Below are 119583 nucleotides of genomic sequence, written 5' to 3'. Positions count from 1 at the left end.
TGACTCTTGACACAGGGTTAGCTTACTGCAGGTGCCTGTACACAGGTGATGGACATTAAGTTATTAATTCCTTCTCTGCTCTCTGTGCTGTTTACAATTGCAGTCAGAAAGACAGACAGACAGACAGACACACACACACACACACACACAACTGAGACCTAATTCTCTCTATATTAACAATTCGGAAGTTCAAACATTCTGCAGATGCTGATCATCTGTCTGATATTTATATATATAATTTCTTCAGTGTTTTAAGTCATTCCAAAAATCCAGCTTTGGCTATTCATTGTTTGCCTTTAAGATGACTCTACAACATGTTTGTGCTCTCTGGATTTAGCTGTTTTTCATCTGCTTCTGTCCTTTTTGGTTGCTAACTACTCCTGCATACTTTCTGCTACAGAAACCATTCAACTATCAAAACATTTGATTTTTTAAGAATATGTATGCTTATTCAACTTTTTTTTGTTTATTATCTTAGTGGTGGAGCCAATTGAGGACCAGTGTGTAGGATTTAGTGGCATCTAGTGATGAGGTTGCAGATTGCAACCAACCAAACGCCCTTCCCTTTCTAAGTGTATAAGAGAACCTATGGCCTGCAGGTTATGTAAAAATGCAAAAGGTTCTTTCTAGAGCCAATGGTTTGTCATTCTGAGCTACTGTAGAAACATAGCGGTGCAATAGAGTCCCCTAAATTCTACACACCAGTCCTTTGAAAGAAAAAAAAGTTTATCCTCTGTATATACTCACTAACATTTTAAGTAACACTTAAGTCCCCATATTTATCATTTATGATCAGTATATAAACACGTAATAAATAGTTTATAACAGACTATAATGAAGATATGTAGACGTAAGTATTTATTAATGTATATGCCATATCCTGCAGTATAAACAGATATGTTGAAAGCAGGAACAAGCATGAATGCTGAAACCATTCAACAACTTTTATTTATTAACTTTTTAATTTATCTATGAAATCAATAAGCCCACACAACATATGTCCATATTCAAGTATATCAAGAGTCAGGCTAATATTTTGTTATTACATATTTCATACTCATCTTTGTAATGATCAGACATTATCCATCCATCCATTATCCATATCGCTTATCCATTAAGGTTCGCGGGGGGGCTAGAGTCTATCCCAGCTGACATTGGGCAAGAGGCGGGGTACACCCTGTATGGATCGCCAGTCCAACACATATAGACAACACATATAACAAGCATTCACACTCACAGTCACACCTACGGTCAATTTAGAGTCACCAATTAACCTAACGTGCATGTTTTTGAAATATTATATCTATGATAAATTAAAATAAAGCATTCTCAAGGTACATTAGCAGTTTTCAGAAACAGCATGACCTTCCCTGTTGTTTCTTGTCCTTTTTTATCTATAGATTAAGAATTTTGAGTAAGTAACTTAATATTACACATAAATCCTGGTGTTTTTATAAACATGTCTGGAGGAATCGTAAAATCTAAAAATGCTTTGAACAATCTCATCGCCCTCAAAATTCTTATATTTCTATATAGGCTACTCACAATTGTATTTATTAGGGTCTTTTTTCTTAACAGAAGTGTACAAACATGCAGGAGTATATAGCCAAAAAGTAAAAAATATCAACAATAAAATAATGATAATAAAATCATACATTGTGTGCACAGCAACCATTGCTCCTCTCACATCTGCTCACAACATTTTTTTAATTGAAAGACCAGTGTACAGGAATCATATCTACAAACTTGTCATACTAGGTATTAGGAAAATAAAATAATATTTAAAAAAAAATAAAAGTACGTTAACAAAAAAAAAAAACAGCTGCTGTTCACCCATAACAACATATATATATATATATATATATATATGTTCCACCACCCAAAAGTTTGGGATCGCTTGGAAATTTTCTTGTTTTCCATGGAAACACACATGAAATTAGTCTGAATAGGAAATGTAGCAAATGAACAGGGCATGTTGTCATTGTCAGAGTTGGAAATAATGATTTTAATGGAAATTATGAATATGTTCGTCAAACTTTGCCTTCACCAAAAAAAAAAAAAACCTCTTATTGCAGTAATTACAGCCTGGCAGACCTTAGGCATTCTAGCTGTCAGTTTTTCAAGATAATCTGATGAGATTTCACCCCATGCTTCCTGGAGCATCTCCCACAAGATGGATTGGCTTGATGGAGTCTTCCTCTGTACCATACGGTCAAGCTGCTCCCACAAGAGCTCAGTAAGGTTCAGATCCGGAGACTGTGCTGGCCACTCCATTACAGTCAGAATTCTGGCTAACTGCTTATTCTTTAAATATTGCTGACATGTTTTGGGTCATTATCCTGTTGTAGTATGAAATTAGCCCCAGTCAAGTGCTGTCCACAGGGTATGGCATGGCGTTGCAAAATCTTGTGATAGCTTTCCTTCCTCAAGGTCCCTTCCACTCTGTACAAATCTCCTATTTTACCACCTCTAAAGCACCCCCAGATCATCACGCTGCCTCCACCATGCTTGATTGATGGTATTGAGCACTGTTCTTGCATCTTTTCATTTGTTCTGCGTCTCACAAATGTTCCTCTGTTTGATCCAAAGACCTCAAGCTTGGACTCATCTGTCCACAACACCTTCTTCCAGTCTTCCAGTGTCCATATCTGTGCTCTTTTGCCCACTTCAGTCTTTTTATTGGCCAGTCTGAGATATGGCTTTTACTTGGCAATTCTGCCATGAAGTCCAGCATCCTGAAGTCACCTCTTCACTGTTGATGCTGACACTGGTGTTTGAAGGGTACTATTTAGTGCAGCTAGTGTTTAACAATAAAAGAACAAAAAACAAATGAGAGGAGAGAGAAAAAAACAAAAAAAGACCAAAACAAAAACAGAATAAATCATTAAAAAGCAAGTCTAAACCAGAGGTTAAAGTAGTTAGAAGAAGAAAAGAGAATTGAAAAAGGCTAATATAGTTATTAAATATATGATAATAGTAATTTAGAATAAAGTTATTTGTCTTCCAAAGAGGGGGAGTGGAGGTGGATTAAAATTAATCCTAAATTTAAAAAAAAAAAAAAAAAAGGAATCACAAACATGCAGGAGAGAAGGTTTTGCATGGACCATTAACATGCAGCCTGGCTGATTTTATTTATATAGCAGTGTTCAAGAGCAGACATTATAAAATGTTAAACAATAAAAGAACAGAAAACAAAAGGCAGGAGAGAGAAAAAATAAGACCAAAACAAAAACAGAACAAGTTTAAGCAAGGGGTTAAAGTAGTTAAGAAAAGGCTAATATAGATAATAATTATTAATAATAATAATAATAATAATAATAATGGCAATTTAGAATAAGGTAATTTGTCCTCTGACGAGTAGTGGTGGTGGCGGGAACATAAAAAAAAAGGAATTACAACTATGCTAGATAATTGCATAAAATAATAAGCATGGGGAAAAATTGTGTGCATTGTCTGAAATAATAAAATCTAAACAAATACAATAGAATTAAATGGAATCCAGTCCCATTAAATCTAATATGATATGTACACACCACTGTCTACATTAGTGGGGAGCAGGTGAACAGGGTTAGGTTATTGGGAATCAACAACACAGAGAGCCTGTCATGGTCATCACATTTCTTAAGGGAACTAAACTCCTGTGCCAAGTTCTTGTCAACTGTTACAGATGAGCAACAGAAAGCATCCCAATTGAAAACATCACAAACTGGCATGGGATGTGCACAGCACAGGACAGCTCTGCAGTAGGTTATTTAAACTGCCCAGAACATCATTAGCAACCATCTACTGAGCATCAGTTATATCGGTGAGGTGATATACCCACCCCATCCACAGCCTGTTCACCAAGCTGCTGTCTGACAAGAAATACAGAGGTGTCCACTACTGTGCCAAAAGACTTCAGACCAGTTTCTTTCCTCTGGCTTTGATATTACTGAATTCATCCTCCACACTATATAACGATGTTTTTAATTATGTTTTTGTTTTTTTGTTTTTTTTGTTTTTTTTTTGTGAGACGCATACAGACAATAAAACATCTGTAATTTCATTATACAATTGTATGATGCATAATGATGATTAGATTGAATCTTGATTTTGTAAATTGGGTCCTAGAATTATGTTTATTATGTTATTGGATAATTGATGTTTGAATTAAGAATACATTGGGACTGTCCAGAAAGTTAATGGCAAGAGGCATATGTGGTAATAGCAGTGTGCAACAGATGTGGTCTAAACAGTCCTGACCAAGTTATACAGCTGTACTGTTGAAACATCATAAGAGGATGCATCACAGTATGCTGTAGCAACTTGACTACCAGTGACTTTAACCTGCTTCAAAGGTTCCTATGTGGATTTAAAAATCACAGAGCTGCTCTCAGTATGAACAGTATGTTACTGGCTGCCTCAGGAAAACCCAAACCATCCATAATGTTATCAGCTCACTCACTGCACTCTCTCTGTTGCCATGTGGAGAACACCTGGGACCAGACAGTAAACACACACATCATCAACGAACGAACCAGCGCCCCATCAGTGAGAAATTCTCACCGTATTTTGCCAGCTTGGTGCGGGAGTAGGTGCGCTGGAGTTGCCGGGAACGCCGCAGGCCACAACACCTCCGAAGTTTGTGTTTCTTGTCTCTTTTTCCAATCATGTTCGTGACGCCAAATTCTTGTTGTATATTGGATAGTGATCATGTGAAGATGATGAAGAGATGCTTGTGTAAAGAAGTTTATTACAAAGAAGTCCAGCATCAAATCAGGCACTGCAGTAGCCTGTGAGATGATCAATATGGATCACTCTTTCTAACAGCTCTAAACATCAGTATATATAGGTTAGTTGTCTTCATGTTCTATAGCGAGACGTCTGGATCTCACTCAATGACCTCACTTTTCCAAGAAACAGAGAGGAGGGAGAGAAGGCCCCCTTCCCTAACACTTAAATGTTTATGTTCACGGCTGTTAATCTTAAAATCATTTTGTTGACAAATAACACTGACATGTAAGAATTAAAGAAAACAACAATAATGCCAGATAATCAGAACACAGACAGAAAGCATTTGGCTATTATTATTCAGCCTATCAATGTATTGTAAAAGCATTGTCCTCCACTGATAAATAATTTCTATGGGAAAAGTGAAAAAAAACAAGGTTTCAACCTGTGACTTTCAACTTGTACAAAACCTAGAAGTCATGAGCATACAGGTGGAATATATGCAGATGAAAGAAGAGCACAAACTAACAGGAAAAATATCAGTACCTGGAAAGCATTGGCACTATGTTAAATCCAAGTCTTTGAGGAAAGTGTTCAGTCAGTTATTAGGAATTTTATCCAGTCCTGGCTTGACAGAAGAAAACACTATGTTGTTGAATAATCCTGCCACTACAACTACATGATAGTGAATCATGTGGGAGTGCTGTTTAAATGGATGTGGGTAGATGTCACATCACCAGTTTGAAGGATTTAATCACAGAGCTTGACTCCACAAAGAGATAAGAGAACGTCTCATCCTTGGCTTGTATCCTCCAGGTGTTGCATCTCTCAACCTATCTGAGAGAGACAGTAACTATATTGACATCCAGAGTGTTGATCTATGTGTACTGATTCATTTGTATTGATAGCTCTTATAGTTAGACTATGTTTAATTATAGCACACAGTAGAATAATGTGTGTAACGTGATAAATGGTATACTAAATATGATGCCTTGTAAAATAAATAAGAAAATTATTTTTGACAAAATAATGAAGGTTTTAACTATTCCTGCTGACATTGCTTGCATAGTTAATTTTTTATAGTCTATTTATTGACCTATATCTTTACTTCAGATCTTCAGGTTTACAGTACAGGTAGACACATCAGTATCATATCAAACACCCACAGAAGTCAGCTGTTTTTCATATTAAATTCAGCTAATTGCAGTGAAATGCCATATTCTTCAAAGGTCAATTCTGGATGGTGTGTGTGTGTGTGTGTGCGTGTGTGTACGCACGCGCTTTTGATAAAGACAGGAGGAGACCCTTAAGCTCAAATTGTTCATTCAATGAGCGTTATATTTCTCTATGAACTGTCTCTAGCCTTAATGAACTGAGTTTTATCTCCTATGTTGCCAGAATAATTAATACCATCTGCAAATAAGATAGTTACCAGTACTTATTGAATCGACATACGTTGCTTGGCGTAGATACCCACGTTACGTGCTGCGGGGACTGAATAGGCAAAGTCAATGTTGACTGATTAATTAAATGTTAATCAACGACCAAAACTCTTCCACCGGAAGTATCGGCACAGTTTTATTTTGTATTTTTGCGTGCATTTCCAGTCCAGACAGTGGTGCTAAGTGGTGCGAAGAAACACATGCACGTAGACCATAATCCCTAGACAAAACTACACAGAGTGGGTGGCGTTCGTGTTTTTAACTTTCCTTAACAAGATTAACTTATAAGCAGTAATTAGTTGAACTTCTGCTGGAGTCTTAAATCCTCTGGTGAGTGTTTACCAAGTTTTTGCCTTACTGTGCTGGCCTTACATAGCTGCGTTAATTTATTTCTATACAAAGTGATTAGTTCTCTGGGTAAAAATTAATATAATTTTGCATTATTGTGTTGTATATTGGATAGTGATTATGTGAAGATGATGTGAAGAGATCTCTGCTGACACTGTCTGCTTGTATAAAGAAGTTTATTACGAAGAAGTCCAGCATCACATCAAGCACCACGGTATCCTGAGAGGATCCAATATGGATCTCTCTCTCTGACAGCTCTAAACATCAGTATATATATATATGTTAGTTGTTTTCATGATCTATAGGAAACATCTGGACTTCACATTTCCGAGAAACAGAGAGAGAGGAAGGGAGATAGACCCCTCTCCCTAACACTTACAGATATATGTCCACAGCTATCAACCTAAACGTGACCCTCAAAATAGAAAAACATATGTAGAACTTCAGATACTACAGTTGCCTTTGGAATTTTGTGTTTTGGTGCTGTTTTGTGATATTGCAGATTGCTTGTTACAAAAAACAGAGTAGAACTTGAGTTAAACTATCTTAAACTACAGTAGATTGAAGGAAAATGTTTTTTTGCACCTCATATTGTTGTGAAAGCGTGTTAGACATTTTAGGTCGAAGTTTTAAAAAGTTATAATATGCAAGACTTCGCAAACACCCTTCCTCCCCGTCTCAACGAGAGGCAAAGAGAAAGAGAAAGCAGTGGTGGAATTGAGAATGAATGCAGGCAGGGAGCGGCAATAAAGGGCAAAGCAACGGTTATCCTACAAAGGACAAATAAACACCCGCACTTGATCCACACGCATAATCCGGCGGGAAGATGCCAACAAACACAGTGTTAAAAAATCGACGTTGACTCTGGTTCTGAGAAACGAAACTAATACAGAAGTGCCCAATACCACTGAGGGCCGCTAGGAACTGGCTCCAAAAAATGCTCTAATAGACTCCAATTGATTTATTTTCTTTGTTTAAAAAATATTTTTGTTGACAAATAACATTGACATGTAAGAATTAAAGAAAACAACATGCCAGTTAATCAGAACAGACAGAAAGCATTAATCAGTTGATAATGTAAAAATGTTGGGATACATAAATTCAATGTTTTGACAGCTTTCCTGTCTTTAGAATATAGGATCAAATTGATGTATTATTTGAATTCATAAAAAAAATAAAAAAGATGATTCATGGTTAGAAAATTTAGATTTATGGATTTGTGATTTTGTAATAGTAATAGGATCAAATTGATGATGTAGTGTTGATTTGTCATGGAAGAAGGGCATGTAAAAAGGCTGAACATTACCATTTCATAGGAAAGTGAGAACTCAAAATCAATAAATTAGGACATAAATATACAGACATGTTGCCAAAAAACTGAAGAGAACAGGACCAAAATAGATGATAAATATATTCTGGAACTAGCTGACTAAAAGACAAGTCCACGTCAGTGTCCTTTTTATGTCTTTGCAGAAAAACCCTGGAGGCATAAAAGCAATGAATCATATTGAAAGTCACTTCCCTGACCTTATTTATAATCATATAATTAGAAGACAGGCACCAAATTCTCTTCCAGTCCAGATCTGAAGTCAGGTTACTCAGTAAGAAATTATATTTGGACAGAGAAATAAAACATGTATATCATGTTTATGAGGGTTTTTGTTTGTTTGTTTGTTTTTGTTGTTGTTTTTAAGAAGGGAAACAGGTCTGACCAACATCAGTAGCAAGAGGATCCAGTGATAGTAAACACAGTTCAGAAACTTCTGAATACAGCAGCACAACAGAAGGGACTGCATCAAAAACTAAGGCATATTCCTTTGATGCTATAACAATACCATACTTTAAAAAATTATATACCATATTATCAATAGTATTAGAGGTCTGTTTGTTTACGTAGGTAAACCTTACATTTGGAATGTGCCCTCTGCTTTGTTTAAAAATATTCTCCTGCTGAGGGATAAATCTATTTGATTATTTTTTCTATACCTTTATAATGGGGTTAAGATTCAAAGAACAACTAGTGTCTTGGTTTTTGTTAGTAACAGTTCTGAGGTGACAGAGTCTTTCACAGGAATGTTAGAAATATGGGGAATGTTGCAATTTTTAAAAATAAAGTGGCACTGTCAGCTAGCTGATTAATCGTGATCTCATTTTTAGCCATTGTGATACCTTTCAAGGGACTAAGTTTAATGTAATCAATGAGTAATTGAGCACAAATCAGGAACAAGAATAGTGAGACTGGACAGCCCTCTCTGACTCCACGATTTAAGTTAAATCTAGGAGAGGTCCCTGCTTTTTTTTTTTTTTTAATTTTTATACATGGTTTTAATGTCTGCCCAAAAGTAAAGCTTGAAAAACAAGATCAAACAAATCTGTGTTCTGTGTCAAATGCCTTGTAGAAATCTCTGATTAAAATGAACTATCTTCATTGCAGAGATCAGCATAGTCTTTGAGTCCTGATGTTTTTAGATATAAATGTCTATGCCTCATAAAACCAATTAGGGTTTCATTCAATAATGTGGTCTAAAAGGGCTCCTATTCTCTTAGCAAAAATTTGTGCTAGGATTTTTCAAAGAAAAAGAAGGCAGATTGACGGCCAGTTGTTAAGTCAAAGCAGATCTTTCTTGGGGTTTGGAATAAGTTCTTGAGATAAAGTGGGAAGGGAAGTTGATTTTAAATGCTTTCTGTATATACACCATAGAGGAAAGGGGCTAACTGATCTGAAAATGCTACATAAAATCCAGGAGTTAAACCATCTACCCCTAGAGATTTGTTGAGTTTTAGGTGATGAATGGCAAACAGGACTTCATTTGAAGTTATTGAGCTATCACTTTTTGGTCATTCTTAATTGACTTTGTTTCAGTAAGATATGGTAACAATTGTCAGCAGCTTCCTCACTATACTGCAGGTCATACAAATTCCTGTAAAAAGTGGAACAGTAATTAGATATCTTATAAGGATCATTAGTAATCAGTAATAACAGATAGCAAAAGATCAGTGCATGATGGGAAACGCCTAGCCAGTTTCTATACTATTATTCCTTTAGCAATAATAATAATAATTATTATTATTATTACTATTTCCATTTTGACTTAGTCTGTGTATTTTCAATGTTGTCTTTCTCTTAACCCATCCCCCCACACCCCTCTCTGTCTAAACCCAATCGGTTGAGGCAGATGGCCGCCCACCCTGTCTGGTTCTGCTCGAGGTTTCTGCCTCTTAAAAGGAAGTTTTTCCTTGCCACAGTCGCCTAGTGCTTACTCATGGTGGGATCTGTTGGGTCTTTCTCTGTAAATTTTATAAGATAAAGAATACGGTCTAGACCTGCTCTATATGTACAGTGCCTCAAGATAACTTCTGTTGTGAATTGGCGCTATATAAATAAAACTGACTTGACTTGACTTGACTATACAGAAACTGCAATAAATTTACAGCCAAGATAAAGTTGCAATTTGCTGCAGGATTTTTTTTTCTTTCATATGTACGGCTTGGTCTGTGACACAGCCCTGCTATCTTGAACACAATTTTGGTTGCTTCACACTTCCTGTCATGAGGGTGGAGTCTTTCCATCCACACAGTGTTCAGCACAACTGTCAACCACAGACCAGAGCTGCATCTTCCTGCCTCTGGTAAGTTTGCTTTTATAAAGAGAGAGTGTTGTTCTAGTAAAGAAATAGTTATGACTCTTTCCATCGTCATCTTTATTTGTTATTGTTGAAATTCTTACAAAAAATTAGTGATTCAAGTCTGCTGAAGGAAAAAAAAATAATTTAAGATTCAGACATTTTGTGAAGAACTTTTATTTTATTTCATAGTGTCATAACAAGTCAGAGAAGTCAGGCTACTATAGCCATAGATTATTTTGACAGTTTGGCAATCTATTGAGCCAAATGAGGAAGACAAGCTTCTTGTTTTCTGGGAGGAAGTTGACTGAAATAACTACTGACTGACACATTTTCGAGAAAAGGCATTTGGTTTCTGAATCCGGAACTGTTAATTACATTATGGGAAACGCATTTTGAACATTTTCACATAGAGATATTGTTTTATTGACAAGAACAACTCATGGGCTCAGTGGCAGGCGTACCGGTGCTTCACCGTCATGTTAACAACAGTAAACACATGGTTAAGATGGTGGAACAGTCTCAGTCTGGATAGGTTTAAGCATAAAAACTACTTAGTCAGGTTTAGGAAAAGATCATGGTTTGGCTTAAAATTGGTTGTGGAACAGTCATGAATTAGTTTCATGTGTGAAGGTCCTGTATTTTGTAGGCCCATCAATCCACTGCAACCTACTGCTAACATGGACGTTGTTGCTTTTATAATATGTCATCTAGTTTATTCTATCATAATTACTACGGCTGGTAGATGTGGATTTAGCTAGATGCTGCAGAGTTCTTAGTTTAGAAATGCCTTTCGGCCATGTATCAAATTAATCTGCCCATGGGTGACTGTTTCCTTTTCCCCCTATCTTTTTCTTTTAACTGCTTCATCCACAATGACTGGCCTGGAGAAACAGTCGCCGTGACATCCCCTGGTAGACCCTTAAACTCTCCATTTATTGTTAAGCATTCCTCCTTCAGAGGCTAGTATTTTTAGATCTTTTGCTCAAAGGCTTCCTCTGTCCTGCCTTTCCATGGGACCATCAGCTGATGCTTGTGCTTTTAGACCAAGTGTGAGAACAGGTGGGTCCACCTGCTCAGTATTTCTACCCGATGCACCTCCTACAGTGCCATTGTGCTGGCTGCAGGGTCATCAGCAGGGAGCCACCCTTCACTGATGTTTCGCTCCTTTAATCCTGGGACATTTTGAGGTGGTGGAGCAGTGACACCCTCCCATTCAGCCGTCCCACAATAGAGGTGGACCAGAGCTTGATATCTGGCCATGTTGAAGTTGTGGTGATCTCTCTTACCTCAGTAATGTAATACTAATGTCCTGGCAGAAGATGTTTTGGCCTGATCTTGGATTCCTCCTTCAGTTCTAATGTTATTACTGTCAGGACCTTATCATGCCCCAATCTATACCCCACCTCTGTCAGAGCTGTATTACATGAGAGCTCTGGGGTGGCCACACATCCAACTCTGCCACCTTGCCATATATTTAATGTCTAACTTGATATTTATTTTTTATTTTTAAAACAAAATGTTTAGATCTCTTCCGTTCATTTTCAATAGGCCTTTCTTAAAGTGGCAAATACTAGACATGGTAATCACAGGATGCTGTGCATTTAATCACCATCACGCTGTTTGAATGCTGTATGTACCTGAGCTCTGTTGTTAACCAACTAAGTTACCAACTTGTTTCCACCAGATAGACCTAACTCTGACATTACTGTCTTGTGTCTGTGATGTTACGATATTGAATCACATCCACAATAACCTAAACAGAAAAATGATATTTCCTGCCACTTCAACAATATAATGGCAGCAGCCAGTGTCAGAAGTTACATTACCAGTTGAGTAAATAATGCGCTGTCAGCTGTTGCTTTGTTTCTTTCTTTCTTATAATGTTCAGCTGTAGAAATCGTAAGGGGTATGCGAGTGGTGCATCACCACAGGGTCTTGTGCCTTTTGAAGACCACCCAGTACTGCCTTTTTACCCCTAAACATAATATACAGTGGGTCCACTACATTATGTTCTATTTGTTTGTATACATACATATAAAATAGATAAGTTCTGCTTCCTCATGAGCTCCTTGTCAGGTTGAGTCAGAAAGCGGAAATGTACTATTGACCTAAGACTTCACTGCTCCCTTTTACCTTTTATGGCGTCAACAGTGTGCGAAAGAAGCCTCTACACAGGAAACCATCGTCTTCATATTTAGTATTACACTTGTTAGCCTGAACTCTGACAGTGGGTGGATGTTTCACACATATTAGCTTAGGTGCAACCATTTTCATATATGGTTACCTGATTGGATGATGCTCTTAGGATCTTTGATTTTTTAATATTAGATAATATCAGTTGCATTCACGGGCCACTCTTCATAGGTTAACCAACTTAGCAGGGGTAAGTTTTTTTTTTCCTTGATAAAGCTCTTGTGTTTAGGTTTTTTAGTTGCTGACAAATTGTCAGTGTGCACCAATTTCAACACGTTTACAACTCATAAGCAATCCTTATAGCAGCTGTGCTGTGTTGTATTTCAGCAGCCTAGCATTTTAGCATATCTGTACATGGGCAGATGTAAATGTGACCTTGTTGACTCTGCTGTTTACACATATCAGCAGAACAGAGTTTGTTCGTATATATCACTGTCTTGAACGTGAAATTGGTTCAGCCTTTCATGCTTATTATTGAGGTTGTAGATTGCAGTAGTGTTGTACTGGGCTACATCACATTTAGAGGTGTTTTCTAGGTTTTGTCCTTAGGTCCCTTAAACATTATTACACATACATATATGTATATGCATAGTTCTGGTTATGTACAAATCCCTCATGAACTTTAGGTTCCCTAATGCTTTCACTGAGTGTGATAGCCACTCAAGCTGAGTGTCTTTATATTTGCGAGTGGTATTAAGATGTAGGTTGGCACACTTTATACCTGTGACTGTTGAGAATATTCAACACCAAAGCCATAACTAGCCCACCAGGTAAAGATGCTGCATACACGTAATTAGTTGTAATATTTAGTCTTCGGTCAAGTGACTGTAGAGACCAAAAAAGTGACAAGATCAGTCATAAACCTGACTGTCAGGAATAAAGGAGAAAGTTAGGTGATGTTGTTGCTACAGAGACTGTGAATGTATCCTTCCTGTGCAGCATGATTGGTTCATAACCATGTGCATGTTGCCTTGTGGCTATTTTGGAAATGTCTATTGACTTTCAGCGTAAAAGCTTTTTGGACAAAATAAGAACCAAGAGCACCATGCCTTTATAGATTATAGCTCAAACTCTTCAGTGGATCAGCTAATTGGAAATTAATTGTCAAACACACATAAAAAAAATAATTAAGAGTGAAGAGGAGGCTACCTAATATAAATGTCAGTCTTTAAACCAAACTAACTGGCAGGACAACACCCTCTGCTGGTAATCTGCTACTGCTACAGTTTACTGCACTCTTACACACACAGTTTTGTCAAGAGAAATGCCCCAATAACTTGAGTGCATTTGTTGGACTGATTTGCATCATTATCTGAACTTTGAGAGAAAAGGTAGATTACGGTGTAAATTCATGGATGGCAGTATTTCATTGTTATGTGGCTATATTTTTTCCTCTTTTTACTCTTTAAAATTTAAATCTACCATGATATCTGAATTTATAATATAAATGAGAAATTGAGGTAATTTTCAAGTAAGCTACAAACTTTGAAATACCTAACAATCTTAAGGTATTTTGTATGTTTGTCATAAGTAAATTAAGGATAGATTTGTGTAGGGGGGGGTTGTGTCATAGTGACAGTCAAGATAATGTTGTCCTGTATGGAAATCTCACTGATTTGATTCCATTGAATGTTGCTCTAAGAGAAAAAAAATCTTCATTTTGTGTCAGCAGGAAATGGATGAGTTTTTGCTCTTTCTTCTGCTCCTGCTGATGGGCAGAAATGGTAAGCTGGTTAATATTTTTATACTATGAATCAATGGATAGAATTACCATGTGTAATACCTAAGGAGTCACATAGTAAAAGGCACATAGAATGTACCTATTGAACCAGTTTGTCATTGGCTAGTTAGGAGCTGAAAATAATTCAAAAAAAGAGGAAATCTCAGTAATAAAAAAGGCCAAGTTCTCATTCAGTTTCACAAGGAACCTTGTCCTTTAAGTTGGAAAACATGATCGCAGGAAAAAACATCCTTCAGGCAAACTTAAGAGAAAACAGTGTTTTCTCTTTGATGATGTAGTCAGGTCTAATGGTTTAAAACATTAACAGCTTTGACCTCACAGGGTTTTCATTGCAGCAGGAAAAATAAAAAGACACCACTGTTTTTAAATTTTATTTATTTGTATTTTTCATGACTGATGAGGTAGGCCATATTAGGTAGGCACAACACAGCAATTCAATTTGTGATTGTGATTTCAATTGTGACCTTACAGTGTGTTTACGAGTCTGTGTTTTTCTTTGCAGGTCTGTGTCAACAAGAAGAAGTTTGCACAAAGTCGGTGATCAACTCCTGTGATGACTGTATCAAATCTGGGCCATACTGTGTGTGGTGCAAACAGCTGGTGAGAAAGAAACTCAGTGTAACATCTACATGCTGTTCCTGCTCAGGAGTTTGTATCAACATGCAACCACAGCTCAGCTTTAAGGTGATAGCTAGATATTATTTTAGCCACTTGGTCAACGGTCACCCTATAGGACACAGCTGAGGTTAATAAAGAGAAACTACATTATGAATATAACAAGTGGGTACTGATATGTCCACCTCTGGTCCTTAATGATGTGAATTCAGGTTCATCCCACATGATTAGCCTTGTTGTTTTCTTAGCTAAGACATAAGTCATAACACAGCTAAGACATTTGTCATAACATTACCTGCATTAGCTAATGCAGGTAATGTTATGACAAACACATGACATTGTGCTGAGGGCTTCATATGAATAGAACATGGTGACAAGGATAGTAGTCCATCACACCATTCAATATAACCATACAGTAGTTTTTTCAAATGTCTACAGTTAAAGTTCATCTGAAACTTACCATATAATACATGATCACTGCAATGTTCCGTGAACTCTGTTAGTCAAAACTTTAACCACAACAATGCTAAAATCCATAAATCAGTCTGATGTTTATTGAAATGAATAGGATGAAATGTCACTCTGACTTTTGGTACTTTACACAAATTGTCTCTGAGACGGTGTATACATTCTTTGACTATCTATTTTGAACCTAGCTACCTCAGCACTCAGTGTCGATGTGTCTACATGTTAACAGGAATGAGAATAGCATATTTTCTTCCCCCCAATATTGCGGCCCCCATAGAGACTGTGACAACAGGGACACCAGTCGTACCTTACAAGTGGTATTTTGTGGGCAATTCCTGCAGGTGTATTGACATGTTTCCTTACAATGGGAATATCCTTTGTCAGAGATGACAGAAACTGAATGACATCAATGAAGTGTCTCAAAAGATTGTTGTGATATAAAACAAGTAGATTGCACATTCCTCAAATACATTTTAAAATACATCTTAACTTAGCCATGACACAAGCTGCACTGTTTTAAAAGACTTTGTCTTTGCAGGTTTAGTTAAAATATATTTCTGATTTATTTATTTACCATTAATTCTTCTGGTCATTTATCTTAATGCAGAAGGACCAGGCTTTTTATGCATTTATATATTCTTTGTTTGGAAAAGATAAAAAATGGTGGCACTGACTGGAAATGAGTGGTGAATAAAAACAAAATTTGTGTTAAACAGTAAGTGGTGAGTATGACCTGATACTGTTAATATTTGAGCTGTAGAAACAAAACTAATACTAAAGATATCTTGTGAGCCATTATAGTGCTGGTATTAATTTAGACATTATTTTTAATACTGGCCTTTACTTGAGAATTTATAGTATATTTTATACTGTGACTTGTTCAAGACTTAAAACAAGAATAAATGCAGATATACTGTAGATGAGTGAACTTTGTACATGTTTAGAATAAATGACAAGTGTTATATTTTTTCATGTGTTTTGCATTGCCTTTACACAGAATTTCACCAAAGCAGGTGAGCAGGAAGCAGCACGGTGTGACACCAAAGCTCAACTGAAAGCCAGAGGCTGCGGGGAAGAAGAAATCATCTCCCCTAACATCAGTATAAAGCCTGAAAAGAATGTTTCATTGTCCAAATCATTCAACCAGCAGGAGCCTGTCCAGCTATCTCCGCAGGAGATTAGTCTGAAAGTACGACCAGGTTAGTGGAATCTGTTAATAATGACCTGTGATAATTAAAGAAATACAGTGGTTGGGTTCCAGATCAGAGTAAAGCCAGAGCAGTTAAATGTGGGCTCCATGATCATTATCTGGGTTTGTGGGGAAAAGAAGTCAAATTCTAGAACTCTTACTATGTTTTTATGTTTTTCACAATTATCTCTCTTCACATTTAATTTGATTCATTTGTTTGCTTTTTTGTTGTGTTTACAGGACTTCCTATCACATTCAATGTTTCTTTTAAAAGAGTTGAGGGTTATCCAGTTGATCTCTACTACCTAATGGACCTGTCGTATTCCATGAAAGATGACTTGGCAAATGTCAAAAAACTGGGAGAATCTCTTTTTCAAGCTCTGAAAGAGATCACTGAACATGCTCAAATAGGTAATAAGACTGCAATCTTAATCTGACAACTTGAATTGTAAAATAAAAACATTATTTGCTATTATGTAATACTTAAAAATACAGCCACAAATTACAACATAATTATCCTTTACATACCACGTATCATATAATCACACGGTATGGTATAGTAGTTTTATTTGGTAACAAGAAAGGAAAAGTAGGAAAAATGGGTGATGGTGCTGGTATTAATATATTTACGCTGAATAACATTACAAGTATAAAGTACTTGATTATCGTCATTGACAATCAAAACATTTGGCTAAGCCTTGAATAAGGGCATAGTGCTTGTAAGGAGCATGTTAATGCCTATATCAACTTTTATGTCCTGTCATATCATCAGTTCCTAAACAATGAAGGAGCTGACTATAGATATTTTAACTCACAATATGATTGTATATAGTAAAAAGAGTAGCCTCTCACTTAAAATGGCAGTTTTCTCAGCCTTGTCAGCTTTTTTGAACAGTACAGTATGGGTGATTCCAGCCAAGCTAGTCATGATGACCTTTTAGTGACAGTAACATCAGGACAAGTTATTGAAAATGTTAGAGAACGTTCTAGGGTATGCAGGGCATGAATCAAAGTACTGCTCATTCAACCCTTTTTCATTTTAAGTGTACAGGTTATGTAGGCTGGAAAATAAAGCTGTCCCTCATTCACCCTCCTTTTTGATCTAAAGTCAAAGTTTACACAGTATAGATCATCTCCATGTCAAGTCACCTTGTCTGTGTCAATGTAGACAGTAAGTAGAATGTACAGAATTTGTTGGTTTGCTGTGCTCCTAGAGGCCTCCTGAAAGAGGTGTGCACAGTTCTAGGTGTAGCATGTAGATCCATCACCCTTCACCTTGCCCACACAAATGTCATGTGAATAGTGCCATGGTGTCTAAGTACACAAAGTTTGGAGGCTGTACTCTAAAGTGTTGCTTTTTATACGGTATGTTATTTCTGTATATGTCTCGGTGGTTTGAAATGATTGTTTAAGTGCTAAAAACAAACAAATAAGTAACAACTAATAATGAGGAATTAATAGCCATTTCTATAACTACAGGATTTGGTGCCTTCGTTGATAAGACAGTCCTTCCTTACACAAACACCAACAAGGAGAAACTGCTGAAGCCATGTGATGAGGAAGAGGCTGACCAGCAGTGTCAGGCCGCCTTTGGCTACAGACATGTGCTCAGTATGACACCAAGCGAGAAGGAGTTCAGAAACAAAGTGAAAGACCAGTATATTTCTGGAAACTTGGACTCTCCTGAAGGGAGTCTGGATGCCATGATGCAGGCTGCTGTATGTGGGGTAAGGACTTATCCAAAGAGATGACTGCTCTCCAAGTAACTCAAGCAAAGCAAGTATGGGCTCATTAGAAAAGAATGGACCTAGAAGATCCTCTGTTATGGCCCATTCAAGTAGAAATACTTAATTAAGTCATTTGAATGTCACCTAGGCTATGCCTTTCAATGTAGGTATAGGTATAGCATGATAGCTGTATCAGCTATGAACCACAACTTGCAATGTAAATTTGTGAAAACTTGCAATTTATTTACTTATTAATTGTTATGGATTATTCCAATCCATTTTAGTGCCTGTATAAATGTATTTTAAGGTATTTTTTCAGACAGTAAGGTAAAGGTTTGTTTTAACTGAGTCCTTGACGCTCTGTTACTTAAATGGTCCATAACAAATATTGTTGTTTAGGACAAAATAGGATGGAGGAACAGCAGCACTCGGCTGATTGTACTGACCACTGATGCTGGATTCCATATGGCTGGTGATGGGAAATTGGCTGGTATACTTGAACCCAATGATGAGCAGTGCCACATGGAGGGCAACCTTTATATCAAGAGCAGTGAGATGGTATGTATGAAATCACAAAGGGAGTCAACACTTAAAAGGGTTGCAGTGACCTGTTAGCAAAACTATGAAAATAATTATCCATAACATGGACATTGGGTTTACAATTCCACTGTGTGCAGGACTACCCGTCTGTTGGACAACTAGCTGCACAGTTTAAAAAACATAATATTCAGCCAATATTTGCAGTGACAAATAATATGGAGGCTGTGTACCAGGTAAATAAAATTTCATTTCCTTTATTTTTGTTTACCCATAGAACACACATTACATGTTTATTCTGACAGATCTTTCATTTTACCTCATGTTTTATCCTAGCAACTCTCTAATATGATCCCAAAATCAGAGGTGGGAGTTTTGTCATCAGATTCTGGTAACATTGTTCAGTTGATTAAAGACGCCTACAATGTAAGTTGTCAATCTTTCACTGACAAATATTGTTACTTTTCTCCTTTTGTGTGATCATGTACTTATGAAACTGTCTTTTGTGACCAGTACATACTTCCCCATGATTTTGTGCTTTTTTTAAAACCTTGCAATCTTTTCAAATGTGTAATCCATGACAGCGGTTGTCCTCCAAAGTAACTGTGACCCATGACAATCTCCCTGACGATGTGAGCGTTGTCTACAAACCTATATGCAAACATCCACAACCAAGCGACAATGAAGGGATTTGTGACAATGTGTCCGTGGGAGAGGAGGTCAGTTTTCTTTTCTAGTTTTTTTCATGGTGCTGTTCATATATCAAGTGCACACAGTTCTCGTTACATCAGTTTAAATTTTTATTGTGTTAAATTGTGATTCTCATTAATAAGTTATCCATGTCCTGGTCCACGTCCTGGTGGCACCAGAATAAACAAGGTAGCCCAGACATCCTTCTCCCTAACCACCTCCTCTAGCTCCTCTGTAGAGATGCAAAGGCATCCCCAGGTCAGATGGGATGTGTAGTCCCCATTATGTTCAAGATCATTCCCAGAGTATGCTCCCAGTTGGACATGCCCAGAGTCCTTCCATAAGGAGGTAGCTTGGAAGCATTTTAATCAAATAATTAAACCCCTTTAATTGGCTCCATTCAATGCAAAGGAGGAGCAGTCCTCCATCTCAAGGAAAGTCATCCCCACCATTTTCACTTTCACATGCTAATTTTCATTGTCTTATGTAGAGGGATGCTGCACTGTAGAGCTGGCTAACTTTAAGGCAGAGAGCTGACACACGATCAGGCTGACTTGGACAACAAGTCAGCAAAGTAATGGGCTAATTATTTTAGCCCATACAGATCCACTGATACTGATTCTTAGTATCAGATAAGGACATCCCTAGTTTTCACTTTTTTTAAAAAGGGACCAAATGGTGGGCTCAGGCTCCTGTGGAAAGGTAATGCCAAGATGCTAGAAAAGAGAATCTAATTGATTGTTAAACCTCAGCTTCAGGAGGAGCTGGAAAGGAGAGATTCAATGCCCTGAATAATGATACAAAAGAGGATGAAGAATGTGAATATCTCCTTTGACCTTTGCATGAAAATGTTTAGTTTTTTATGAATTAATGTTGTAAATTAGTTTAAGTACACCTCGATCTGACTCCTCAACCCTGACTGCCCTCTCCAGATCTCTTTTGAAGTCACTGTGACAGCACGGTCATGTATGGAGAGGAAGTCTTTCACTATCAGACCACTGGGTATTAAGGACACATTGACAGTGACCTTATCAACAAACTGCGAGTGTGAGTGTGAAGTGGATGAGACAAACCATGTACACTGCAGGGAGAAGGGAAGAGTCAGCTGTGGTATTTGCAGGTAAGCTTTACTACCAACACAATAAATGTGTCAGTGAGTTGGCATGCACTAGAAGTTTTATATTTTGTGAAAAGGTACAATATTTGTTAGTTTTATTCACTGCATACACTGGGAAATGCCATATGTCATTTGTTTAAATCAGTAGAATGACCTATGTTTTTTCCTGAAGCACAACCTCAACAGTAATGGTCCTGATCCTTTGTCAGGAGCAAAGATGGAAGTAGCTTGAGGTTTAAGTACAACCTCTTTCCCCCATCTCTTACCCCCCGAGGTCACACAAACAGACTGAAACAACTGAGGCATGTCTCACCAAATAACATCCTGCATTGTAAGATTACAGAGTTGGCCAGACAAGTTGAGAAAGGTTCGGGGAGAAAACCAGTTACATTAATTTTGATTCTCTCAGGGAGAATGTCTCAGCTGTTTATCAATCTAACTCAACTATGTAAGAGCAACTATGTAGCAAACAGGGAAAAGCCAATCATAGCAGTTCACCCACTGGAACAGAGCTTTGCTGCATTCTTCTTGGTCAAATCCAAATCAGACCTGATGGTGGGGTGACCCTCCCTTCTCAAGACAGGCACTGATCCCATCAGTGTGTTTTCCAGATGTTAGTGGTGGCTAAAACATCGCCTTCCTAGCCTAACCATTGTCCCACTCAGCCGCGCACTCTGATGCTCCTCTATGGTACTGCTGCCGTGGCATCGGCTAAGAGCGCGCGACTTGGCAGACCACAATTCACAGCAACTTCTACCCACACCTCTCCTCCATTCCTCTTAGAGATGAGGCCCCCATCAGCTTGGATTTGCTACATCTTCACTTTATGTGGGAGAATTGAAGTCAGAAGACACAGGGGAAATGAAGAGACATGTGGCTCCATCTCAAGTTGCCATATACCCTCAGCATGCCTAGAGTTACTGGCAGGATCACTGGGACCTCTATCACAGGCAGAGACCCCCCCCCCTCAAGCTGATGCAGCTATACATTGCCTTTCTGCTCCTCCTCTGCCTCCACCACCTTTACACACATCTCCCACAGTTTGGGCCGGCCGCCTCTAACCTCTCCATTATTAGGCGCCAATGACTGCTTTACTCTCAATAATGTTATGACAGCCTGTTAGAGAAATCCTCACATCGTGGCTGCTGGGGTTCCCCTGGGCTGAGCTCTGTTACACGTCTTGGTGTTCATGTGCATCTCTGTCAGGGTGGGGAGGAAAATGCTTGTCAGTGGCCACTTGGAAAATCATTCAACATTTTGCCCCGCTGATGATGAACCATCACATCTTGGTCCACATGGAAAAGAAGAATGCTTATGGGCCCTGCAGCTTTCAGTGCTTTCCAGGGTTCATCAAAAACTACACAGACATGAACAATGTGGGCACAGGCACAAAATACATGCAGAGAATGTGCATTGCAAACCAAAAATGAAAATACAGACCAACAAAAAAATAGACTCAAAATGGATGCAAGTAACACAAAACTCTCAACAATTTATTTGTTTTCTTTCTGGGATAGATGAGAAGACTAGTATCTAGATATAGTTAGCTTAGCATAGACACTGGAAGCTAGCCTGGCTCAGTGCCAAGGTAAAAAACACACCTCTAGATTTCACCACAAAACAATATTCACACAAACAGATAAACTATAGAAGCAGCAACTGTCTCTTGTAAAATGCACAATAAAAGCAAAGGATGCTGGTGAAAAAGAGACTAGCTCTTTATTTTGTCATAGATTTTAGGTTTAATTGCCTAATTAATTTCTAATGTGTCCTTATTCAGATGCAATGATGGCTATGTTGGTCAGTTCTGTGAGTGTGCCATTGGCGACAAAGACGAGCGTTCCCTACGTGCATCCTGTCAGAGACAGAATGGCACTGAGTGTGAGAATCGAGGAGACTGCGTGTGTGGCAGATGCCAGTGCCACAGGACAGAGCAGGGAAGCTATTTCCATGGCGACTTTTGTGAGTGCGACGATGAAAACTGTGAGAGGTTCCAGAATAAACTATGTGGAGGTAAAATTTCCGTCATTTTAGAATTATCTGCATTGTACAGTCTTTTTATATCATGGTTTAACTGTCACAAAAACACATAAGATATGGTGTAAATGCAGGAAGAGAGAAGAGGGCTCACATGCAAAAACTACTCAACCCATGACATACACAGACATTTCTGATTTGACTTAAATGAGACAGTTGTCAGTGTTTCACCTGAAACATTTCTTAATGTAATGACATATCTTGTTACTGATCTGTCTCAGCTAATGATGTCCAATAATAACGGCCCCAGCCAATCTGTTGGTCCTCAGGAACTGTGGAAACCTTCCACACTAAGCCACCATGAGTAGGGCACTAAGGATACAGATCTGTGCAGGAAAAGTTTTCAGGTGTGACTGGTTACCTTGGTAGAATTTTCAAAATCCTTCCAGGTCCACAGATCATTAATTTAGATTTTACCACTCCATCTCCCACTCCAATGCGCCTCAGGGGAGGTGTTTGCTGCTTTTCAATATAAAATAAGTGGAAGCTGGCTGTGAGAGATAGGTAGGCAAAGTTCACATAAATTAACTTTGACATGGAACAGGTAGAAAATGATGATGTGGCTGATGTGGCTACCAAGTGTGGGAGGTGCTGACAGTTCCTGCTGTGGAAGCTGTATTTCTACTTAATGCAGGGGCTTTGTAGAAAATGCTGCAGCACCTGTCAATATCACAGCACTAACAGCTGTATCTTTTATGATTAGGTCCAGTCTGTGTTATGCTAAAGTTATGTTGTATGTATTTGATGCAAGATGTAGATCACTTTGCTCTGTTAAATTCAATTCGCTGGGACGTATCAGTGTGAATCTGTCGTCTGATGTCTGAAGTGTGTGTCTGCACTCTGGCTTCAATGAGGTTTGTAGAGCAGATGGCTGTGTTAGATATATCAGTGAAAAGCAGCAGGTTACAGTTTTTCTAAAACCTGTTTCATGTTATCTTCACTCTGGACATTTTCCACCAGCCTTAAAAACTTAAAATGTTAAAAGACAAGCTGCTCAGGCCGACCAACCACAGCACAGGTCTTGCTGTCTCCAAAGTAGTCGCTGTATCTCTGGCCTGTAGTTACATTCTTGAGAATAAACACATTATCTGAACCCTTTAACCATAATTTTTTCTTTAGTTCCTCTTCAGAAATTATTGCCACTGTTGTGTTCTGCTCAGTCTGCTGCTTACCTCCTCTGCTGCCTCCACTCTGAGTTGCGCTTTGCAGATACTTGACAATCAATTTTCAGGTTGCTCAAGGGGAATGCAAGATGCACAGTTGGAGTGCACACACAAATTTGATGAATGTGTAGTTCAAGGTATATCAGTGCTCTAAGTCTCCTCTCCAATCTTTACAACTTGCAGGAAATGGTAAGTGTAATTGTGGCACATGTGAATGCAACAAAGACTACGAGGGCTCAGCCTGTCAGTGCAAGAAGTCTTTAGAGGGCTGTCGTACACTGAACGGCAGCGAGTGCTTTGGCAGAGGGACCTGCAAGTGCAACCGTTGTGAGTGTAAGGAGGGATACCAGCGTCCACGATGTGAGACGTGCCTTGGCTGCCCTGACCCATGCTTGACCAAACTGTAAGGGGTTAACTTTTACTGTCACGTAATTATTAAAGGTGTGGTTCACTAAGTTAAAACAAAAAGACTTTCCAGTATTTGGTCTCAAATAACTGAAGTAGCTCCACCTGAAATGTTAAGACTTGATTCTTATTTGTTGTTATTCGTCTTGTTTTCAGGAACTGCATTGAATGCCTCGGCTTTCAGTCGGGTCCCTTTGAAAAAAACTGCAGCGAGGCTTGTGGCAAGAGTATTTTTGCTACAGTGGTAGACCAGTTCACCTTTTCAGACAAGCTGTGCCACCTGAAGGACTCACAGAGCTGCTGGGTCGATTTTAAGCTGAAACAGCTGGTCGGAGAGGATAACTACAAGGCTGAAATTCTTAAACAGAGAGGTAAGCTGTTAAAAAAATACAGAAAATGTCTCAGAGTTGACAGATTCTTCAGTTTAACAACAATTGCATGGTCTCATGCTGTTTAGAAACATGACACAAGACTAAGAGCATGCTAGATGCTTTGCAAGGATTTACTTAAATGCTAACATGCTCACTGTGACAATGCTAACATGGTGATGTTAAAAAGGTATAATGTTTAGCATGTTCACACATGGTAATGTTTGCTAATGAGCACAGGATATTGGACACACTGGAACACTGACCTGATGATGGCGCTAGATGTTTCTCATCTTAAGTTATTATAGTTCATCCACTGGGGAAAAATAATTTTCTGAACCAAATTTCAACTGTGGCAATAATTGTCAAATCATGTCAATCAACGCCAAATCACAAGACATTATCTCAAGGCACAATTATTGAGAGATTTCAGTCTGGACCAAAGTGGACCGACACACTGACCAACACTGCCACCAGTCAGCAGGCATACACCTCCATACATTTTGGCTATGTTTAAAAGCTTCTGTGATTCTTTGACTCCAGACTGTCCAAAACCACCCGACATCACAGCTATCATCGGAGGCTCTATAGCAGGTGTGGCTCTCATTGGCCTCCTGATACTGATGCTCATCAAGTTACTCATCCACCTTAACGACCTGAAAGAGTTCAAGAAATTTGAAAATGAAAAGAAGAAATCACGGTGGGCAGAGGTGAGATACCGAGGTTCACATCATTCTCAACATGCACAACAAGCTCAAGACTTTTTCATGTTTTACTCTACAACATAAAATACCTCACTTATGAGTTTTCGCCACATGCAAAATACCAATCTCTACTCACCAGTCCACCTTTACAGCCTCATTGTTCTTACAGTCACGATCTTCCAAACTAATACTAACATTCTAAGAAGAAGGGCTTTTCTAGAGGAGGTAGCCACGCTAAATCAAATTACAACTTGGAGGCATAGTGGTGGTCATTTGACCATGATGTAGCTTGTTTATAGCCTAACATTAGCTTTTTACTTATGGTGATTTAGGTTTCAAAAATCAGAACAGTAGTGTTCATTTGGGAAGACTGTATTGCTGAACAAAACTTTTAAGTATCATAAACTTTTGTTGGTCGCAGAGCTTATTTTCTAATCCAAAACCCAATGAAAAATTCCATTGGCTTTTTATCGATGGAACTAAGGTGATGCTAACTTCAGGGCTGGCCTACAAATGTATTTATTTCTATTTATTAATTGATCAATGGACAGCTCAGGGATTGTACGACCTATTTCTAATATAAACTGAAACAACAAGGGTCTCAAGGCCGTTATTATTACTCAATCTTGCTTCATTATTTCAGTTGATGTAGTTCTCACACGGAACATATTAGTAAATTCAGTAAATGTTATGTAATGAATTGATCACACATTGAGACCTGGAGCAGGAGGAGCTGAAGATGCTATGTCTACTTCTCACTGAATAATTGACATCATAGATTTAGTCAAAGTGCATACAGTACAGGCTGTGTTTTACCTATCTATCATCTAAATATTCATTTCAACCACCTCACAAACCTACATATTGTTAATCTCAGACCCTCAACAGCAGACAGTGATCAAGCTTATTTTTGACCAGGCCTTTATTTCTTTTCCCTGTTTGCCCTGCAGCACCTTAAATTTGCAGGAATTGAGGCTAATTGAAAGTAGCTCCCTTAACACAAGTTCACTCACCTTTGTTTGAGCTACAGTTATTTGAGACTACCTTTTTTTTTTTTTTTTTTTTTTTTTTTTTTTTACCATTTTTTTAACAGCATTAATTAGAGAATGTTCAGTCATCTCTCTGCACTTTGGAGATGAACACAGCACCTGAGGATCTATTGACAAGTGTCTGTGATTCACTTGTTCCACATATATATGTAAAATATTGAACTGTCATAGATGTAAACAAACTAACCATTGGATTTTCTGTGTTACCAGGCCGACAACCCACTGTTCCAGAATGCTACCACCACAGTGGCCAACCCCACCTTCACTGGAGAGTGAGGGCTTCCACTGCAGCTCAGTGTTATTTGCAAATGTCCTCTACTGGTATTAATGGGGACTTGCTTACTATCTTACTGATGGATCACTCTCATTTACCGCCTACATGATTATCAGTTGCACTGCATTTGTTTTGTCCAAAAATTATGCACTTTTGTTCATTGCTTACAATACTTATGAGTGAGTTACATCATAATGTAGTTCCAAACTATTACTAACATTCTAAGAAGAAGGGCTTTTCTAGAGGAGGTAGCCACGCTAAATCAAATTACAACTTGGAGGCATAGTAGTGGTCATTTGACCATGATGTAGCTTGTTTATTACCTAACATTAGCTTTTTACTTATGGTGATTTAGGTTTCAAAAATCAGAACAGTAGTGTTCATGTGTGAACACTGTATTGCTGAACAAAATTTTTAAGTATCATAAACTTTTGTTGGTCGCAGAGCTTATTTTCTAATCCAAAACCCAATGAAAAATTCCATTGGCCCACTGTTCCAGAATGCTACCACCACAGTGGCCAACCCCACCTTCACCAGAGAGTGAGGGCTTCCACTGCAGCTCAGTGCTCACTCAACAAAACACAGTTCTGCTCTCTGCAGACTTAGGCCTGTTTGTTATAAGAATATTATTTGCTTGTGTATTATTTTCAGATGTCATCTACTGGTATTAATGGGAACTTGCTTACTATCTTACTGATGTGTTACTCTCATTTACTGCCTACAGGATTACAGTTGCATTGCATTTGTTTTGTCCAAAAATTATGCACTTTTGTTCATTGCTTACAATACTTATGAGTGAGTTACATCGTAATGTAGTTAAGTTTATAATGATACAGTATGACAGTTTATGGTGTGGTTACAGCATGTACAGGAAAGGCAGAATATAATTATGTATGACACATATCTATGATATAAGGACATTAATACTTTTTTTTCTGTGTGTGGTTCATACTTACAAGGATTCCTAAAATGACTCTTTTTACTGTTTATCTATAAAATCACATTTCCAAATGCCAAACATCAGTCCATTTTTCAGTCCGCTCTGCATTGAAGCAGTTAATGTTAATCAACTGATTGCTAAAAACCTGATGACTGTAAATGTTCATATACCAGACACAGAAGATGTTTCTAAACAGGACTTTTCCATAGAAATCTAGAGATCTGATCCAGCATTTGTAGGATGCACCAAAACAAGCCAGATGTCCCATTGCTAGACACCACAGGACAGGTCCTGTGTCCATGTTCTCATCGGTCAGAGGTATTTTGGCAGCACAAGGGGACCGACACAATATCAGGCAGGTTCCACAGATGCTAGGTGAGATTGGGATCTAGGGAGTCTGGAAACCAGGTCAACACCTTGGGCTCTTTGTCATGTTTCTCAAGACATTTCTGAGCAGTTTTTGTGGTGTGGTGAGAGCACTGTCCTGCTTGGGGAGGCCCCTGCCATTAGGGACTGCTTTTGCAATGGGGGTGTATGCTTGGTCTTAAACAATGTTTAGGTCAGTGGTATGTGTCAAAGTAACATCCAGATGAATGTCAGGACCCAACAGGACATTGTATTGTAATAAGTTCAATGTTATTCACTTCATCTGTCAGTGGTTTTAATACCATGGATGATCGCTGTATACTTGCATAACAAGTGTATATTAGACACTGGAAGCTGACAAGTTTAGCGCCATTTGACTATTTCATAAATGATGGATTTATTATTGAGGTCAGATGGTTCTACTTTATGAAAGACTGACAGGATGACATGACATGTTCTATGATCAGCAGATCATTATATTGCCTTTTACTTCAAAATATGAGAACAGTTATTTAGGATAGCATATTAAAGGTCTAAAAGTGGGCCTACCTCAGGTCACCCAAGTGTGAAGAACGGGATCAAGTAAACAAACAAACAACACAACATTTCAGGGTTTTTCTGAAAAACAGGCTGCTTTAATATTCATTGTTGGATGAGGAGAACTACAGTAGTCGCCCACTGTCAACTAGTAGAAACACATACTGCCAAGGTGCGTGTGTGCATGTGTGTGTGCATGTTTATGTGTGTGCCACCACCTTGGCAGATGTACAGTCCTCTGCCAGTGGCTGCAAGCTGTTTAATGAAGCATTTTATACATCTAAAACAAAATGTCTTCATTCTGCTGTTAAATAAGAATCCAGGTGAGTCACTGGCAATCAGCCAGTCACATCACAAAGTTAAACCTTTATAAATGCTGTGACTCCATAACAGAATGCAAAGCCAGGTTCAGATTACAACATGTTCAGGTAAGCTGTTTACTGTCCATTTACTCTCTTCACATAATTTGTTGCCTGATAATAACAATTATAATGATAATAACAAATTTTATTCAATTAAGTTAATTCTGATGTATCTGACAACCATCTATTATGAGCAAAAAGCCAGAGAGAATGCTGGTGTAGCCTTTCACTGTCTGTCAACCTGCTGTAGTCTGAGCCCAGTTTAGGAGATGGAATCATGTCATAATCAACACAAAAACACTCAGTTCAAGACCAGAGGAGCTTCTGTTGATTATTATTGATCTCCCCATGCAGGCGAAATGCAGGGCGCAGGCCTGGAACACAGTAAGACAAAAAGAAAACTAAAGGATCAGCTCTAAGTGCAGCAGAAACCCTTCGACTGGTCAGACTGAACTAATTCACAGCAGGAGAGCAAGAGGGAGGGAGGGAGAGAGCTGCTGTTACATCTGCTGGGTGGAGTTCCCATTCCAGGTGTTGTTGTCATCCTCGCTGTCCTCCTGAGTCCTCAGCCTGCAGACTTTACCCTCTTTCTTGAAGTCTTTGGGCCGCTTATCCAGAGTGTGCTTGGACAGAGTTTCTCTGAGTGGACATGAAAGAAAATGGCATGACACAGTGAGTCAGTTAGTACAGTATGTACACATATAAAAATAAAGCACTGATCTTGCTCCAAACATCTGCTGGTGGAGTTGAGATTAGAATTCCAAGAGTCACAGGCTCTTCACTGACTCAATATCTTAAAATGTATACAAAATCAATCTTTGCTTTATTTTGGCTAACATGAGCCACCAGACTCACCAGAACCAAGTGAGATGGCAGCAGCAGCACAGCCAGAGTGGGTTCACCTGAACAAGCATGTCTTTTGTTGCTTTTTATTTGGAGGAGAATGACCTGTCCCATTAGCTCTATGTAAAGTGTAATAGTAGTGCATCTTTTAGGCTCCCATTACACACACAGGCTACATACTTTGCATAGAATTCAACAAAAGGGCAATCCAATAGCCAAATGGACAGGGCGCATACTACATGGGCCTTAGTGCTCTGAACAGTGAGTCCCTGGTTCAACGCCTAATCTGGCCGGACCTATGCTGCATGTCATTCCCCTACACTGTCCCCCCATTTCCTGTCTCTCTTCAACATCCTGTCAAATAAAAGCAAAAGCCCAAAAAATAACTTTAAAAAAAAGAATCCAGCAAAATGACAGTAGGCTCTTGTTTTCTGTGAAGTGTAAAACTGCTGTCAAGTCAATGTGACTCCTGGAATGCTCTGGATGGATGGAGGTGATACAAAGAGTGATGACCAGTAGAAAAAAAAAACACAGAGGAGCATTACTTTCAATGCTGCTAAGCCATTTTTGTGATGGATCATGAAATCAATGACACTGAAAGCACAGAAACCTTGATTCAGCCGGGTTTCCATTCTGATTCAGCACAGCTAAAATGTTATTTTGTTCAGGAAAGAAAATGTATCGGGTTAGATACAGTAAATTAAAAAAGAAACAAAACCACTCCGTCAATTTGAAATGCAAGTACTTATTCAGAGGAAGTAAAAGGCAATAAACAGCAGCAAAAATTACCTAGAGAGTCCTAGAGAAGGTGGCATTACTTACACTGAATGCGTTGATCAGAGTTAACTGTACGATACATGTCCTGGTGATCAACAGACCTGTATTTAAAGTTCCACCAGCACATTGTGAATTCACTGTGAATTTCAGGCATGTCTTAAAAGGTCTGGATGACCTTTAATTTTTTTTTACTTCTAAATTCAGATAAAACTGAAGTTATTGCACTTGGTCCTGAACAACTCTCCACATTTTTTGATCATAAATTTCCTTCGGATGACATAAATTGGCCTTCTACTGTTCTACTGTAAGGAATCTTGGAATCATTGTTGACCAGGACATGTCCTTTGCCTCACACACAAAACATATCATCTATAACAGCCTTCTTCCATATTGTGAAAATCAGAAACAACCTTTGGCACCCAGCCTCTTAACACTTCTTGTGGCCATCAACAAGCTTCTTGCAACAGTCTGCTTGTAGTTCCTGCCACTCTTCAATTGGTATGTTTTTTGTTAAAAGCATTTCTGATGCTCTCAGACAGCTCTCGTCTTCATCCTTGTGTACAAGTAAACTGGAAACAATCAGACACTTTTTATGCAGTAAAATCATTCATTGGTTAATGCAGATCATTCAACAACACTGAAAACTGAGCAGAGATGAGTCATAGTCATTTTTTATTTTGTTTGAGGAACTAATTTAAATTGGACGCAAAGGGTGCCAACAATTGTCTCGTACATTTTATGTCTGTATTTTGTATTTCACTATATGAAAGCATTTTTTGTTTATTGTTCATTTAAGGTTAGGGTTAAAACTTTCCTCTTTGATAAAGGTTATAGTTAGGGCTGCCTCAGGTGAGCCCTGACCCATCTCTTAGCTATATTACTAGTAGCCTAGACTGCTGTGGGCCATGCATATATATTACCTGTATTTTGCACTTCTTCTCTCTGTCCTCTCTCTCCCTGTCCTAATTCTGTAGGTATCTATGTCTCCAGAGCTGCAGGATCCAGATCTGCCACTACTACTCAACTATTATCATCATCATTGTTAATTTTATTGATGTTATTAATAATTGGTGCTACTATCATTGCTGCTGTAATTACTGATAATACCATTACACCATCAAGTACCACTATTATCATTATCATCACTGTAACAACCACTATGACAGCGCTTGAATACAACATCATATTGTATATAGCTGTTCCTGGTCTCCCTCTCTCTTCTCCTATACCCCATTTCTCTCCTCTCAACCCAAATGGTCAAGGCAGATGACCGCCAATCCTGAGTCTGGTTCTGTCATGTGTCAGGAGGTTTCTTCCAGTTAAAAGGGAGTTTTTCCTCTCCACTGTTGCCAGGCGCTGCTCACTATGGGTTTTGGGTTTCACTCAATAACATTGTATGGTAAAGTGATTTGAGATCAACATATGGCGCTATATAAATAAAACTGAATTGAGCTGAGATTACAGACGACTACTGTACAGATTTCAGGCAGTGCACAGTCTACTTCTTTGAGTGTGGAATTGTCTTCATTCATTCATCATTTTCATCTAGCCAATTTCAGAATATTTCATTAGGCTCGCAGCTGTTTATGCTTGTGTTGTGTTTTGAACAATTTGGTTTGAATCTGTGTGGATCTGTGTCCTGACGGACTCATGTGAGGTTTTTCTCCTTGTGTTGAGTGGTGCTCTGGTTGAAGAAGAGTGTACATGTTGCTGAGGTGTAGCAGTGGCTGTCCCTCACCTCTTTGCCTTGTCCGAGGTGGATGATGAGTTGCTATAAGAGCTGGACTGCTGGGCAGGGCCTCGGGATGCTGCTCCAGGAGGGGGTGGGGCTGCAAACAAGAAGGAGCTGAGGAATCTCCATACAGCCAGCAGAGGGTAGAGGAGTGTGCCCAGAACAGCCCAGATACCCCCACCAGAGGACTGGACCACTGCGTTAGCAGGCCTGCCTGACTGCTGAGAGAGAAAACATACAAATAACGTTGATGCAAGACACACATATAGGGAATACGTTAGCATTTATGGACATTAGCGCATTTGTTTCTCCCTGCTTCCCTGTGCTACACTAAGCTAATTTCACCATGTCTCAGCTCTGTGCTGAACAGTAAGAAGATGAGGGAGCAGGTGTGAGTGGCACACCCTATTGGTCTATCTGTATTAAGGTGAACTCTGGTCTACTCACCGGCAGAAGCACGATGGAAGCACTTGGAGCCAGTTCCAGCTCCTGCAGAGTCTTGTTCAGGTCTTCACTGGTGAACTCTCGCCGTGGGAACATGGTAGCCAGGGAAAAGTTACCATAGCGGTTTCCCACTTCCTGAGACAGGACCATCACAAAACCTTGAACAGTGATTCTACCTGAATGAACTTACAGTGTTACACAAACTGCACTTAATAATAAACTGCTCCTTCCATCAGTAATAGTGATCATAGTGGAGTTTAGTTTGTTATGTTACAATCACAAAAACACACACACTAATAATGCATTGGAACAACTCATGTATCTATTAAAGAAACATAAATTTACCTGCTCTTCTTTCGCAATAATCAATATGAATTTTTTCATTTGTGATTCTTCAAAACTTCATGGCTGAATGTTTAAAATCTAACTTCTTATATGGTGATGTTCAATCAAGGCTTTGTGGGGGAAAGACTGATCTGTTCTTCAAAAGAATCAAACGTACCAACAAAGAGAGTGATATCTGTATGGAAATAGTTTGGCGAGACAGACCTGAGCAGCAAAGTGCCGAGCCTCCTGCAGTTTGCTCTGTGCGGGGAACTGGTTGGTGAAAGATGAGCCATCTGGGAGGCGGAACTGTATCCTCGCTATGGTACTGATTATACATGCACATGGGAACATGCAGAGAGTTAAAATTCAAGTACTTCAATAGTCATTTGTCTTTCATTCATTTAGTTTTTTTTTTAACTGGAACAGCAGGAAAAGCTCAGCAGGGACCATCACTTACATTTCAACTGCCACATTTTACTGTTCAATTGAAATTTTAACTACTTCCACCACTTATCAACTGACAATTCAACTTCCTCAGTATTTAAACTGCTATTTGAGATTGCTTCAGTCTTTGTATTTTGACTGCTTTTCAGCTTTTTCACCTTTTCATCTGTTTCAGGTATTTAGAGGTAAAATTTTCTGTAGCAAGCACACTTAAATTGTTTTCTAGTTATCCTTGTGCTTTTCTTAATGTGATATGTAAAAATGTCCAAATTGAAAAAGGCATAAACATACCTGGTTTTTATAGCATTGTTTTGATATGCACACTGCAGGATGATAATTGTTCTGGGAAGATTTTGGTTATAAAACTAAAGACTATACATTTTCTCCTACAGTGCTGGCAGCTGAAGCATAAAGTTCCTCACTCTTTGATCTTCATGGACATTTTACCTCCTCTCTCTGAGCAGTGCCTCTTTCCTGGCCTCCTGCTCTGCCTGTCTGGCCTGCAGAAGGGCCTCCTTGGCAGCCCTCTCCTCCTCCTGGGTTTTGGCATAGCGGGCTGCTCTATCAGCTCGGTCCTGCAGGACACAGAGATAATGACTTGTCAATGTGACCCTTGTGAATAAAAGGAGTGTAACAAGCTGGTAATCTCATGTGAATTCAAGCTTCTTTTTTTTTTGTCTTGGGTGAGCTTAACTTCACAGGCATATTTTGCGTCATGTATAATTCCAGCTTTTTTTGAGTAATAACTGGATTTATATATTATTCACATGCAAATTCTCAAATAAAAGATTTATGATTCTGATTTTCAAAAAGCTGGTGGAAGACACAAACACTAATTAAGGCAGAATAGAAACACTACAGGGGATGGAATTATTTGTACTGTAATAGCTCAAGGTAAATTCAGCAAAATATATCCTGTGTCTCCACAGCTCTAATTCCATCGATACAACAACAGAGTCATGTGCCATTAAGCTGCAAGCAGTGAAGCGCTACACTTGCTGCAGATGTTTGACATTAGAGAGATTGTTTTTTTTTTATTTTGCATTTGTACAACAGCATAAAAAACAATACAGGTGAAAGTTGTGTAGCAGGGAGGTCAAGAGGCCGTAAGCTTATATAGTGGACCTCTCCCAAAATTCCCCTAAAGATTTAAAAAGTTTTAGACACTTTAGATTTTAAAATTTGTATCCATCATCAGTACCATCAGGGTGGTATCTGTGCGGTGCCAAATCCGTCCCACTTCAGTCTTAGATTACATGACTACAGGTCAATATCAAGACCGTAGTCACAGCAAGTAAAAATCAGAAAATTGAGCATTTTAGCACATCCTAGTAAAATATGATCAACTTATAAAACATGAACAATTAGAAATAAAGGACTGTCTAGAATGTCTCCTTCTCTCTGTGACTGAAGTTAATGAAAGCCCTGTTCAAGATTCTCTGATGTTGTTATAGTGACCACTTAATTAGCATCATCTGCACCATGTAAGATTGTTCACTCTGGTTTTCAAACACTGGCAAAAAAGGGCCATTCTGAATGTAATTTCTGACACCTATTATTTACTTCCTCAAAATTTGAAAGAGAGAGAAAGATCAGGTTACCATGGCGATCTGCTGTTTGACTCGCTCCCTGGCAGCCTTCTCCTCCGCCTTCTCCCTGTTCCTTTCCTCCAGGAGTCGCTTTGTCTTCTCCTCTTCCTGTTTCCTTTTAAAGTCCTGCATGTCCTTCCCTGTCTTCCGCCGCTCAATTTCCTTTTTGATCTCATTCTGAATTTTAGACAACACACAGGTGTAATGGTGTATTCCAACAAGCATTTCAGTTCACACTACTGAAAATTTAAAGAGGTTAGGTAAAATAAAGCACTAATGCTCTTGATGTATCAGCAGGTTTTGCTAGGCTTGTTACACAGACACTCATACATAATCAGAAGATTAGCAATCACCTAGTGGTCAGTCAACCTCCTCTTTGTACCCAAACATACCGGTCTGTAGAGGAGCTGCTTTTGTAAAAACGAGGCATTACTCAGCACAGTACTCAACACCACCTTTCCACGTCTGTATGTCTGTGTGGAATCCTATGTGGACGTCTGCATTTCTTTATATTTCAAGAAACAACACCCTCTGGTGCCACAAGTCTAATTACAGAATTACAGAATTACAGCTGCTCCATTAAATTCTGTTGATATGTGAGCAGCATATCGTACCATCTATTAGGAGAGTTGAAGGGGAACAGACTTACAGATAAGGGCGAAATTATTACCCCACCTATGAAAATTTCATTGTTTTAAAAGTATTCCCCAAGTGCTGTTAAACAGAGCAAAGAATTTTTGACACAGCTTTTTCAAACATCCTAGTATTATTTTGGATGCTTACATTATTTTACTTTGCACACAGAAACAAAATTATTCCACAAAAACCAAAAACTACCAGGGTCAAAATTATTTGCCCCTCTGATGCTAATAGTCAATTGTTTATTCTTTTTGCTGGATAACAGCCTGCAGTCGTTTGTTATAATTTTCAACAAGTCTCAGACATGTCTCCTGAGGAATCCCAGCCCATTCTTCTGTGGCAAATCTCTCAAGCTCCCTCAGATTTGATGGCCTTCTGGCATGGACCTTCATCTTCAGTTAAACCCACAGATTTTTAATGGGATTCAAGTTAGGGCTTTGTGCAGGCCAGTCAATAACATTCACTTTTGTCTTCTGGAGGTAGCTCTTCACCAGGAGTGACATATGTTTTGGGTTGTTGTTGTGTTGGAAGACAAAGCGACCACCCAGACCCAGTTTTGCTGCTGACTGCCTAAGGTTTTCTTTCAAAATCCTCACATATCCTTCTTTCTTCACGATTCCTTCCACCTTGACGAGATTCCCAGTTCCAGACTCACTGAAGCATCCCCACAGCATAATACTCTCACCACTGTGTTTCACTGTGGGGACGGTGTTCTTTGGGTGGTACACCTTTCCCTTCTTTCTCAATGAACTCTAGTTTCATCTCATCTGACCAAAGGACATGCTTCCAGTATGCATAATCTTTGTCCAGGTTGTCCTTAGCATACTTCAGTCTGGCTTGAAGGTGCCTCTTTTGCAGAAGTGGAGTTTTTCCTGGTCTGCAACCTCGCAGTCCATTCCTGTGCAGAGCTCTAGTGATCTAGATGTCTACTTTGAGACTACAATTCCCGACTTGGCTAAGTCATTTACTAGTGTCTTTGCAGTTGTTCTGTGGGCTTTAGACACGTCTCTCACTAATTTTCTTTCCAGGGTCTTTGAAATCTTTCACTTCCTACCTCTGCCAAGCTTGTTCTGTACTGTGTAGCTCTCTTTGAATGTCTTGATGATACTTCTCACTGCAGTTCTTGACACTTGGAAACGCTGTGATAACTTTGTATATCCTTCTCCTGCTTTGTGAGCATCAACAATTCTTTTGCTCAAGTCTAAACAGATTTCTTTTGTTTTTGGCATGATGTTTTCTCAAGTAACAGCTCAAACCCCTACTGAAGTTTTTATACTGTGTATAAATTGGGAGATAACCCTCAGTTTTAAGTTGATTTTACAAGCTTTGAGCATTACAAAGTTAAAGCACATCATTGCGCAACAGTGGTTTGTGCTATGGCTCAATAAAAAGGTCAGTTCTTAAGGGGGGCTAATAATTCTGACCCTCGTAATTTTTGTTTTTTTCTGAAATAGTTCTGTTATTGTGTGCAAATAGAAACCATTGATGCTTTCTAAAGAAAGCTAGTATGTTTAGGAATGCTATGTTGAAAATTCCTTGATCTGTTAAAAAGCACTTGAAAAAACTTTAAATTTCATAGGGGAGCTAATAATTTTGTCCTTAAGTTTAGATACAAGACTGGGACAGAGAAGAAAGTAAATGTCTTCAAGCGAGCTAAAAAAGAATGTGTTTTGTATGATAAAAAGTTACAGTGTTTCACTTTCACTCTTTAACCAGCAGCTAAATGTTGGATGTTCAGTAAAACACAGAGCAGACACACACACACAGACAGAGCAGTAAGGACCATGAAACTACTTGCGTCACACACAAGTTTCAGAAATGCCACTTCACTGTGAGCACCTGGTTAGTTCACAGCATCAGTTTAGTGACAGATCAAGTACAGGCCAGTTTACACTGACAAACACACAAATGTGTTCATCAACAGCAGTCGTACACTGCTTTTGTACATGTGCATCAGTAATGGTGTGACTGAAACAGACTGCTTTGCTTGTGTGAACATGACAGTGATGATCTGGTGTAGATCAGGAATCTCTATACGGTGAAAGGAGGACACAGAACAACCACACTCCTGAGCTGGGCCACAGCTATTGTATTCACTGTTGTATACACTGTTGATATGAACACCAAATAAAGCAGGAGTTCACTTGTGTGTTCTGGAGTTGGTTTAACACTGAATATTGAGAGCCCAAAACAGGCTTGTCTCCTTACCTCTTCTTCTCCTTTCTTCCTTTGCTCTCGTCGCTCCTCCAGTTTTTTGGTTAACCTGACAGAACAATGGAATGATACAATATCACATTTATTTACCTGGACTCCATTATAGTGTATAGTGAAACGTGTTTCGAATGTTTGGGACAGTATAGTTTTTCAACTGATCAACAGTCTGTTTGGTAGCATAAAATATGATTATTAACTGTTGTTTTCCCTTTGGCTGCCATTTGACATCTTCAGTACCAACACCTCAACACAGAACACATTTTCTGTCTGCAACATGTATGTGTGCTTCTACCTTTCCACTTTAGCATCCAAGTTTTCTTCACTCTGAGAACTCTGATTAGCATGATCTGAAGACGCGTTCTCTGCAGGTGTCGCTGTGGCTGAAAGGCTGCCATCATCTACTGGGCTTGACAGCGATGCTACAGTAGGAACACAAAAGGAAAGCACTGAGTTAACTGGATACTTAACAACTTGCATGCACAAAGCAAACAAAGTCTACTCATTGTCGATTTCTGTATGCAAGGGTTAGGGTTAATTCTATTTCATCTACTGAGGTCATGCCATCAACTGTATAATTTCACTGAAAGACTGCCTACTCCCCCCTTTCTATACTGTAAAGTGGAAAAAATTAAATGAAAAAGGTTAAATTTAAATTTAACATTGTCAGCAAGAATGGCAAAGTCTGTGCATGCCAAAAAAAGCCTTATTTAAAGAGATGATCTTCAGGGACTATGTACCAACACCTATGTAGACAGTTATTTTTTCAATTAGCTGGCTCCACCACTGAATGAGGTTACTACTTCTTATTCAAAATGATTCAATATTTTAGGTTATTTAGAAGCTGATTTTAAAAGCATTCTCTTATGTAACACTTTGGATGCAACTGAAATGTATCACTTTCTTCTTATATTTGTGGTTAAATAACAACAAAGTAAAGTAAATGTAATTCATTGTACTTCTGGGATTTCATGTTGGAGTTGGAATCTTGAACATACCTGAGTGACCTGACTGTTATGAACCGACAGGCACTTATTGTTAACACCTGGTTATTAAACTCAGTACTCACACCAACTTTCCATGTCTGTATGTCTGTGTGAACCCTATGTGGACGTCTGCATGCAAAATCTGCACCAAAAATTTGTGACTGTACAGACTGTTCACATATAGCAAGTGCCGACGGTGTATTCCAGATGACAAAATGGATTCTTGTTTTGAAGAGAGGTTCTTTGAGGAAAACCGATGTTGATTCTTCAGTTCTTTTATAGCCATTGGCAAACAACATTGTGGCCATCAGCTAGAATGGAGTGTGGATCAGGACGCATGCATGGAATGCCGGACCAAGACAGACCCTCAACTGCTGTACCGACAGATTTGGGTGTGCAAACTCTCCTTTTTGAACTCACTGTACTGTGTTTATATAATAATATTTCAGAGCACTCCAGCTCTCTTTTTGTCTTTGAGTGCTATGTGTTTTACTTTACCTTCCAGCACAACTTTAAAATAGTAGTCACATTTTTGCATCATGTAATTAACATTAGGATAAGGACCACCATGGACTAATTTTCCACCAGAGAGTCTACAATAAATCTGCCTAGTGGATGGCTGAGTGACCCAGGCTCACTCACCTTTTGTTGTTCCTGGTACTGCTGCGGGCTCTGTGGCTTCTGCTGCTGACCTAATGGGCACTGCTGGAGTTGAGGCTGGAGCAGATTCTGTGGCTGTGCTATTATGTGGGCTGGCCTCCACAGGAGCACTTGCCTCTGGTAACACAGTCGCACCTCCAATCTGCTGAGCATGCATCTGTAAAAGACAGGGAGGAAGATCATTACTAGAGAAGACACCATGGAGATTCAGTGACTTAATGGCAGTAGTCTATTTTTTTTCTGCCATAATCTTAAAAGAGAGGATCCAACTGCATCATATTCCTGCTCCTCTATTTTAACATCCTGGATCTTTTTCTGCAGCCTGCATCTCTGAAGAATGAAATGCACTTGTAAATGTATGTTAGTGTCTGTATTTATTAAAACCTTTAATGATTCATTTGTTTCTGAACTTTGTCTTCACATATTCACAGCAAAGTTAGCTTCTGTGGTGTGACAGAGAGGGAGGGAAAGAGATGGCCCATCATCTGTTCAGTCGCCTGCTCTCTGTCATCATCCTCACAGCACATTTACATATTTTTGCTTCTGTTATTGAAAATTCAACATGTATAAACTTTGATCAGACTCATAAATACAGGTTGACCTGGAGTGATTATCAGGCTGTAGATAAAATCACAACAAATTAAAATATGAACTTCATGGTAGCGCTACATGAAAAGTCAGAAGATCACTAAGCAATATGATTAATTCTGATGAGATGATTCTTCATTGTGGGGTACTGTGCACAGCTAGATAAAAAAGGGCAGAAGGTTTGAAAAGCTAGCAGTGAGCTCTCTATAAATTGAAGTGTATACAATCAAAGCTTGTCCCCATACCTGCTTAACTCTGTTGATTCTTTTCATCAATTCTTCAGCAGACACACTGCCAGCGATGACCTCCAGGGGAATCCCATTCTCTCCAATGAAGAAGCTAGAGGGTATGCATACTACTGGATCTTCACACAGGGGGAAGGATTAAGGAACAACCTCCCAGCAACTGACACTTTGTAATACTGACTGTTTACAAGTGGTATAAATGTGTTTCTTTGCTGCAGAGTCAGTTTCTTCACTGCACTCTGCTATATTTCTTTTATTGCAGCCCACAATCTGAAAATCTGGCAACCTGGTTCAAGGTCTAAAATGTTCAAAAGCACTGCTCTGGTCCCTACTGCAAATTAGTCTTTAATGTGGGTTTTGCTCAACACTATCATTTGGCCCAGTGAAGCGCAGCAATGTAATGGGTAGTGCAAGAAATAGAGAAAAAAATCAGTCAACCAGTCAATTCCTAACTATTCTTTTGTAGAAGCCCCACATTAGTTAAGCAAAAGAATAAATGGCCAACATTTAGAGCAACAAAAAAGATACAGATCTGGGAGAACTGCACACATGTCTCACTGTGGAAAGAATGAAGCAGCATCATGTCATGAAATTCAACATAACATTAACATATCTATTTGTCAATGTATTACATTAAACTATGTCATCGTGATTGCGCTAAATAGGTTGCTGGTGTGATCAAGATGGAGGTGTAAGTAGCTTGTTTTGCTGAGAATGGGAGAACAAATATGAGGGAATCTAAGGAAGACCTCTGAGGAAATGACATACATACATTACATAAATTACATACATTTTTTTTGTCTACACAAGTAAGGCTATTGATTCATTTAAGGTCAGCCAAATTGAAGCTTTAGACATATACATACTTTTTCACAATCAGCTTCATAAATGCTACCAAGTTTACACCAGTTTTCTACAAGTCAAACACAAGACATGTAACACAAAAGGTTAACAAACATTTCATTGTATTTGTCTTCAAAGACGGATTTCTCTCAGCACGTAAGTATGACAGGTCAATCAGAGTTTACGTTAGCTGGTATAATGGTAGATAGGTAGATGAAAATATCACCAGCCAAAATATTACTTGTTACATGTAAACTTATATTACGCAAAAATTTAGTTTCGCCTCCTCTGTTTCATTCACTGAGTGTTTGGCCATGTGACTATGCTGACTCGCATATTCATATTTAGTATGAACCCGACATCACAAAGCAGACATCCTTCAAGGAATTCAGTCATGCTGACTACTTTAAATGAAATACAGCTGTTGTATATATTTTGTGCTTTATTGTCGTATGTATGCTATTATATTTAATACATATGTCTGGGAGTTGTTCAATATGGCTGGAATTCTTGAATAATAACAGCCATATTTGCCATCACTGTTATTTATTTATTTATTGTGTGTATTTTCTCAACAGGAAGAAAAAAGTCAGCATAGTATATTAACTGAAAAGATTAGCTTTGAAGTAAACTTCTGATTCTGTCATTAAAGAGATACAGAAAAATATCTGTCTTTCAAATTTCAAAACAGAACAGTTCTGCCTTCCCATATAGCAATACAATATTGAGGACGTTTGTATTGTGGTTTTGGTCTTGGTTTCAGAATCGTTACACCACTACTGTACGCTGAATACACCCAAGACCAATATCCACTACAGAATTATTTGTAAACCAAGGTTACCCCAGGAAACTGGTACATAGTGCTCCTGCTGAGCTGAGTCAGACACATCATGTCTCGTGAAGAATGTAGATACAAGATGGTGGTCTGAACAATCACCTCACTAAAATCTTGAAGATAATGACTTCACACGGAACCTAAACTTTAGTAGCATACACCGTGCATGTACTGTACTCATCAGTACCTCTTGGCATCAACTTTGATGGCCACGCAGCAGTTGAGTGCTGCCTCTGAGACTCTGTCGTCCTCCCAGCTGGCCATCAGCTGTGCTGACTGTTCATCGTCTCCTGAGAACACAGACAGTGACAGTGATGACAGCTCACTGTTCATACATGAAACCATCCAGTCACCTAATGGTGGAACACTACTTATGATGCAATAATGACCCGAGTCAAACTGGTGACGTTTCAGGGTTAGGGTTATGTTATGTTACCTTGCTAGTCTATGATTTGTAGTGTCAACTGATTGTACCCATCCTATCCGATCATAACCTGACTGTTTGTTGGACCATTTAGCTGGCCTGGCGTTAGCCGGTGCTCTTTGGAGCGTTAAGTTAATCTGGTTAGGCTTTTAAAGACACCAGGCTCTGTCTTGTCTTCTTATTACAGCGTTACACAGACCAATAGCTAACAGTTCGAGCTAGCATCATAGCTAGGTTACTATGTTTCTGCCCTCTTGTTTCAGGTGTAACGACACTTCTTGTTTCTTTGACAGCTGGTTGGCTATGCTAACTGGCTAATGGCTAAACACGACAACTACCATGGCTAGCTGGCTAGCTCACCATCACTTGTTACCTATGCAGGCTAACGTTAGCAAGCTGAACACACACATAACGTTACCTGTAATGACGACGACAAAAACAAAACTCCTGCTGTTTAGCCTGGTTAATGGCATCAGGAATCGAGCCCTCAAACCAAAGCATGTTTCCGAGCTATGATTTCTGCCTGTGCTTTGGTGACGCTGTTAAGTAGCTAGGCTAAATGTTACATCAGTTCATAGAGCTTAGTCAGCTCGTCAGTCTGAACACCGAGCTGTCTGCTCTGCAGCTGGGAGGAAGATCATGTGACCTGCCGCCGTCATCTCTCGTAATGATGTAGTTCTGCCATTTACACACAGTCATGCCGCCTCTTACTGCTATCAAAGAGCAACGTTTACATGAATCTTTGCAAATGACATTCTGTTGAACATCACGGCCCAAAACAAATCAAAGAAAACGAAGAACTGTCAAGTCTTAAGTGTTCTGCCTCAACTTCCTTGTCCTCGCTGCAGATAAAACTCATAACAAAACACAGTATACAACACATAAAACAATGTAGATGACAGAATGCAGAAAATAAAACCTGGAAGTACATCCAGCTCTTGACAACGTTTACAAAAAGTGTTATAAAGAAAATTGATCATCAGCTGACTCATCCAGGGTATTTGATAAAACAATTTTCACCCTATTAGATCTGGTTTTTATTCAGAATATTTGGTAAGACAGAAGAAGCTCAAGCGCCTGAAGGGAGTCCTATGTACTATGTGGTGCAGCCTGTTCTTGTTCCCATGGAGAGACACACCTGCTGCTAGTCAAGAGAAAAGCCCTCAGTGCAAACTCTTTAGTATATAGTTCATCGTATCACAAAGTTGTATTAATTAGTCCAGAACACACTGAGCTAAAAACAGTTAAGAAATGTGTAAGATGTTTTCACTGAAAAAAAAACTAAACAAAACATATGAATTACAATTAGTCTACATGTTGCACAGGATCAATTCTATGCGATACCTGAGCCCTCTGTGATGCTGTTTGTAATTCTGAGCTCATCAGTGGGAGTAGACTGAAGGTAGGTTTCATGTTTTATCTGTTGCTACATGTGTCTTCTGCAGTAAAACTTTAATACTTAAAAAAACAACTTACTTTCTTATACTTAAAAAAATATATTACTGAGAGATTCACGTAAATCAGTAATTAATTTCATTTCCGTCAGAGACACCATCACATTAATCATACCTCTTTGATTTGACATGTACCCATTAATATGGAAATACTTCATGAGATATAAATATCCATTCTGATCAAATGTCCGTTATAATGCCATAAATTATTTGTTGGTTTTAAAAAAGTGAAGACTCAGCCTTGTTTGTGGTATGCAAAATTTCACTTGAGTTAAACCATATATTTTTAAATAATACACAATAGGTAGGAGAGGTTTTAATAATTTATTGAGTTTATATTTCTGCCTCCTTGATCTTCCATATATCCGTACCCGTCGTATTATGTTGCGTAGACTTGAAGCCAGCCTAAACTTTCACTTTTGATTCTGAGTTCAGTCTGCAGGGAGCGGCACAACACTGTGTACTTACTTTGTCTGTTTTCTCACTTTACGGAATTTAAACAGGAAATTGAAGCAGTGAGGAAATACTGAACAGGTAGTCCAGTCTAACGTTAGAGCGGGTTTTATTTAACCGAATTTATTTCATATAATTTGCTAACAAAGTTTCGTTTTCATCGAACAGGTCATGGCTGATATGCACAATACTGTCATGGTAAGAATTCCTCAATTGTTTAATGAGAGTTCGTTACTAAATATCCAATCTGTTTGGTAACAACACTCTTTCTTTTTGTCAGATGGACGGTCTTGAAGACGCCAAGAAAGAGCTGGAGTCATGGAAGGTAAGAGGCCAAGTCCACAATACGTCCACCATTTCAGCCTATCACGCCTCGTTCGTGTAGCACAATAATCTGTGTCCTAGCCTCAGTGGGCCCGTCTCCCTTTAGTACACTCTCACCTCCAAAATAAATAAATAAAGCGTAATGTTTTGTATTTTAATGATAGGTAAAATTACACTTGACGTCTCAGTGCGTTCAGCTGTCTGTGACAGATTAGGGTGAAGTATGATACAGTTTGTTCTCTTGGTTCTCTGCTCCATGAGAGGGGATTGGGAGTAAAATTGACCATAATGTTAACATACTAACCTTACATAGAAAGTGTTTACACTGACATCATTGCGTTTTTAGAATATAAAGAAAGTAGCTGTATTTGATCATAAACTTAAAATCAAGTATCTTCCCTGCTGTGTGTCAGGTGTGTGCCAGGCCTCAGCAGGTGTAACTCAGATGGAATGAGGTTAGGTAACATTCCAGTGTTTTTTTGTTTTTTTTTTAAAGGTGTATATTATATTATGTATCATTGTTTTGATGCATGGTGCTGTTGTGTGAACTGAGTGTGCATGAATTTTGCGTTGGGAACGGTTTAAAAACAGTTACAATTCTTAATGCTTTTACACAATATGGATGGAAACACCATTGAAGGAAATCAGGTCTCTACTGTGGTTTGGATCTAAGCAGGTAGTTTTGGTTTCACTTGTCCAGTTTAAGATATCTGTCTTTGGGGATTGGTAAAGTATGTGAATAGAATTTAGTAGCATTAAAGAATGACATTTAATAATCTTTATAGTCTATAGTCTTTATTGAAATGTTGTCCCTGTAAATGTGGTAATCCACCATCATTGTCAGAAACTGGAACTACCTTCCTCATCTCTCTCTACAAATTGCTCCCAGGTTTAGCTGTTTTCTCTCACTCTTCCTATTTTGTCTCTAAGAATAAAGCAGAGAAAGCTGATGATCTGAAATCCAGGCTCATAGTGGAAAAACTGGAAGAAGATGAAGCCAAGGAAAAGGCCAAGCATGAGATGCATGCTTTGGTTGAAAAGCAAAATAACTTTCGGAAGGAATTCAATCAGAGCAAGAGTGAAGTGCAGGTAAAGCTACTGTTATGTTTGTAACATGTACAGAACTGCTGGAGAGAAATAAGATGGAACAACCAACAAACTAATTTCTACATTTTCCCACTTGGATTATTACACTTAGGATGAAATCCAGAAGCTTACTAAACGCAAACAGGATTTGCTGGACAAACTGAGGAGATGCCAGGCTGAGCTGGATGCTAAGAGGGCAGAGTCCACCAAACTTAAACAGAAATTCAAGGTAAAAGTCCTCAGGACTACACACCATCTGTCACAGCATCCATTTCAGTGTATTGTTTAGTAATAATACAACACAATGTCTTAATAATATAAAAATACTTTGACATATTGTAGAACATAATCATAAAAATATTGTGCTGTATTCCTCTACCTGTCCAGATCTGTGCCCAGATTCCAGACACAGAGGTGAGGTTCAGCGCTCAGGACAAAGAGGAGAGTGATGACGACAGTCAGCTAATCAGAGGAGTGTTTACCATCAGCCAGAGGCCCACTGTGCTTCTGCAGGGAGGACAGGCACTCATCACCTTTGAGGAGGACAAAGGTACACAAGACTTCATCTGCAGCACTGTGTGAGAGACTGTAACATGAAGAGTAGTTCACTTTATCTTCATTGCTTTTCACTCGTGTATGTGAATATTATAAACCAAAACGAATGAGTGTGAGCAACATGTGTTCAGGACTGACTGGCTGTGTCATATACAAACACAGATTAACCCATTTAGACCTGATACAATGTATGCACGTATATAGAAACCACAGTCACCGACCCACATGCACATAGAAAGTGCTATGTATCTGTGTTGACTGAAATCAAAATGCTGAATTCAAGCTTAAACTGAAGATTAGCGCGACTCTTTTAATAAAGGTGAAGCTTTCACAGTCACATCCTAATAAGACACTATGTATAAAGGATTTATAAATTATAACTAATGGCTTAAATAGAGCTGAATCAATCATTCACTAATATTTTAGAAAGTGATACTGGCCTTTCTAAGGTATTTAACCTGTTTCCACAGTAGCGAAGCAAATCACTTGTAACTTCATTTGACATTTGTTGTTCAGTTCACAGTTGAAAACCACTGTCAGTGGATCAGTCAGTGGCAAAACACCTGCGTGGCCTTCTCCTTTATTATTTAGTGGATTTCAGTCCATGTAGTTACTCAGCCAGCAGAGGGTGCTGTTGCTTTGGACAGAATCACATGACAGAAATGACAGTTTCATTACTATTGTCAATAAAAAAAAATTAGTGTCGAGTAGACATCACACTCTGTCATGTTGTCTGTTTTCTAGTGGCCTCTCAGATCCTGAAGATTGCCAAGTGCTCTGTGTCCTGTGACAACATGAGTTTGGATGTGAAACCAAAAAGGCTAACCATGGATCCTGCTGTGAAGTTTGAGGTACACTCTGATGCTGTGATACTGGTTTTCCACTTTCAGGCTGTGTGTGTCAGGCTTTGTATTTTCATTCTTATATGAAATCTGTCAGAAATGACAGCACCATGGGCAAAGTTGAGAACAACTGAAACTATAATCAGTCTATAATATGAAAATCCTTTGATCCCAAAAGATTTTTGTTTGAATTTGGATTTTTCCTGGCTCACAGCAGATCCAGTCTAGTATGTTCAGTTCATTTTGTGATCTGCTTACAGCAATAATCCAATAATTAGAGCTGACACATTACACAGTTTTAATGTTTTTGTTGAGCTGACATTAAACTCCTATTTCCTTGCAGAAAAGCACTGGTCAAGGAATGGTTACACTGGCTACAGAAAGTATTCAGACCCCTTCACTTATTTTGCTTTTTATCAGAACTTACAGAACAATGGTGCCCTATGCGTCACCCTGTAATTCACTTATATACTGTTTGTATGGTCTGTTCACAATGTACCAATAAATATCAATAACTTTGTGCAGACTCTCCAGTAATCAGTGTGTGCTGTCATCAATATAGGTCCACCTTGATGTTTCCAGAAAGGAGCTCAAGGTTTCCAATGTTCCCCCTTCCATGCCAGAGGAGAGGATGAAAGACCGACTGGAGATCAGTTTCTCCAAGCCCAGCAGAGGAGGAGGAGAGGTGGAGGGAGTGGAGTATGATAAGACCACTGGGACAGGACACATCACCTTTCTCCACCCTGGAGGTACAGCACTCTGAGTCGCATTTACTAAGATAATGCTACGGTGCAGACTGTACTGTGTGTACTCAGCCTCTCATTTATTTAGACAGCAAGTAACAACCCACCTTTGGATCAATTGCTTTTATAAATAATAGGATATTGAGCTCCACTTTCATGAACCCAGTGGCATGGTGCAGGGTGCAGGGTGTCAGGAGCGTAGCAAGCACACTTTGGTATTTTTGTTGCCAGACGATCAGAAAGAATACATTATTGTACATTAAAGGTGGGCATGTTAGAGGGTTGACAATTATGACCAATCGCATTCACTACTTTTATTCTATTTAAACACAGGGCTCTCAGCGTCATGACGCGCTGACAGCTTAGGAATCCTGTGGAGAGTTTTTCTCAGTGGAAACCTTTTGTTGTTTGGGAAATGCAGAGTTTTGAAATATGAATACAGCAGCTCAAATATACTGCCAATTGAATTCACTTAACGTTGAAGTATTATTCAAACTAAAATTAAAAGCAGGATTCAGAAGAAGGCCAATCCTTCTGAGCATCAGTGTGTTACTGGTGTATTAATGCTCAGGTGTGTGTGTGTGTGAGTGTAGTTGCTGAGAGCCTAGCCCTGCGAGGGAAGTACCGTGTGGATCTGGACACTGAAGTGAATGTGCAGGTTGGACCCGTTTACAAACACCAGCTGCGCAAATTTCAGGTAAGATAGAGCACTGAGACTGGTTACTTTTAAAGACACAATACACACTGCAGAGTAGAATGGATCAGTTCTTCATCGAACCCTCAATAAACCACAGTAAGATCCAAAACTGAAAGACTAGTGCTGCAGTTAGCAACTGATTTAATCTGTGGATTTCCTAATCACACAGTCAAACGCAAATACAGACCCTGTACACATACTGGTGCAACTGCAGCTTTGGTGCAAAACACGCCAGCTGCCAGTTTGATGCTGTAGCACATGCTCATACAAACTGAGATACAGTAGGCAGGGTGTGCTCTACATGTTTTGACATCACTAAATCTCTGAATGCTTATATCCCTTATACTGACACTCTTCTTTATTCATTCACATACACACGTGTGTTAGAATATGGATAGTACCACTCCCATGCCATGACTGCATTCCTGACTCTAATCTTTTCAACTGATACTTTAGTTTGGGGTTTGGGTTTTATCTGACAGCTGGAGTTTTTAGCGACTTTAGTTTAGGATTTTATCCTCAATATATATGATCATCTTATAAAATACATTAACGTAGATTAAACAGTTCACCAACCAGCTACAACATTACATTGCTGCTCACGTGTTCAACACGAGTAATAATAATTACACATTAATATAAATTAAAGTCTGCATCAAATGATTATCATTAAAATTTAAAAAATGGATGAAAAGGTTCAATTCAATTCATTTTTATTTATCACAAGAAGTCAGTTAGACCAGGTCTAGACCGTACTCTTTAGATTATTATAGGAATAGTAGGAATGATTAACTCACTATGTTGATATTATAAGATGGTGAGTCTCAATTTAGTTGAGATCATTTTGACTTGAAAGTCAAATTCTGTTGTAGTATTCTTTGACTGTGACAGGTATTTTTATTTGACTTATTCCTAACATGTCATCAGTTGTTTAATGTGCAAAGTACTGTTCAAAGTCTTACACTGAAATCTAGTGGTATAATAAGTATAAAAACTTGACATCAGTGCTAACAGTTTGCCAACATGACTCTGAGGAAGAAGCTATGGAACAAACAGTCTACACAGTGATGACAAAGCTGATGTTCATGATTCTTTTCAGACCTTCTGTGGCTCTCCAAAGCGAACCATCCTCCTGGATGACATCAAGGACATCACAGATGAGGAAGACCTGCAGGACCATCTGGAGATCCACTTCCAGAAGCCCAGTAACTGTGGCGGTGAGATAGAGAGCATCAAGTACATCTCTGCAGGGAAGGCTCTGCAGGCCTTTTTCTGTGAGGACATGGAGGAGAGAGACGACTGACTTTAATCAGCAACAGCCAAACCTCTCAAACAGCTATAACATGTAAGGACAACCACCCTATGATTGCTACAAGCAGAAAATCAAATCTGTCACGTTTTTGATTATGTTAAAGAAGCCTGTATATTTCTTGTCATGCCCAAAAGGAGGAGAAGTCTTTTGGAAAATTCATTTATTTACTGTTCTGCTGATAGTGGTTTAATCTCTGTGTGTTTATTAGAGAGTAGAGTAGAGTTAGATCAAATGTTTCCCTCACACCCTGCACACTGTTATTGGTTGGGGGCTACACACGCAGTGCCCAGAGGTTGCAGCCCAGAAATGTCCCAAACACATAAATGCACCCCAACATACTTCTAGTGGGTCATAGGTAATCACTGAGAGGGATTCTTTTTCCATGACTCTATAAAGGAAAATCCTGCATATTAGACCTCTTAACGTCACACAGTACCTTCATGTTGGTTCTCTTCCCTTCTGTATTCTTGATTTCAGTGTTAAATATGGAATGGCTCTTGTACAGTTAATCCAGATTGGGCTTTCACAAGCCACAGCCTACAAAATAAAATCCTAAAGAATATTATTATAGACATGAGAGGTTTTGGTGGTTTAAAGAATAACACAGGTAACAGGGCTAGCAGCTGTTTATCTATTTGACCTGTGTATTTTCACACATGGCTTATCTATCACACATGGTTTTTTCACATATGGCTGTGTCAACCAGTGACTGTATATAAAGATGGACGACACATCTCAACTTCCTCCCACTGTCAATAAATTAAACCAAAACAGTGCTACCATCATGTGCTGATGATGTCATTTGGAGTCTGAGCTAGAATCTGCGCAGTAGTGATCAGGTGGAGCTGTGGTATCAGACACCCGCCTGACCAAGGGTCTTCATGTCGGCCATCTTTTTATTCAGTCGTTGGCTTCAACACAGGGATGTTTTAACCAGCCCTTTTCTGTCTAAATGCCTGCTAACCGTTTTCTGTGCATGGTTCAAAGTTGTTGAATTGTCACTCTGGTTTTCTCTTCAACACTGCTAATTAAAAGATCTAAATTAATCACAGGAGTTGTGTGTTGTTTTTTTTTAGCAAAGCAGAGTGTGGATTCATGTATCTGTATGTACAGTGTTGCATATAGTGGTAAACTATTGCAGAGGGAATTGTGTTATTACAACATAAGAAATGTAAAATAAAACTTAGCTCTCACTTGTGGTAAAAACAGTGAATTCTCTTTCTGTCAGTACTTGTAATTCAATTTGTGTTTTGTTTTCTCTTGTCCCTTAAATCTGATCCTCCAACATGCTTCAGAGTTGTAGAGTGCTATTTGTGGACCAATGTCCACATTATTATTGTGCTGATCACTGATAGAGCTACTGGGTGCAAGTGTTCTCAGATAAGTTATTTCTCTTATTCTGTAACTGTTACTCTGAATGTGTTTTTGAAAAAGAAAAAAATGAATGAAACGTGACGAAAATACAAATACTGTTTAATCAAATAACAACACAGGAGGTTAAACCTCTGACTTATTAATATTTAGACTTACAAAGGAGAGCATCTGACATGTTATCTTATAATTATGACTTCATATGTCATGTTTTAACAAAGTTTCTTTTTTACCATCAAACCTAATTTCATCTGCTTTTTCTTTTCCTGATGGAAAAGGGCTTCCACAGTTTATGTCCTTTAAAAATTTTGTACCTCAATTATAACAAAGGTTACTGATCTCATTTCCTACACCACAAATCTAAATGTGAAACTGAAAGCTGACAAAGTGCAAAAATGTTATTTTTGGGGGTGGGGGGATGCAGGAAACAAAGTCATTTACTGATGAGTGCTGATTGTCAGCCCAAGAGTCAGGATATTGAGGCAGCCAAATCTTCCTAAACTGTATTAATCTCAGTATAACAAATATTTTTAAACAAAGAATCGGTGGTAGACAAATGTTACCAGGAATAACACACTGCATGCAAGCCTTTAAAATCCAGACATTTAAAAATATCCCTTACTGCTGAATCTCACCTCTCATACCTCATAGGATATGTCAACTGGCATGTTTGGCCACCAACTATGTTACAAATGTAAACAAATTACAGAGAGAAGGTACCATGTCAAGCTTCTGATACTGAAGCTAATTAGAAGTCCACACTTCACATTTTACACCACATTTTCTGCTTATCTTCACTGTTTTCACTGAACAGGATGACAGAATGCATATGGTAACAGTAAACTCCACTGCTGCTGAATATGATGCTTAATACAAGTCACTGTTTGCCCACACCAGTAATGATCCTGTCCCTATTTCTGGTAAGGCTGAGGCTAACATACCTCAACAAAATGCACAAAGATGAAAGACAGGTTCAACAAAATAGTCACAGACATCCAAAGCAGTCATTGCTCTAAGAAATGGAACATTTGATTAAAAACACAGTTTGTTGTTAAAGGCTGTACCAGTTCACAGGTCCTGAATAAGTGAAAGACACCCTGTTAATGTGCGATCATCTGAATCTAGATGTGATAATGACTATACTGAGGTCAGATCACAGTCTGGGCAGAATTTGGATAATGACAACACTTAAATATTTGCTGTAAACACAAAGGAGCATAGAGAATGTAGAATGCATTCTCTATGCTAGAATGTAGAATGCATTCTCTATGGAGGAGCATATTGAATGCAGGTGCTTCCATATAAGTGTACTGCAGCTACCTCATACTGTACACTATGACACATACTTGAGTATGTCCAGTTGAGCCTGGATTCTGGATCAAGATGGCGAGAGGAAAAGATCTAAAACATGACAATGATGATGTCTCCTTCACTATGACAAGAAACACTAGAGATGTGTTAATGGAAATATATTTACTGATACACTTTTCAGCAGCTTTCTGTGTTTGCAGGTGATAGCATATTGGGAGTCACAGTATTCTGCTAGTCAAGTGTCTCCATAAAGTCAGCTTGGCACACTTTCATCCATAGCACCAAATTGTCACACCTGCTTCATTTTCAAATGACGTCCAGCCCACAGAGATTTGAGAACAGATTGTCCACGCTGTCCTCAGCAGTGTGTATCTGTGTTTACATGACAGCACAGCTCTTAGCTTTGGTCCGCTGATAGTGTGTTGTTGCCACAGTGGACATGTCTGTTCCACTCTGAGACATCCTCTTGGTGGCTCTGGAGGACTTCCTCCTCTTCATGTTCTTGTTGTTCTTGTTGACGCAAGCCAGTGTGGCCACATGGAAGATGTCTCTGACACTGTTCTCAGACTGCAGCGAGGAACACTCCAGGTAGGGCGCGCTCAGCTGCTTGGCTGTGTTGGAGCCCTGGGAAAAAAATTGTCAACAGGATTACAAGTATGTCACACTGATGCTCTGCATTCATGAGGATATTTCACCAACAATTCCTCAATAACTATTCGTCACATAATCAACTTACAGGTGATGTTATTTCTCAACAGAAAAATGTATTTACAAAAACAAAAAATTTGCTGCTTCAATCTGACACTTATTGCACTTTTTTTTGACTTAATGAATTTTATGTGTAGCCACTCTAATATACAGTCAGCTGATTCTGTGTATCTGCATTGCAATTGCAAGCAATCCTGGGCCACAAGCCCACAAATGACAACCTGTGACTGTAACAATGTGCATTGAAAGACTGGTGTTCAAAATAGCACAAAACATAATGTTAAGCCTTCCTTACGCATGGATGATGATGATCTTGATGAGATTATTTTTCAGAAATAATAATCAGCACTGAAAATTCTTATGAATCAGGATGCATTAAGCAGAGTCAGATTAAAAAATGGTACTGATATTATTCTGACACTGACTCTGTCCTAACAAAAGTATGAGAGGTATTCACCCACCTGATCATATCGATACTGGAGTGTGTCTGCTGTGGGACTTGGTGAAGAGCTCTGTTCGGAGGTCTGACTTACAGCCCACCAGCAGCATCTTGGTGTTGGGACAGAACTCCTCAATCTCCCCTCTCCACTGGACAGAGGGAAAAAGCACATGATATGGCATAATTTTACAAGTTACCAGTAGTTACAGAACCACCCACTGACCTGCAACACACATCAGGGGAATGTTAGAAACTTCAGTGGATACAGTTAACCCTTTTTAAAATTAGAAAAAAGGCTGCTTAAATAACAGAACACAGACACATGGACATCTCACTTTGGTGTGAATAGTTTCAGGTAACACCAGGTAAAATACTTTGACAGTAGTGGTCAAATATCAAGTGTCACCTTTAAATGTCCAGCCTATGCATACCTGCACAATAAATACTAGACTGGCAGACAATAAAACTGTTAAAGGTAATAATAAGCACCAAACTCTCTGTGTGAGGAATGTCTCTGAGGCTGGAGAAGCCACCCACACCTCTCAGCTTGTGCCCAACAAATGTCAGTTATGTTCATGTGTGTGTGTTGCCAACATGCAGTCTGTCAGTTGAAAGCAGTTGAAGTGTCAGACTACAAGACGCTAGTGTAATGCTTCAAACTTAACAAGGGAACATTTTAGTGTGTGTGTGTGTGTGTGTGTGTGTGTGTGTGTGTGTGTGTGTTTGTGTCTTCTTGCCCACAGACTTACTCTGCTGGCTGCTTTCATTATTTACAGATCTTTGGAGAACAAGCATGTAACTATGGAGTAAAAAGAAACCCTGGATAGATCCCTGCTGGTCACCAGAGTAGGAGGAATCTTCAGTTGCAACAGGCAGGACCTTCCAAACACTCACCTTCTTAAGAACGCTGTCCAATGTCTCTGGTCTGCTGATGTCAAAGCAGATGAGGACTGCATCAGCATCAGGGTAGGAGAGAGGACGCACATTGTCATAGTAGGGAGAACCTTCAATTAAAGAAATGTCTACATGTCAGTTGTTTTACTTCATAGAAGCATTGTTCCTCATAGTAATTAAGGAGAGAAGTGACTCTTCAGTTGTTAATCAGAGGATTCTCCTCTTTCATTTGCACTTTAGCAGATTCTCAAACATTACTGTGATGTATGTGAAATGTGGTCCAGTCAATCAGCAATAACTTTACTGGATGTTGTGCTGCTTGCATTTATAAGTACTGCTGTTGCTCTTCTTTATCTCTACCTCGGATGAATATGCTTTGCTGCTATAAGTCCCATCACATGTCATTACACTATACAGTATGCTGCCATGGAGTGAATCAATTAGCAGCAGGATTCCCTTTTTTTATTTACATTTTTAGCTAATCTGGTTAATCTGTGCCATAAAAAACTGATGTTGCATTAAATGGACTGTACTTATATACAGCGCTTTCTAGTCTTTTCAACCACTCAAAGCGCTTCACACTACAGATCACATTCACCCCATTCACACACACATTCATACAGCACTTGTTCTATACATTAGTGCTTTCTAACACATAAACAGACATTCACACACCGATGACACATCGGAGGCAATTTGGGGTTCAGTATCTTGCCCACGGATACTTCGGCACGCGGACTGGAAGAGCCGGGAATCAAACCACCGACCTTCTGATTGGTGGGCGACAGCTCTACCTCCTGAGCCATTAGCTGCTAGCAGTTCCTGTTTACACTGTAACAATCACTGGGTTTCTACGGCATACTGAAATAATTCATGATAATCATCAGACTAGATCTGAACTTTTACGTAGTGCTGTTCTATGATTTGGAGTCAGTTGCTATGTTGTGAGAATACAAGACGTTATTTTAGATGCAAAATTCATCAGTCAGATGCTAAGAATTGAGAATAGTACTGAACACAATAAAGTAATTTAGTGGACATCCCAAGATACTGGGCTTTATCTCAGCTACCATGACCCAAGTAGGCTGGCTACCATGACTTGGGTCAAAATAAAGATTCTTCTGTGAAAATGTACACAGCTGCTAAGATTACATGGCCTACGAGTAATGAAGTGAGTGCCATCTCAAACTTTCAGTATGTGAAAATGCATAAGGTGATTTAAAACATGGTACAGATGTGATAATGGAGCTTTGCCTCTCCTGGTAGAAAGCAATAAACCTACACTTGAGCCATTATAGGATTCTTGATTCCTGTTAGTCATGGTGAAGTAAAACACATCATGCTAAAATGCTCACTATGACAATGTTACACGTATGTTCACTATGGTCAACACCTTAGTTAAGCGTGTTAGCATAATGGCATACAAATTCGCACCAAACACAAAGTCAAGTTGAGGCTAATAGGAGTACCATTAGTTCTGCATGCATTTCATCACAAACCAACATACTAGAGCATTTCTACCTGGTGATGCTGGATTAAAGTCAGAGAATCAACAGACTCATAAGGATTCATCCTGCGGCTAAGGCAGCTGCCTTTACCAAATTTTGTGCTGATACACCAAGTAGATGTGAAGATGTTTGACTGGACAAACAAAATGTCAACTAAGTCCACAAAGTTTGACCATATTACTACAACTTCAGCCTCCCTTCATTGGCTCCCTATTCATGTTAGATCAGACTTTAAAGTGCTCCTAATGACCTACAAAATTCTAAATGGGCTAACACCCTCATACCTGTCTGATCTTCTTAATCCTATTATTCCTTACCATTCTCTGTGTTAGAGAGCAGGGCTGCTATCTGTCCCCAGAGTTAAAAAGAAGTCAGCAGGCTGCAGGGCCTTCTCCTGTCAGGCCCCCTCCCTCTGGAACAACCTCCCTATTGATATCAGACGGGCTGACTCAGTTGAGGCCTTTAAATTCAGGCTAAAAACTCATCTTTATGCCTTAACTTTCAGTTAGTACCAATTTCTGTTTCTAATTTCAGGCTCCACTGGTTACCGCTCTACTTTTGGCAGGTTGGGTCAGTCTCAATGCATTAGTTAAGCGTAGTAGTTAGCACATTAGTGTCCAGGCTGTGTGCCTCTCTGTCTCTCCTCTCTCTCTTTGTCCTCTCTCTTCATTATTCTCTACTGTAGTTTTGTGCTTTTGTCTCTCTTCCTCTCCTGTCGCTTACTACAGGTTTTCTGCCTCCAGAGTCTCCTTCTGCTCCCACGATCCAGCTCAACGGATGTTGTTACAATTAAAATCTATTAGTGTTAATAGCAGTCTTATTGTTATTACTCAGTGTTTTCCCTACCATTGTATTGGGGGGTGCCCTGCCAACGCGACCCCCTCCCAAGAACAGCAAAGAAAAATTTGTAAAAGTTAAAAGATCATTTATGTTCACATTTCTCTCCCCACTTGTGTCCACACACAGGAGCGGAAGAGCTGCAGAGGAGACGGGTTGACTACTTGCTGTTAAGAAAAGCTCCAACAAGTGTTGTAAGTCTCAATAAATCATAGATGGACAGACGCCGGCTCTATTTTATGTTCTCTTTCCCTTACACTCCCCCCAAACCAAACTGGTCGAGGCAGATGGCCGCCCACCCTGAGTCTGGTTTTTTCCTTGCGACTGTCGCCTAGTGTTTAGTGGGAAATTGTTGGGTCTCTCTTTGTAAATGTTATTATATAAAGACTACAGTCTAGGCATGCTCTATATGTACAGTGCCTTGAGATAACTTCTGTTGTCTGGTGTTATATAAATAAAAATTGACCTGACGTGACCAAAATCTAATTAGTTCATCCTTGAGTTCAAGTGAAAGTTTGTACAAGATTTGAAGAAATTCTGTTACTAGAGATATCACACCCATGAGAATGGGACGGATGGCTGGACGAACAAGTGGACAACCCCAAAACATAATGCCTCAACAGCACAAAGGCACAAAAAATACCACAGTAACGACCAGAGTGAAGTGGCTGCACATGAATTCCTGTGTACGAGCAGGAGCTGAGTCATAGTGCTGTCTCCTCTCAGCTGCATAAATCAGACTGCTCCTACACCCAGTCCTCCTGGGAAAACCACCTCTCTGCTCAACAATGCTTAGAATATCCTGGTTACTCCAAAGCATGGCTAGAATTACAGCAGTGCACATTCCATCAGACGATACAAACACTACATCCTCCCAGGCATTTTTCCAACAATACCCCACTGTATCATTACATTTGTGATACTATGAGGGAATCCACAGCCCTATGACCTGAATACTTCCACTAACAGAGTGGTGGATGGATGCCTCAGGTTACTGGTGCTGTTTAGATCTGGGATCTCATTGGATCATGTAGCATGACTCAGTCTGTAAGCCTGTATTGTCCTTCACATATGAACAGACTGCTGGATTTCCCAGAATCAGGTGTCAGACCAACAGAAAACATGATTGCATTCACATACATAAAACATAAATGTACATTCACAGAATCACACTTCAGATTTGAAATTGCAGGCATGTTGTGGGTGCTGGAGACCAGGAAAGGGGGTGTAAAACGACAATCAAATAGTGATAACAATAATACACTTCAGTCCACCTGGAGGGGGGGTTTCTGCAGCACTCTCAGCACCCCTACTTCTGGCCTCTGCTCTGGCTGATAGACCTTCCTCCAGAGCAGCTGAGTTTGACATGCATCAACAAACAGCTGTCAGTGAAAACTTTCCTCACTCAGCCCAACATCTTTTCACATACTGCAGTCTAATTTTTTTTGGCCTTACTTGATTTACTTGAAAATTATTTTGCAAGGCATAGGGGTATGTAATAGGGGGTATGCAATATGCCATGTATGGACATTGAACCCCAATGCCCCAGCCTGATGACTCGAAGTGACTTTATTACCTCCTCAACCACTGATGTTTGGATTCAGAGATGGAATTCAGATGGTACTCCGTGGTACAGATCAGAGACTACAACGCAGGAGACTGGTCTCTGTATATTATTCATCCAATTCACCTAAACTCAAATTAAAGTAAGTGAGAATCCTCCAGAGTCACATCAGTTCCCCTGAGGCCCCTTCTCCTCATGCAGGAGTTCTTAAAAGCCCCACATTTTTCCACGAACAGATGTAAACAGTGATGAAAGATTTTCACGTCTGGTAGAGCACGTTTCTTATGTTAAACAAACAGAGCAGGGGCCCTTATTTTCATAGCCTTGAACCATACTGCCTTGAAAATGTCTCTGCCATCCTTTAGGAGCTATGGAATGGGGCTTTTCCATGAGAACCTTTGTGAGAGAGAGCAGATGTGGAATCTAAAGACAGATGACCAAGGGAGGAAATAGGGATTCTGAATTTTACACGATGATACAAGGGCGTGATTTCTACCAAGGGTGTCTCCCATAGTTTCAGGTTGATTTTCTTCCTAAAGTCTGTCTTCTTGCTTTTTGGGCTTTGTTTTGCCCCTAGTTTTGCCTCTCAGGCTACATACAGTCTTCAAATTAGTGAATGTTATTGAGGTATATGCAGTACTTGCAAACACCACTCAGGGCTGGAACAAAGTGCTACAAAAAAATAATTTAATCTATATTTTCACTTAAAGTCAGGCCAGATATTGTCCTAAAAAGACAAGTGAAAGATAATTTTAAGTAAGGACACATTATAGAGCCTTACACAACACTTCTGTGTCTGTTACACTACCACCACTATAGAAAGCATCATCATAACATGCTATTTACTCAACTGAGTAACATGTATATAAATGCATAAAATATGTGTTTATTCATTTATATTCATGTCCATTTACACGCAGTGAAATCCTTGCAAATGGTCTAAAATGCGGCAGTGCATGTGCTCTTTGATCAGCCTAAAAGGACACATCACTCAGCTACTCATTGACCTCCACTGGATCCTCCAAGGAAAGCAGTTGTCTGGCACTGCCATCCTGCACACAAGGCATTCACAGTCCAAACTGTTCTCTTTTGTGGTTCCCCGATGGTGGAACAAGCCGCCAAATGCTATCAGAGGAGGAGTGTCCCTCTCTGTGTTCAAGAATCTCTTGAAGACTCATCTCTTCTGAGAGCACCTCCTCTCCTAACATCCTAGCATGCTGCACTAGCACTTACTATGCACTTTTTTGATTTTTTGATTTCATTGTGGTCCGCAACCTCAGAAACCTCCCTTTACCTATGCCTTAATAATATTAAAATGGAAAATGCTCTTTCATGTAGGCTCAGACTGATCAAACAGCATTGTTAACTGACTGAAAGTAAGAAGTGTCAGCCAGTAAGGTGAAAGTCAGACATGCAAAGTTGGATTATACCTTCTATTTATTCTGTGTCAACGTTGCTATCAGTCTGTAACATCTCTACTGAGACCTTTTTTCATAGCCGTGGGCTGTCACATCTCAGATCAGAAGCAAAGACAGATGTGGCACAAGTGATAGTGTGTGACTTTTGACACCTGAGACCACTACTCACATCTTGTCCCTTTAACTACAATCATCATCACTCACTAACCTTAACAAAGAAGTCTGACTATCGGAGACTACTTTGATCCAGCTACTGGGTTTTCCCAGGGCTCTCACATGTATTGAATGGTCTTCATTGGCATGCATGGAGTTTGCTTGGTTTTCACGTGTTGTCATGCAAGGTCTGATTGTGATTTTTATCATTTCATCTATAACACTTTTAAATTCAAGAGTCTATTCATTCTGCTGAGCTTGTACGTCAACATATCCATCTCTGTGACGACTTAACAAATTACCAAACACCTGCTTGCATGTTGAATTAACTGATACTGTATCGTTGGCCTAACTACCCTCTGATACCACACATAGAAGTATTTCCTGGATTGCAACTCCATGATGGCAGAAGACATGCCAGAAGTGAAATGTAAAAACTCACTGTTGAAAAAGACATATGTTTAACTAAACCTTTTATGTTGCAATAATGCTACAGTAAAGTTTTGTTGACCAGTATGTAATATTAAGTTGGCTGGAACAGCCACTGTGGGGTAAAGATGACTTGAGCCACCCACTACAATATATTCAGCTATGTATTCTGAACAGCAGAAAAGTCAACCAAGTTGACCCTGAAAAGAATAACTGAGTCAACAACTAACAGAATTTGAGTGTGTATAGCTATTTAAAATGGAGAAAAGTTAGGCAAGCTTAATATTTTTAGTTGGGAGAAAATTTAGCTGGCTAGATGACAATGCGAAATACTAAGTTTACGCAACAACTTTAAAAAAAGTTGAGCGAACTCAAAAAAGCTAGTTAATAAACTTTTTTAAAAGTTGGGAGTACAATAGTAAGTGAGTTAGGATTGTTTCATCAAATGACCATTTCAGGCATACAATAATAATACAAAAAAGGATGTCTCTGGTTGATGTTTTTAAACCATTTGTAGTTCAACACGAGTGACATTCTTCTAACAGCATTATAGCATGCAAGTATTACACCCACAGCAACACACCCTGTCTTACTAGCAGGCACAGGTAAAGATGAAATATAGAGAAACAGGTTCAGCACACCTGGACATCACGCAGAGGTTTATATTCCTTTGAGGCTGGATTGGACACATTATATGCACATTGTAATCACAGCAATTATTTTCATTGTGTTGCTCCCAGTCAGTCAGCACATACAGTGGGATCCAAAAGTCTGAGACCTCTGTCCCATTCACAATTAAAAATGCTATTGTCAGATCAGTTGTGATATACAGTGTGTCACTTGCTGTGCAGTTAATCCTGTAAACCTTCTAGAACTGAACTAACCAGTTTCAGACTGAAGTTACTTTGAAATCAAGGCAGAGTGAAGTCAGTCAGTACTACTTCAGTATCTGTAAACCCTTGAAAACTACTGTTCTTTACATTACCTTACATGAGATTCAACTTGCTATGTGTACTTGTACATACTGTATATGATTGCTAAATTTAGTGCAGGGCTGGTTGATGCTGCATTGTGCTGTAGGTAAAACAGAACCACAACCAAATTTTTTGCCACATTGCCCTGCATTCTCTGGCTAGACCCTTCTGTCGTGAGACCCCTGCTGCCCAAATGCAGCACTCTTAACTGACAATAAATAGAAGGTCTGTGTCTTTTGCTGCACAGCTATTGTCAGTGTGACTCAAGGCAAAACATTCCCCATTACTCCCTCTGATAAATGCATGATAACAGTGGCAATGGATGAGTCTGAGCTGGGTGTGTGAGCAGCATCTCAGCCAGATTCTGAGGAAGTCTGGGTAGCAAGAGGGGGAATTTAACTTCTTCAGTCAACCTCCAGCCTTTAAAATAGGGGAGGGGGATACACATGCAAACTTTGGGAGTGCCTCAGCTGAACTCCCTGACTGAGTGGTGGGTGGGCTGTTGTGAAGCAGGGGTGTAAGCTGCAATTTATCCAACACTAGCAAGTTCCACAGAAAGGCTGTGACGCCGTCTGTCTGGAATGTAGGCGAAGCACTGGATAGAAACTAAGAGTCAGATTTCACTGTAGCCACCATATGAAATGCTCCATACACTCACACATCTCCAGTGCCAGGAAATCACTGCTGCCTTTAAACTGAAAAACTGCTCCATGAAGAATATTTAATATAAGGTATTGTAACATCCACTCTGTCCTATCACGTGTTGTTTTTTTAATCTTTTCAATCAAAACTCAGTTCAGCTGTCCACAGCATAAAGGGAATTACCTCCTATAGACTTGCTGGGATGGTGGGCTAAACTTAATGTGCAACTGACCTGTAATGTAAGCACATAAAAGATTCTACCAAATGTGAGGTTCTATGCTACTGAATAAAGTCTTGTATTAGAGTTGTTACTGAAACCTGTGTGTAGTATATGTATCAATATTGGACATTTTTTAAACAGGAGTTTTTATTTAACCTATGTTTGTGAAGTGTATGTTTCTGTAGTCCCAGCAAATCCAACAGTGAGAATCCTTGTCTCCAGCTGATCACATAATGTTACTTTCAGGAGCTACTTTCAGTTCACCTTTCAATTATATCAAACCAATAATTCAGTTTTATTAAGTCAATAGTTTTGAATCATGATTCAAGGATTAATGAATCAGGATAAATAAAGAAGCTGCTAAAAGAGGTGTGTCCGATTTACAGATGTTATTACGATATGTCAGATACATATTTAATATTTTAACAGACTCTGTATTAGCAAGCATCCCATATTAAAGGACTCTGATTGGGATCTGGGCTGAAAACTCTTGACTAAAGCATCCCTACATGCTACTCTGTATAGTTCTGTCTGAAAACACAAATGGTTTTATACAACTTTTTTCACATCTGCCACAGCATTAGTCCTAACCTTGACCGAGCCCCTGGGTTCAGTACTAGTACCCACTGTAAAAAAACAGGTTATCTGACACCCGGGAACCAAATACACTTCTATTATAAAGTACAATAGAAATCACAAAAATCGTGTCAGTCATCAATCATGTTTTATTATGTAAATGGGAAAGTAATTTAATCTTCAGAGAAATATCAGAAATGCCCCTATAACTTCTGAACCTCTCACTGGCCTGTGACAGATTGACAGCTGAGCAAGCAGGGACACGGACACAAAAAAGAATCAAACCTGTCCTGGTTCCTGTGGTTTACACACCAACCTCAAACAGCTTGACGCCTCTGACAGTTCATGTTTCAACCAGACAGTACTGAACATTAAAACCCTTTCCAGGGGAAGTTGTTGTAATCCAGGAATATTTGATAGATTTGTCCAAGATTTTTCAATGACAGCATTAAAAAAACAGTAGAACCATTGATGTGGCGGATGTATGCTTGTATGTCTTTGAGACATAGGCTGAGAAATAATTACATAACTACCAATTGTAATATACAGCTAGCAAAGCGTACTCTGAATGTATAAACGAACAAAAGATATGGTATCAAAGGACAGTATTATACTGACTAATATTGTGATAATGTATTAGTCATAACTATGTGTAGGATTGCAAAAGAAATACATTGTTGTCTGCTGAAGGATCCTCTGACTTTAACTGACCTCCTCCTCTCCACAGCTGTCCTTATGATGTATGTCAGAGCATTCTGAAGATTTTTTTTTATTTCAAATACCACAAGTTTTTACATAGAGCAACATAATATGTTCTAAAGGAACTGATTCATGAAGGCTAGTGATGAAAGGATTTAGGCCTAATTTTCTCTCTTCATCATGATAACAAAGTCTTAAGATGAGAGGTATAGGATGGGAAGATAAAGGTAGTTTTACCAGCAGTTCCTGTGTGCCTGAATGTTTCATTATATTAGAAAGCAGAAAATAAAGGGCTTGTTTTAGGTGCTTTTAATGACGTAAAATGAGTGTGAAGAGAATTATGTGAATTGGTGAGTAAAGCTTTATTTAGTTGGTTACTTACCTATACTTATCAATCAAACTTCTAAATAGGTTAGTCAGAATTGGGATAAATTAAACTTTCCTCTAAGCCTCACTTAAAAGATGCCTCCACTTTCATAATAAGGTAAAGACTGGGCTTATCTTTAAGAAGGGACTGACTGGAGGTCCACGCCACTTTTCCCATCCCGCACCCAGCAGCTCAGTGTGGGGAGTGTCCTCACCTGAGGTGTCCCAGAGCCGGAGCTCCACTCTCTGCATGTCCAGGTCGAAGCTGGCCGTGTAGTTTTCAAACACCGTGGGCACGTAGCACTGCGGAGGACACACTATGGTCAGAGTTCGGCCGTTTGAATGACCGTGTCATCAAGAGGACGCATCTTACCTCGGGGAAGCAGTCTTTGGCGAATACATTCAACAGGGCGCTTTTTCCACACTGGCTGTCTCCTACAACCACTATTTTACACTGGACGTTGGCGTCTGACTCCATCCTGACTGCTGCTAAGTCTCCACGAGTTCCAGGTTTGATTTATTGACGAAAGACAAGAAAGAGTCCAGACTGCTTATAGTTCCTGAATCCGGTCCAGCAGCAAAGTCCCGTTTCAGCCTCAGGGAAAGTTGTCTAAAACCGACCACAAACAAAGATTAGTCCACTGCTCCGGTAATGGGACTCTGACTGGTCTGAAATGTCCTCTGTGGACGCTTGCTCCGGGAGAATCACGGTCCTCAGCACCGACTCCTATTTCGAACAGTGGAGGGCGGGGCTCCACCGTGGGAATCCCGTCAGGAATTAGCCTATGACGGGAATTCTTTGGTTTGGCAGGGAAGGGCCTTTTTCGGGCATTAAGTAGAATTTGCTTTCATCATTCCCCCTAAAAAGGAAAGGATGACAGATGAATATGATTTCTTAGTAATGTCTTATTTCTTTCCTCACCACTAACATCATATGACTTGAGTTTGTCCTAATGAAGATAAAGCAGTCTGTGTGTTTTTCTAATGACCAGAAATAAAAATGATGGCCTTAAACATGGTAGGCTAGTAAGAGTGCTGTGGCTCAGAGTGTGTTCTGCCTGTTTTCTTTCACATTGGACAGACTGCAAAAGTCCAAAACCCTGCACAGATAACACTTACTGACTGTCAGTAGTGACCCTATTACAGTTTCAGGTTCTCTTCATGAGCCTCCAGAAGAGCTTCATGACAGCTACAGTGCTCTACTGGAGGGATGAACAGCATTCTTCCAATGCTTGCCGAAAATATCTCATTGGTGTTCAGTAGAGATCTTTGAAGGCTGTAGCATGTGCATGCCTGACAGTAAAACAGGACAAAATATGTCCCCTGTGCCCCTATTGGCAGGTCATGGAAATATAGGTCTTCAAATTTCCATTTTCTGGGGGACACAGTTTGCTGGCACAGAGAGCCACTACTAGCCTATGTGCAGATGACATCTCTTTGGTCTCAGGGTTTAATCTGCTCAGGGTCTCTGTCACAAGAAGTGGGTGAAAGAAGGCAAGAGGGCATTAAATCAAAGAAAAGCAAGCAAAGGAATGCTATCTGTGGGCACATAAACAATGACTATGTTACTTTTATTAATTTCATCACTCCTTCACTGCAGCATGCAATTCTGGCCAGCCAAACAACTGAGGCGGGAGAGAGGCTGAGAAAATGGAAAATGGATGAAATCTGACATTTGTGAGGACACCACGCCTGATTCACTCCATGTTGTCACAGCACATCTTCCTCACTCCACATCTCATCACTGAGGCTCCACTACATACAACAACAACATTCCATCTTGTTACAGACATTTAATGTTGTGTGTAAAAATGGATATATTACTGAATATGAATAGTGCATCAAGTCAGTAATGGACCAAGCTGAGTAAGTTTAGATCACCTGCTGTGACACTGAAATTAATATTCAAATAGATCCTTGTCAAGTGTTCCTGTCTGAGGTGTGAGTATGGTGATCTTTTGTAATAAGGTTGAGCTTAATTCAGCAGAACACAAGTGTAAGGGACAGAACTGGAAGGCATGAGGAGCCAGGTGGGTTTTGAAAATAAGGGCTTTATTTTCCCCCAAAAAATTCATTCATTCATTATTTATTTATACTGCTTATCCTTAGGGGTCGCAGAGGGGCTGAGGCCAATTCCAGCCAACACTGGGTGTACGCTGGACAGATTGCCAGTCCATCACAGGGCCCCCCAAAAATCTGATCTACAAAAAACAAGTAGTAAAGTTGTAGGCCCATAAAAGAGGTCAAATGAACAGAACTAACCTTAGGCTATGATAACAAAGAAATTTAACAAACCAACTGACCTAACAGAACTCAACTGACCTACAAACAGGGAGAGGAGACATAAAGTGGATGATCAAACCAATTACATACAATAGAGTTAACATAAAAACATACTAACTACAAAACAGGGTAGCTAGTCTATAAACTGAAATAAGCATTGAACTAATCAAAGCCAAAAGCACTTAAACATAATCATAAATAAGGGTAATATTGAGATCTAACCCCCTGTACACAATGTTTAGCGAACATACTGACGACATATCAGCAACACTTAAAGAACTTAAAAAAGTCTGTCCATCAATCCATTCAAAATTCTTCCAAAACATGCAAAGGCTTGTTCATAATATAGTGGAACAACATCACACTACTGAATTTATGTTAGATAGTTAATAGTTGATAGTTATCCAGTTTTCTCTCCAAGTTCCTCTCAAACATCCAGCTTATTGCTCTGCAGGTCACACATCCCCTATAATAATAGAATAGGTACCCAGTAGTTAAATAATAAGCACAGAATATTATAAGGTCTTTGTAAGATCCTGAATTGTTACCCCCTTATTCCCTCACGTCTTGTTTTAGGGCTTGTTCCATAATTTGTCCTTTCAACTGGAGTGGAAAAGCCATTGCTGAATGGTTTGGCATAACCGAAAGTGACAGTCTCTCCTTCAAATGTACCTGATAGCTAGAGGGAGAGTGCTGACTAGTCTGACTTCTTGCGTCTAAGAGCCACTTATGAGGTAGATATGGCTTCCAAAGCTCTTGATAGAATGCTGAGAAAAGAGCAGTGAGAGTGACCCTGAGGGGACCACCAGTCCATCCATCCCCCCACTGTCCCTTCAGAGTCCATTGCTCTGTGTTGTGGTTGTTTGTTGCTGAAAACCCCTTTGATTATTTTATTATTATGTGACAGGAGTTTGTATCAACTGACTGACTTAAAGAGCATTATCCTAATGGACCATAGAGCCTCAAAAAAGACTTGCACACATAAAGAACAGGAAATCTGGGTCAACCAACAATACAGAATATCTCACAGTGAGCCACTAAAAGAACAGTGCAAAAAACAAGCCAGTTTGCATGATGCAAGATTTGCCAGTAAATTAATATACTGTAAGTGCCAGGTTATATTCACCAGACATTAACTGTGGGTGTGGTGGACTGTCAAACTGTTTAGTCGGTCCAATAGAATTCTGTGGTTTCCAGTGTTGTCGCTGTGGGTAGAAAGCATGGCCCAAACATGTCTGAGTTCAAACTGTAACCAGATGCTCCACCACCACAAAAATGCATGAGGAGTTACTAAGGTCTGCTCTATTGTAACGCAACTAGGCTCTGTGGCCCTCATTTATTCTGTGTCTAAAGATGTGCCAGGTTAAGTGGCTTCATCTGTCTTTAGTTTCAGAAAGAAGCTTAAAAGCTTATTCATACACAGATCACTGGATAAGACCTGTGATCATGATTATTATGGTATATACAGTATCAGGACTGTGGCTCAGGAGGTAGGTAGGTAGGTAGGAGGTAGAATCAGAAAGTTGGTGGTTTGATCCCTGGCTCCTCCAGTCCACGTGCTGAAGTATCTTTGGGCAAGATACTGAACCCCAATTTGCCATCAGATACATGACACTGGATTATACGTGGGATTCCAGGTAGAAACCTGAGTGTAGCACAAAAGTGACTCTCGTCTTTCTCCACTCACAAGAATGACCAGTGCTACAGCAGACTGCAGTCCAAACAGAATTGATTTATTCATCAATTAGGGTAGACTAGGAGAGCATAGCCAAAACAACAGACAAAACAGTCTTCAATATTATCAACTAACTTACCTATCTTCAACAAAACAAAAGAAAGCACAAGCATACCTACCTCCCTCACATAAACACAAGAAAAGGTGTCAACAAAAAGGCTTCTCACCTGTAGTATCTATGGTTTTTGTACCAATTAACTTTCAAATGTGCATTCATGTTTGCAATGAGGGATTTATAGTATAATATTATAAACAATACCCTGTCTATGTAATTGTTGAGGGACTGTTCTTGCTGACACAGTCTGATAACATCCTGCACTGACATTTGTGACCTTATGTATCACACTAATGCATGAGCATCACAGTCATAGTCAAGACAATAAACAAATTGATACTTATTCATTCATTTTGATGGATTAAACCCCTAACAACTGTGGAAGCCCCAGGTGATTCTATTCAGCCGAAAGCCAGAAACTCATGATACTGGAGGTTTATAATGTGGTTAAAATGAGATCAGTATAAGGCACTGTATAATTAAAACTTCAATATGTCTGATAACTGTGTTAATTTGCTCTTTGACCTGAATTTTTTTTTCCCTGACCAGTGCTCGTCTCTGCCTAATATGGCATACACTCAGTTGTCAGTCAGAGATTTAACCAGGATCCATTGGAATGATGGCACTGTACACAGCAAAATCACCAGTGTTAAATTAACACTGAGAGTGTTAAATTTATCACTAGAAAAGTGTCTATATGTGTCCACTCTTTTCAGTGTTGAATTAATAATTTTAAAAGTGTTAATTTTTTTTACACTCACCCAGAGTTATTTCAACATTTGAAAAATGAACACTTGCAGTTTTGCTGTGTATGGGCAATTTAAAGTCACCAATTAACATGCATGTCTTTGGACTGTGGAAGGAAGCCAAAGTACCTGAAGAGAACCCATGCCAGGGCACAGGGAGAACATGCCAGCCAGCTTTGCTGTGAGGTGACAGTGCTAATCACTGCACCACCGTGCCACCTGTGTGGACATACCTGCAACAACCAAAATCCACACCATCCACAAACTTTCAGGAATTTAGTGTTAAAATAACATTGACCACCGTTAATGTCAGTTAACACTGAAAATTTAACAGTGACGATTTTTCTATGTACATTATCATGCTGAAAATGTATTTAATGTCACACCAGAGGGAAACATATAGTTGGTACAAGTGCCCCTCTGGTGGGCCCACATTCTCGGTACACCACAAATACCAAGGTTCACCAGTAGTCCCCTCCCCAGCATAAGCAGAAGTGACAGCTCTAATTCAACATGGGAGCCTCCCATATACTGTATCATTAGAAATAAAATGACATCAAAGTTCACTCCAAGTAAGAGGGTGACAAAATAAGGAGTTTTAGCCTGGATGTTTATGTTAACCTTTGTAATAATTTATCTGTTTCTCACTGTGGATGTGTACATTCTCACATTAAACTGTATTTTGATATATGCATGCATAGGAAGAGGCGTATTCATCAGGACTGGTTTGTACATCTGCACGTGATCCTCATCCTATAAAGGACTTCAAACCCTCAGCACGTGTAGGATTTTGTTTGGATAGCTATTGCCTCGTTTAGTGAGGTGGAAAAACTATAATATGTTGCCATCTAGTGGCTGCATAGAGGATTGCAGGTGCCCTCTAGTATATTTCCTGGATGGATGGCGGAGCACTGGTGCTGTGTATAATTCAGTTAGAGATCAGTTAGAGATCAGTTAGAGGATGGTGAAAATGTACACAAAAGTTACATTTTACATACATACATACATACGTACAGGTTAATGTAAAACATACAGTGCATCAAAGTTAAACTGTACGCAGCATACATCAGTGCAACAGACAGGAGTCTTTGTATGTGTCTGAAATGGAAATGAGACACACATTTAACGAAGCAAATGCATTATTAATAGACAATATTTAAGAGGCAGAGGAACCCTCCAGACCAGTAGGGGCGGTAATGCGCACTGAAGCTGTTTGATACCTGCCATCCACCAAAGAAAGGGACGAGCCTCCACCATAAAACGCATGTGCGGACTCAAGGTGAATGGCTTCTGCTGTACTAACGTTAGCTGTTGGTGAGCAGCTGTTGCGCTAACGTTAGCTGTGAATAAGCTGGGTCTTCGTAATACGACAGAGAAAGGAGTTACGAATTTGTTTGTTCCTCACAGTCAGAGTGAACCTCTTGACACCAGGTAGTTTTCTACTACTCTGTTAGCCTGCAGTAATAGCTAATGCTAGCGTACTTGTTCAAACTTGTCCGGTGATAGTGTGGCCGTCAGATTCACAGAGATACAGGAGGATAAGGGGGGAGCATTTAGCTTACGTAATGGACGTTTGAGCCTTGGAGTTATCAGGGTATTTGTACATGTGTTATCTTGGTGTGTTTGTCTTTCTGACTGTCTGCATGTCTCTAGGTTGAAGCTGAGCCAAAATAGACGTGCTTGCTGTTGATTCATCATCCACACAGAAACACAACTGGACCCTGCAAGCAGACACAGACGCACCAGAATGGCCAGTGTAAGTCAAGTGTATATGCAGCTGTTTAAGAGACAGCGATAAATATGACGTAACTGTGTGTGTTTGGGTGAGGAAAGCAGGAGTACGTGAGATGGCGACGGGCAGTGCATATCCAACTGTATGTCCACTCAAAGTTTGCTTTACTAGGTACAGCTGTAATGTTTGATGCAGTCGAATCCAATTGTTCTGTCAAAAGTCAGCTGGTGTGATGTCTGCAACGTGTTGTTTATTCACCTCTGTGTTTTATCACTGTCAGCAATATCATTCTGACCACCGCACGGGTAGGTAAACTTTATGGCAGAGCTGTTGTATTGAATCGCAATGGATTGTCACACTTGCACACCTGCTTATTCATGGCAGTGTCTCTAGAGTTTGCTTAGAATGGTGCCAAAAACAAAAAGAACACCAATTTAGCATCAGTTCTGTGAAGGGAAACGCCTGATGAGAGAGGTCAGAGGAGAATGATTGGAGCTGACAGAAAGGCTTTGATAACTCAGATAAGCACTCTTTACAACTATGGTGAGGAGAAAAGTATTTTAGAACGTACAATATGTCCAATCTTGAGGTAAATGGACTACAACAGCAGAAGACCACTTCAGTGGCCTCCCCAGTTACTCGATCTGAATCCAACAGGGCACCTGTTGCCAGCTTGAATGTGCAGCTGATCTTCAGAAATGATGTGATGCAATCATGTCAACGTGGAGCAGAATCTCCAACATTGTGGAATTCCTTTGTGGAATCTATATGGAAGAACTGAGGCTGTTTTGAGAGCAAAGGGAGGAACTACCCACAGTGTTCCTATTAAAGTGACCACTGAGTGTATGTTTGGATGGTGGGAGAGTGCGTTCCTTTATCACAAAACCTATAGATCTCTTGACACATTAATTTTGACTGAAGTTAAGAAGTTTGTGTATGTTAGCCCAACTTGGTTTTCACCATTTGGACTTTTGAACACAAAGGTGTTTTTTAAATCTATTTACTGAGTTGTTTTTTTTTCATTTTGAATGCCCTACGGACTCTCAGTAAACAATGTGTAGTTGGGACTTTGTGAAAGTTGCTACCATTGATGTGTTAGCGTGTGTTGTGTTTGTGCTCAGGTGCTGTGCCGCAAAGCCAGGCTGGTCTCTTACCTCCCAGGACTTCATGTGTTGGTGCATCGTGTGGCTGGAGCCAGAGCCTTCTCTGCTGCTGGATCCTCAGGCTCTGATGAGCCCCATGTAGCCATCACTCCATCTGACATGGGTATGTCATACATGTTTTTGGTTTACACTTTAACATAGCTGGATCACAGTGAGCGTCTCGTTATATTGGATTGACATTCGGCCGGTCAGTTTTGAGTAGGTTGCAAAAACACATATCAAAATGTTAAATAGCTGTGCACTCTCTTCCTCTGATCCATTTGTTTTTGGTATGGACTAAACCTTTGTGTGAAACCTGAATTTTCATACATCAAGTACTTTTCCTGATTTGCCTCCCTGGTTAAGGACTGCGGACTGTGTGGCCTGATGAGAGTATGGGACCTTTTGGGCCCCAGGACCAGCGCTTCCAGCTACCTGGTAATGTGGGTTTTGACTGCCACCTAGAAGGATTAGCAAAGCAGGAGAAGAACCTGACACACAAGATGGTCCCTGATGTGCTGTCGGCCCCATCCAGTAGTGAGAGACATGAGTTCATACTGGCCCAGTTCATCGGAGACTTCTTTGTAAGTGTAATGATGTTAACATGAGTACTTTTTCTGATGACAGGAAGACTGCTTAATTTTAAAGAGGAAAGCCACTCAGATACCATGGCCAGAAAAAAACAATTTCTAATTGGTTAGCCCTTCTGTTAATAATTTCACCAGGACACCAGTCCACAGTTCAACTACTGTTCCAAAATCAGTGCCAAATGTATTTCATGCTGTGTTAGCAGTTATGTAACTCCCTGGTTAAACAAAACGAAACCAGTTAAACAAAGTTAAACTACTTATGAAGAGAAAGAGCATTTACCACAGTCTCTCACTGTATTCTTCTCTTACTCTCTTCCTCTTTTATACATACTACATATATCATTGATCATCACCTGGCAGCCCGCAAGTAACATCCAACCGGCCAAAGCTTCCCCTTCAGCCTTCAGAATAATAGATCAATTTATCGACATTGACCACCACCACTAGTAATGGAAGTGAATCTTGCTGCAGCTCTGAACCAGTTTGCTCAAAATGCTAATGCCTGCTAATGACTCTGAGTCACTGGATCTATTCCTCACATCCTAAAAATTCACTTGCTTCTTCTGACAGTTGTCTATGTGTGTGTGTGTGTGTGTGTGTGTGTGTGTGTGTGTGTGTGTGTGTGTCAGGAGAAAGATGACCCGGACTCATCTCAGAGTGTCAGTAGAGCTGAACAGTACTTTGACAATGTCAGTGTGGAGTGTGCCATACAGTCCTGCCCTGAGCTACTACAGAAAGGTACAGCACTGATACTGCACTCCTCACACATATCATTCATAACATCCAGCACCTTTTTCTTTATTATTATTACACTATTGTGCTTCTACATCCATAAACTTTTACCCACTTTTTTCTTCTTTTTCTTCTGTACACTAATTAGTCATATATACATACATACTTTGTGCTACAGAAACAATTCAGGTATCAAAATGTTCAGCTTTTGAAGGACACGCGTGCTTGTATTTTCTACTATTCATGTGCGATTTTATCCATTTTTTTTATCAATTAAAAAATGAATGTAATCCTATGGAAGCTCAGCTCATCCTTTTGGAAATGTATTCAACTTTGCAATCTTACTAGTCTGACGTATGTGCAGCTGCAGACTCCATATTTGGCTTAAAATGTTACCAAGACCTTGATCCTTTAATGGTGTACCTTTTAATGCTGCTAAAATGTTTAATTTAGGAGATTTGTGGTGTTTTTGTGAGGGTTGTTATAGTTTCTTGGAAGATTTATCAGTGTGTCATGTGACCACCTTAAGTATGGAACTCTCCTGTCCTCCCTGCTTCTTTAACTAATCATGTCTCCCATTGTGTTTGGAGTGTGTATATTTTCATGCTCAACTACTCAAGCGCTCACAGAAAATACTAACATCTCAACAAAAAAGCTTTATTTTTGAATCCTAGAGAGATTTATATGTATGCTTATTTTCCAAAATTTCTGCTGTGTGTGCTTCAGTGGTGCACCATATAGAGAGGATGCTTCCCGATGAGAGGGTTGGCAGTTTGATCCCAGGCTCCTCTGGTCACTGAACCAAAGTGAAATTGATTACCTGATGGCAAACCATTCAGCTGTCAAAATGTTTAGTTTTTCCTGGACATTTATACTTACTCAGCCTTTTTTCTGCTATTTGTACTATTCAGCTTTTTCTGCAATTTTGCTATTTTGCTATTCTGCTTTTTATATATTCTGCTATTCAATTTTAACCATTACTTCAGAGATTACTTTTGGCTTTCAATTTTCTTCTGCATTTCAACTATGTTTCCAGACATTTTAAGCATTGCTTCAGCATTGCTGCAGTATTCACGCTGCATTTACTGCAGGAAATGCATTTTCTAGTTTGCACTAGTTATTAAGAACCAGGCAAAAGCTGTTTGTACACATTGTCCTGTGTTAATAGCTCAATTTTGTCAAAATGCCACTGTCTCTGTCTGATAATTCAAAAGTATGTCATTCTCTTTGTGTCTACTAGAGCAACAATAGCTGGGTGTAGCTGTTCTAGCTGATGAGAAGCAGTGTTTCTGTCTCATTTGTGTGTCTCCTGATAATGTGATGAACAGATTTCCAGTCCATGTTTCCTGAGGCGCCATCCTCTGGTATGATGGTGGTCACAGTTACCCAAAAGACCCAGAACGATATGACGTCATGGTGTGCTGAGGTGGAACAAGAGAGAGAGCAGATGCTTGACAAGGTAAGCTGCTGTCTGGAGTTTGTTTGAACTTATGATGCTGCTTCAGGATTTCTCCTGTCTGACAGTTCATACTGTGTTTTTAAGTAATGCTCAGATACACAGCAGGTTCTTCACATCTCCTTCTCTTATTTTTAAAGTGAAGAGTGCTGTGACAAAACAAATGTAGACATGTAACATGAAAAACATTTAAAACATACATCTTATAGTCAGATCTTCATTTAAATTACAATTATGAACTGGCACAATGTATTATAACAAAGAAATAATTACATTGTTCTTGTCCATATTGAAAACATCATTCAAACATTCACAGTGCAGGTCAGAAAAACTATGTGAACCCCTCGGTCACTGACATAAACAGAAACTAATTGGAGCCAAACCTGGAAACCAGATTGGAGATGTGGGTTAGAGCAATTCTGACTTGTAAAAACAACATTTTGAGTTTGTTGTTGACAAGAAGCATCTGCTGACATCTGCAACATGTCTTGCTACAATCAGAATTACTTTGTTGATTGCAAAGTAATGTCAAAAGTTTAGATAGATCTGCCACAGTTGCTCTGTGGACTGAGGCTGTCTCAGTGTTCAGTGTTCTCAGTGTCTCTTTTCTGATAGTTCTTTATGACTCTGGCTCTATGTTTGGGATCCTTGTCTTACTGCAGAATGAATGTGGGGGCAGTCAGACACCTCTCTGATGGAACTGATGATAGGAGTCTAAACATCTAAAGCTTATAAAACTTTGCACAGTACTGTATACAGATGGATGACAAATTAAAGGAAAAAACAGAATAAATGAGTGGAGAAACAGGATGACAGTGCCCCCATAGTGATCGATTGATTTGATGGGTATGACACTGAAGGGAATCATTTTCTATGGCCTTGGCAGTCACCAGATCTCATTCATTCAGAGACTCATTTAGAAAAATTAGAAGACTTTTCATCATAGTATTTGAGTGGGTTGCTGGATTGTCAGATGTCTCTAACCAAATTGAGGAGTGGGATGCTCTGTAGTTTGGGTGGAGGTGGAGGGAGCATTTTCTATGACTATTATCTTAACAGAGTGAACTGGCTGGTAACCTACAGTGTTATAGGTGTACTGTTTGCAAGTGTCCATGTCGTTCAGTCCTATGCTGTACATTTTCCATTGAGTAATAAGTGCTCAGTGAATGAGTTTTAATCCAAATTTGTATTTTGGCCCAAACTTTCACCTTGGTGTGGTGAATGTGGAGTTTCCAGTTGTGTTCCCATTATCATATCAGAAGTAAATCAAATGAAGCACCGTTGTTGTTGTATCACACATTAATGATAGTTGCTCCTTTCTGTGCAGTTTATTGATGGAGCGAAGGAGATTTGCTACGCTCTGCAGAGAGAAGGATTCTGGGCTGACTTTATCGACCCATCCTCAGGCCTGGCGGTAAGATACCACTATTGCTGTTACTGTCTTATTGTTTTAAGAGTTAAACACATTCACAACTTGCTCAACAATTCAAGAGTGAATACTAGAAAGACCATGTGTAGTGGTCAGTTTTTGTGACTTTACACATATTTTTTAACAGCCTGCATAAAGATCCACTCCCTGACTGTTCTATTGTGTCCACTAACTCAACTGTGCAACCAAGCGCATGCTAATTAGGAGTCTATAGATCCCCAATGTCCAGTTTGACTTAAATATAGTGTTGAGCCAGATTAGTCTAAGGTAAGTAAGAGACCCTCACAAAAATAACAACTAACTTGTTTTAACAAAGTTGTGGAGCAGTAATAAGAAGGGAAAGAGTGCTGGTAAGCCCTTGGAAATGTACAGCAGTCTAGATATCATTGGTTGTGTGTGTATACTGAAAATGGGTCTGAATTATTTCTGAATGATAAATGTGTGTGTCCCTTTCCAGTTCTTTGGCTCATACACCAACAACACGCTGTTTGAGACAGATGATAGGTACCATCACCTGGGCTTCCAGATCGAGGACCTGGGCTGCTGCAGAGTAATCCGACACACTCTGTGGGGGACACATGTTTTTGTGGGGACAATATTCACCAACGCACCACCCAGCAGCCTTATCATGAAGAAGCTGCAGGCAGCTGAACATAAACTCAGGGACACTGGGCTGCCACTGTACTATGTAAAAACCTGTCTGGACTGTTTGGTGATGGTATCCATTTTAACGCAATCCTTCAAGAACATTATTAACTGACTCCTCAGTGTTTTTACCTTTGCAGCATGTATGTACAGATATTAGCTGATATTGATTTATATTTATAGATACAGATCTCACAGGTTGAAATGCTGCTGTCAACAGAATAAAGTGTTTCTTGACTGAGCTGCAAGTGTTTCTGTAACCAGTTTCAAATCAGTTCTTATCTGATTGTGTTGTCTGAACTGTATTCAGATTTTTCATGAAAGGGTTAGATTATACTGTCACTGAGAATTTGCCCTGACAATAAAATACCAATATCAGCAGGGGGAGACTGAACATGTTCTATCTACACCCCCTACTAGCTTCAAACTGACTGTTCCACACAGTGACAGAGTAGCATTAAGCAAAATAAGACACACACAAACACTCCTTGTCATCACTATGACGGTGTTTAAGATTAGAAATTAAGAGTGAGGACATTTGAATACCGAACAAAGAAAATGTTTTGTTGTTCTGTATGTTCATGAACATTTGAATATAGACCCTAACAGTTTATATTCGAATACTGATGTCTGCAAAAATCCAATTTTGATCCCCTGTTCACACGTTGCTACGGAGGGTAGAGAAGCAGCAGAATGTCAGCCATTTTTAATAGACACACAAGGGGGCAGTAGTGTCAAGTGTGGGCATCACCGGGTGATGCCACACAGGAAACAGTAACCGTTTTATGTGCTATGCTTTGGAGGAGTTTGAAAAAATACATTTTGCATATTTCATAATTCTGCTGAAATTAGGTGGAAATTGGTGTGAGATTCAGACCAAGATTCAGCTGAATTAACAGAACACATAGATGTGAGGTTTTTGAATGTGCAATGTATGATGCAGGAGTTACTGGCCAAAATGCCTGTACCTTGGTTATAGCATCACCAGCTTTTTTTTGTTTTTGACGTGTGCACGGTTTTATACCTCCACTAGAAATCATCCTTGCAGAGGGAGGACAGGGAGAGAGAGGACAGACAGGGGAAGCATAAACTAAGAAACAAACAGGAGAAAGAGAAAACACAAAGTTGATGACATATAGTAGTGTGTTATAAAGGATGTGAAAATTTCCCAATACACTTTAAGTAGTTTCTAAAGATGGTGCCAGGAGTGGGAGAGCTTTTCAAAACCTTCCCATCATAACATTTCATTTGACAACTGTCTGCCTACTACAAATGAATGCTTTGACGCAGCTTTCTGAGTGATTGTGTACTGTATGTTTACAGAAACAGGCAGTATATCACACTCACTCAGTACTAGAACAATGAACAACAGTATCACATTAAGAGAGCATTAACTGGAACAGATAAATGAAAGCTGCCAGTACTGACTCGTGGAAAACAGTTCAGGTGGAGTGTTTGAAGGTGTGAACATGTGTGTGTCTGTGGTGAGCGCTGGAAACCACAGCCACACTGTGTTCTCACTGCGTAATCCCCTGGCTGACCACACTGGGAGCCCCGCTCTGTCACATCTCCACATCCAGTAATCCTGTTAGACCTTCACACCAGGAATTCCATTCAATTACAACTCAGATCAGCCCCAAGGTTTGTAATGAACCACACTGCATTGTCTTGGGCTGACAAAAGCACAAACAAGCTGTAGACTGGTGCCATGCAGGTGGGGGAAGGAAGGCATGCTGGGAAATAGAACTATATAATTGTGAGCCACTTTAAATAGAGGAACATGGATATGGTTGAACTGAGTAGCTTTACAGCGTGGCAATATAATGACCATCTAAAAATGACAAAATTAACTGTTTGTACAAAACCTTCAATTGAGAGATGGTTGAGATTTCAAGACATGCAACCCTCCTGTCTTCTCTAAAGTAGGGGTGGCAATAGGTAGTTATATCATGACAATTTTCCCAAACAGTTGTCTAACCCTAACCAAAGGTAAACCAAAGTTTAACCATTGAGTCATGAGTCGTTTTGGATGAAAGTGACAAACAGCCTCTTGTTTCCTTTACCGTGTGTATGAGGATGTAAAATTTAAAGTTTAAAATTCTGAGTTGGTCTTCTAACCCATTAAGTACACTCTGTGAAAAGTTATAAGTGTGTTACCTGAGCACTGCATTTTACTATGGGGGATTGTGCTCAGAGGGAGATGTTCTGAGGTAGCAAACTCACTGGTACATCATATTAATATTCATTTTTGGTTTAATGACTCTTGGTGCAGTGCAGCACTGCATATCAAACACTGTCAGGTATTGAAAGCTTGAGTCACGTGTCAAGCTGGTAGTTAATGAAAACTTAAGAAGCTCTTAACCATAGTCTTAACACACACAATTTTAGTAGCTAGTGTAACCCAGTCCTGGCATGCATTAGTAGGACTCAACTCATACATTTACATTTGGTACTAGTTGCCGTCCATGTCTTCTTAAACCCATCTTTCTCAATAAATATCACATTCACTGCTGGAACAAACAGTTCACAAAGACAGTCCACCATCTCGGTCACATACTGTACATTCATACATTGGCTTGTTTAAAGGGCACAGTACACCAATACACACAGTACAGCGTGTATGACGTTCCCTCGCTCACAATCAGAGGTCCGTGTAATTTCACCTGGCCTGCACCTCTGACCCCTGTCTAATCCGTTTCCCCTGACATTCCAGTGGGATAACAGGGGAGGGGGCACCGCTGACTCCAGGAACAGGATAACTGCCCCACCTTCCTTTTCTTCATAAAATTAGCCTTTACCACTGAGCAGTTCATGGTCTATCCACCTCTCCAGCTGCAACAGTTTATTTGTATCACTGTTTAAGAGATCAAGCTATATTGGAATATTTTTCTGCTCTGTATCAGATAGAGAGACTAACCTCTATGGTTTTCTCTACAGCTCTCCACTTGTGCTACATAATTCAAATCTCTGCATCAGGAGCAGGGAACAGGATATGCTACAAAACCTACAACAGAGTTGGTGGTGTTTTTCAGTTATCATTGTCTACTGTTAAATGTGCATTCACATTTTTGTTTTGGAGTGGTCTGTGTGTCCACCCGATGAATCAAAGTCCATTATTCCCTCTCTTTTACATTACAATGGTGCTGAGTACTAGTGAATACTAATTTATAAATATTGTTTAGTGCATTATTAAAGGTTAATTTTTTGTTCTATCATGTTATGCTTCTTTGAAGTAGCCTGGTTTCAGACCTTAATTCACTGCACACATTTCTGCAATCTGTTAAGTGATCAACAAAGGTCTGGAGTTGTTCTCATTTATGCCTGTTTCCCCAGGTGGTTGAAATCGGCTGTGGCTCAGGAGGTAGAGCAGTCGCCCACCAATCAGAAGGTCGGTGGTTTGATTCCTGGCTCCTCCGGTCCGCATGCCGAAGTAGCCTCCGATGTTTGTCATTGGTGTGTGAATGTGTGTGTCTGTGCTAGAAAGCGCTATTGTATAGAGGTGCTGTATGAATGTGTGTGAATCTGTGTGATCTGTAGTGTGAAGCGCTTTGAGTGGTCGAAAAGACTAGAAAAGCGCTATATAAATACAGTCCATTTAACAGACAACAAATCTGGGCTTGATAAACTGAGGTGTCATCTTCCTATAATGTGACAATGACAAATTTGACATTATTTGCTGCTGATTGCTTTGGAGAAACAAAACAACACCAACAAAAATCAAGTCTGAAGTGAAATGAAAAGGAATAATATTTAAGTAATTAATTAATAATAATAATTGATTTCAAGTACAAATCCCACACAATAGTTATTTGTCCCCTGTAATCTGTAATCTTCCCCTCAAAGCTCCCATTGAAAGTACTTGCAGAGAGCATGTAGGTACAAGCATCTCATGGATCAGTGAGCAGGTCACTGTTACATGAACACCACGACAGGTTCTAAGGTCATGGAGGGAAGCTAATCCCTTCTCGGAAAAAGGATTAGAAATTACACTTGAGGGTAGGAAGCCTGAGAAATCTGCAGGCCATCCTGGAAAGAGGAGAAGGCAATAGAGATGGTGAGAAGCTTTTCTCTCTGTTATTGAGGTTGTTTTCAGACCAGGACATCAGCTAAGCAGTGAGGCGGCTGGTCACACTAACACACTGTGAAACAAATACCTCTGTTCAGCAAAGTCCATTTCAGTTTGTCCACCTGGGTCATAGAATAGAGAAAGGAGGCCAGGATATTAACCTGTGACCCAAAGAGTAACAGGTAGCCCGGTCACGTTCCTGTACACCTTCAGCTGAAGAGTCTCAAAAGGAAAGGAACCACTGAGTCAAAACTGAAACATTTAAGTTAGTTCAACTATACTGTATAATATTGTATATACTCTATTGTATGACTGATTGAACACTACATACATATAACACTTATATGCACTGAAGTCATTGCATACATGAAAAAGACAGCAGGTGACTGCCCTTTTAAACATGGTCTGTGAAACACTCAATTTAAAATTTGTGAGCATATCATTTCACTGCATTTCACTGTACATGCCCATTAGGGTACTGAATGGAAAAGGTATGAATTTTTTTTTTACCTCTTCTAAACTAGTTTGATTATCTCTTAGCAATGACAAATACATTTATTAAGCAATTTGGTACCATATTTTAAAAGTTTTTCATCAACAGTTTTTGGGGAGGCATGGTAGCACTGTTGGCTCACAGCAATTAAGTTCTGGGTTTGGACCTGGCTTCTAAAGGGACTTTTCTGTGTGGAGTTGGCATGTTCTACCCATACCTGGGTGTGTTTCCTCCGGGTACTCCAGCTTCCTCTTGCAGGCCAAAGTCATGCAGGTTAGGTTAATTGGTGACTTTAAATTGCCCGTTGCTGTGACTGTGAGTATGAATGGCTGGTTGTCTCTATATGTCAGCCCTGTGCTACACTGGCAGTATGTTCAGGGTGTACCCTGCCTCCCGCCCAGTGTCAGTTAGTTCCAGCCCCCCCCACACGACTTTTAAAGGATAAGCGCTATAGAAAATGGATGGATGGATTTTTAACATCTTAATGTAAATAATTCTTTTTTTCCACCATCAACCAGTTAAGCTTTTTACACTGTCCCAGATCAACATGTGTTTGTGGATGGACCTTTAATTTTTATCAGTAATTTTAATAAATTTATTTTGAGCCTTTTGTAATTTGCTTTTGAGGTGTTCCATCCAATCCATATTACCAGGAGATGGCAGTGTAATCAAAATGACTTTGAACTAGAAGCGCAGCTAATATATGAAGAACTGAACTGTCCAGAAAGGTAGCTATTCTGGCTAGAGACTTTAGTCTTCGATTTATCTTGGTGAGGGTTTGTATTGCATTATACTGTCTTGGATTATGCACTGTATTGTATTGTACTGTATTCTATATAGGTGTAAAAAGTTAAATCTTAAAGAATTTCTCAGGAACAGAAAGCTTCTAGCCCCATCCTGAATGAGAAAGTAGACGTTGTGGACTTTTGAAGTCCAAATCCACTAGAAACTGGACTGCTCAGACACTGTTATCCTCTTCAAGACGTGTTTCTGTGGCAGCCAGTGCTCTGTGATGCCAGCAGTGTCAACAAGCTGGTTGGGAGGGTCAGGTCTGTGTTCAGGCTGGACCTCAACAGTCTGGAGGCAGTAGCTGAGAGGAGGATGATGGTTAACATCTGTCAGAGAACTGAGGACTGGGTTAGGTACAATGGGCTGTTTGCCCACAAAAAGGGCAAAAGTGTTTATAGTTGTTCTGAACACCCACACTGGAAGGTGGGGGTAGAAGCCAGCTATCAAATTTGGAGATGTCTGCCATTTGTTTTCCTTTCTCCATTGAGAATAAGACAGAGTTCAGCAACATCCTCCTACAGGAAATTCTTATCTGAAAATGCAGCTGTGTGTGCTGACTAAGAAGGTAAACAGTGTCCAGATAAATCACTCAGAGGTCTACAGTCACAATAAACTGGCAGCTTTATTGGCTCCATGCTCAGGCTGTAGTGTCAGTGGAAAATCACTGACTATGGCAGACAAGTACAAAGACACAACATGAACTGCTGGTGACTTTTTCATGTAGTGAATGGTTTTTAGTTGACGTTTACATTGAAAAATCATCTGTAACATGAAAAAGTTAAGGTTTCATATTTATACATACATATATAAATGTATATTTACATAAAAGTGGCACATATTAATAACACATGTAACAGATGTTGGCACAAAACTGGCATGCAAAAATTTGAGTTTCACTCAGAGTACATTTATGCACTAGTGCTAGCTTCACATCATTTGTACAAAAGTTTGCCAGAGGTCAGTGAAGGCAACTTGTGAAACAGATTTTGGCTTTGAATTAAAACAAAAGCCTCAACAATATTGCCTGATACAACAAAGTTAAACACCTCTTGAGCTGTTCTCTCAGAGTCATCTACAAGTGTTGTCAGAATAAACAGGACATTTTTGGATGAGAATGGTGAGCTGTTTTCCTAAGGAATCCTGCTTTGAAAAAAAAAGAAAGTAAGAAAAAGACAGAGTTGGGGCTCTAAAGCCTCCAGCACAATAACACTGTACATGCACACACAGTATTTTGTCACTGGCATGTCGCTGAGTGATGGATGAGACATGTCAGCGGTGATCCAACGAAGAAGGCATTCAGGGCTCTGCTGTGATTTTCTGAGTTAAAGATGTACAGCAGATTGGTGTTAATGATTAACATTAGCTTCACAGCAAAACATATGAATCACATCTGCCTTCAGTCATAAAGAAGCACTTGCCGCACTTTAACAGCCTTAGTCTTCAAACATGTAATGGAAGCTTCTCCTTAGAAAACACTGACTCAGCAATGTAAAATTATCATAAACCATGGTCATACCAGACCATAAAGCTTCTGCTTGCTTTTCAGGAAGACTGACGTCTACCTTCTCTCAGCATTTACATAGTCTGGCTTTAAGATAAGGCGAACAGGGACTCGCCGTTACTCAAAGTTATCAAATTGAGCTTTAAAGGCCAACTGACTTTCAAAGGAATTGGTGTTTTGTGGCTTTGCAGAATTTCTGGAATTACAACCATATGAATAGGAATCAGATGGTTAGGGGGCCCCTAAGTCAGAGCCTTTGTATAAAAACACTTATTAAAATTTCTAAACAACAAGTGACAGGGCAAAGAGAGTAAAAAACAGAAAGATTGGCCTAAATATTCACATTAGTGCTGTCAAAGTAAGAGGCTGAGATTACACCTTCATCTGGAGCAATATCCCCTCAGGGTCTCTATCATCCTGTGTCAAATCAGACAGAATTCAGTGGCTGCAGCACTGTCTCAGAATTTATTTGAAGTTTGTCTATATAATGTTTGGTTGTGGAACTAAGGCCTGTAAAATATTTCTGTGCAATTCCAGTGTTTTCATGTATTATTAGCCCTTGATATTTTTTTAATTCATACTTGAGCACAACCAAAGTAATGAGTTGGTATCACAAAATAATTAGATACTTTCTCAATGGTAACTTAGTGTCTTGTTATTTTTGTGTCATCATTTTGAGAAAGTGTCTCATTGTTTTAGGAGCCTAAGTCAGAAATTTGAGAAAGTTTCTCATCATAATTACAGTAATACTTTAAAAGATATTAATACTTAAAAATGGCTTCCCTCATAAGGTTTTTATGAAGTGATAGAAATGATATAATATCAAGGGCTGAAAAAATATGAAAATGTGGGGATTTGAACAAAAATATTTTGTGCAGGCCTTTGTTTTGGGAGCCATGATAGAGAAGATCTGAACACAATCTGAGACTGTCCCACAACAACTTTTTCTGATTTGACGGGGAATGAGCCATAGGATATTTAGAGTATTTAGATCATTTTAATGAACATTGTTATTCAGTTATTTCTGGTATTAACAAAACAGCCTTCTCATTTCAATTTACCCTTTAAAGATTACTTACAAACAGGGTCAGAGTTAAAACTTAACTCTGACCGTGTAAGCAGTGCTGCCACCAGGTTTGTTGCTTTGAAAAATAATGTGTCATGTCAACACAAGGTGACTCTGCAGATCATCATGCAGAAAGGGCCTTAGCGGTCTGTGCACATTGGAATATGGACATTAAACTATGACATCTGTGTATACTGTATAGCTTGTCACAGTTACAGTAAATAAAGGTGGATACAAACTGCAAATGTTTTATAGCAGATATTGTCAGCCTGATTGAAATAACAAAAACGAGTAAACTAAAGGATATTCTGGTTGTCTGGTGTGTAAAATATGTAACACCTAAATTCTGAACAACTCTTTAATCTTTTGGCAGTGTTTTCCATGTTTGTGTTCTATGTTAACACATGATAGCAGATGCTGACTGTTGGATGTTTACTTGACCAAAGCAATTCTTCATCATGAAGCACAAGGTTTCACCTCAAACTCTGTCACCTACAGCTAATAATTCACACACTCACTTTTATCACAACAACAACTGATATAAAAATAAATACTTTATATATATATATGTACATGCATTCAATGACAACATGGATTACTGACTCACTCATGCAACATCAAATCCTAAGTATTTAAACAAGACCCAGTCACTTTACTTGCAAGGGCAAGTGTCCTTCACCTCCTCTGTTACCGGTCTCAATGCATTACTGATGTTTTTGGCCTGTAAGGGGCATAAAAAATGCAAAAGAAGCTGAGGGACATACAGCCTTCATATATTATTATAGAATTGTCTTAAACTTCCACATTCAGCAAACACAGAGCAACATGATCGTCCTACTGAAGTTTTGGAGAAACAGTTTTTGTTTGTTTGTTTGTTTGTTTGTTTTTTTTTTTTTTTGCTAGAACAGCTGCCTGCTGCTGTGCTGTTGCCTGATGAGATACTTCCAGCCCTTTAAGTCCAGCCCATTAAAACTTTGGCTCTATATGAAGAGAGTGTATGGAGGAAGATGCAATACAAAACAAGATGATCTCAAGTACTTGGAGGGTTGATTAGTGAGGTTAGAACTATATTTTCCTACTAGGTAGACTGTATATTTTATTCAGTGAGGTAAGTACTTTTATGTGACAGTGGGCACATCAGTGTTTACAACTGTTGCCCTGCTGGTTAGCCTACTGTATAGCAACATAATGTATAAAATTAAACAAAACTCAGAACAAGACCATTAATCTTTACATGATAACTACTGCTGCTGCCAATTCTCTATGCATGTAAAACCAAATTAGTTTTTGGTTAACTTTATTCATTTATTTATTTTCTGTAAAATTTAGACTTGGATTCATGCTTTAGATGGACTGAACAGAGTGATATGACATTATACAGTCAGAGATAATGCCATGTTTTCAAAGTTAATTCATTGTGCTGTGGTAGCTACTTTTCTTTTGAGAATGTATCATATATATAAGGTATGTTATAATGTACTTAGTTAAAGTGAAGAATATCTGAATCTCATAGGAACAGAAACTGTCCAAACTGTCTTATGTCAGCACATCATCCAACCACAAGTCCTGTGGTTCACCGACAGGTTCCTTTCTCCTTTCATTAAACCTGACTTCATGTGTCTTCTTTTTTCAAACACCACTTGAAACAATTAAGGAAGTAATGATGAGTGAAAAAGTCACTGTGTGGCTTTGTGACAGTCCCACAGCGCTGCTCAGAGGTGAGGTGATGGTAAAGATGGCATCTGTTTCGTTCCATGGTACTGGTAAGTTACAGATGTTTCCCTCACAACAAGCTGTGCACACCTATAGAGACACATGTCATAAACAATGTTAAACTCCACAAGTCAATGCTAAAGTAGCATACTGTATAAACTTAGCTGCCTGCATCTGAACTACTGTTTGGAGCAGCTGGCTAAGGTACACTCTGTGATGGGATTCACTTTTTAATAATAGCAGTATTACTAATAACTAACTTCCACCTTCAAAACATCAATACTCACTTTCCAATATCTGAAATAACAAACAAGTGCTGTTGGTTTCATCATTAATCTTAGCTAAAAGAACAAATAAAGCATAAATCATTAGTGGTGGACTCTAGGTGTATACTACAAGTGTCATGTAAATGGTTAGAAAACATTCCATTATTTGATATCTAAGTGGACAATGAAATAAAGAACTTATTTAAAGAGATACATTTGATAATCTAAAACAGACTATTAAACAGACAAAATGTAATTCAATTATATTTAAATTGACAATAAAAAGAAGAAATATTAAAAGAATTTATAAGTGAAATATTAATCCATCTGTAAATAGGTCAAATAAAAAAAAAATCAATAACTGAATTCACAAATGTAATAAAGTATTCAGGTTTTAAACAGATTTTCCATTTGCATTTTCCTACTGTTCTTAATTTTCCTATTATAATTTCCATCACACTTTGGACCTTGTGCCATTAAAACGAGGAAAAGCAATACAAATCACTCTTCACCAGAAGCTCTTCCTTGTGTGCAGTTTGTGGTTTTCATTGCAGAAGCTCTGTTATGTCTCGTGGCAAATTTGTAGTGCGACCTGATGTAAGTTTTTTTTTTAACTATAGGCTGGTTATGTTTATGTAATGTTCGTCTCAGTGATGATCAGCACTGATCATGATCCAGTCACTTCCTTTTTTGGCAATTTCCCCAAATACACTGGTAATCAAATAACCAAACATATTTCTAAAGACCACAAAAACATAGAAATAATATAACAGACTGGATGACATGCTTGTGTTTAACAGTATAGCTAACTTACTAACTGGCTGCAACTTGTACATTTGCACTTCTTGTGCCCAGAACCTCTACAACTGTCTGTGGGCTGCCAGAGATTTGCATCATTGAACTGATGTTAATGTATGTACTTTACTGAGACAATGCCGTTTAAGTAGGGCAGATGCTATCTAGCTAATTTCTCCATTCCTTCTGAGCATAATCTTCAGACATCAGTACAACATGACGAACTGTACTTATGAGACAAAAGGAAAATGGCAACACAAACTGCCCTTCCATCTGCCTGATTAAAACTTGAGCTCTTCACTTAATGAATCCAGTTTTGTATTTCTCTTTAAATTGTATTTATTTGTGTTCATTAATTGTTTTATTTGTTTTTATCGTTGTTGTAGTGTAATATTTTACATGACACCTGTGGTCCTCCATAGACACACCTTTAATTTTTTTCCCTTTTTTCTATGTGCACAGAAGAAGTCAAGTTTGTAAATTTATGGCAAACATAACAAAATGGTGAATATTCCAGCAAACTGAAGAAGAACAGTTGATAAGGTGCATGTGCTCAGATCAGTTGTAGACTGGAGAGAATGTGATTTGATTAACTGTCATAACTGTTAAAGTGGGAAGAGCAAGTTAGCTACATGTGTTATAAGCTATATTCCTCTCTATTATGAAGCTGAATAAAGTGGAGGTTTGAGTGACTGTTTGAAGAGATAATGTTCAATCAATTATATTTATAAAGATCCATGTATATTCTGTGCAAACTGAGACATTGGTCCTGTTTGTTGTTGCAAGTTGATTGTGATCCTGGTAATAAATAATATTCTTTGGCAGGGCAGATTTTCCACACTTCCCACCTTTTTTCCTTCATGATTCATTTCAGTGCATCCTGTGGAAAGACAGTCCTCCAGAGCCACACAACGTTTGGTCACTGACACACTGTCTCCCTCCACATCTATTGTGTGGCGGGTGTAGCAGTATTTGGCTTCTGAAAAACATGGAAATTCAGGTGCAAACAAAACAAAATAACCACAACACTGATAGTGCTAATGGAACTTCAATTTTTCATGAAACAAAGTATGCAACTGTCACATCAGAGACTGGGCATTGCATCAACAGTCCTATCTGTGGTTGAGGCAACACAAGCATTTTGGTTAAGGTTACAGAAAAAATGGTAGTTTTGGATAAATTCAATTAACAGGTTGTGTCTGAAGTCACTGTGACTTTTTTCTGTATTAAACCAGACCAAGATCTTTCCCTAACCAAGAGCTGTTAGAGTCTAAACAGAACCATAAAACAGTTAAATAATGCTAGAGTCACTACAAGTGGATATTGTGCTACAAAATCAGAAGTTTTGTTAAGAAACAAACTGATGATTCAGTATCAATATATTTGCAATTTGCCAAATATGCATCTTAATTGTGACCATATATGTGGGAAAATGCTAAAACAGAGTGTAACATTACTAAAGAGGATAAAGTCAGTGAACTGACTCAGTAAAGTTTGCTAGTGTGTATTGGTCTGAACAAGGAAGTGTTTTACTGCTAATGAATTCAGCTTTTCATTTCAAGAAGAATATATATATGTATGTATAAATGTGTGTGTGTGTGTATACAGTGCACACAGGACTGTATATATATATTTACACAGGACTGAGTAAATGAGAGACGTACCACGTGGGCAGTACATGTCTGGTGCCCAACGATTGCACTCAAAATTGTCTTTTGCATCTTCACATGTGAAACACTTGAATCCACCAGGAAATGGAGTACCTGTGAAAAAACAAAACCATCCAATGAGTGTTTGGTTGTGCAATGGAAGCAGTTATTCAAAAACTTGGTTTTGAGCATTACTACGCTCATCTAGTGTTTACTGCCACATATCACAGGTAGACCATGATATATCACGTCTACTTCTTTCTGTGCCTCATTTCTAAGTTCACTTTCAATCAAACTGAGCAAACATTTATACATCTTACAGCAAAGTGTAAATCACAAGAAATGAATTTAAGACAGTAGCTCAGTGGGAACCAATAAGCTAAAAAAATCCAATGTCTACTCAATTTTATGAATGTACAGAAAGAAGAAGAAACAGAGAGATGCCTTATGACAAAATAACAGAAAGATCTTCTGAAAAGGTTTAAGATCAGTGAGTCTGAACTACTTGCTCCATAAACATAAGCACAGGACCACACTTTCATGATAGTACCATGACCAGTGCAACCAGCACTCTGACTCTTTGATTTTCCTAACCTGTTGTTCCATCTTATAGCCAGCAGCAGTAGTCACAGAATTGAATCAATGTCTGTGTAAAAGAGACATCCAGCAATGCTGGACAGATGGCGATGCTGTTGTGTTACATGTCATGCCTCTGATTTCATGATTGGTTCAGCTGTTTACAAACTAGTCGAGACCAGTAATGTGATTAGCTAAGAGTGTATTTATTAATCACTGCACCCTCTGATCTATATTTATTTATTTATTTGATATGGACATCGCAATGCTAATATATCTGGACAAACCAGATGCACTGCTTGAGTGTTTTAGCACAAGTACTAATTTTGCCCTCAGTCCTTTTGCGCTTTGTGCAGCTGCACAGACATGATGCACAATAGCAGGTGGAGATGCCCACACAGTCCACATGCCCAAGACCAACTGCTCTGTGCTTTGTATTTTGCCTTTAGCTAGAGCTAACATCCAATAGTGAGAACATTAGCAGTTTGGGGTTTGTGCAGAGGGGCTTAAATGTTGCTAGGAATATCACCTACTGTATTATGTCCAAGAGCAAACAATTAGTTCATGTGACAGTGATCTTCATAGTCCATGTCTAACATGTATTCTATATGTTGCAGCATTCTGTTATTGTGGTACAGCCTGCATTTATATCCTGCTTGTCTCAGTGCAGAGTCTGAACAAAGGAAGGAGAATGTCCTCGCAGACCAGCTGCTGGGATCAAAAGGCAACATGTTTGCTTTCCAATTTAGCACCATACCATCACTCTGATTGGGCCCTCTCCTCTGTAACCACCTCCTCCTGTCTAACAGCATAGGGTCTACAGGTCAGACAAAACTTAATTCAGCTAACAAAGCTGGCTAGTCAGTTCTGATCTCTCTGTGGTCAGACCACAAGTCCGTCCATTACAGGATATCTGCCTGAAGCCACACCACAGTTCTTTACTAAGTAGCAAGCAGTATTGGAAAAGTTACTGAAAATTAGAAAGCAGTTCAGTTAATAGTTTCAAATGTAACTGACTCACTTAGCCAATTATTGAATAACAAAGACAGTTACAAGGGAAAGTAACTTGTGAGTTGCTTCAATTCTCTTATTAGTGTACGCATACATAGCTTTATTATTTTAGTGTCGCTGAACCTTTGTCCCCTGTTGACATAGGTTGCAAGACCTTGACAATATACCTGGGAATCAGTCTGTTTAGTTCTGCCTGGGTGACAGACAAATGTGCAGACAAACTCTTGGGTTTAAAATCAAGCCTTGGCTGTTTGGATAGAGTGCCTCCTCAGTTAGCAGTGCTAGCACTGGTGTCTTTTGTGATTAGCTTTGCAGAAGCTTTGTTCTACCAAGTGCTTCATGGGACTAGGATTACTATTCTATGTTTGTACATTTTTGACCTTGAGGAGGATAAAATAACATCCATATTTCTGGGGGAAAAACAGCTTGCATTACTCAGACTGCTAATGCTGATTGATTGATTCATTCATTTGAAACAGCATGAAGTTGGGTGATGGCTATATTTGTCTGCTGTAGTCTGGACAAAAGTAATGAGTAAAAAGCCTGCTTAATTTTCAGTAACTGTAATTGCGTGCTCAATTTGAGAAAGCAATTACTTACAATTACTACCAAGAGTAGTTGTGTTACAGTACTCCCAACACTGCTAAGAAGTGAGAGCAAGTAGCCAGGGCAACAACACAATTGGGCATGTGTGCTATTTGACCAGTGCAATATGATAGAATTCAATAATAGTCAGTAAGTGACAATATAGCCTTCAGTCAGATATCAAGTTGGTCCACTTTGATACTGTAAATGTCCCTTTCTGAACTCTATTTTCATTTATCTGCCACTGAACATATCATATTAACTATTTGAAAATGGAAAAAGCCTTCATATCTACAGCTGCACCAAAGACTGATGATGGATTTTAAAGATTTAGAAAAGGACACATTTCAATAGAATTCAGAAGAGGTCAAATACCAAATAGCCAGCTTATTACAGAACACTAATCAAGCTAATGTGTGAAACCTGTCAGGTTTTTGGTGTTAACACACACTAATTCTGGGCTTAACATCCTAAACAATGCAACAAGAATAGTGACTAAAAGCAAGTAAGTGGACCTTGAGTTTAGGTCATTTTGCCACAATACAAGGTATCTTTCCAAGGTCAAGGATGATGTTTTTATGCTTACACAACAAGACTTGTTGTTATCTTCATTACTTTAATAATCTACAGGACTTCCAGTTCTGTAGTATTCAAATCTGTCCTTTACCTTTAAAATCTGACAACAGGAGTAACCTTGCTATTAGCAGCTTTTTCTGTCTTGTGTCTTTTACTAAATTCCAATATTTTCTACTGTTTAGAGACACAGAGACTGGTTTACAGACCTTTATATGTTGCTATCTGGGATTTCTCTAATCTTTTTCTATTAGTCAGTGCTGTCTTATCTGCAGCTCATCCAAAACACAGTTTCCAGGAACAGAGACACTGCTTCCTTTTTTCCTCCTTCCTCTACCCTGTGACCTGGAAAACTATCAAAGTCCACAATCATTGACACTATTCCACCCCCTAAAAATGGATGAGGCCTCCAGATCCAGAACTATAATATTAATATAATTGCATCACTGCAAACTACAGCTCTAATATTATTCATGACTTTGCTCCATATATGTATAATATGAATACATGCACAATCACTTTGCCCATCATTTGTTCTTTATCCAAAAGCTTTTTCTTCCTTCTTCATGTCTTTTTTATACAGCTCAATTTCATCGTTACTCAATCTTTGCATCTCTCTATGGCAGCTGTACACTCTCCCCTTTCTACTGGCCAGCTTCAGTCAAATATACACACTGTAGTTTTCTCAGTATTGCATAGTTCAACTTGTCCCCAGAGAAAAATCTCTCAGGTCACGTGACACATAGAACACACAGAGTTGAACATAAACAAAATAAAACACATAAAACATAGCGTATCATGTTAGAGGATATCATCAGTCTAATCAGATTAACACTGGTCATGTGACCAGGTTTCATTACCCTGCTCCTAAACCTGCTTTAACATGGCCCTGTCGCTACTCAGCTGCTGTCTGATCCCTGGGGGTCTATAAACCAACACATGACTGACTGCTTCACATTCAGCCTATTGTTTGACATTTTGGTATCAGCTGTGTTTGGCAGAAGGAGATTGGGATAAATGTTGCATTTGCAGTAATTGTACAGGGCAGAACAGTTTAGCCTGGTTCATACTGTGCATTAACTAGTATTCATGCCCTTTCTTTGGGGTTCTTTGTGCACACTCACTTCTGCACATTAACTTGTTGCTTTCATCTAACAGAACTGTGGGTTAAGAAGGTCTGAGCCAGGATCAGTGAGGTAATTAGTGAGGTAATAAAGTAAAGACTTTATACTCATATTTATTTAGTGCTTTTCAAGCAGTATACTTACCGCAACTGTTCTCAACAAGCCTCAGTTTCTATTACAACAATGTGACGACAACTCTTAATTCAGTTTCAAAAAAGTACTTACAATTGATTTGATTAGTTCAAATCAAACACACACACACACACACACACACCCTTGCACCCTTGTACCCTCCTCCTATCCCTCCTCTTTCTTTTCTTTTCCCTTTCCCTTTTCCTTTTAACCTGACCAGTGGGGCCCCCCACCCCACCCTGAGTCCAGGCACTTAGGCACCTGACTAAATATTATGTTCTATCACTGACTTAAGGGCAAAAATCAGACAAAAGACCTGCACACTGTACTAATAGCTGCCAGCAATTTTAGTAGAGCAACATTTCAATCACTTAAAGATCTTAGTCCATCTTTGTAGATTGAAACAGATAGCTTTACAGTTTACAGTTGTGCAGATTTTGCCTTGTGTGTTTTTTTTTTGTTTTTTTTTTGATCCAGCACCTGTGAAAGTTTTTTGGATGTGGGTGTTCTACACCTTGTCTGACTACCACTGATGTCAACCAACAGTATGTCCTGTAGAACTGAGACTCTGATTAAATCACAGTCACAAAGTCAACATCAACAATAATATTAATGCAGGTTGATAACAACAACTGGAGTATGTGATTAGCTGTTGACACTGAAAATAAGACCCTAATCCTTACCCAGTTACCCTCTTAACTGTACTGCCATACAGCTCCTCACCATGTCTGAATGGGCTCAAATCATTGTTTTCAAAAGGTACATTTTCCGATGTGCACAAATTTATATTTATATCCACTCTGAGCTCAGTTTTTGGGACTGAATAAGAGAGAGTTATTGTGAACAGAGGGCCAAACCAGAGAGAGAGAGCGTGCCAGCTTAGTGTGGACCTGGTCTTGGAGTTCAGGTAGTCGAGATTAGTGATAGACCGATATGGTTTTTTCAGGGCTGATACCGATTATTAGTAGTCAAGGAGGCCGATAACCGATATTTGGGGCCGATATTAATTTTCAGTAAAAGTAAAAATATTGGCGTCAAAATTTTGAATACAAACTCCAACACTTAACTTTGTTTAAATGCCTTTAAGCATATGTTTCTTGAGCAGCTTTTCAGATTTGCAACATGTTAAAGGTTTTTTTTTAATCTTAGACAATAGACATCTTTGTTTTAAAATTCGAACAAAAAGTGCAGGGAGCTCTCAGGCTCAGCAGCATGTCTTATAAAGTTAAATGAAAACTTCAACAAATAAATAGCTCCCTCAAGTTTTCTACAGTAAATAAAGTTTTCCAAAATTTCAATATAACTGAAGTTCAAACAAAAACAAAAAGTGCAGGGAGTTCCCAGGGTCAGCAGCATCTCTTACAAAGTTAACTGAAATTTTAAATAAATAAATAGCTTTATAAAGTAAATAAAACAAAGTTAAATAAAATTTGTACAGACATCAATTATTAATTTTAAAAAATTTCTGATGCCGTTATGCGTCAAAATGCTGAATATCGGCGCTGATAATCGGTCCAGCCTATAATCGGTCTATCCCTAGTCGAGATGAAAAAATACTCCACCACTTGCCCTGAAAATCTTTATTGCTGCTGTGTGTAACACTGCAGAGAGGTAAAACATGGAGAAACTCTTCAATAGACAGTGATGTTATGTGCTGTTTGGAGGTAGACACTCACTTGAGGGGTGAAGGAATATGATATCTTTTTCAGTGAAGTCTCTGGCGTGGGCGCTTTTCAGAAGATCCACAATGATGGTCAGCAGTAGGACCCAGGCCACTGCAGGCCAGGGCTCCATTGCCGGTTACTGGGGTTTCACACATGCAGCTTTCTGATATTTGAATGTCAACCAGACACCTGGGAAGTAAAACAAAAAACACAGATTGTTAGGTCATGGCTGCATTGTGCATGAATGTAAGCTGAATGGTCAGCATAGAACAGCATAGTGTGACTCTTTTCTGTCTCTGTTCATCTATCATGTTCAGCAATGGTTATTGTTGCTCAGGCTTACCACTCAGGTATTTTATTTTTCTTCCTGTGAATTACACTACATTTCTGCCTGGCACTGAACATTTACCACAGCAAATGTGAGCTGTACCTGGCACTGCCCATGGGACAAATAACATATGTTTTATGTTTAAATATAGAACATTTGTGCACTCTCCCTACTTTAACCACAGCAGAGAACAAAATTCAAATGTCTCAAAAGATCTTTTGTGTTCTATCTTTATCTGAATGTGAATCTCTGTGAAGATGTATTTCTGTTGAGTTGATCCGTTATTGATACTTGGTGTTTTGATACTGATAAAAGCAAACTTTTCGTTTGTGTGAAGGTAACCTACAACACAAGGATTTGTTTTGTTTCTGCAATCGTCACTGATTGATCAAACTGAAACACCACCACTGTGCCATTTCTGAGAGAAAACTGATTTCTAAAACTTCAAATTTGCACATAACATCACGTCTCTCTACATATGGATATATGGAAGACACAGGATCTTGTATATGCATGTTTTGATGGTAGAATTGCACATCAGCCACCACATTGGATGCTAGACTGTTGTTCTATACACTGCCAACCTTTGGCCAGTCCATGTAAGTCTAACACAAATGTCTCAAAACCAAGATGACCGATGGATGGCCAGAAAATGCTGAGCAGCTCAAGAATATCTTGCCAATCCGTCTGTAGAAGGAGACCCCTGCAGGTAAAAAATTGGTAACATCAAGTAACATCTAAGGAGTAATAGCATTGTTAAAATGTCCAAAGCCCAAACAGTATACACAGGACAATGTAATAAAAATATAAACAAAAGAACAGTATACACAGGACTATATACATAGAAACAGATTGAACTATATATCAATATTGCACAGTTTGAAATAATATTGCACAGAAAGGGTGATGAGCTGTTTCATCAGTGGATTTAAGTGCAGACTTAGTTGTTCTTGAAAATACTTCATCTGCAGTATCTGTTTTGGCTGAATCAACTGCTAATTCAGCCAATTCAGTTGCCAGTTCAGTGCTTAATCGATCTGCTGCTTGCCTGCTCCAAGAAGGTCGTTTGCTGAGCATATTTTGTTCCAGAATATTTTGGACTCATTAAGTGAAATCACTCCCATGTTAAACTCTCTAAAATCACAAAAGCCCTGTCTTAATGCTTTGCCTGTTTTCACACACATTTTTCAACCAGCTGATCCACAGAAAAAAGAAAAAAAAAAAAACTCTAGAGCACCATTGTTGTCCAAAAACGATTTAAAAAACACATCAATGAATCACACTGTTGCACTGGATGATATGTTCTTTCATCAACAGGAACACACACATACACTGTAGTTTGTTTTAACTCAGTCCCAAACACACCGTCCTGCTTCCCCTAACACTCAGTAGAGCACCAAATGTGGATTAATGCACTATTTCCTGCTGTTTGATAAAAACTACAGTGAGCATAGCTTTATTAAAAGGGAAAACAATATATGTGTGAGCTGTTTTTTTAATGATTGACTTCTTCCATGGATACTGATGGACTTGGTGCATTGTTGGAAATTCAGAAAGCAGTAAGGTCATTGTTGCTTTCAGGCTTTTCATGGGATATATTAACAATACCAAATAATACAGAATAAACATAGAATAGTGGCAACCTTATGCTTTAACATCAGCCGTCAGCTGCATCTGTGCCTTTTTCTCCACAATCTATACTACAATTTCCTGTGATATATTTTGATTATACACATCAATTTAAGATTATGCAACATATAAGCTACAGGTCTTGAAACTCACTGAATAGTACAAACTGTGTTTTGGCAGTGCTTAGACCCCAACACACAACCACTGTAGTTAAATGTGTAAAATGCAGGAAAATACTTGACACACAAAATCTGTTTGAGGTTGTGTTTATAGCAACCTGTGTAGACAGCTGGGTCAGTTAAAGTAGGAGTGCTTCTGTTCTGTCATACACAGTCAACAACATGGCTGAAATGCTTTCTTTGTAGACACACCACGAGGGCCCCAGTGTGCCCTCTTTGCTCGGTTGGTGATCCAGCCCTGATGCTAACGGACATCAGTCAAACTTCAACTTGGAATGTCACATGCTGTTAAGCTTTATACTTTATGTACTTCAACAGCTCACTCACAGATCAAGTGAATATAGCTGCACTTATATGAGTATACTTCATTTTATCACTTCTGCAGTGCAACTCAAAGACTGCTTTGAATCAGTTCTAGTGTGAAAGTAGTTTGGGACAGAGCTAATAACCTCAGCCAGCTCATTGTGCTCATTGTGTTTCATCAGTGTAAGCCTTTATTATCTGTTGACATAATAATCTGACGATTAATTAAAGAATGAGGACGTTCCCATGGTAGGAGATTGTTTCATCCTTGTTTACTCCAGAGAATAGAGGGATGGTCACCCTAGGCTAAGTCCAGAATAAAAACAGGAGCCAACAGAGCAGAGACTGAGACCAGTTTCATCTATCACCCTGCAGGTAAAGTAAGGCCAGACCGGATCCACTGTGAACACTGGCTCATTCAACAGCCGGGATACATGGGAGAGCTTGTCCCATAGACAACACACTGCTTTGACATGGAAGAAAAAAATGGAGCCATTTAAACATTTGTCACATGCACTTGACTCTAGTCCTTTGTGCACTTTTCTCTAGCACAGCCAGATGCATTGAAGGCTCTGCTGAAATCTGGACAGGCTCATTATCAATGAGCTAACTCAATGAGTAGCTCACAAAGAGCTATCTAAACATTCCACACAGGTTCATACTCTGTGCACATAAACTTAGTCCAATTCAAATTGACCTTTGACACTGGTCCATGCTTGTTTTCCCACATTACCCTGGAAAACCATGAAATATACAATTTACCCATACACTATATGACCAAGTATATGAAAAAGTATGAGACACTCCTGTCCACATAAAATCACTTCACATGTCACAAGCCTTCACTTAATGTTTTGGGGAAAACACTACCTGTTAGTCAGTGACTGAAAATGCTACAAGAAAAAAAAATCGAATTACTTCTCAGTTGGAATAGGCAAATACAACAGAAATCAGTTTGAACCAGTTTAATATGAGCTTAACACTGGACTGGACTGGTATACCAAATTTTACCACTAGATAAGTTACTACCACAACCAGGACTCAGATGCTCATGAGTAGAAGATAATGAGACTAAGAGAAAGCATGAATGAGGGTGTGGTGTCCACTTTTGTTGTCTTGTTTACGTTTTTCGGCTCACCTTTTCTGTCAGCTTCAGTTCCAAAATGTTGCCATATTGGCCCAGTTTTAGATTTTTTGAGATGAAGTCTGCCATGTCTCCTCTTGTTGTCACCCCAAAAAACACATGAACTTTCTAGTAAACAGACACATGCTGCACCGTCTTGCCCCTGCCCTCTAGAGAAATGTTCCGTGATGCCACAGGCTGCTGATGTAGGACTACTTTTTAATTTGTCAGAACCTATAATAATGACAAATGTCAGTTCAGCTCCTACACAACTAGCATAACCAGAAGTAGACCCAACTCTAGTGTGGCAGTATTTCAGCTCTCCTGCAAAATGTGGAGAAAGACTTGCTGAAGGTAAGAAGATAGAAGACTCTCTCTAACTTGTGCAAATTTTTTATTTATTATTTTTTTACTTTTCAGAACTGTAGACCTTGTAGACCTCAATTAATTGACATTACCTGAGGACATTTATGAGACCTCACACAGCTCTCTCTGGAGTCACAAAAGGACTAAATTACTACTGTTTTCACATATGCAATAGTACTCCCCAATATGTGGAGACACACATAGTGTGGTGGAAAATAACAGCGTGTACTGAACCAAGGTTCACTTTTTACTCACTGAATTCAAGAAAGTCAATGTGACTGTTTTGTAGTGATTTCCCAGGAAACAAGAAGGTCCTGATAAGGCTGTGTCTAAAATGACTTTAAAACAAAAAAGGTAGAAAGAAAGCAAATTTTAAGAAAGAGCGTGACCCTTTGATCTGTGCTTGACCATCTTTCACTTTTACTCTCTTCAGGCTGACACACTGTGGGTCAGAGCTAACAAAATGTCATGAAAGTTGATGCCACAATCTGGTTGTAGTGAAAAGTGATCAGTCACAAAAACAGCAACAAACCCACAAGCTGCACAGCCTCTTGTAACGCACTACCTTTTGACCTCTGCACAAAGCAGCCAGGCGCTCTGCAGCCATGCTGGACTGCTTCGAGTTTCCTCCCTAAGATCTTTATCTCAGGTGAGGTCTCCAGTGTATTCACTCTCAGATCAGGAGCACAGGGATACATATCAAGCTGTGAGTGACAGACTGAAAGAGACACAGAGTGTGGTGAATTTCACTCTCTACAACAGCATTATTAACTAACATGTGTTGCTATCCCAAGAAATGTTACAAATTAGCTTTAATACATTATTTTCAGTCACTGAATATATTTTTCTATAAATCAGACAAAGAAGAGGAATATAATTTTGATTTTACTCTCTTCTAAGTTTTTCTCAGAAAACATATATTCGAGGGGGCTTGAAGAAGTTTGTGGAAAAAGAACAGTCAGAAAAAACGGTTTAAGTTATGAAATTTTATTTTTGCATTGCAACATGCATTTAAGGGATCAATGAGCCTGTGGTGGATGAACAGAGGACCAGGAGACCTCTGTCCTAGCAATGTCTCTGTCCTTTTACTTACTTCCTTTCTAGTATAGCTCGGCCCTTACTTTCCAACACGGCTCATTTTTAAATTTGGTGGTAAGCATGTTACATGGCAGATGACTTGGACCTTGAGTCTGAGGTTCCATACATAGGTCATATAATAAATAAAAAGCTCTGAAAAACAAAAGTGAACCTTGAGTTTAAACTATATTGTCCAAAATGTAGTAGTCTTTGTTTTCCATAGACCACCAGATATAGATATATAATTTGAGTAACCATTTCACCAGCACAAAACAAAAACAAGGACTACCACAAGATCAGTCTTACAGAACACGTAAGAATAGAAAGGCTGCAGTGAATTTTCAGAGAACAGGAGGAGAATCAGCTCTGGCAGCTATCTAACCTCTGCCCATGAGTCTTTCAGTCCAGGAGAGAACACTCTCTATAAGAGGACACAAACAGACATCCCATTGACGTAGACACAGAGGTTTGGTTTCAATGGTACAGGTGTCCTAACACTGCACTATGGAGCCAGATGGATACTATCTCTATTATGTTTTCTTATGCTAATATTGGAGCTTAAGCACCTAAAAGTAAATGCATGAAAAGAAAGATCTTAAAAGGCATATGTTTGACTTCTACAGCAAGTTATTTATTTTTTTCTATTTTATTATTTTTATTCATGGACCACACCAATGGTTATTTGAAGTCAAAAATGTTCATGTATTTTTCTTTGACTTTGAAACTTGCGGTGTGAATTCTATAGTACTGACTCATTAACTGAATGGTAAATGGTCAGTGCTTATATAGTGTTTTTCTATAATAATAATAATAATAATAATAATAATAATACATTTTATTTATCAGCACCTTTCTGACACTCAAGGACACTGGTCGTGTCACAATCACTCAAAGTGCTTTAAACTACTACACTACACAACACTACATTTACCCATTCACACACACATTCATACAGCACTTGCACAGTGAATAGAGTGTTCTGACACATGCCCATGCATTCACACACTAATTGTGGTGGTTTGCCATAGGGGACAGTTTGGGGTTCTTCTCATTTTTGCTGTTTGCTGGCAATCCAAATCAATCCTTTACCATAACAATAATGCATTTTGATGAAAAATCATGCAAACATATCAACAGCATTAATTTGAAAATGATCAGCAAAAAAGTCGAGTGTAATTAAGAAGCTAAAACTGGTATGGTTGTTTATTTGGTTGCAATATGTAATTGATTACACTGCAATGAGGTTGTATATGTGCATCTTATTAAACAATAAAAACTATGGTTCAAGTCCACTGCAGTTCAGAAATGTATTTCAATCCATTCTTAACTTGCAATAAAATTTGCTTCTATAAAGTATATTCATTGTCACAAATAATTCAGATAATAGTACAAATAATTCAACTATGGTAGGGTGGCTGCACAGGACATACCTCAGTTTGCTTTTGTCCTGGTTCAGATTCAACACCTGAACATCTTGATGTAGCTAAAACTGTACTCACACTAGAGCATGATGATCCACCCAACCCCCTGGCCCCCTGGCTTATGTTTACTGTGTCAGGCATGAGCCCACCTTTTCAAGCATGGCACAGAGCGATCACACTAGTCAAATGAAGTGTACTTTTGGGGTCAAACATGTGTAAAAACACCCTAAGGGTACATTAAAACATGTTAGCAAGCCAGCAGAGGAGTCTAGCTGATGACTGTAGGTCAAAGTAATGGATAAAAAGTTGAAACACTCAGCTTCTGTCACTCTTAGTGGTAGCAGTACAAATACAAACTGGACCAAAACAGAACAGATACAGACAAAGAGACCAAGACTAAACAAGGTCATTTCCAGGACTACTATGTCTTGTATCGACAGCCATCCACTGCAGGATCCACTGCAGTATCTTTAGTATGGAAGGGGAACCTGTTGTGCAGCACTATCTGTAAAGCAATTCAGTCTTCTTTGTTAATTGTATGTAAATGATAGATATTATTACTGCTGGACTTTCTTGTGCAGCTGTGTTTGATGAAATATTAAATTTGCCATATTTGAGCAGACTCACATTTTTCCTGTAATACCAAATCATGGCAGATATCTTCTTAGTCTTAGGAGAACAGAGGAAGTCCTCAGAAGGAATGAAGGAGGGTGACCAATTCCAAACGCAGGTGTCAAAGAAATGGCAAATAAGCACAAGTAAATGTCTGTTTATTTAAATACCAGTAAATAGGCTTGGAGCTGGAACAGCAGGTGTCTACACAGGGAAATACCTACCATTAGTTTGAAAGAGGAAACCTGTAAATCCATCTCTTAATCTCTTAACAGACTTCCCCATTGAGTCATGAGATCCTCTTTTTAAGGTGGAAAAACACATTTACTGGAGACCATGAAAACTGCTGTGGTGAAGTGGTTACAAAATGAATCAAGCACTGATAATAGTGGTATGTATTTTATTGCTGTTGTCCTCTTAAGATGGCAGTATGTGTTGTTTAAATAGATGATTTCACCTCCTCTTGAGGGACCACTACATCATTGAGTGAGGATTACATGACAAGCAGAACACAGCTAGTTATGTAAGTTTGTTCATTCAATTTCATATTTGCAAGCTTCCAACCCCTGTTCACCTTTAATCCCATTTTTATGGCTTCTACAGGTTTCAACAGTTCTTACTGTAGTGTCTTGAGTAAATAACTGGCTCTGTGAAGGCATCAATTAATGAGATCAGATTGAATAGCTGTCTCACTGTGGCAGCACCACAGAAACTGGTTAGCAGTAGCAATTCAATTCAGTTCAGTTTTATTTATATAGTGCACACAGAGTGAGATCAAGGCCTTACAATATCACTTGGCAACAAGGAATAACCACCCCTAACCCTTTAAACAGGGAGAAACTTCTGATAGAACTGTACTCTGAAGGGGTAGCCGTCTGCCTTGACCAGTTTGGTTGAGAGGAAAGAAATGGAGGAAAGAGGAAAAAAAGGGAAGAGGGAGAAAGAGAAGAGAGACAGGGCTTAAATACAAAAGTGTATACAGCTACAAGGAACAGCTATGTGTTATTAATAATAACAGCAGCATTGATAGCAGCATCAATCAATAATAGTAATGATAATAGTAGTTCACCACAGTGACTATGTTTTGTGATATTTGATGTTTTTTATTTTCTTTGAATTTCTTTTTATAAAAAATATACATGATAACAGATGTGTAGAAACAAACTTTTTATTAATTAACACCTACCTTTAAAGCAGTGGAAAATTCCTTCAAAGTCTCATCTTCCACTTTTCTATACACAGAAAACTACCTCTGTTTCAACACCTACGATGTTGCAAATGACACCATAGCCAGATCTTTGATTTACAAAAACACAGAGCAAGACATGATGATTGAGGACGTGTGTGTATATTCGAAGGAGTGCCTGTCTGAACAGTTGCCAGCTTGGGAAAGTGGTCTGCAGGTCTGGGAACTTAATATTCTGGGCTGAGCAACAACCTGTGAATAGTGTTTCCTCTTATGTGAGGGGGAGAAATGCTAATGGGCTGTCTATGGGACTGGTCTGACCAGATTCAGAGTGATGCGAAGAGGCCTGAGATATCACAGTGTGTCTTTTCCAGTTGTGAACGATGTCAGGCTCATTTCAGCCCGGTGTATCTGCACGCAGTACAGTGGAAAGAATTCACTGGGAGAGTGGATGAGAATTTAAACAAAGATTACACCCACTGTAATATACTCAACTCACTTCAGATTATTTGGCCAACATTCACGCTGCATTGAAAGGCTTCAGAAATCCACACAGAACGCAGATCTTTTGTCTGTTAACAAATCCAATTAGCATGTTCTCAGAGAGATTCAGTGCTGAGGATAGAAAGTAAGTCTGACAACCGCAAGCAAAAGGCCCAGCCTCATCATTGACCTAAAAGTAGTGGAATAGAACAGGACAATGGGTGGAAGTACAACAGTCTATCCCCTCCTGTTGTCTGCCAACAGTGCTGCTATTTCACAACACTACACACTCAGTCCTGATCTGCCTAATCCAGACACTTTGCTCTACCTAAACGCTCTTGTTTTTTAATCCTCAGATCAGCTTGGCGCAAAGGAAGTTTGGAAGTAAACGCTGCCATGTCTACACAAGGTTGCAAACACAAGCCAAGCAATGCTGTAAGCAAATATGTCATACTACAAAAAAATATAAAAATAATACGATTATAAAATTGTACATTTTTGCTTTCCAGTGAAACTTTATTCAATGCCATACAACATTTTCCAATATAATGCCAATGTTTCTTTTTTCAGCTCAGGTTTTGTTTTCAATGCCAACTTTTATTTTCAGTGTCAAATTTTTAATTTAATTTTAACACTAATTTCTCTAAACAGCTGCTCATTGTAGTTTTTATTAATCGTTACTAAAACAGGAAACAGTGTGTTTGTTGGGACTATTTTCAGCGATGAATAAATCCACATTTGGATTTAAGTGTGTGTTCATGGTGATGAAGGAACATGTCACCCAGTGCAACAGTGTGACTCACTTAAGTGTTAATAATTTTTGGAAACAAGAGGAATAAGATACTGTATATCAGACTTTGAAACACACAGTACTGGTTAGTAGGTAACAGTGTTGGTTAGGTTCTGCACATGTGGAAGGAGAAAAATATAGAGTATTACCAGATATTTGAATTTAAACAATGTACATGAATGGTGACTTGTACCTCAGTCCTTTCATACATTATAGTAGAGAAATATCTGCTCAAAACACAATCACTCTTGAGTACAGCACTGTAAACCATAATTTATCAAAAACAAAAAAAAAATACAACATGCATACAGCTGAGACTGATGGAACATAATCTAGTTTGTGACCAAATGTCTGCAAAATACTAAAGTCTGTTATCATTCATAGTTGTTGAGACATTTAAATTTGACCAAAGTCAGTACAATTCATCCTCTTAGGACCATTAATGTCTGTACAAAATCTCATGCCATTCCATCAAATGAGATGAGATATTTTACTCTATGAGTGAAAGACCTACAGGTGGCGCTAGCTGAATAACCAGGGCACAGCCAAAGTCCTTAAATTCATCCCCAGGAGACCATGAATAGCTATACCAAGCTCCATCAGGGTTAATACTTTGAAAGAACCTACTAGCATAGGAAAAAATCATTATTTCCCAACCAGTGTTGTGTGTAACTCATGATTTGAAACTTTGGCCACAGTTAATATAATAATTTGACTTTGTAACATTACATATATAGTATGATGGAAAATACAGAAAAGCATATTATGTCCCATTTAATATCCCAGCCAGACTATGTTTTGAAAAAAAAGAAAAAGAGAGAAAAAAAAGATTTCCCTGTAAACAACACTGGTACAGCAGGTTGTTGGTGTTATTATAGCCTATAGTCAGCTTGTGAGTAATTACTACCATACCATAATGGGACTTATGACAACAAAGGGTGACAATGGGGTGAGAAAGTTTAAAGGTGGTATTGTACTGACTACATTAGGGGTATACGATACATTGATTCAATGATCATTAAATGATCCAATAGCATCGATCCAAAATGAAAATATCGATCAGACATCATACATGTTTTAATGCCCCTCATCCAAGCAAGTGCAGAGATGTCAGCTGGTTTTGTCACATCTATTAAGTATGATAAGTACAGGAAACTGTGGGCAGTAGCCAATGCTGACAAAAAATACCAAAACCCTGAACCACCCACATCAACTCACTTTCAACCCTTTAGTAGTAATAGTTTTTAATAAAATAATGTTAGTAGCAAAATTTTGCTATATTAATCCCATCATATTGCTAGACCTTTCTTCTACTTTCTGCTACAATCCACGGTGGTGGAAAGCAGCAACCTGTGGTACACAGCCCAATGGGGGTTCAAAATGAAGAACATTACATCTGGAATTCCTCTATTAAATTTTGAATGGTGGTGACTGTAGCAGTATTATAGCTTGTATTCTAAAATACAACACTATTAAAATTTGTCAAAAATGTGTCTTTGCCACCATCATCTTCAATTTCAAAATGGATATGACTGTCATCATGAATGTTACTGTCATGCCTACGGCTTGATGCATAATTATGATTTCACATGAAAATGTTTTTACATTAATTGAAAGGGGCAGGTAACTTTTCCCCCATCTCTCATATGTTATATATGACTCCATCCATTTGAGCAGGTGTACAGCCTAAGTTAGGTTTATTTTGCTGTGTGTGCCTCTGACTGCAACTGCAAGGACAAGTCAGCAAACCACAGCCCAAAACAGAATTAGCCACGTTCCTATGCGTTTAGATATGATGGTACAATAAATCATATTTTTTTGTACACAGATGGTGCAACCATCTTGACCACTAACATGTTGCTCAATAAATATTAATCATTAGCTGCGAATGCTGTGAGCATATTGAAAAGTAATGTTAGTCTGTTAGGGTAGATTTGAGAGGCTGCTGACTAAATGTTAACATTAACATTGAAGTCAAATAATGTTGGCTACACTGCAGTTTCTTTATCTTATGATTTTATGTTAACTTACTCACCAAGTGACGATGTTACCACCAATATGATGTCAACCACCCCCCACCCTCCTAAGGACCCTTCTGACATTGTAAATGTCATGATCCAGATCACAGACTTAAACAAACTACTAAACTAAAACATAAAAGACACATCTGAAATTGGGAAAATACTGTTAAAAAAATCTGCCTTTGCATAACTCACTTTGGACTTTTTAGGTGTTAAAATTACCCAAGACTCTTCCTGATTAGCTAAGCTAGAACTTATGGAACATACTGTTTGCACTAACATCATACAAGAAGATGTAACAACCAAATAACATTAAGAAACAAAAAGTGTTAAAAATATTTGAACAATATGTTGTGGAGGTCAGTAACCTATTTTAGATAACTAGCGAATAACTTTTATTTAAGTTATCTTAAGTTATGAACAGGTTAAAGGTTAACTGTTATCTTTTTAACTTTTAGCTGAGGTTACGATATACTATAAAATGAAAAATAACAACATAAATAATACACTAACTTATTTACTCTGCCCTGTAGGACTATCATCTTGTAGATGATTGGGAGGATTCATTTCACATGTAATATTGTGTTTTGTTCCACATGTTCCTCAAGTTTGTAGTTATAGTTATGTCCAAAAAATGAACAAATGTACAGTTTGTCTCTGATGTATGCATAAATAAGCTCTTACATAACACTAAATGTATTCACATAAAAACTCACAGTGAATTGTCCTTTTTTCTTTTTTTCAGTGAACTCTGTGATTTCACAGCCTGTGAACTCTACACTAACAGATTGATAATTGCTTGAGGAACCTAGCTCTTGTAACAGGACAGCAGGCTGATGGCTGACTGACAGTTAGTGTGTGAGAGCAGCAGGACTCTTCTGACGTGTCTGTCCTTTCGTCACTGCTGCTCACTGTCTGATGGATGTGCAGTTTCAACATTCCTCCGGCACACAGTTAAGCAGGGGCTTGTCTGTTTTAAGAGACACACACCTGTAGGCTCTCGTAGGCACATACCAGTTCTTCCATTGTTTAGCAGCAAGGGGTCTGAGAGCCAGCATGAGAGGCAGAGGATGTAAAATAATCCCTTTGAAGACTGTGTGGGACATGTGTTTTTCTTGCTGTACAGCTATGGGAGGGCTGAGCTATGCAAAAATGGGTGAGGGGATAATTCAACTCTGTGGCAGCTGCAGAGACTCACTTCAAAAAGACTGAGGGAGCTAACAGGGATTTAGCTAACTGACTGGTGTTCTGATCCCCTTTCTGAGACTGAGGTGACAAAACTGATCTCCATATCATGATTGATGACAATGATTTCCATATCATGTGAACCAGCATGGTGTATTGTAGTGCAGAAAGCAGAAACAAAATAAACCACACTGATATTTAAACACATATCATCATGCATGGTTCTTTTTTAGCATGTCTCTGTTGTGCAAATAAAAAAATACAAATAATCTCTGATGGTCTGATTAGTAGTCTTACTGAACATATATAATGTATACTGTATATGTAACAGCAGACAGGCACAGTTAGCGACTAGGTGAACCTAGGTGGAAAATTTGGCAGCTAAAGAGCCATATATTTTCCTCAGGAGCTGGTAGAGACTAGAAACAGAGCTAAAAGAAAGGGAATACTAGACTGAGCTGGATTTGTTGTTAACATGTAACTCACATAGCCTGTAGTCACACTGTTGTGTACCAATCTTATTTTGATTTAAGATTAATTAAAATTGTGACACGGGAATACCGTTACTCTCATTTTTCTGTTAAGAGCAACAACAAACACTTCTCTGCTATTGTGTTAGTTTTGTGTGTCTGCACACTGGATGTTATAGGCATGAATTGTGATGATGGCAAGTAAAAGTGAACCATACCTTTTATGTTCCTGTAAAAGTGATATTTGTGAGCAAAGTTTCAGTGTAGCCTGCAGTACTGTTAGCAGTATCCAGTGTTTTCGTGGAAAATTTCCGCTCCTGCTGTAGAAACTGTTAGGGAATCCCATGAACTATCTTGTAAAGACTTTCCCACCAATTGAGAACAGGTGGACTTGTATGGCTATTTTAGGAGTGTGGATTATGCTAATGATCAAACGTCATGAATCTGATGGTATGATCAGGTGGAAGTCATCAGTCATCAGTTTGTCCAGTTAAGAGAGTTTGGTAAATCTGACACATATTGGTACAAGAAAACCCTAAAAGGAAAAAGATGTTTCAATTTCTCAGATGTGAGGATTTACTGCTGTTCTCTGTTTGTATCTAATTTAATAATTTAATTAGGATAGTTGGTCAGATGAAAATGCCACCTTGGCTCTGGGATAAAAATATATTTGTGACATATTTGTTTGACAGTTATATTAACTAAAAAAAAAAAGTTTTCTCCAGTTTACCCCACAGCCTCTAATCTCCTGCAGCCAAGCTGCAGATGCTGTAGCTGTTGGCCGTAAAAAAAAAAAAGTAACTGCTATGAGAACTTAACATAAAGATACAATTAGACACTCTGCATAAAGACAAACGTTTTTGCTCTGTAAAATCCCAAGGTCAACCAAGCAGTCGCCCTCTGAAAAAGACCTGATCAATTCTTATTCAAGGAGGATTAAAGAGTGAAGGAGCCCTATGAATCATAAAGACACAACTGCATTATTACTGCAGAAAAAAGTGGGAAAATTTCCTTCATTCATAGAGAAATCTGAATGTTGCTTCACTGCCTACTACTACTCCTACAACTAAATTCATGAGTTATTCATGTGCAGAACTTCAAAGGAGATCATCAAAGAAGAACTCTCCAGAGTCTCTCTGACAGTCAGAGTCAGGCGGGCTGAAGACCTCGGCTGAATGCTAACATAGAGTAGGTCACTACAGACATGTAAATCCATGTGAGGATTTATGCAGATATTTGCATTATGAAGAAAATTCAACCTTCTGTACAACCTTCTATGGTGAGCTAACTTAAACATGAAAGCAGCTCAAAGTAAATGGGAGTGTTTTAGTTGAATGTTACTAAATGCATCAAGAGATTGTGCAAATGAAGCATTCAGCCCTGATAATGTGAGGTCAGGAGCGCAACAGAAGGTTGACAGCAGGAACCAGACTGTGGGACATGGTGGAGCATGTGTCCTGCAGAGTGTACATGTCACATACATTTACTCATAGAATCATTAACATCTAGTAATCAGTGCTCCTCTTGTAGCATTAGTGAGAACAAAGCAGTATATCTGAGAAATAAGATGTTGTTCTCTGATTGTTTAACAGTGGTTACTTTGTAAAGTACAAATGAACACCTTCTCACAATGATGTGGAAAGGTGCCACACTACTTGATTTTGAATGAGTGCATCCCAAGCTCAGCCCCACCCTTGGTTAAAAAGACACACAGAACTGCAGCTCTATATATATCCATGACACAGACAGAGAGCAGAGATGAAAGTAAAATTTTGACACTGGAAGTAAAATTTGACATTGAAAACAAAACCTGAACCAAAAAAAGGAAACACAAGCATTGAAATGCTTCTACTGGAAAAAGTTGTATTGGCACTGAAAAACGTTTCATTGAAAAATACAACATAGGCATCAAAAATTATAATCTTACAATATTATCTTATTCTCTTTTAATATTGTTTGCATAATGATGTGTTTTTCAATGTCAATCTGATTTTTTTTTTACACTGTATTTTTACAACATCACTGGTTTTCAGTTTCAACTCTTTTTTGGTGTAGAGGGGAGGGACTTGAGGGGAGGAGTGAAAAGAACTGTGTGAACAATTTTCCAGTTTGACTTCCTAGTAATTCATTCTGCACAGTCCTCCCTGACTAATTCCAGACAGCTGTAACTCTCACTGTTTAACCATTAGAATGCACTCATTATGAAGTGCATGACGGATACCAAAACATTTCAAACTGAATATTTTGTTCAGTTCTTCTGTTTTTTAATATAGCCCAGCACTCTCTATCTGGTGTGAGGACTGGTTTGGACTGGCTTCAGCTGGTGTGGACATCACCAGCTCAGCCCAGCCACTATCAGTGACCCTCAAACTGCCGTGAGCAGCTAAAGAGCTCAGCGATGACAAGGTCACGACAGTGATTTGTGAGAACAGAGCTATGCAAGTGACACTGCATCCAAATCTGTCTTCTGCAGTCTGGAAATGTTTGTAGTGTCCTCTGTGACTGTGGTCAATTAATGTGAATTCTGACAAGATTTCACAACTGCAGGAAAGCTAACTCAACACCTCCACCATGTTATATGTTGTCTTAGCATATTGAGTATAATGTAATTTCTGCTGCACTAATTCATCAGTGCAACAGCAGAGTCAAGACATGCTACTCTGCTGATTTCTTGTCCAATTATCAACTTCCTGCACAAACTCCACCCATGGACTCAGCAGTTACAGTATGCCATTGGTAAGTTGGTGACCCATGATGTAATCTTGTCAGAAAAACCCACTGCTCATACATCAAGTCCTCTCTCTCTGCTCTGCCCTGCACTGGCAGTAAGGAGAGACCACTTTCTGTAGAACCAAGAACCATGTTTTCTTACGTTACCACTGGCCCCAGTTTTACTGTAAGATTACTCAGTCTTGTCCATCAGCTGTTGTAACCAGTTCACTCTATTGGAAAAGTTTAAAAAGGGAAATAGAGGCCTATGAATTCCCTTTTATTTCAGAATGTCTACTACTCTCTGGACTCTTCCATTGCTTCACACACACTGGATCCAACCAAAGACACAAGACCTTTACTCTTCTACATTTCTACACATCTACGCTTCCACACTGGCATCTCTGTGTGAGGAGCCAGTTAGTATAAATACATTATTTTCCCCCCTCTGACCTATAATCCTTTGTCTGCTCACTCACACTCTCATGTTCTCATTCCCTGCCACTGATACACACCCACTGCTTCTCTCTCTCTTATTCTCTTGTACACATTTACACACACACACACACACACACACACACACACACACACACACACAGACATCTATATGTAGACTCACCAGTTTAAGGATTTATCCAGTGTGACTTGTGTTTCTTATACTGGAACAGCATTGTCTGTCTGGTTGGTGCTTTTACTGTGTAATAAGCCCTCTTTATAATTCAATAAATTGTGATTATGATGTGATTGTTATTGTGGCTGTGATATTATCTGAGGCCATCCTGTGCCAACAAAGTACTCCAATGACCTTTATTACATTATTACACACAAACTAATAATTTTTATTACAGTTTCTATTCATTTTGATAATTTTTATTGTTATTATATTGTTATGTTTATTAATTAAAATGTCTAAATTTGTGGTTCACCATGTTTAAGAGTTATATATATTAGGCTTAGCAGCGTGTTGCACTTTTAGCATAACAGCAAAGTCACAGTAAGTGTTGGGCATATGTCTGATTTAATACACTTTGATTTAACCTGTGTGTGTGTGTGTGTGTGTGTGTGTGTGTAAAACTCTAACAGGATCCATCTGTCAGATGATAGCGTATTAAGTCTACAGTCTGAACGGACTGGTGCACCACACAAGACACCAGTTCTGTTGAGGTAGGCACATCATCAAGTCAATAAGATAAGGAATCCATCATGTTTATGAGAGATTGTTCCATGAATATCTGCTGAGTGATGAGATCATAACATAGACATTTAAATTCTTCCTCATTCTCCCTGCTCCTGTTGATTGTTGGCTCTGGAGCAAAAAACCTAACATAGACCTGAACCCCAGTACAACTCGCATTTAAAGGTTAACAGTATATACACTGATAAAAATTTAAACCTACAGTTGAATGAACAATGTGCACAGCACATGCATGGGCTTGGCTGCATCAGAGGATATAAATGATCATATCATGTGTTCCAGCTCTGACTGAGGAGAACAGCCTGTACACTCACATGCTTTTTTTCACCTTTTCATCACACACCTGGGAGCAGCTCATTCCACGGCTCACAGTCACAGATGTGGGTCTCCCCCACCCAATCAGACAGCTCCATAATGGAAAGTGTCTGCACTAATGGGGGTGAACAGAGCTTCCTTCACAAGCCACAGCCCATTTCTCAGCCATGTCACTGCCACAGCTCCAGACATCATCCATCACACAGCAGGGCCAGTGGCACTCAGGCCCTATCCATCACTGCTGCAACGCTCATCCAATTTACATATAGAATCACAACCTACAGGGGTCTGGATGTTGTACGATGGTGAGATAAATGGACATTGAAATAATAAAAAAAAAGGTGACTGTCTCTTCTGAAATGTTTAGCCTGGAGGTTTCTGCCTCCATGATACAATAAAAAGTGAAAGGAATTAAGTTTCTGTTGCCCCTGCATCACAAATGTACATGTAAATACAATTTTATAGCAATTTTGTGTCAGCCACAAAAAAGAGACTGATCAAGCTGATTAAAAAAACAAAATCTGTAGCTGACATCAGTCATTACTCACTAAGGTGGACCAAATGTCTATTATCTGTGATATTGTTTACTTCACTGTCCAGAATGATATACATTATGTACAGAGTTTCTTGACATCTATCTGCTGAAAGTGGACAGTTTCTGAATCTTAGAGCAGCAGTGCAATGCAGAAACATCTCCCATACTGACACTGGACTTTCAGTGGAAAAATAGAAACCTTGTGTCCAGCATATTTGCATTTTCATAGATTCTGAATTCTGAGGGAAAACACATATACACAAACTCATATTAAACAGAAAATATTATTCAGAGCTGATGTTTTTTTATGTCCTGAAATATATCTGGAGTAGAACTTAGAAGCACACTCAGTCTGGTCAAAGGCTGACTCTAGAAGTCCTGTTTTAATCTCAGAGTTGTATAAAAATGTTTCTACATTTGACATAATGTAATTATAGTGGTAAAGTCAGCAGTGTTTCTATTGATCTATAAAAATATCTATTACTCTTTAATACTTTATTGTTAACTCAGTATTTTATCCCCACTGGGAGCCTATCCGAATGATGACTGTATTTCAAGTGATCTGATCACTGGGGGGGGGGTGTTAATCCTGTGAAATGAGACTACCATGGTGATCTACCCCAGGTAAAAGACCGCCAGCTTCATGATTCTAGAAAATGGAGTTAAGCCCACAGATAGTGTTAAACCAGTAGAAATTAGAAAAAAAAGTAATCTGGGTGAACGAACCCTTTAATTTGGCCTCTACCACTGGCACTAATTTTGCTTTTTGTTTTCCTTTTTTAGAACTCAAAGGTATAATTTCAACCTGCTTATTTAACTTGACGGTAATCTCAAAATAATTCAGTTACCATTTACGATGATATGAAAGCAGCAAACCCTCATGTTGAAGAAGCTATAGCCAGTAAAATCATTTTATTGGGCAAATTGATTCAAAGATTAATTGATTAATGAAATGGTCATTATTGATTTTTCTGCATTTTTTCTAGTTATTTCCACACGGGGGTGGGAGTGGCAGGTGAGACTTTTGCACCAAAACATATCCAATTAAACAAACAAACAAACATGCTCTTTCTGTTGTACCACCTTTCAAGGACAAATCTGGTGATAATGTATTTTTTTCCTTTTGTCTTAACACAAAAAATAAAATACGGCAGAAAATGTAATGATGGTTAGAAAATCAGGACGTATCAGACTGAAGAGGAAAGTGAAGAATCTGACCTCTCTGCCAGTTTCACAAGTGAAAGTAAGCGCTCAGGACAAACAGTAAACCCCACAGGTGACACAACATTCTGTTCTGCTGTCCCGCTGGACAAACACATTCCTGATCCTGCACAGAGGGTACACACAGCTTTATCTGAATGAATCCTTAAAGAAAGTCCATTGGCTCTTCCACACTGTGGCTGGATGGGGCCCTGCAATGGGGGCCCACTGGACACGGACATCCAGCAACAGCAGAGCTGCCCACAGAACCTGTACAGCTTCCTGCAGAAACTCTTTTCTGCCTTCATAGAGTCCATTTTCTAAATTTCTATTGTGATGCTGATCGAACACAAACACAAAGGCCAACATGTCCGTGACGACAAGCAGCAGCCACACTTACACATGGACTTCACAGCTAATTACAGCCAGTGGGATTCTCCTCTTCAGACCAGACACAAGGTTCAGAAGTGAGGTCTGTTGCTGGCACAACACAGCATTCCAGCTTTCTCATACTCACACACAGAGAGACACACTATATAGTGATATACAGACACCATCATCTATTGCTACAGTAAATTACTTGAGAGGAGAAATTCACAAACTAAAATGTGAAATGTGAATGTGTTAATATTAGATTAGATGAACAGACAGATGTGGTGTCTGTTTTCATCAATTTTTTTTCATTAAGCATTCATGATGAAAACAAATGTCCTTTGTTATTATACAGCATGCAGTCTGAGCCTGAAGACAAGAAACATTGACTGACATTTACAGTGTAACTTATGTACATCCTTGTCACTTCTCTGTAGATGTTATTGATAATGTACATTACATCATAAAAAAAATAAGAACGGCACTCCGTCTGTATTATTAAGTGATTACATCATGAAGTGATTTTTAAAAAGATAACAAACAATTTCAGAAATGTTTTTGGGCTCAATGTTTTTTTGATTAGTGGAAAACAATTAATTACTTAGTCTATATAATGTCAACAAATATAATAATAAGTGAGGTTCCCAGATAAACACCGAACCTCAAAAAAATTATTTGCTTATTTCAAACAAAGTGTTTGTTGGTTTGTACAGATAAATGTCTAATGGTAGAAAAACGTCTCATGATATCAGCTGTCATTTCCAACCCTTCAGTGAAGTGTGTCAACCAGAGAGGAAAATGATGGTAATGATGACATTAAAGGGAAATGACAGAGGGAACTTGGATGTTGAGGTTGTAATGATATAAAAGACAGAAAAGCAGAGAATGATCCTAGTGAAGAATGTGAAAGCAAATGTCTGGTGTTTTGGTTGATAAATCAACTTTAACTTTAAGATCTGATTTATTTGTTAGTCTATTGATCAGTTAATTTCCTAATCATTTCAACTCTAATATTTTTCATGTTACATGTCATTGTATGGGCCAGCACATTTAATATTTATTAGTCAAACTTAAATTCCACTCTTCTCCGCTTGAAATTTTGCATTTTCATTACATAAAAATAAACTAATGATTATCTTAATTTTGATTTATCTGTTGGTGATGTGCTTACCTCTTTGATTGAATTAATTCTACCACGCCAGAAAACTGTAAAATTATTTCCTACAGTCAAAAAGATTCCATTTACAACTAGAATGGCAATCAGTAGAGTGCATATCTCTGCCCAGCCCATCTTGAAATGTTAAGGATAGTGATAAAAAAATTACTGGATCCGTCTCTTTTAAACAGATCGGCACCAAAATGTAATGGTTCTTCCCTGGGCCATGAGATATTTTATTTTTTGACTCTTGGCTGCACAGAGCCTGTGGTGACTTTAAGAGTTCAGATAATGGCAGGTTGGGATTTGTTCAAGCATTTTTGATACTAATACCAATGCAATATATAAGTCTCAGTGCTGATACCAAAACAGTTATTTTATGATTCCTTACTTAAATCAGAATAAAACCAATCTTTGCTACAAAAATCTTTTTTCATCAAATAAAAAAGCCCAAGTGTTGTTAAATGTTGCCCAAATAAAATCAGCTCTAACATAAAATGTGTCTAGAATCATTTTGATTTCCGTCAAGACGATCAGTGACCCCCTGAGCTACAGACATTTTTCAGTCCATAGTACTGAGGCTGGATACCCAGCTCTAATCCACACGCTTCATCAGTGCAGGCCTCTGATGTGAGCTGCAGTGACAGCAGCCGGGCAAATGGGCAGGAGATCCACACAGGACAGCAGGACACAAGTATCTGTCCCCATGCACCAAACTCTGGCACACACACACCACACACCACGTAGACACCACTCCAACACAAACCCCAGTAAAAGCACTGAGCCTGCAGAACAAAGCCTCCATGGTGTGGGGGTGTTGCCCCTGGCTGCACCCATCCCCAAAAACATCTTGTCTGCGGCTTCATGACATGTTGAGCCTGGTGAGGCGATGATCCACCTGCTACTCATGCTCACACAGTGTGACACACACACTGTGTGCTGTTTGCACGGTGGAGATCGGCGCTTAGACACTGTCCAAACGTGTCAAACCGAAGCTGATCGCATGTCATACTGAAACATGGAGTTGAGAGCTAACAGAGGTAGATGACAGGAGCAGATCTACATCAGTACTACTGATTCCCCTCTGATATTACAAATCATTCACTAAATACCACTAAAACAGACACATTTAGAGAAACCTTTGATAAAGTTAGTAAGTGAATCAAAAGCAATATATATTTCAGCAGAATCTCTCTTTGTCTATGAGGCCTTCTACAAGAGAAAGTCTATTTATTATCTTATGATGGAGTTAAAAGCAGCCTCTAAATCTTTTGGGATTTTGTTTTCTCTGAAAGAAAGAAACAAAGAAAGAAAGAAAGAAAAGAAAGAAAGAAAGAAAGAAAGAAAGAAAAAGAGAGGGCCGTATTCGGGATTTTGCTTTTGTGAGCACGATCTTGATTTGATGGAGCTGATGAGGAGGTCAAAGTGGGTCACACAGCGCAGCCTCCCTGGTTGCAAGCATGCTCTGGCTGATTGGACAAAAATGATTTTAGAGGTGGTTTCTATTTGACCATTGTGCACAGAGGTTCTCCTTCAGGAGCCGTGGTTGATCCCTGACTGTGCTGTGGCTGCAGCTCAAATCAAAGCACTTACTTGAACAGAGAGGTTCCAGCTGTCAGACTCGCTCAGGATCCCGAGGCGGCGCAGAAAAGTCTCCTCCAGCGTTGGAAACACTCATCCACTCCTGTTTGTTGCCTCTCGGGATTATAGTCTCATTGGCGGATCGGCTTGGTCACACTCACATACAGAGGAAAAGCTTTTTCTTTTTTTTTTTTTTGCCATTGAGGGCAGGAGACGGGGGTTGAAGTGCGGCTCCGCTCCTATCAGAGGTCGTCGCTCAGCCCGCTTCTCATTGGCCGGGACGGTCCGGTGGGCGGTGGCTCTGGCGGCACCGATGAGGGGGCTGCTGAAAATTGGGAGGAAAACAAACAGAAATAATGATGATCATTTTGTAGGCTATAGCACGTTTATCAGACGGCATTTAAACGTCATAAATAAATTGCTTTGCATTGCATCCTCATATTCATTGTGCTTTCTCAGAATAATAAAACAAATCTGAAACACATTTAACTCAGATGTGAAATCACAACACATTGACATTCAAATATCATAAATGATTCAATCCACATTTAAAGGTTGGAAAACAAAAATGCCTTTCAGCCTCACACACTGACACAGAAGGCAGGGCAGAAACTGCATGGTATAGCAGCTGCATGAGGGTGAGGACAGCCACCCACACCTCTCAGCCTGCACCCAAAAAATGTCAGTTATGCTCATGTCTTTGTGTTGCCAACATGCAGTCTGTCAGTTGAAAGCAGTTGAAGTGTCAGTGATAGTCGAATGCCTGAAACTTAACAAGAGAACATTTTGGAGATATGTTCAATACATGTGCAACAACATAAGTTGTGTGTATGTGTGTCTATGTGTGTGTGAGTGTGGTGTAATATAAGTAATAGAACAGAACCTAAGGGTGGGGTCCCCCCCGTTGTGATGAACACATAAATCAGGGGCAAATAACACACACAGCCTGAAGACAGACTTGAAAAAGAATGTGCCTGTGCTAACATCAGACAGGGGTTTGATTTGTGTCGAGAAGATCAACAGTTGGCAACAGGAACGGAAGCACAGCATGGATGTAAAAGTGATATTATTTAGCGGCTGTGGTGATAGATGGATGGCCATGATTGTAACGTCTCCAATCTGCAGCATATTAGACATGATATAGACAGCACAATAACACTGTGTCTCTGTGGTAAATCTCATTCATTTAGTTTGTGTTTATTCACTCAGGTATTTTAGACCTGGATGTGACCACATTATGCACACTATATGGAGCATATACACTCTGTTACTGCACAATGTGTAGATTACACAGTTATATGTTGTCACAACCAGAGGTTGTATACTCATACTGTGTTTATTAAATGAGATGATGTGACAGTTGCATGTATATTCACTAACATGATTAGTGTTGGCTGGTTGAACTCTTCTTGTATCTGGTAGTTAAGGCCTACAGTATTCTGTAACACCTTCCAGAGGGGTGAGGCTGCAATAGTTTGTTTCCAGGGTGTGATGGTTCTGAAGTGATTCCCCTCACCTGTTTCCCAACTCATGAGGCTTACAAGTTCTGAGTCCAAATCCAGTAATCTTCTGTTCAGACCTAACCTGTCCATTGCAGAAAAAGTGACTGGTCTTGAGGGAAGCGACTGAGGCAGGTTGAATTTCCAGCAGAAGTAAATCCTCTAAGCCTTTCTGATGGTGGAGTCAGCGGTGGCCTCCCACTTCACCTCCTGAAAGATTGTGGGTGCCATTGATTGTTGAGATGCCTCCAGTGACCATGGTGCTGGTGGAGTGGAAGTTTGACCTCATGGTGGCAGAAAATCAAAAGTCTGCTATTCACCCAAACCATTAGACAGTGGATATCTACAGCAAAAATCTCCCATGTCATTGATATCCTGGGCTGACTTAAATGACTATCTACATCCACAGGATGAAAAATCTAAACTACATTTGTGTGATGATGTGTAATAAATATCTCAGAGTTCTCTTGTTGACATATCATTGGATCTGTGTGCAGATTTCAAGCATGACTGGATTCCACTTTAAGTTAAGATCTGCAAACAGCCATCTCCCATAATTACAAGGTAGTTAGCGGGAGGATCAAGTCACAACTAATGACTGAGTGAGGATGGCACAGGACTCTGGCATCCGCACAGGGATGACTGGACTGAAGACAGAAGAAGAAGAAGCAGAGAGATAAGGAGCAGAAGGTCACAGGTGAGGCTGCTGGACCTGAAGCTAAACATGATGAAGATGAACCTGTACAAAAGCCAAACAAACACCTGCAGTCTTGTATTCACATGTGTATTCAAATAAATGGAGAAAGTTCTCTGTAACAGGAAGACAGATCAGCTTATGATGTTGGTATGGCTAAATGACTCTTTGCTGTTTCATGCTGAATAGACATCAAACACTCAAGTCATCCAGATTTTTTGTTTATAGCTGAACATGCCTTCATCATCATAAACTAAAAAAATATTCTCTGGGCCCTGTCAAGTTATGGGTAACTACAGTGACCTCAAAAATTAGTTTGTTTCAAACATTGTAATAAAACATTGTCAGTTGTAAGTCAATTTGTAAGGAATAAAGTGCAAAACCCTTGCCTGTCTATCTAAAGTAACATGCTCACAGTAACTTTGAATTGTGGAACTGAACCAATTATAACATTAAGAGTATGCCCAGATTAAGCCAGTTGAATTTGTAAATGCATCTATACCTCTCAGTTTCAGCCAAACTAAAATTGTGTTTTTGTCCCCCCAGAATGGAGGTTTGGCAAAACAATCTCCAGAGTGTATAAATGAAATCAGTGTGAATGCGGTTATCTTTTATTAAAAAACAGTGACCTATGCCAGCCCAGTGAGGGTCAGGCGCTGTGTGACAGTATACATTTCTTCTAACTTTTTATGTAATCACCATTTTAAATACTGATACAGCTGATGATACTGCACAACTGTTGTCATTAGTCTGCATTTGTTTGGATTTTGATGATAAAATACAGATTTTATCAGCCAGCTGTCTGTCTCACTCCTCACCAGATGTTTGTTGTGTTG

At 39.1% G+C, this 119583-nt stretch overlaps 6 protein-coding genes and 1 long non-coding RNA gene across 12 annotated transcripts; 4 read left to right on the top strand and 3 right to left on the bottom strand.

The window, feature by feature from the left end:
- The first annotated feature begins 6349 nt into the window (after positions 1-6349).
- Positions 6350-27421, top strand: itgb2 (integrin, beta 2). 4 transcript variants are annotated; one of them, XM_018696634.2, is made up of 16 exons: positions 6350-6482; positions 13992-14043; positions 14563-14660; positions 16141-16342; positions 16573-16743; positions 17812-18059; positions 18459-18617; positions 18737-18832; positions 18933-19022; positions 19181-19315; positions 20219-20406; positions 22184-22416; positions 23787-24006; positions 24165-24379; positions 24920-25086; positions 26340-27421. In XM_018696634.2, the coding sequence occupies exons 2-16, from the start codon at positions 13995-13997 to the stop codon at positions 26403-26405; spliced, it is 2337 nt and encodes a 778-aa protein (XP_018552150.1). In that variant the 5' UTR covers positions 6350-6482; positions 13992-13994; the 3' UTR covers positions 26406-27421. The 4 variants fall into 4 exon arrangements, with proteins under 4 accessions (XP_018552150.1, XP_018552149.1, XP_018552151.1 ...); XM_018696633.2 differs by having other exon boundaries at positions 6353-6482; positions 13989-14043; XM_018696635.2 differs by lacking the exon at positions 6350-6482 and adding an exon at positions 10063-10129.
- Positions 27422-28314: 893 nt separating this feature from the next.
- Positions 28315-42837, bottom strand: ubxn4 (UBX domain protein 4). The gene is given in 14 exon segments (XM_051072625.1): positions 28315-29247; positions 31967-32178; positions 32408-32539; positions 32954-33056; positions 33623-33750; positions 34777-34941; positions 37612-37666; positions 37910-38036; positions 39243-39417; positions 40094-40212; positions 40622-40650; positions 41959-42061; positions 42614-42641; positions 42643-42837. Coding segments are annotated over 14 exon segments (1569 nt in total). The 5' UTR covers positions 42697-42837; the 3' UTR covers positions 28315-29108.
- Positions 29144-31689, top strand: LOC127142757 (uncharacterized). Its single transcript, XR_007813786.1, has 2 exons — positions 29144-29280; positions 31203-31689. It is a non-coding gene; the product is annotated as an uncharacterized LOC127142757 (long non-coding RNA).
- A 1224-nt stretch (positions 42838-44061) lies between the features above and the next one.
- nmi (N-myc (and STAT) interactor) lies at positions 44062-50707 on the top strand. Its single transcript, XM_051072614.1, has 10 exons — positions 44062-44183; positions 44272-44300; positions 44383-44427; positions 45357-45515; positions 45625-45741; positions 45900-46062; positions 46812-46918; positions 47472-47658; positions 48246-48349; positions 49449-50707. Exons 2-10 carry the CDS (start codon positions 44274-44276, stop codon positions 49650-49652), a joined length of 1113 nt encoding a protein of 370 aa, XP_050928571.1. The 5' UTR covers positions 44062-44183; positions 44272-44273; the 3' UTR covers positions 49653-50707.
- A 410-nt stretch (positions 50708-51117) lies between these two features.
- LOC108897164 (rho-related GTP-binding protein RhoE) lies at positions 51118-64644 on the bottom strand. Its single transcript, XM_018696631.2, has 5 exons — positions 64144-64644; positions 63986-64073; positions 54385-54494; positions 53524-53639; positions 51118-52977 (listed from the first exon to the last, which is right to left on the bottom strand). The coding sequence occupies exons 1-5, from the start codon at positions 64246-64248 to the stop codon at positions 52722-52724; spliced, it is 675 nt and encodes a 224-aa protein (XP_018552147.1). The 5' UTR covers positions 64249-64644; the 3' UTR covers positions 51118-52721.
- Positions 64645-69826: 5182 nt separating this feature from the next.
- Positions 69827-76556, top strand: LOC108897163 (cobalamin trafficking protein CblD). Of its 3 annotated transcripts, none has more exons than XM_051072613.1 (8): positions 69827-69868; positions 70243-70345; positions 71443-71587; positions 71830-72047; positions 72683-72791; positions 74114-74244; positions 75569-75655; positions 76128-76556. In XM_051072613.1, exons 2-8 carry the CDS (start codon positions 70337-70339, stop codon positions 76428-76430), a joined length of 1002 nt encoding a protein of 333 aa, XP_050928570.1. In that variant the 5' UTR covers positions 69827-69868; positions 70243-70336; the 3' UTR covers positions 76431-76556. The 3 variants fall into 3 exon arrangements, with proteins under 3 accessions (XP_050928570.1, XP_018552146.1, XP_050928566.1); XM_018696630.2 differs by having other exon boundaries at positions 69840-70020; XM_051072609.1 differs by lacking the exons at positions 69827-69868; positions 70243-70345 and adding an exon at positions 70350-70463.
- A 5710-nt stretch (positions 76557-82266) lies between these two features.
- Positions 82267-116779, bottom strand: lypd6 (LY6/PLAUR domain containing 6). Its single transcript, XM_018696639.2, has 5 exons — positions 116567-116779; positions 94331-94507; positions 88669-88767; positions 87853-87983; positions 82267-86033 (listed from the first exon to the last, which is right to left on the bottom strand). The coding sequence occupies exons 2-5, from the start codon at positions 94446-94448 to the stop codon at positions 85860-85862; spliced, it is 522 nt and encodes a 173-aa protein (XP_018552155.1). The 5' UTR covers positions 94449-94507; positions 116567-116779; the 3' UTR covers positions 82267-85859.
- Between the last annotated feature and the right edge of the window lie 2804 nt (positions 116780-119583).

This window comes from Lates calcarifer, linkage group LG1 (assembly GCF_001640805.2).
Source record: "Lates calcarifer isolate ASB-BC8 linkage group LG1, TLL_Latcal_v3, whole genome shotgun sequence".
NCBI lineage: Eukaryota > Metazoa > Chordata > Actinopteri > Centropomidae > Lates > Lates calcarifer.
The sequence above is the reverse complement of the archived record's forward strand: the minus strand, read 5'-3'. Positions and strand labels throughout refer to the sequence as shown.

Coding starts and splice junctions, on each gene's coding strand:
- LOC108897164 (XM_018696631.2), bottom strand. CDS start 64,248: ATGGAGTCAGACGCCAACGTCCAGTGTAAAATAGTGGTTGTAGGAGAC. Junction 64,074..64,143: donor CCAAAGACTGCTTCCCCGAG/GTAAGATGCGTC, acceptor TGTCCTCCGCAG/TGCTACGTGCCCACGGTGTT. Junction 54,495..63,985: donor CCGGCTCTGGGACACCTCAG/GTGAGGACACTC, acceptor CTTTAATTGAAG/GTTCTCCCTACTATGACAAT.
- LOC108897163 (XM_051072609.1), top strand. CDS start 70,437: ATGGCGACGGGCAGTGCATATCCAACT. Junction 71,588..71,829: donor CATCACTCCATCTGACATGG/GTATGTCATACA, acceptor TCCCTGGTTAAG/GACTGCGGACTGTGTGGCCT. Junction 72,048..72,682: donor AGTTCATCGGAGACTTCTTT/GTAAGTGTAATG, acceptor TGTGTGTGTCAG/GAGAAAGATGACCCGGACTC.
- lypd6 (XM_018696639.2), bottom strand. CDS start 94,448: ATGGAGCCCTGGCCTGCAGTGGCCTGGGTCCTACTGCTGACCATCATT. Junction 88,768..94,330: donor CATATTCCTTCACCCCTCAA/GTGAGTGTCTAC, acceptor GTTTTTTCACAG/GTACTCCATTTCCTGGTGGA. Junction 87,984..88,668: donor AGACATGTACTGCCCACGTG/GTACGTCTCTCA, acceptor CATGTTTTTCAG/AAGCCAAATACTGCTACACC.
- itgb2 (XM_018696634.2), top strand. CDS start 13,995: ATGGATGAGTTTTTGCTCTTTCTTCTGCTCCTGCTGATGGGCAGAAAT. Junction 18,060..18,458: donor TGCAGGCTGCTGTATGTGGG/GTAAGGACTTAT, acceptor ATTGTTGTTTAG/GACAAAATAGGATGGAGGAA. Junction 19,316..20,218: donor ATGTGTCCGTGGGAGAGGAG/GTCAGTTTTCTT, acceptor TGCCCTCTCCAG/ATCTCTTTTGAAGTCACTGT.
- nmi (XM_051072614.1), top strand. CDS start 44,274: ATGGCTGATATGCACAATACTGTCATG. Junction 45,742..45,899: donor AACTTAAACAGAAATTCAAG/GTAAAAGTCCTC, acceptor CTACCTGTCCAG/ATCTGTGCCCAGATTCCAGA. Junction 46,063..46,811: donor CACCTTTGAGGAGGACAAAG/GTACACAAGACT, acceptor TCTGTTTTCTAG/TGGCCTCTCAGATCCTGAAG.